General features: G+C 46.9%; 6 protein-coding genes across 9 annotated transcripts in view; 2 read left to right on the top strand and 4 right to left on the bottom strand.

Annotated features, from left to right (window-relative positions):
- Positions 1-11,541, bottom strand: part of PPP2CB (protein phosphatase 2 catalytic subunit beta) — a 13,777-nt gene extending 2,236 nt beyond the window's left edge. Inside the window, exons 1-5 of the mRNA XM_050895571.1 lie at positions 11,367-11,541; positions 2,745-2,954; positions 2,318-2,491; positions 1,653-1,742; positions 1-143 (exon numbers count right to left, since the gene is read on the bottom strand). The exon at positions 1-143 is cut by the window's left edge and continues 19 nt beyond it. Coding sequence (XP_050751528.1) covers positions 1-143; positions 1,653-1,742; positions 2,318-2,491; positions 2,745-2,954; positions 11,367-11,468 — 719 coding nt within the window. The 5' untranslated portion in view covers positions 11,469-11,541. The remainder of the gene's footprint in view (positions 144-1,652; positions 1,743-2,317; positions 2,492-2,744; positions 2,955-11,366) is intronic.
- Positions 11,542-43,630: 32,089 nt separating this feature from the next.
- On the bottom strand, positions 43,631-44,928 carry PURG (purine rich element binding protein G). Its single transcript, XM_050896215.1, has one exon. The coding sequence runs from the start codon at positions 44,926-44,928 to the stop codon at positions 43,915-43,917; it is 1,014 nt and encodes a 337-aa protein (XP_050752172.1). The 3' UTR covers positions 43,631-43,914.
- A 2,173-nt stretch (positions 44,929-47,101) lies between these two features.
- WRN (WRN RecQ like helicase) lies at positions 47,102-95,619 on the top strand. Of its 3 annotated transcripts, none has more exons than XM_050895604.1 (36): positions 47,102-47,163; positions 47,739-47,998; positions 48,688-48,802; positions 50,793-50,908; positions 51,856-52,001; positions 54,843-54,991; positions 57,266-57,415; positions 59,368-59,437; positions 60,390-60,501; positions 61,076-61,487; positions 63,878-63,958; positions 65,198-65,342; positions 66,586-66,661; positions 67,705-67,772; positions 68,141-68,249; positions 69,954-70,022; positions 70,565-70,647; positions 71,806-71,912; positions 72,655-72,842; positions 73,718-73,895; positions 74,507-74,688; positions 76,029-76,130; positions 76,501-76,593; positions 77,945-78,086; positions 81,778-81,948; positions 82,028-82,122; positions 83,397-83,469; positions 83,636-83,709; positions 85,292-85,373; positions 85,661-85,773; positions 86,699-86,813; positions 88,058-88,183; positions 89,978-90,140; positions 91,221-91,435; positions 92,896-92,961; positions 95,311-95,619. In XM_050895604.1, exons 3-36 carry the CDS (start codon positions 48,707-48,709, stop codon positions 95,431-95,433), a joined length of 4,290 nt encoding a protein of 1,429 aa, XP_050751561.1. In that variant the 5' UTR covers positions 47,102-47,163; positions 47,739-47,998; positions 48,688-48,706; the 3' UTR covers positions 95,434-95,619. The 3 variants fall into 3 exon arrangements, with proteins under 3 accessions (XP_050751561.1, XP_050751562.1, XP_050751560.1); XM_050895605.1 differs by having other exon boundaries at positions 83,394-83,469; positions 90,038-90,140; XM_050895603.1 differs by having other exon boundaries at positions 83,394-83,469.
- A 172-nt stretch (positions 95,620-95,791) lies between these two features.
- On the top strand, positions 95,792-121,677 carry GTF2E2 (general transcription factor IIE subunit 2). Of its 2 annotated transcripts, none has more exons than XM_050895903.1 (8): positions 95,792-95,828; positions 96,512-96,678; positions 108,152-108,243; positions 108,785-108,892; positions 110,662-110,844; positions 111,343-111,436; positions 119,698-119,813; positions 120,820-121,677. In XM_050895903.1, the coding sequence occupies exons 2-8, from the start codon at positions 96,516-96,518 to the stop codon at positions 120,937-120,939; spliced, it is 876 nt and encodes a 291-aa protein (XP_050751860.1). In that variant the 5' UTR covers positions 95,792-95,828; positions 96,512-96,515; the 3' UTR covers positions 120,940-121,677. The 2 variants fall into 2 exon arrangements, with proteins under 2 accessions (XP_050751860.1, XP_050751861.1); XM_050895904.1 differs by having other exon boundaries at positions 111,350-111,436; positions 120,820-120,883.
- SMIM18 (small integral membrane protein 18) lies at positions 101,484-101,777 on the bottom strand. Its single transcript, XM_050895906.1, has one exon. The coding sequence runs from the start codon at positions 101,775-101,777 to the stop codon at positions 101,484-101,486; it is 294 nt and encodes a 97-aa protein (XP_050751863.1).
- Positions 121,678-132,041: 10,364 nt separating the features above from the next.
- Positions 132,042-140,367, bottom strand: part of LOC127016091 (RNA-binding protein with multiple splicing) — a 12,924-nt gene continuing 4,598 nt past the window's right edge. Inside the window, exons 2-8 of the mRNA XM_050896417.1 lie at positions 137,855-137,932; positions 137,262-137,300; positions 137,052-137,114; positions 136,155-136,305; positions 135,083-135,213; positions 133,145-133,214; positions 132,042-132,103 (exon numbers count right to left, since the gene is read on the bottom strand). Of these exons, the coding sequence (XP_050752374.1) occupies positions 133,152-133,214; positions 135,083-135,213; positions 136,155-136,305; positions 137,052-137,114; positions 137,262-137,300; positions 137,855-137,932 (525 nt within the window). The 3' untranslated portion in view covers positions 132,042-132,103; positions 133,145-133,151. The remainder of the gene's footprint in view (positions 132,104-133,144; positions 133,215-135,082; positions 135,214-136,154; positions 136,306-137,051; positions 137,115-137,261; positions 137,301-137,854; positions 137,933-140,367) is intronic.

The raw sequence follows: 140,367 nt of genomic DNA, 5'->3' as shown, positions 1-140,367 counted from the left end.
GCACGGGAGACCAGTGTGAGACCATTGGCATGGTTAAATGTTTCGGAAATATCTTGCCCAAATGTATAGCCAGCACCACGTGGAGATATACCCCAGCCGCCACGATCATCCGGATCAGACCATAACAGATCACACATAGGACCCTTGAAAAAGATTAAGTATTCTTCATTAGATCACTAGCAAGAGCGTTATAAAAAGCCACTTTTAAAATATATTTTATTTACAGTAAAAAGACTGCCAGCATGTCCTTCTCTGCACAAGGCACATGAGTTTATTTAACACACATAATATCGGCTAGTTACTTACCGTACCAGTCAGCATCCTTCCCAAAGAAATGAATACCTACACAGCTGACTGAGAAAGGAGTCCATGTAACCAGAAAACCGTTCCCACCTCCTCTTCCATGCACGCCGTTTACCATTTCACTTCAACCAGTCAGAGATACAAAGGCACGGAGAGCAGATCCACATTCTTACTCCTGACTCTCACAGTATAGTAAAACAGGCCACGTGAGAAGGTATGCACGTCCAAGGATACACAATGGGTTCACTGGTGCCAGCCAAGTTGCGATAAATTAAAAGAAAGGGAAATGACCCGTAGGAGGCTATGAACTAACTGTTCCAGAGACTGATGTTAAGCCTTCAGCAGCCCTCTGGCAGGGTATTAATCATTTAATTTCCTCTCCTAAACAGTCTATTGTTGGACTTGACATATTCAAAAATATCCTGGTGTACATCTTCTAACAGTCACAAACGAAGCTCAGCGGCTTTTCCTGCTGAGCTACTGAGGGGCAGTGAAGACGCTCTAGTATTTATCCAAGCCTGCTGCTGTTTCCTACCCACCAATCTGAACTCTGCGGTAGGGATCACACCGACTACATGTGGAGGTGCTCAGGACAGCCAGATTTCAGCACACAGATATGCAGCACAGGACCGGGAAAACCCCAGAGCAACAATATAATCATTACACCTAACTACAGGTAGACATCCCACCAGGTAGCCCCCTGATTTTGGGAGTAATTTACACAGCTTATTTCAGGTTTTTGGAAGGCTTGGGCAGACCTTGCTGCGTTGTTCTTGCTGTTACACCAAAGATGTTGCAGGACAAGCAGTTCATTTTAATCAGGGAACATTCAAGTCCATTTGTAAGCCCCAACCGCTCCAACACAGAGGAGCCATTTGCCACCCTGGGAGCTCAGAAGGTGGTTTCTTCAGTCCTGATCTCAGGCCCCCAGAAAGCGATGAACAGAAGAAAGGATTGGCTGGGGAGGAAGGATGGTGACACAACATGGCTTCACGTGGCTGTTGTCTGTTCAAAAGCAAGTCTGTGATGAGGCTGAAGGTACTAAACACCTTCCCCCCTGCCAAATACTATTCTTTGAGTCAGCGTGACAGTCAAAAAAATCCCGTGATTCTATGAAAAACAGCAGTGAAAACCCCATAGCTCTCCTTTTGTAGATTGCTGTAATCAAAGCATATTGACTTGTGTGCGTTTTGCCCCAATGTATGTTCACCCACTCTAGCTCTCAGAAAGGCAATAATCCGCTGAGTAACTGTGTGTCTCGCTGCTTAAATGGATTTCAAATGTGAGGCTACGTTTGCATTTGCCACCAACTGATATCTAAGTTTATGATGCATTTCCTTTCCCGTTACCTCATGTGGAACTTCCTGCAGGCGGTCCAGAGCCCTGATATGATCCAGTGTATCTATGGATGGAGAGAGGCCACCATGGAGACAGAATATCTGTTCCGGGGGGGGGGAAAAAAAAAAAAAAAAAAAAAAAAAGAGCAATCCGTTCAGTGCATATTGTTACGGGAAGACCGATCTCAGAAATAGCTGGTTTTAACTTTGTTATCATTCTTTTACAATTACAGCCGTCTCGCCCTCGCAGCAGAGAAACCAAATATAATTCCCACAGAAGGAAACAAAACTAAAAGGCCGCACCTTGCATACAGAGATCAGAGCAACAGCAAAGATACCATGCCTTCTGTTTCAAGAATATCTTGCCTCACGGCTGCAACTCAACTGGCATCTAACGTATCACGAGGGGATCCCCACTTGTTAGGCAGTCATTTAAAATGCACCATACACGCAACACCCTGCCATTCCTTCGGCAGCAGAATCAAAAGCCTTCCCAGACCATCAACTTGTATTAACACCTGACTAAATTCTTCCCCAAACCCACAATAAGTACAGGGGCTTTAAAAAAATTCGGATCACAAGTTAAGGGAGCTTGTTTGAGACTGTTCACGTAGCGGTCAGAGAATACAGTCTGCATAACTCTATGAAATGGTGCGTTTGCCTTATTCAAGGCTTACCTGGCCATCTACTAGAGCTGTAAGCGGAAGATAATCAAACAGATCTGTGAAATACTTCCAGACATTGGCATTGCCATACTTTCGCAGGCATTCGTCATAAAAGCCATACACTTGTGTAATTTGTCTGCTTTCGTGATTGCCCCTCAGTATTGTAATGCGTTCTGGGTAACGCACCTATGGACAAAGAAAATTATTCTTTAACACAGGAACTATACCATCAATGTGGAAAGAAATAGTAACAGAATATTTCAAACAGCAGGCAAGCATTCAGCTCTGCTACAGAACAGCACGTGTCCATTAACGCATTTCAATTTACCTCCATCTAGCTCAAGCCAACGGCACCTTCAATGAGAGGACCAATTCTTTCAAAACTCCCCGAAAGCGCGGCTTTGCCCAAGGCTGCTGTAGAAAAGCTGTCAAACCATACCTTCAACGCTACTAGAAGAGTCACCGTTTCCACCGAGTAATAGCCTCTGTCCACGTAGTCTCCCATGAACAGGTAATTTGTGTCTGGCGATTTTCCACCAATTCTAAAGAGTTCCATAAGGTCGTGGAATTGACCGTGGACATCCCCGCAGACGGTGACAGGGCAACGTACCTCTTGCACATTCGATTCTTTTGTAAGAATTTCTTTAGCCTAGCAAGAAAAAAAAAAAAACCCCAAAACATTTAGGAGAAAAAGGTAGGAAGCTCCTCCATAAGCAAGTGCGGATGTTATTCCACTGCATTCACACTGGAAACCCGGTTTCACTCCAGTAGCTCAAGCTGACCACCGGAAAAACAGTTTGTTGGGTAAGCAAAGACAAAGGGCATTTTACAAATCCCTGTGCACAAAGAGAACAAGGTCTGCTCCTGTGAGGCCAGGTCATTAAAATCTTATTGTACCACAAGCACTGACAAACAAATTCGAAGAAGTAACTAAACAAGTTAATTCCCAGCCTCCCCTAAAATGAGGCAGTGTGAACTTCAAGACTTGCACTGGATACACGACTTCCATCAGCGCTGGGGTTCACCCATGAATCCTGTGCTTCTCCCAAACATTTCTCAAGTGCAGACAAGATGAAGCACTATTCCCACAAGCTTCATTAGCATCATGGGCAGATGTTATCTTCTTAAGCACAACTGATTTCTTTTAACATACAGATTTTGACAGACTTCTCCATCTACATGTTCAACACATCTCGGGTCTGTTCATCTCAGCTATGTGAACTACGGCAGCACTCAGCACTCTAATCTGACTGCCAAAGTCAAGTGCTATTCAGTTTTCACGATACCTAGAAGGTTTTACCTTCTAGGTAAGAACCACAGCTGTCCCCTCAGTCTTGCAGGCCATCTCACGCCCTGTCAGCAAGAGTTCAGTGCGAAACTCGTATGAACGGAGACTAGTCAAATACTCTTGCTGTCTGCTGTAAGGGTAGAAACACCACAGGAGATAGTGCACACCACCCAAGCAACTATTACGGGTTTCTGAACAACTTGATTTGCAAAAGCACGCATAAAGCTAGATATTATTTGATACTTACACTAGTAGGAAAACTATGACCTCCTAGACTTCTGATAGAAGTCATCTGACTTGCAACAATGCTCTTACAGACAGACTCCTTCCTGCTACATTTTAGCCTGACTACCATCTCAGTTGCTCAATGGATTGCTCTGAATCCCATGCAGCCATGTGGAGCCATTCGCATTGCCACCTTCGCTGGCAAGGCAGCAGCAGGCTGGAACAACTCTTCTGCCAGCACTGACAGCTACTCCTCACTTGCCTTCCTCCTCTGGGATCCCTCAGGCTTCCCCCCCTGTCACCGCACGCCCATAAACCTCAAGTGCTCTCCCCAGACCAGGATTTCGCAGCAGCAGCTCCGTGCCATGGAAACGGCACTATGAACAGCGTGTTCGTTCCATAACGACAAAGCCAGCTCATCGTGTGATCGCTGAGAAGAGCTGACGTTAAGAAAGGCTGCACATGACAAAGCGGCTCATCAGGCAGAAATGCTGGGCAACCACTACGGCACCAGACGAGCTGAGCTGTGTTACTCTGCCAAACAATAACCAACGCGAGCACCAGCGCCGGGGCTTGACGGGGCTGCCCCAGCTCTCTGGATGTACCGCGCTTTCAGATTGCATTGCGGTGAGTACGAGATGACTGGAGCCCTATGTCAGGAAAGGGAACCTTCTTTGCACATTCCCAGAACACGTAGGAACTAACAAATCCATCTCCCTCGCAGACGGGCAGATTTCTTCTTCTTGCTTAAGCTACCGAGGAAAACAACTATTCCTAAGCTTCACTTCACCAACCTGGCACAGAACATCACTGCACATGCAAGAGGCACTTCTGTCGCCCAGGGCACTTTTTGCCTGCCAGATTTCCAATCCTCTTCCAAGCACAACAGTTTAACAACTTCTAAAGGCAGGTCACATACAACTGGAAAAGCAAAGTCAGAGGCAATTTAAACATACGGAGCCACAAACAGCTTCCCTGGACATACCCAGCTGGCAACGAAATGACCACAGATGGAGGAATGGCATCCCTGGATTTAGTCATCTCTTCCTCTACACCAAGCAGTTCCTCTGCTAATTACAGCCATGTAATGCAGCCTATCTGCATTACCTTATTATCGTTATCAAATATTACGTTTGTTTTGCTGCCTCCAGCTCACCAACCGATGCAGATCAGCGCTCCAGGCACATCTGAGGCACACAGAACACCCACAGAAAGGCTCCGTCCAATTTGGATAAAAGGGATGAAAGATGACCAGCGCTGAACAGTCAGCAGCAGGCGATGATCTGGCTACTCATCGCCAAGTCCCTTAGCTCAGGATGATGTAATTCTCACCTGCTGCTACCAGGAAGAAGCTGCTGACCAAGGACACCCTCAGTGGGCTCCCCGAGGACGCCTGTGTTCACATTCAAACGTTAGTTGCCTTGCCCCTTTTAGAGAAAGCTCATATTCGGAAAGAATAACTAAAAGCCAAGCAGTCAAGGGCTTGGACAGCATCCAGCGTGCCCCTTGCACGGTACGTAACCCGAGGGATGTGACCCTGATCCTCAAAGACACATCCTGCACACGGACTCAACGACGTGGGGTCTACCTTGCAGTTCTAAACTGACTGGACACTGCTGAACGTGTTGCGTCTTTCAGTGCAACAGCAGCACTCAAATTCTGTTCAAGTATCTTTAAAAGCACCTATAGCGCTTTTTGAGAGCTTCTACCCTCTGTGAGAGATAAATACAAAACACAGCCACAAAACAGCTGCTCAGTGGGTTCCGACTGTTGCACAAAGCAACAGACGGGGTTTCGCTGTAAGCTGGAGCTAACTTAACCACAAAAGGCGTGAGGTATTTTCTGCCTTTTCGTATCACGCATACCGCTCCCTTCCCAGATGCGTAAAAAGAAATACACTTACTTTGAGCCTCTGGGGAAAAGATGCAGGACACTGTACAGACACCATACGTACTTACCGGTGTCTCAATCACATCATTGCTCTCCACCTCTCTGATCTGCCCAGAAAACCCATGCACCCACCCTGAGAACGTGTACAGGTAAAGCAGCACAGGCAACAGAGAAGAGCTCCTTTGCGCAGCAATAGGGCAAACATACTCATGTTAAATGCATCCTAGGAAGGTGGGCCAGCCCGAGTCCTGAAATTTTGGTACTAGAAGAATCTAGAAGTTTCCCCTCAGGAGAGAGGAGGAGCTAGCAGCTGAAGAGCAGCAGCTTAAGCTGCCTACCAGCTGTTACTGTGCAGCCTATTTTAGCTTGCTACGTAGACAAACACACATGCACGTGAATAGATTAAGTCTGTCGTTTTAGTGCTGCAGAGCTGGTTCAAATCAGGCTTGGGAGCTGAGCTCGGCTGGCTACAGAAGTCTGCCCTCACGTGACTTTCTAATGCAGAACAAGACCTTTAAAATCTTAAGCATCATCAAAAACACCCCAGAAAAGCAGCAACTAACCAGTGCACTCTGCTTGCATATTTCACCGTGCAGAGCTAATGCTGAAGTCAAATGACTTAAAATAACAAAAGCACCATTACAAAACAAGGATAAAAAACTCTGATGCAAGTAAGCTGCTCTGCATTATCATCATTTACTTACTTAAGAAGGCTGTCAAATAACTATAAGTTAAACTCATATTCTAGCTACCTTTGTTTTAGAGAACGGTGACTAATGTTATCAGCCTCCTAAGCATGTGTCCCAATTGTTTTGGATGAAAACTGTATCCAGGTTAGAATAAAAAGCAGCAGCTTTGAGGTATTTTTATTAAATAAACCTCCATTAAGCACAAGAGTTACCATATCTGTGCTCAGAATTACTTTGAAGAGTAGACTATTTGTCGGCTGTGAGCCTGCCCATCATCTCAACTCTCCTCTCCTTCCCAGTCTTAGATTCTGTAGATCACCTTTGTGGACTGGAACGCAAGCTTGTCTGCTGTCCAGTCCTCAATCCGCGTGGAGGGAGGTTGGAGAATGCACATCCCAATAATTTACTGTGTTGTCCTTGCAGGAGGAAACTGAGTAGCCTCAGGGCTTGAACACAACCCATTAATGCGCTGCTCCGAAACCTGAGATGCTACACTGGCTTTGAGAGGACCGTGTCGGGATCACCAGGAGACTAATCCCTCTGTGAGAGACTTAACAATCAAATCCACATCAACTATTACGCTGTTCAGATTCATCTACGATAATTGCGTAGGCCGATTCTGTGGGTGAGGGGATTACGATCCAACCAGGAGGCAGATTTTAAGCATTGTGCTTTCTCTACAGAAAACCAAACACCCCAAGCACCTGCTTTGCGTACAGGATCCTTTGAGAGCACAGAAACTCAGCTCCTTCTGGAAGATTCATTTACTGCACCACGGGCTCAGTTTGACCCATAGAGGCTCTTACTGCGGGAATCAGAGAAGCCAGCCACGGAGTTTCTGATCAAAATTCAACTGAACCATCATTCCATCAGCTGTGACAGACCAAACTACTGTGTCAACAAGTGTGCTGAGGATATTAAAATCTCAAGGAGCTTGGCCTGAACAAGAACCAGCTAGATTCTCCCCAAATGAGATGGAAGCCGGAGGGATGGAGCTGTCCTGCCCTTCGGCAACAAGGCAGCAGGGGACACCCTGGAGCCTCCAGAGTGACAGGGACTGTCAAGGTGCACACGTGCTCCTAGAAGTACCTGGGCCAGCATACCTCAGGATGAGTGTCACCGCTGGAGAGATGAAATATTCCTGGCCATGACTCAACACTTGGAATTTCATGGTTTGAACAGCGTCCAGGATGCTACTTGGCTCCATCACTCAGACTAATTTCACCAATTAGTGCAGAAGAGCTTGCTAACTCATTCTCCTGAAATTATTCTTAGGTGAAAAGATCTCGGAGGGCAGAAGCATCATAGGTACGTGCCAGTAAGAGCTATACTCCCTACAGCACCAACTAGCTCCTGCTGCTTGGTTTGAAGAATCAGTTTACAATTACCATTCAATAACCGTACAAGAAACGCAAGCCTTCATTAGCGATTAGAATCCTTCTCCTCCCACCACTTCACAACACAAAGCCCTCAAGCTGCTCACAGCAACGAGACTGTAACCCTTCTTACACATCCAAAGAAAAAGGACAGAAAAAAGAAACTACAAAGAGAGAGACGGTTATGGATGGTTGCTTGCCTGTGTTTAATTTAAGAGACAGCCTTTTACTTGCCTTCTTTCAGATCCCATTTTATTACCTTGGTGAAAAACCCTTTTCCCTGGGATAAGTCGGATGGCTCTCAACTCCCTCACCTGCACCAGAATTCTTTTGCTGACCTGACTTGAACTTTGAAACAGAAGTATTCAGAGATTTCCGTGTCCAAACTGGGGAGCGCTTCCTATTAAATGAATCCAACTTCTCAGCCTTTTAGCCTGACTTTAGCTGTCCAAAACACAGGTTACAACCTGTGCAAGTTCAAAGGCAGTTAGATACAGCCAGCACTACCCTGCTGTCAGTACCCAAGTTAACAATTTCAAAGCTAGCACCAGCACAGAAAGCTGCCACGGCACCTCCGATGAAGTGCAGACAGAATCCAAGGCAGAACTCTATAGATTTTCACTGCCTATTTAATGAGAGTGGAAAAAGGTTTTAACAACCTTCTGCCACAAAGAGAGTCTAAGACCATGATGTTAAGAGAAGTAGTGTGAGATGCAAGACATCCGACACTCATTTCCCCAACATGCTGGAACATTTCTCGTGTCTACAAGCTCCAGCAGTGTTCATAATTGTTTGTCCTTCTATTATCATTTAAATGTCAGCATGATTTTAGCTAGATTTCATTTTAAAGACCAGCAGAACGGGAAACAAGTGTTTTCATGTTGTCTTGAGATGACATCTTGATTAACTGCATGAAGAATACAAGATTGATTAGCTGCCAAAATTATGTCATAACTGGGCAGGTGAAGACAGAATGTGATTTTTACAGGTGCACATTTCAAGAACTTTCAGAGCGCAGAATAATTTGGCGTACCCTCATCAACCCTAGCTATGTCCAATCTTTCCCTCATTACTGTCCATTACGCCAGCAATTAAAACCAAGAATGACCCACACAGGCAAGTCTGGAATTTGTTTCTTTGGGGTCCGTCCGTCCCCCCCCCGCCATTTTGATTTAAACCTTTTTTTTTTTTTTAACTACCGAACTCTTCCACAAATTTAAACCTGAGCCAAGACGTACTATTGTGCTTGGCCTCTTAGAAATCAGTCACACAAAAGGGAGTGCTAAGAAGCGAGACAAGGTTGGTGAGGGTTTCTCCAAGTATTATCTCAAGGAAACAAACTAAACCAGCTTTCTGGCAGGGCTGCTTCACACCAAAAGCAAGCCTGCACACCCACAAGTTTTTGGAAGCTCCTTTCCCCTACCAGCTGGGTGCTACAACCACTCCCCAAAAACTTAAGAATAAGCCAAGTAAGAGCATCGCAGAGTATTTACTTCATACTCAAAAGTCGTTTCGATCAGTTACCAGCACCCTTGAAGAACGAGGTGCTGTGATAGATGACATTCGTGTCACGCCGTGCACCACAGGTTCAGGGTTCCTACCTGTCACCCGGATGACAAACACCCTCTCCACCTCCAGCTGCAACGCGGGGCGCTGAGCTGCCACTCTCCCTATTTACCGTGCCAGCCCCGACGTACAGCCACAATCTGCTGGCATCGTCCTCCAGCTTCTCAAAACACAGCAGCCACAGCTCCTTAATTAACAACGCAGCCGGAAAAGAAGGGAAATGGTTTTCTGTAACAGCTTGCTGGTTAGAACAGCAGTTCCCAACCAGCAACGCTTGGAGCAGGGCACAGATCACACTAATAAATTCTTTCAGGCTTATTAGCTGGGCCTCACGCAGGAGACAGCACAGCCACAAGAAGCTCTTACTCACTCTTCAAGATATATCTACTCTTCAAGCCACTGCTGTCGCTCCCTGCTGCAGCACCAGCCCTTCTCACCACGCTCCCTCGGAAGTGATGGAGCTCTGGAGAGAGAGTCATAAAACAAATGGACAGACCCAGCATGGGACAAAGAAAGGGAAAGGGGAAAAGAAAACAGAGGCTCAGTGGGGGCTAGCTAGATGTCAGGACCACTGGTGAAAGCATTTCCCAGGAAGCCAGAGCCTGGAGTCCTGCATAGCGTCTGCCTGCGGCATTCACATAAACAGCTCCTACCTTTCCGATGAGCACCCCTGGCACGTTACGAGGTTGCAGCGCAGACCCTCTCTGCTGTTCAGATCTTATCTCTGCGGTAGTCTACCGAGGATCCGATAGAAGGGAATAGCTGCGTCTTCTGAAGTTGGCACTGAGATGTTTAGTCACTGGCCAAAATGTGTTGCCGTGAACAGGCATCAGAAAACACCTTCCACTTCCGAGAGAACTGAGCAAGACACGCAGCTAATAACGCGACAACGCCAAGTTCACCATCAGCAATACGACGCTGAAGGGAACGCCGAACTAACTACTCTGCACTCTGCGCCTGATCTTTATCAGTCTGACCAGAAAAGGAAGCTGAGAGCTTCTCTGGACCACCTGACACGCAGCAATGGTCTCTGCTGGTCGCCGAGACAAGAAGCAAATATAAAGAATAATCTTTGTTACTACATTTGTTACCACCTGCCTTCTTTAACTGTCACATCTTGCCAAGTCCAAAGAAAACGCTAACTTAGCCACAGATTGCAGTATTGAGGGAATGTTCACACAGAGGTATTCAACTTCTCAGATAAAATCCAACACAAGTCTGAAGATTGGTCTCCTCATGGAAGGGGGGGGAAAAAAAAAAAGGCTCTTGACACTCTATGCCAAACAAGTCCAAATAGGACTTTGCCAAAGGACTGTCCAAACCACAGTCCGAAATAGCAGACTGTTTATCCAACCATTTCTTGTTCTATTTTAGTCTCCCTCAGCAGCTTGTAAGCCTCTGTTTAGCTCAGCTCTACAGCTCATCTCTTATGCCCCTCTGCTTTCCTAGATTACACACTGGATGTCAGGAGGTTTCTTCGTTGATTTAGGGTTGACTTTTTAGAATGTGGCTACTACACACCATGAGACGCAAGGGAGGCGCGCAGCGTGAGGCCCCTGACAGGCAGAACACCTCTCTCCCTGCACACGCCACCCCCGAGCCTCCCCCGCAACCCAGGTGAACCCAAAGCCAAAAGGTAAAAACCACGCTACTGAGGGCAGCCATGTGTGGGGAAAAAAAAAGCCTATAACCGTTTTGTTTTAGACGCCAGAAACACACTGCCACCATACACAAGAGGACTCCCCATCTCGGAGACAGGGCAGGCAGCGCCACGGCCTCGCAGCGAGCAAAGCGAGGAGAGGCAAACCCGTTTCCCCGCCACAGTACCCCACGCACTCCCACTGCCATTTTTCGGTAGGCTTCGCCCGACGCTCCCCAGCAGCGGGGCTGAGGGACCGCCAGCCCCGACCCCGAGTCAAACCAACCCACCCCGGCTTTCCAGCGCTGCCGGGCGGGGAGTCACCTGCTACCAGCACCGGGCTCTAGAGACGAGGTGAAGCCGGGCCCAGCCCGGGCTCCGCGCTCACCTTCTCGCAGAGGCTGCGGACCTGGCTCTCGCTCAGCTGCCGGCACTCGTTCAGCTGCTCGATCCACTGGTCCAGCTCCTTGGCGAAACCTTTCTCCTCCATGATGGCGGCGGCGCTGCCCGCCGCTTAAGGGCCGGGCAGGGCCCCGCCGCTCTCGGGGCCCGCGAGGCCCGGGCCGGTTTAACGGCGGCGGCGCAACAACCGGGAACGCGAGGCCTGCTCCGCTCCGCGTAATGGCGGCGCCGCCCCCCACCCTCCCCCCCCAAACCCCGTCCTCCCCGGCTCCCGGTCCTGCGCACTTCCGGCCACACCCACCCCGCGTGGCCCGCGCGCAACTTCCGCGCCGCCGCGGCGCACGCGCGAGCCACGCCTCCCTCCCCCCCAGCGCCCCGCCCCTCGCCGTAACGGTCACGCCCTCTTGTGAGGTGACCGCCGCCGTCGCGGCAGCCGAGTCGCGGTGGTGCTCCCGGTGCCGGTCCTTCCTTCATTCCCCCCCCGGAACCTCCCCCAGCGGTGGCGGATTTCCGACCCCCGCGGTGGGTTGGGGTGAAGCGGGGTACGAGGGAGGCGAAGCGGAGGCCGGGCCCCGTCCCCGTCGGGTGGCGGCAGGGGTCTAACGGGGAGCGGGCCGGACCGCGGGCCGCCCCCCACCCTGTCGCCGCGCTCGGGGTTTTAACGTGATGAGGCCGGGCGTGCAGCCAGCCCCGGTAGGCCTGCCTTGTGGCCAGAGCCCGGCTCCCGACGGCGTGGGGGCCCGATGTCGTTACGGGTCTGCCGGGGACAGGCTCCGGGAGAGGCCGGAGGCACCCGGCAGAGACAGGCCCGGAGATGTGCCAGGGGAAAAGGTGAAGTCGTTGTCACACTGACCCGGTCTCACTGTGTATCCTTTCTACGCTCCCTGTGACTCGGGAGGCTGTTGGATTTACGTGCACGCGTATTTATGGTAACAGGGCGTCTCGGTGCTGCTGTTTGACCGGAGACGGTCGCTCTGTTCCACCCAAAGTGACCGAAACGCTTTACGGTACAAACGGAAATAAATCACGGAAAGCGGGTGCAACTTCCACCCTGTAAGAGGCCAACGCAAAGCATGTGCGTGATTGTCAAGTCCCATGGAAATCCTCAAACAGGGCACTTCCACGCTGCCAGCGTGGTTGTGGTCTCCTGCACAGGCGCCTCCTGCTCCGAGAAGGAAAACTTAAGGAGGTGGAGGGAGGCACCCATTGGGTTGAAGCAGGGTGGGACAGCTTCCACCCTTTGCTGCCCATATCAAATTCAGGTTTTTATCTGAGGCCGGGCCTTTCAACGATTGCCGATTTGCACGAGGGCGCTGATCTGACTTTAAAGTCGTGGCAGCGTTTCGGGGGAATTTTTCTTCGGGTTTTTTTCCTTCTGCTGGGAGTTTTTAAGCTGGCTGCTGCCACCGCCGTGGTGCCAGACGTGGCAGGGATCGGCAGAAGGCTGTGCCTCCTCCAAGGTTGCAGCCGGCCCTGATGACCGCTGCTGCACGACTGGGTTAAGGGAGAGCTTGCTGCGAGGTAGGCTACCCAGCTGGACATGCTCCGTCCATTTTATACAAGGGCGATCGGAAATGGAGCGCGCGTACCGTGACGTACCAAATGTAGCATGGTATTAATTAACATAAATGTTAACAATCCAAATTAACATATTTGCTTAGAGTCTGGTACGCGATTCGTCTCACGGTCAGCCCTAAATTGCGACTGACCTGCGAACGTTTCTATCTACTGCAGCATACGCAGCTCTTCGTTTGCTCTTCTGCAAGTTTTCACTTGCTTTACTGTCTCCTCTATACCGGAGTGTAATAGTAATGTATAGTGATAATGATGAGGTAACTCTGGTTATTACATTGCTAAGGTCTGGAGCGCTGGGTACGCTTGAGTTCCAAGTGCCTGGCCCAGGCAGCGAGGACTGGGATTTTAGGAGATTGCTGGTGGGAAACTTCCCTGGGATTTTTAGCAGAATAAGTGAAGTCCCTGCGGTGGTTGTTTGTTTTTTTTTTTTTTTTTGTGTCAGATGGAAAAGCTGAGAATCACTCAGGACCTACTCGGGCTGTGCGGGTGTTCTTCTACCGGGAACGCCAAAGCCGGTCACAGGTTCCTTAATCCCCGCTGGGTAAAGCGGCCGGGCTTGTGGACTTCACCCTGAGGTGAAGGAGAAAATTAAAGGGTTTAAAACATCACATCTGTGAAGCGAACTTTCCAACTAAAAATACATTTAGCAAAGTAAAAGGGAGCAATATATATATATATAAAAAAAATACAATTTTGTAGCTACTCTTAAAGATTGCCCATCGTTTGCCACTTCAGTACCCAGAAAAGACGCCTGCCAGGAACCGTTTGCATACGCCTGGATGTTTTATTTGCTCATTTGTGTCCAGCGGATTATTTTTAACCGAATTGCCCGCGTTCGTGGCACTGCAGCGGAGAACTGAACGGCCCTGGGAGAAGGCGAAACCTCCAGCGCGGCAGCGGACAATAAATCTTTCCACCCGAGAGCTTCCCGAGGACAGCGCGCGCCGTGCGCCTTCCGGAGCATAAGGGAGACCGACGCCCGCCGTAAAAATCATCCCGGGGCTTGTCCAAAATGATGGAAAAAAGCGCGTCCTGGGTCTCAGGAGGTTATGAGGTTATCAGCGTTAAAACAAATGCTGAGCGGCTTTTATTTACGTCTTTCAAATTTTGAAGGTTTCCTCATTATTTAGTACGAGGAAACAAAATCGGAAAGAAGGCCGTGTGTTAACAGGGAAGTCTTACATCACTCCTGCTGGGAGAAATACCACGTACCCCGAGGCTTGCAGCAAAATCAGAGAACGGCATTAACTAGCTGTTAGCAAGCTAGTTAAGCTAGTTAGTTACGTACTTGCTAACTAATAAGTTGATTATTATCCTAAGTTTTAGATTGGAAACAACTATCTGGTAACTACTTGCCAACCCTTTTCTATCCCTGTATACGGAGACGTACATTTATATATCCATGTATGCGGACGCTTTGGTGATAAGTTTCTATTTACTGATTCCTTACCACCATTAAAACGTTTAATAGGAAAAGCCTAAATGGAAAACTTGAATAGATATATTTGTCTTGGCCCCTTATCAGGAACTAAAGAGGTTTCTTAGGTATCGATCCGAGATGGCGGGTCCTCTCCCCGGCGTCAGCGAAGGACCAGCAAAACCTCACACCTACGGCTGTTGCAGCCTGAACCAGGACCGTCCTCGGATCAACCCGACGTGGTTTATTGGAAGAGCGAGCTCTCGGGAAGAAGCGCGGATTTCCCTGCAAAGGAGCGGCGGGGACAGAGCTTGCCGAATCGCCGGGCAGCAATGGGGGATGTTCAGCAGACTCCCTGGCTGGGAAATTTGAAAAGCCTCGCCGAGAGAAAATTAATGAAGGCAGGAGCCTGCGGTGCTACGCTGCGATCTGGATGTTGGCTGCGAGCCTGGCGGAGAGAAAACCCTCCCGGGCGCCCCACGGCACATCATCCTCCGCCGTGCAAAAAAACGAGGGGGCGTTGTAAATTTGAAGCGTACCTGCGGGGTCCCCTCCCGGATCACGCTGTCATCGCTGCTGGCCATGTCCTCCGAGGTCCCGGGGCGGACAGAGAGGAAGGACGTCATTAAGAAACAGGAGTCAGGATGCAGAGCTCGGCCTGGACGTGGCTTTGCTGCGATGGCTGAAGCGTGTAAAGCTTTATTTGTGCGGAAGATGTGCACAGATACGTGCACGTGCGTGCGTTTCTGCTCCCCGGCGGGCGAGAGAGGAGTTTGAGGTTGCATGCTGAGGTCCGAGACTCACCGATCCCTCCTCGGCCACCCGGCAGGTCAGCTGCCACAGTCCCCCTTATTTTGCAGCGGCGAATTTTCCTCCAGTTCCTCAGCGTTTGGTGGACGGGCGACGAGAGGACCGAGCGCCCTTCCCTGGCACAGACAAACTTTGTGTGCTCAATGGTCTTCCTCATTCTCATGATATGAGCCGTTTTCCCCAAATCCTTCCCGGCAGCTGACTTCAAACGTCCAAGCAGTCCCATAAACCGGTTGGGATTGTGGTCTAGCTGCCTACCGGCGATGGCCAACGCAACTGTTCTTCCCAAGGTCAATCTCAAATGATCTTCCAGTAATGAGAAGGAAGCCATTTGCTCTCGGCAGCCAAGTAACTCAGGGAGAAGTGATAAATCAAACCACAATAAGCTCCGAAATCTTGCTGCCCTTACTTTTTTTGCTATGGAATTCTTTAGGACGCGAACCATTTCACACATCACGACTACCTCGACGTGGGTCTCCCGGGCTTTACGATGGCGGTACGAAGGCTGCCTTTCTTCACCGTGCCCACCGCGTTCTCATCGGCGATCAAAACGGTGCTTACACCTTCCTCCTGCAAAATCTCAAAACGCTTTTTCAGGGTCTCGAAATGCTCCCTACGTCTCACCATTAGCATCTGCTGCTTCCCGAGATCCATAGGGTGGGCTGCTTCCAGCAAATACCGGGATGTGCAATCGGGATTTTCTTGGGCGTGGCTTTCATAACGACTCGATGCCGGGCCTTGGCGTTCCTTATCCATCCTCTTACGGGGTTTTCCGGTTTTAAGCTGACAGACCTCACTGGGTTTGGACAGGGCCTCCTGGTTGAATTCAAAGAGAAGCTGGCTCTTTTCCTCCTCAGCAGCCTTTTTGAAAGACATCCTTCTGTCTTTCCCAACAAGGGATTTTAGCCGTCTCAAAAAATACATGCTCAGGGCCGAAGGACGATGCCCTCGGGGCTGCGGATGCACAAGTCTTGGTGAAGGCTGCCTTTGCAGAGAGCACCTCTGTTAGGAGCCGGGGCGGCCGGCACCTCTGGCCTCTGATTTTTGGGGGGCACCAGGCTTTCCCACCTCCCCGTCCAGAAACAAGGGATTATGCTCGGGGTGCCGGGTTCGTTTTCTCTCTTTTTTTGGGCTTGTTTGTCCGGAGATCCCCGTCCGGGCGACAGCCCCCCGGCCCCTGGCGCTTTCCAGCATTTAGCGAGCGGATTTTCCACCACCTTCTCTAAAATCTAATAATTTCTGCGCTAAAACCTTCTGAAAAGGCAGTGCTGGTGAAAGTGGCGTAAAAGGCCGGGAACAAATAAATAAATGCTGGCTCTGTAACGTTAAACTGCTCATTGGGTACCCTTGCTTGCTTATTTTTGTGATTTTTCCACTGAAACTTGGTCTTTTAGGGCGTGATACAAAACGCCAGGGAACCCAGATCGGAAATAAATACTTGGTGCCACCACTGCCTACGGAAGGCATTGCCTGGGCTTATCCACTGCTTCCCAAAGAGCGGTGTATTCCTAAGAGTACACCTGCGTTTTAGAGGCGAAAAAAAAAACCCCACGCAGTGAAAAAATAAATAAATTGGTAAAGTCCTTTCTTCTGTCAGCAGCTGAGGGCACGCAAACCAGGACGCGTCCTCGGACTAAGAGTCACCGCGCGGCTTCTAGTAGCCGTCCTCGCTTGGGGGGAATAAAACCCACGAAGGACAAAGGAGCTACTTGAATTTCCCTTTTTTTTTTTTTTTTTTTTGGCCCATTCGGGCCCATCCGAAATTTCCCCTTGCTGCAGCTTTTCTTGCAGGGAGTTATTCCACCCTGGTCAATAACAGCTCCTGGTGGCACCCTCCCCGTCTCCACGAGTGGAGGGGTCGCCCGATGGGTCTCGGATGGCACCTGAACCCCCGGGAGGGTGCAGGGGAGCGCCGGGGTGCCCAGGGGCACGAGGATGCGGACCTGCCTGCGCCGGCGTGCACCCACACGTGGCCCCCCCCACTGTCCCTTTCCCCCCCCGAAGGCCCCCCCGACACCCACCCCACGTGCACCCTCACCCCAAGCCTCCCCCACGCACCCCAGGGCCTTACAACGTGCAACTCGGGGCTCCTCGCACCCCACAGCGGGGCACCCTGGCCCGTGTCCCCCCAACCAGCCCCCCTGCCCCACATCACACACGCACACTAGGGTCCCTTACCCCCCACGGGAGCGCACCCCATAGCCGGCACCCTCACCCCACGCTGCGTGGGCGCCCTGGGGCCCCTCACATGCCACTATGGGGCACCTCATTCTCCCCTGTGCCCCCTCACCCCGTGTCCACATGCACCCCAGGCCCCCTGCACCCCACAACGGGGCACCCCGTATGCCCCCCCGACACGTACCCTCACCCCGTGCCCCACACGGATCTGCGTCACCCCACGGGCACCCACACACGCACCGTCACGGCATTATCTCGGGCCCCATCACCCGCACCCCGCTGTCACCCTGCACCTCTTCCGCAGCACCCGCCGCTGAGCCCCGGCGTTTTCGTGACAGCGGTGGCACGGCCGTGGGAGAGGCGGCGCCAGCAGAGCTGCCCCGGGGAAGGGTGCAGCCACCGAAAATCAGCTGGGAAAGCAAATCCACGTAATTTGGGGTGACGCACCTGTCCTGGTTTCGGCTAGGACAGAGTTAATTTTCTTCCTAGTAGCTGGTATAGTGCTGTGTTTTGGATTTAGTAGGAAAAGAATGTTGATAACACACTGATGGTTTTAGTTGTTGCTAAGTAGTGTTTATACTAAGTCAAGGATTTTTCAGCTTCTCGTGCCCAGCCAGCAAGGAGGCTGGAGGGGCACAAGAAGCTGGGAGGGGACACCATCAGGACAGCTGACCCAAACTGGCCAAAGAGCTATTCCATACCATATGACATCATGCCCAGTATATAAACTGGGGGGAGTTAACTGGGAGGGGGGATCGCGGCTCGGGAACTAACTGGGCATCGGTCAACGAGTGGTGAGCAATTGCATTGTGCACCACTTGCTTTGTATAGTTTAATTCTTTTAGTATTGCTATTGTCATATTATTATTATTATCATTATCATTGTTTTTCATTCCTTTCTGTCCTATTAAACTGTCTTTATCTCAACTCACGAGTTTTTTTTCCTGATTCTCTCCCCCATCCCAGGGGTGGGGGGCAGTGAGCGAGCGGCTGCGTGGTGCTTAGCTGCCGGCTGGGGTTAAACCACGACAGCACCGATGCTCAGCGCTCCCGGGGACTGAGCAGAGCCCACCGCCCCCCGATTTGAGGCTAAAAGGCGACAAAGGAGCGTTTCGGGCTGCAGGCACCGCATTTTTGCTGAGGATGGAAGGCAGACGTACCTGGCGGCACCCTCCACAAAGCCAGGCTTCTTGTTCCCCAGCTTCTCCCCGCGGGATTCATCTCTGCTCCCTCCTTCCTGTGCCGGCGTCCATCAACATAGGCAGCGCCGCTCGTACTACCAGGAGCAGCGGGAAACATCTACAAAACCTTGATAAACCGGGAAAAAAAGCCGGAGAGAGGTCAGAGGGGAGGAAAGAGGCAAAGAGAGGGGAGACGGTGCCTGGAGAGGGGGATAAATCACTGGAAATGGACTCCGTGGCCATAACATATGCACAGGGACAGGGAGGAAGGGTGATAGCCCAAGCCCTCGCACGGACTCCCCTGAAATGTTCCTCTTAGATACAGATAACGTCTTTAAGGGAATGTAAAATGCCCTCCTGTGGCAGCCTGCAACATTTTTAACCCAAAAATAGCTTTTTGGGGGGGAAAAACCTCAAAACCTGAGAGTCTTGCAACGGGTTTTGTTTGCAAACGCACGCAAATCTGGAATATTTGCTTATTCCTTTTATTGAACCCGCTGGCTGATTCAATTACGTCCCTGGAAACGCATGTGCAAATCGATTTCCCAGCCTTTTGAGGGCACTGCCTTCCGCCGCGACGTCTCCAGCGACCGATGCCAGCTTCCCGCTAACGCAACGTGCCGTAAGACCGGTGTTAGATGCCGATGCCGATAGCTTTCGGCCGCTTGCTGCTTTCAGCGAGCTCATAGCCATAAATCCCTTCGTTCTCAAATGCAGACTACTGCTGTCGGAAATGACTTACCCTCAAGAAACGCGTTAGCAACAATTTAATCTCTTAAATTAAGCGGGCTGAAGCACGGCCGTTCCTCTGTCGCACGCTTACCGGATAGAAGGGTCTGATGATGAAAGACTGGGGAAAAAAAAGGGCGTCAAACTGAAAAGCCCCGAGGAGATGAATGTGAGATAACCAACAGAGAAACATTTATAGTCTGAGTCTCGGCTAAAATGATTTCCCCTCCCGGGCAGACAGATTCCCTTCTCGCTTTCATGGGAAGCGCCCAAAGGAGAGCCGCCGTGCAGGCACCTTGGAGCGGCGATAAATCCGATCATAAGAATCCGAGCAGACAGTTAAGACTACACAAGTAAGCAAATTTATTTTAAGACAGAACAAGTATCGTGGCAAACAACAATATGCAAATTCAGTTGAGAACAGGGGTAAATATCAGACTTTGTTTTCAAATCGATATAAAATATAGTCAGATTTTATTTTGTCCAAAAAGCAGCTCGCATCGAGGGCGGGGGTTGGGAGGGGATGGGTCTGTTCATGCCGTCCGAGGTGTGTGTCACCTGCAAAACCTCAGGCTCGCGAGGCAGCTCCTCTGCCAGCGGAGATGAGCGATGCCGGGAGGAGATGGAGGTGCCTTTGGGAGCTCCGGCTTCCCCTGACTCCAATTTTCTGCCTCCATTCTCATAAAAAGCCAATTCTTGCCACAAAGCAAGGGTCAGGTTCATCCCCTCCGAGACCCTCGGTGCCCACTGACCACCTACCTATGGATGGGGCGGTCACGGGGATAAAAAGCCGGCTGCTTTTTAGGGTCAGGCATCTTTGAAGGCACCTGCACCTCCTCTTCCTCGCTGGCTCCTGACGGATCGACCTCCTGCGGCCGAGCCTGAAAAGCCAGCGAGGGAGCAGCTCACCTCGGATGCCGGAGGAGCTGCCGCGGGCGTGAACGGAGACGAAATCCCCTCCCGGTGCGAAGGTGCTGGCGCGCTGCTTTCTAGAAAAGCCATCCCAAATAAAAGCAGACATAGAAAACATTAGATTGTCAATGATGCTTTGAAACAAATTCAAGTTTATCATTTTTTTTTGTGGTTTTTTTTTTTTTTTTCCGTGAGCGTGCGCGTGTGTGTCGACGTCGTACAAACAGACAAGAAAGACGCTGTGAACTTCGAAGCTCTGGATCGGCATGTCGTCAGTTAGCATCCGCAGAAGCACCATCGGATACGGAAGAGTTAGCACCAGAGAGTTTGGAGGACCTAACTGATAACACGCGTCATGTGGGCAACCTGGGGACAGGTTGGGAACGGGCGGTGGCGGGGAGCATGGGACAGTCCGTTAGAAACAATACAAGGCAATTCATGAGTTTTCATACAGTACAATACAGCCACTGATCAATTAACCCTTTCAGTACAGTACATGACAAGTAACACTTTGCACCCTGTTAACACTAGGAAAGGAAGGCTTTGGGCCGGAGGGAGGTGGCTGGTAGTTTAACCCTTCTGCCTTTTAATTTCAGGCTCTGCGGCTGCTTTTCAGACGCGTGTCCGTCCCACCCCAGCTCAGACAGCCCGTCCCCAGCTTGGCGACCGGGGGGGATGCACTGGTGGACCGGGATGCCGCCAGTCCATCCGCCCGCAGCGAGGTCTTCACCCAAATTGTCCTGGTTTGGCCGGGGAAACGGAGAGCCACCGCCCCTCTGTCCCGCGCCAGCCGCCGAACCGATGAGAAAACCTCAAATTTGAGGTTCCCCCTGGCCAATTCTGGTGCTGAAACACGCAGAAAGGGTTCAGAGGTTGAGTTCAGACGGCCCCAAGCCGAACCCGCTTCTTCCCTCAGGCGTAGTGAGAACAGGGTCCATTGGAAAAGTGCTAAATTACAGTACATCGGCATTTCCATATGTCAACTATTGAACAGCAAAACAGATTGTTTGAAAACAGAATCAGTATCGTACAGTAAGTTCACACTTAATTCTTCACCGTTTCTACACTTGTAACACATGCATTTTATTTCCATTAGTTTAATGCCAGTAGGACCAACATCCTCCAGAACAATGATCTAACATTAAACAAAACTTCCTAAGAAAAATATTAAGCATCACATAAAGTTTCAGAAAAACCTGTTATTCAGCATCACAAGGTACTCAGATTTACATTTAGGAGTTTTCATGCCATGACTTTAAAACACCTTTTGGTTAATATCCTGGGGGGTGGGGGGAAACAAACCCAAAAAAACCAACCGACCCCCCAAAAAAGGAGCAGTTGGGGAAATAATATATCTATCTGTATGTATACACACACATACACACATGCACGTACAGGCGGATAGGTGCATGGGTGTGTGCGCATTTTGAGACTGCTTCCTGCAATGCACAATTTGTTTTGATATAAACTTGACTCATTTCAAGGGCATTTGCATGGGTCCGAAAAGACTTTCAAGGAAAGGAACTCTAAGCAAATTAAAAAAATCTCTCTTGGAGAAAAAGAAAAGGTCGGTAAAACATCGCCTCTGTGTCGTTACAATGCGCTTCCCATGAGCTATCTTAAAACCCAAAGAACTAAAAATCCCTACAAGAGCTTTTTTCCGCCTAAAAGGTCCTTCCAAAGCGAGAGGTGCTGCGCTAGGCTTTGCATTCGGGCCTCGCGTGTGCCGTGCAGGAGAAAACGCTTACTTTTACCTTCCCGAAGGACGAGATGCCAACTCCAAGGGGCAAAAAACTACACCTGTGGGGGGAAAATAAAAAAAAGACCTGTTCCACGTCCCCCTTTCTCACGAGCTTAATTTCCAAGGACTCAAGGAGACCGGTGAGCTCACTGGGGGGGTGAATTTTCCGAAGGGTTCGCCTATATCCTCGTGACAGCGAGCGGGATGTAGGCTCTGAGTCACCAAGGTACTTTCTGAAGAGGCTGTCCCCTCAGCCCCTATCGTTTTGGGGGGCTCAGATATAGCAGCAACATCGCCAGGCGCTATTTCTTTAAAGCTAGATTTGCGGGGTTAATTCGGCTGGGGGGGAGAAAGAAAAAAAAAAAAAAGAAAAACCTGGATTCTATTTACATTTCCATTTTTAAATCCAACGATAAGAGGATAGAAGAGCATAATACTTCGGGCTGCTCAAGGTTTATGTTTTTTAACCACCTTCAATTCCCACTGCATACCCAAACCCATGAAGGTCTATTGAAGAAGGAAGCTTGAATTGAACCCAAGCGAAACCAGCCACCAAAACTAGAGCTGGTCAGGAAAAATACTTCATCTGCTGCAACAAGCAAACCCAATACACCTATTTTTTTGGTTGCTGAAGGTTATTTCCATCACGTCCACTTGCTAGCAGTGAAGGAGAAGACCTAATTCACTTCTCTCCATTCAAACTGATCATGCTGTAACGGCAGGGTTTATCCAGCAAGTACCACCGGGGAGAAACTGCCATCAAGGAGTATTGCCAGAGAAGGACTTGGATCGACTATCGGCTCGTCAACGAGGATGAGCAGGAGTCCCAAGTGCGGGTACCCCCGCGTGAAGGAAACGCAGCACTCTCGCGACCACCGTGATTTATTTGCTGCTATGGAAAAACCACGAGGGCTTTTAAAGAAGCACAACAGCATCAGGAGGTTGAGAGAGGACGGTTTGGGACATCAAAACCCGCATTATTCTGCATCCCAGGGATCATCATCCCATTTCAAATCCTAGAGATTTATGACTATGTTTACTACAAACTCTACCCTGCTGATTTCTTGCTGGCAAGGGAGCTCTGGTCCCCGACCGTCTGTACTGAAATACCACAGGAGTTTAACAAGAATAGCGATGCACATCTGAATTGCCTCCTAACACGAGACCTGATCAACTCCTAACACCGCTTTTCAAATTCAACAGCAAACCCCATGGTTATTATGCTCCATCTTCTAAATCATCTGTAAGTCTTTTTACTTAAAAATACCTTTTGTAGTTTAAGCGCACAGTCAATCTCAACAGCACTTTCAGTACAGGCACAATGATGGCTTTTATTGCAATGGCTTGAGCGCAGTCTTTATTGATACCAGCATCTCAGACTGGTTTTAACTTCGCTGTCCCATGGACTCACCCTGCTAACGCAGACCCGGGTCTCATACCGAAAACAAGAGCGTCTTGCCCTACACTTCTCACTCCGGGTCTGCTTTGCGTCCTGCGGTCCGCTCAATTCCAAGTGTAAATTAGACGATCTTGCACCATCCCGATCCCTTTTGAGACTTCTCCTGTATCTTTGGTGTTTTTAAAAGCCATGCGCTTGGGTCTCTGGATGACACCTCAAAGTTTACAACAACCACGTCTGCCTGGACGTCAGTGACTTAGATGTTCGTTCTGTTGTGTAAAATAAGCTTGGATGGGTTTAGTTCCCTAATTTATAAAATCGCTAACGGATACGTAATGGAAGTCAGGCACCAGACAGTGGTCACATACACCTCGAAATTATCTTCTGATGGCCCCTAAGTAAAGTAATTAACACCGCGCCTAAGAGGCCAAACAGACTGGGGAAAATAAACAGTTCAAAACTCAGTGCTAATAGTACTTACAAAAGTGCAGTGCTCAATATAGTCAGAAGCAAAGTGACTACTAGTACTTAAAGTGCTAGTTTCAAAGTCGGTTTGGTTCAGTGTCCGAAACACGGGTAGAACGCGGGGGGATAGCTAGGGGTGAAATTAAAAACAGACAGCACTGCAACTGCACATGCCACACCAAAAGTGCTTCAAATCACACCATTGCGGAGAGATGCATAACGCTACGGCTCAGCTTGGGAACACATACGAGCAAACGACTGACACCTTTTAGGTTACGATAAAGAACAGCTCCATTAACTCCATCACTACAAACCCATTCAGAAAGCAAGTGGTCACAGCTTACGAGGAAAAAAAAAAAAAAAAAGAACCCACCCCAAAACCAAGAGTCTCTCGGAACATTTACGAGTCTTTGCAACTATGATACTCAAAGTCTAGCAAAAGCAACCCTGGAAAGCCTGCCCAGTGTCTGCAACAAGCTTCGCCGACGCTTATCATGCACTTTACAGAGGAGTCGCGCCACAGGCTGCCTCCTTTTACACGCTATCTTACAGTTAGCCTATTTACCTATTTATTTGTGGTTTGCTTTTTTTTTTTTTTTAGCTTTCTGACTATGCATTAAGCTGGCTTTTTTCTCTTAACCACCCTACCAGTCAAAGGACAATTAATGCAAAAACAAGACAATGAAGGCGGTCTAGTAAACACTGACATTTCCTAACGTCCCATCTTCATTTTCATGAAGGAAAACGCTCTGGAGAAGGACTCTGGATCAGCACGCTCCTGGAAAAAGGCTGGAAAAGGAGGATTCATCCCGACGGACGCCAGGCACTTCCCCTTTCTCTCTTTAAACACGCGCTTCCCACCGACTGCCCCATCGCCTATTCCAGCTGCTGACATCTGCTTTTTTGTTCCCTCGCGTCGAGCTGCAAGCCCAACTCTACCTTTATACCCGTGCTGGAAAAGCAACGACTCCGCTCGCTGGAAACAGGGTGCAGGAAATCTCCCCGCTAAGGTCTGCGTTGGTCCCAGTCCTCACCCTGGACTGGAAGCGGCTCTTTGCAAGCTGGGCCATGCTCCAGCAGTGCCCTTCCGTCTATTTACCTTGGGAGCTCACTGCTTGCGAAAACAGGGTGTTTTCTCCCAAAACGAAAGTGGCAAATGAAAAAGGGGAAACCAGACATTCAATTCACACTATGTTTCAGTAGGCACCCCAAAAAAAGGTCACTGAATAGCGTAAGTGGCTCCCCGGGCCCCGCATGCGTCGCCGTCAACTCTCCCGAGCGTTGTACGAGGCAACATCTGGCTGTCCAGCATCTGGTGCGTCTGAGCCGGGTACAAATCTTTTTTTATGGAGAAAGCTCTTTCTAAAACAAAAGTATTGGCTTGCTGGTGTTGGCAGGGTATGTTGGGTACGCTTCAGGTACGGCTGCAGACATTTCCTAATCAGAAAGCAAGCACTAGGGAGATGGTTTTCCAGAAGCAGATAACACTCCGACCCCAGGGGAAAAAAACCAGAGTTACAAACCCAGGTCACTTATTTCCACTACTGCCACGAAGACCTGTATTGAAACAAGCAAAAAGCGAGGTCGCGCATCCAGGGGCTGTGGATGTAGATCCACCTTTGCAGACATACAACTGGAAAGAAAGGAGGCTGGAAAAGACGTGGGAGCTGGAGAAGGGCGGCGGGAGATCGGCGGTGCCCCACAGCAAGGAGGGCTTGTGATTTCTGCAGGCGTACGGTGGGGAAACCATCTCAGTCCACAGTCCAGATAAGAAAACTGCTGAAATGATACGTCCAGCCTTGTTGCCAAAGCCAGCAAGGTCTGGGGAAAGCCCACAAGCGCGTCTACGTGGCCACGACCCGGCCACCCAGCGAGGAACAAGTCCATCAGCGAAGGAGAGCGAGCGCTACGGGGGAGAAGTGTGCCAGCTTGCACAGCACGGCGTTATCGTAAATGATGGTGGAGTCTTGCAGGATTAAAAGCAATCGTTGAGCGTTACGCTGGGCAAAGAAGCATCTTGCAGGACCGTATTCAAGCCTGATCTTGCAAGACTGGCATATATCACCATTTCCTATACGTAGGCGCTGAGGTAACATTCGGTTGAAGTACCGTTGACCTCAACGTTGAGCCCAAACCCAAACACGTACCAAAATTGCTCATTTTCCAGGTCCTTTTATAACAAGTTCTTTCCTGTTTTCCGACTGTAAGGATTTTTGGCAGATGATTTGGAAGTGGATAATAAATCTAATGCTAGGACACTGTGTCAAATTGCACAGTAATTTCCTGCACTGCTCTCACAAGGAAGTTTTCACATCGCCGTGTATTTTTGCTGCTTTAGTTTGTCCTAAGGACACACCGTTGGCCACGTCGGAGACTCCTTGCAATTTTGCCTCCACCTGGACTGGCAACCCTGTTAAATTTTTAAAAAAGAAAAGCTATTACAGGTTTTCCAGGAGAAAATGCTGCGTGCTAGCCCGTGACCTCACCTTCAGCCTGAGCTCTGGATTTTAAAGGCATTTGTAAAATCCTGCTTCAGCCGGCGCGCTCGATTTTCATCTAAATGTTCTTGGCAACTTTTCCAGTCTCCAAAAACCAACTCATTTGAAAGTTTATTAGATGCAACGTTTTATTTTTGGAGGCGGAGGCTTTTGCTGCGTCGAAGCCTGCAGATATCTGCGCGCCACAATTAAATGCTGATTTTCAGCGGTGAATAAAGCGATTCCCAGACACAGCCTATTGCTGAGCAAAATGCAATCCCAGATCACTCGGTATCAGAGGCGTAATGCGAACTGAAGATGCTGGGCCATTTTTAATTCTATGCTAATTATCGCAACAAAAACCAGATCCTGCAGCGGAAGACCAATTCCGGGAAGAAATAATCATCCATCTTTTGTAGTTCTAGCTGTGCTGCTCAAGAAGCAGCTTATTTACAAAATGGCAATCTCCAGAAAAAGGCTGTGTTATCGTTGCCTGAAAAAGCTATACATTCAGATACATACTGCTACTGTTCTGGGGGTGCTCTGCCTGGGAAATTCCGCTTTGAAACTAAACGCTATAAACTTCAAGTATGGGAAACTGCGTCCTGCTCAACAAATACTAGCTGTAGGGTACCCACCGTACCACAGAAAAGGTGCTTGGAGATCCCTGCTTTGAAATTCATGCTTTCAGTGTAGAGAAGGAAAATCATACGACCTTTAAATTATTTATACGTGAAAAGATGCTTTCAATAAAAGCGTCAATGATGTGTAAACCAAAATGAAATTCCAAATGCAGACTTTCTTAAACGTTACTTAAACGTGGATGAGAAGCATCTTTTCCCGCCCCTGCACAAAAATATCCATCGTGCAGGATGATATAAAAATGCCTTTTTTTGTATGCAGGAAAGAAAAAAACAATGTATAAACCCATGGATCTGCAGAGTAGTTGTGAAAGGGATGAAAAGAACCCCAAGTAGCAGGCATGCAATCTGTTTCTGTTCCCCCACGTACCGCCGTAGTCCCTGAAGAGGCTCTAACACAAGATTGCACTGCCAGACTATCTCACGGAGACGTGAACCCGCGCCGTTGGGTCACAGCCAAGCAAGACACCAAGCGCCTCGGCAACTCCTCCCGTTGCAGCAGTTTTTCCTTGACCATCAAGAGAGAGTCTTCATCAAAGAGCAAACGCGTCCAGGGGAGCAACGTGTACGTGACAGATTTATTCACGGGGACCTCGCGACCACAAGCTGCTGCTTCTACCTGGGGATGCCGCCACCACCAACTCGCTACGGCGGAAAGGGCTCTGCTCGGTGTTCTCCATCTCTCCTCGCTGGGTATCCACATGCGTTGCTAGATGTTGATGATGCCTGCGTCCAGCATTACGAGACACGTGCCTGGGGGGGCAGCAGAACAACTCCAATACATTGCCCTGCTGTAATGACGGTGCCTGAAGACGGGAACATTGGACCGCAGGGACCGCATGTTGAAAGCAAAACATTTTATTACCGTCGGTTAAGCTTCATAATGCACACTTATGAGTAAGATAGAGGTTATATGGAGATTGCTTTGCTCGCTACCAACTACAGCTTCTGGGATTAAATGCAGCAGCTGTTGAGCGGTGCGTAACAGGACCAGTGGAAAGAAAAAGAGAATAACGTACAGCTGAAACAGCGGGGAGGGGGGCGTAGCTTGGCAGAAAACAGTCCCCTAACTTGAAACTCAACCAGAAATAATTTTTTTTCTGCTGTACAAAAAGCCACAGCATCCTAGACAACAGCTGGTGACCAAGTACTGCCCTCGAAACGCGCCCCTCCAACTCAACACACGCCTCAGCATCTACCACCTTGTACGGGCGCCGCAGCACTGACACAACACGGGAAGATCGGAGGGGACCGCTTTCGCGTGGGGGGACACGACACCTCGACGGTCGATGGATCGAGCCTAGGTGCAAAGCGGGATGCTGCAAATACAGGAGCTCCTTGCGCATCGAATCGCAACCCCTTCTCGCGGTACAGAGGTGTTTATCGGAAATGCTGCGTCGCCATGAAGGCAGAAAGGTGGATTATAACTCGTACATAACCCGAATTCAGCGTGGTTGGCTAGCTCAGCGACAACGCTCTGCAAACGCTCGCCTGGTGTTGATTCAGATGTGTGATTTTTGGTTTGTTTTCTTTAAGTTTCCATGTAATGTTTTTGACAGTAAATGCCATCCTGAGATGGTTTCTAAAGAACACAAGTTTCTTCCAGCACGAATTGCACCTTCAATCTAAGATCAAAAAATACAGTTATCTTTCCTAGAGGTCAGAGGTCACAAAAAAGCTATTTCGGACCATCTACTAAAGAATCACTAACATAGTTTAACAGCACCAGCTTTTTAGCCCAAATCAGTTTACCTTCCAGCCAATCTTCTACAAGCAGCTCCAAATTGCATCAAACCCTATCCAGAGGAACGCTCTGTTCTGATCTCCCCTTTCCCGATATTACAACTCTTGTTTCACATTGTTTTTTGCATTCATACAAAATTCAAAGGAGAGGGAGAAAATGCCTTCACTAGTAAAAGAGGCCTCCAGCTATTGCTAGCACAAAGCTACCGATTTTTCTTCCTCTAGAAAACAAACTGCTTGGCTAGAAAGGTGGGAAGCTCTTGGAAGACTGAAAGCCTGGAGGAAGCTGGTGTTTAGGCTGAGGCAAGTGAAAAATACCCACGTCTTAGCCTCTTGCTTGTTCTCTTTTGCACAGCATCTTCAGCCTCGCCGAGAGGAAGAGGTCGGCATAGGTTTTGAACAACCGGAGAGAGCAGCTCTAGGGCTTACCGCAACAGTTGAAGGGCTGCGGTATGGAGGAGGAGGAGGAACTTCACTTTGCGGAGAGCGTGAGAAGGTGAGGAAGTTAAGAGGATCTTCCAGTTGGTGCTTTCTCTTTCTCCTCCTGCGGCACAGAGGGGCTGAGGAGGCTGCAGCTCTCTGCAGGAGGGCACTTCAGAGCCTGTCTCAGGAGGAGGTTATGAGACAAACAACAGGGGTGGTAGACCAGTCCACCCCAGAGAGCCGCCATGCTCTCCAAAACAGCCTGCAAAGTCCAAGCCGTGGCTCAGTCTTCACTCTTACCTCTTGGCTCATGCCTCAAGAGCTTGCTCCTCTAACTTTCTGTTCTTCTTTTGCGGGGATTGCAGAAATACTTTGGGGGTCACATCTTCTCCTTTATAGGTTGGCCAGCAAAAGCGACTGCATCTTTGCCAGGTTTGGAGTTGCAGTCCCTTCCCGTTCTCGGATCATCTTGGAAATGGCAAGAAGCTTTCAGAAACCGTGGGCTGCTGTTGAAACCTTGTGAGGCTGTGGGTCGTCCAAAAAGGGATAAGGATGTTTAGGGAGGTTATCCCTACTTTAGAGGGTGTCTCCTAAGAGCAGAAAAGAGGTGAGAAAAGCAACAGGTTAAACTGCAGTTTGCTGCTGCAGTGGGCACCACCTCTGCCTTACGCTCTGGATTGTGGGTTTTCTTGGGGATGCACACATATCAGCACAAAACATGCACTGCCAAATAAACTGACAGTTTTAAGCTGTTTTTAAATGAAAAGTCTCTGTAATATGCCTTCACCAAGATAACCCACAGTTAAAAGCTGGCAGCATCTGTGAAAATGTTCATCAGGTCACTCCAGCACCTCCCTCTTCTTCTTTTTTTTTCTTCTTTTTTTTTAATAAGATAGCTAGAAGGAACTTATCACTTGTTAACTCAAAGGGTCACCCCCGACAGCGCTGAGGGATGACTCTGCTGGTGTAAGCAGAAAATGCTGTTACCGAGCGCAGGGGCCGGGATGCAGCAAAGCTTACGTGCAGACTGCATGCTGGCACATGCCGATCCCAGGACAGAAATGTCCGTACGCTCTCCAGAGCGGCTTGCCTTACTTGAGCGCCAGGCAAGAGTTAGAAGTCCCATGAGGCAGCAAAGGAAGGCTAAAATAGCTGGGCTCCTGCGGTATCCAGGATAAAGCTGTTTACGCCTTCCCTTTGTAGTTATACTGTGATATACAATGCATGTGAGCGCCGGTCCCTTGCCTAGCTCAGGTCTCTGTTGCCACTTTGACCCAGGTCCCACGTGCAGGCTCTGATGGTCCCTGGTCCTGGGGGCTCCCTGCATCGTCACCCACTGCAGCAACCGGAGCCAGTGCAGGACTATAAAGGAGTAGATGGGAGACTTGGCAGAGGCACGGCTCTTATCTCAACATCTTTGTACCTACTTTGCTGTGGGTATGCTCATCCCACGTACCTGAATTTACTAACCCACATCAAACCCTTGGGTCGATTCCCAAACTGATGTGGAAGCGCTTTGCTGTTAACGCACGCAGAAAAAAGCAACTCTAATTATTCTGCAACCAATTTAAATGACCTGGGGAGGATGAAATCCTGGCAACGTTTAGCTCAAGACGCATACTTCCGGACTGCAGCCTACTTCTGCGTTCAAAGAAACAAAATAAAGGTTACACATAACAAAGGATCCAGGCGCAGCATCGAGTTGTGGCGAGAAGCAAGAGTCTAAGCTCAGAGCAATACTTGTAGCAGACGCAGTAAAGCTCATCCCTGGGGAAGATGTCATACGTTGTCTACAAGCGAGATGTTGCACGCTAGCTGTTCGGAGCAAGCAGCTAGTCTACGATAAACGCATGATCAAATCTGCCTCAGGTAACTGGTTCATGCAACCCTACTCGACATGAGAACAATCACAGAGGGAACGAATGGCTGTATGGTTAAATAATTACTCCTTTGCTGCAGCATCACCCCAAGCCCCACAAAAACCTGCCTCAACCTAGAGTGAACATCTCCCAAAGCCCCCACCGTCCATGCAACAGCTGCAGAAGCAGATGAGAGCTGCAGAACAGGATGCCTTCGGTCCCTGGAATGGTTAAGACCAAAGCATACCAAAATAGACACAGAGGAAAACGACTGCCTGGGAAAAATATAACCAGCTACGCGACTTTTTTTTCCTACATCGGCTGCAGCAGTTAGCAAACGCACGGGGATGGAGAGAACCGAGGCACGTTTGGGCTTTGCACAACATTTCCAGAGAGGTTCATAAGCAAGGGCTTAAAAAAAGGTGGTGAACTTCCGAGGAAAAACCCGATTTAGGGCTCTCGAGCCAGGTCGCCCACGAGACATGAACTGAACTGATAAATACTCTTAGTGGTCAAACTGGGAAAAGGAACAGCATAACCAGGACCGGGCCCTGCGAGCAAAGCGAAAGGAAAATGTCCCTGTTCATTGAGCCATATAAACATCTACAGGGGTTGCTACCCATGCTGCTTTAGTGACCTTGATGTTTTGCAACCAGACGAAGCAAGAAATAAAATGCCAGTTTAAAGGATACGCTCTGAGATAAGAGGCACGAGGTTTGGTTCACCTTGTGAAACACGGTGCCTATTCTCAGCTTTATAAGTAAGCGTTTGAGCCAAAAAACTCTTTCCCTAATTTTACCAGGATGGAGGGGGATTATTAAAAATGCTTAAATTAAAAATCTTCACCACTAACTACAGTGATGTGCACACAACCTTCGGGAAGGGTCCAACAAAACCTTTTATATCTCAGAGAGAAAGGAAAGTGATCACCTCAACAGGAGACACACTACAGCTTTAAAGGACTTGAAAGTAAAATAATTTTGGATGATTGGGGGTGGAACAGGAGATGGACATGTTAAGTTGACACCAGCTGACAAAATCCCCTTGCCAGAGAGCTTTTAGAAGCTAGAAACACATAAAAGGTTTAGTCAAACAAAGTTTTAGGGCTGGCCCTTGGGTTTAGTTCTTCCCCTGGTATTTACCGTTGTGAATTTGCAAAAGCGCCGGAGCTCAGAGAAACCCAGCAGTCTGCCCCAAAATCCCTCCCGGATTGGAGGACTAACTACTAGACACAGGCACGCTAGTGTAATCCTGCACCTGCCACGGAAGGCGAAGAGAGAAGAAAAGCGTTCGGCATGCATTAACTGAGTTGTAGGATCTAGGATAAATACTACCGCAAAGAACTGAATCAAAGCCTTGCCCTCTCTTCTTGGCTGTCAGCGGCCTCTGCTCATCCCTGCTGTGACGCCTAGCTGGGAAAAACTCTTTTAAAAGTGGCACCAGCACAATGCTACAGTTTTCAAACCCTTTTCACAGTTGATTGGCGTCTCGGCAAAGAGACTGTCCTCAGAGGCAGCTCAGTTCCCTTACAAATATCTGTTCTGACCAGCGCTATAAAGATCTCGGGAGTGTTCAAAAATCTGGAAGAAAAGAAAAAGCAGCTATCGTGAAGGCATCCCAATCAGAAATACATCCGTTGACTGCACACTGAGTTTCATTTAATCCGGAGTACTGCTCCGTCACCTCTCCTCTGCCTGAACCTACATGCTGTCTCCAGCCTTAAATCCCCCCCGCGAGCTTCCCGGAGGAGAGACGGGCTTTTTACATCAGGTAGTTCCCAACCACACAGCAGCACAGCAAACTCCTCCACGCTACGCTCAAAGCAAAAATGACAACTGGCAAAGCAGCAAGGGTCGAAGGGGAACTTCCAGCGGCAAAACAGCTCCCGCTCGACACCAGTTACCGAGGGAAGCGGTGGGAGCGATGCAAACGGCAGACTTTGCCCCCCGCGAGCCCTCCGCTTTGCTCCCGTGCTGCGAAGCCGTCGGGGTCTGCTGCTGCCAGCACACGATGTGCCTCAGCTCACCCTTTAGAGCGTTAACGCAGAACAGCAGGGATAATTAATTTATGTTAAAAATACCGGGACTGCATTGGCACATTCAGCCTTTCCCCTAGGAAGAGGAGGGAAGAAAGAGCAACTGCTGCTTGACAGATGTTAGTCATATGCTTAAATGCGCTTCTGGAAGGCGCTCGGATATACGTGTCGAGTGATTATAGAGCAGTGTGAGAACCTGCATGGAACAGGAGGAACTCCTCTATAGTTAGACCTACACAACACTGTCAGATCTCCTTGCAATAAAAATGTCACTAAGGAAAATCCAATTAACTTTCAGTGCGGCCGAAGCTTCTGGGAGTTGGAAAAAAACCCCAAAACCCAGGGTTCTTCAGGCAGTTATCCGGCATGGCTGGGTGGGCACTGCTTGCAGCGTGGCCGGGAAGGAGACGGTGACACAACCACGTTAAGACAAGGTAGATGAAAGGCTTTGTGGGCGGCATAACGTGTAGCTCCCCACCCAAGAAATCAACAGAGGGGCTTAAAACTTCTCTGGAGGAAGGAGGGACATCCCCGTGGAAGACAGAGCCACCTGGGACTGAATGCCAACGCTGAGCGTCTTGCTCACTTGGGGATTTTTTTTTTCCCCCAGGTCCCGATAATGACCTGATGCTCTGACTCTGTTCAAAGCAGAATGAGCTCTTCCTCTATGGAGCGTTTTACTGCTGGCAAGATCATGAAAAACTGAAATTCAAGTGCTGGCCAGTTTTGCTTTGAGATCCCAACTTGTAAGAGACGAGTAACAGCAATGCTGAACTAACGCTGCAGAAAATCAGAAAGCCCATAGATGTTAGAGGAGGGAAAGACGGAGCACGAGCACAAATGACGACGGCAGGAGAGGAAACGGGAGAGGCAGAATGAGCAGAGAGAAGGGCCAATGCAGACAAAAACTTAGTTAAAGCTTGCAAAGTTCACGTAAATATGTTGGTGACTATTCACATTATTGCACGATGAAAATACACTTTTCTGTAACAATGCTTGGGATCTGGGAACACAAGGGAAAGCCTGTATTTCCAAACAAATTGGCACAGGGCGCTAATATTGCCGCTAGATGCATTCTTTACATTTGTGTTTAAACAGGTATCTTGTTAGTGCTAGAGTTACTGCTTCTGTTGTGAAGGTGGGGAGAGTGTCGTAATATTTAGTATTTAGGAGGATATTTACTATTTAGGAGAATACCTGTTGATGGGCTATTTTTTCTACGTCCGGTTCAGAAATAAGCAGAGGCATGAATGATAGATGGTGTTCTGCCGTCCCACCACATACAGAAAAGATTTCTGTTGCAAAGCTTTGTGGAAAATGTGTGCTCTGTTATTTTAGTAGTAGTACAGACTTTCTAAAACCATTAAAGAAGGGCAAGAAGTATAGTACAGAGAGTGAGAAATGACTGCCTCGGTAGTGGTTCTACCAAAGAGGACCTGGGAGGACGCAGAGTTACAAACTGGTCTGGAGGCAGCAAGTACGCTGTTGCAAAAAGACCAGTGTACTGCGTGTACAAAACCTTGTATCGTTTGCAATCCTTCCACTTGAAGCTGGTAAGATTGCAGCGAAAATACCTCTCCCAGTTTTGGATTCTGTAATTCTGGATTCGAGAAGAAGACGGACTCATCAGAAAGCAACAAGAACATGACGAGGGCTAAAAATTACCCTTGGTGGAAGGCTTTGTATTTGCTTAGGAAAGGATGCAGAAGACAACAGTCTTTAATTGTGTAAAAGAGCTGCAGCAAGGAAGGGAACAAACTGTTTCCATGACTCCTCTCGAGAGCATGGCCTGTAAGGCAAAAAGCGATAGAATTAGATGGAAGCAAGGGACACACGGGCTGGACAGCAGGAAAAGTATCTGGGAGTAAGCAGGGTGAACCACTGAAGCAGCTTGGGGAGGGAGGCTGGGAATATCCATCACTGGAGATTTAAAAGAGCAGATTTTTTTCCAGGTTGTTCAACTTGGGAAAAATATAGCTGCTTTTTGCTGTGTGGACCCTGAAACGTACCATTAGAGGCACCCTCGTACTTGCAAATGTATGTTTAGAGTCAGGTAGGTTACTCCTTTGTAACTTTCTGCGGAGTACTGAGCACCAGCCCGGCTGAAAACCAGTATGAGGAATGGGTCGGGTTTAGCTAGTCCCACCTCTGAATGGGGGACCACATCTGATGTTCTCCAGAGGTCCCTGCCAGCCCTACTGTAATACATCTTATACAACGTCCTCTCGTCCTCCTCGCCATTAGACTTCTTTGATCTTTCCTCCTTCTTGGAAGGGAAGTTGGAGATGGAGGAGTTCTTGCAAGGCTTGTGAGACTCCATTCAGGATTGAAAACCCAAATCTATCGAACAACCCGGTGTTATTGAACAGTACGGCGGTACAGCTTCATATGAAACAGCGGAGAAAAAAAAAGTTGGAAAACCGAGCAATCAAAGGTCAGGAAGTGCCAGAAGTGAGGATTATCTGAGTAACCTTAATTCCGATTGCTTTGGACATATGCATAGAGAGCTTAATTACACAACCTCTTATAACTTTCCCTCCTCCTCTAGCATATAGGTTTCTTCTTCATTCATTGGTCTGTATGCAATCCAAGCCTTACCTATGCATACCTTCCAAACACTGCATACCTATCTACTCAGTACTTTTCACACTGAATTTCTTCCTGTTTTGCTTTCGGCGATCATCAGTATCGATCAGTATCACATCATCACAAAAACTCTAACGCCAAATGAACTCGTCTTTATCGCACCCCTTTGAGGTAGGGAGGTATCATTCACCCCGTTTTGTCGGTGGGGAACATAGGCACAGGCAGAATAAAGCCAAAGTGATCCAGTCTCCATTACCAGGAGGCCCAGCTTGAGATACTGACAGCTTTTCCAGCGTCCTTGCAATTATTACAGCACTTCACTCGTTCAAAGCACAGCTTTCAACAGCTGTTAACGCCGACTGCTTCTGTACGTCAGACCTCAGAGTACAAACGCCCAGGAAAACAAAGGCGATACAAGTGGCGATTCATCTGCAAAGAGCCTTGTTAAAAATGACACAAACCCCTTTGCAAAGACAGGCACGGAGTTTGTTTCTCGAAAGCCGCTTTCTTTCCCTCTGAACCCCTCCAGCCTTCACCAACACCTTTCTTCTGCAATGGAAAAGAGCAGCTGTCCCATGGATAACATAACCCTCCGTCACACAGCCCCGGCTAGTTCCCGGAGCAGGAGGCAGGCAGAGCAGGCTCCGGTGAAAAGCATCCATAAATTGGGATGGCATGAGCAAACCTTACAGGCCACCAACACTTGTACGCTCCCCTAAGCTTCTGCAGGTATTCCTGGGCAAGCCTCCCAGCACACTAAGAGCCGAGCCACTCGAGTCTTAAAAAGCAAGCTGCAAAAGCAATAACTCCATCCGTCGGACCTGCTTGGCCCCGACGGGTTTGTTGGCAAGACTCGACGCTTGCAGGGCATGTTACTGCCGGATAGATGTGCCCCAAAGAGGAAGGAGACCCAGCCAAAGAGACCCAGCCTGGTCCCGAGAGGAACGTCAGGATCCAGGCTCTCTGCCTCCTTCCCCGGCTCTGCGGGACTCCAGCGCTGACGGTGCCACCTATTCCTCCTACCACAGATAAAACCATCGTCATGCTCTGCGATTCCCTGGAGCACGAATCTCGTCTTCGCTTCCCTCCACCCCCTCCTGCCTTTTCGTTCCTCTGCCTCGGTGGGAAGCGCTTATCTCTGCTCTTACTCCCCCTCTCCCTCCGCATTGTGCCAACAACATGTGCTCAGAACAACGACCAGATGGGAATACTTGTAAGAGCCTGAGGTTAACCCGTGATTTTTATCCCACATACTCTCTGCTGTGTTGAAATGCAGATCCTATTGCACGCGATTTGTAGTGTAAAGATTTAACGTTCATAGTATAGTAGGTTGATATTGCTTGTGAAATCTATCTCCCTGCTCGTATTGCACGTTGAACATCTCTGATACGGAAAACAGAAAAGACGACAGCTAACATTTTAACTCAAAAGGGAAGGACCTATTGGAAACAGGAAAAAAATTACTATTTTTAATATGTACATGCATATATATGTTTAATATTCCTCTCTCCTTTCTCTCTCTGTTAATCTGTGCATCATACAAATTCACAGATGTTATATCAGCACTGTGCTTAGTGGGGCTGGGCAGAGAGCCTGAGCTTTAGCTGTCTTCCAGCAACTGACACGAAGGGCGATCTTCTCTTCCAATTAATCTCTGCGTGGCAAATGATCAAGATGAAGAACCAGCTAGACGCAAACTTCTTCTGCCTGCGGGATGGATTTCCCCCACCGCAGTTAAGAAACCCATCTGACCGGCTGCATCTCCAACCAACAACTCCAAGGCAGGAGCCGTTACCCTGCCCTGTTGAATACTAGTACGTAGGATGGGTCTGAAACACCTAAAAGACGGAATATGTCTTTTTTTTTATTTACGGTGGCTACTCTGTACAGAGCTAGCAATTTCCATGTGCCACTCCAAGCGTTTCAGAGGTAGCCTATCAATTAGGAAGATGAATTAGCAAGTTGTCAATGATGGTTTTATTGGGGTGGCGGCCAGGCACCTCGAGGCTAGGCCCGTACCTCTGGATACAGTACAAAACACTAAATACGTCCAACAAGCATGAAAAGGCCAGAAGGTACACCCAGCGTACACATTTCTAGAAGTTAATGTACATAAGAGAGCCTCGAGGCTGTGGGTTCACATTTCGCATGATGCCCCGGCATGCGGAAGGAACAATCTAATTATATCCGTCACAGAAACGCCAAAACGACGTCTGCCTTCTAAAACCTCAATTTACGCTTTGACATTTCTGGAAACACGATTTTTAAACCATGTCATCTATCAGGAGTTCCTGATATTTTATGTTACCTCGATGCTTTAAAATACCGTTGCCTTTATGGAGGTACAGGTGGGGAACTGAACATGGGCGTGACAAAACATTAGGAAGAAAAATCAGTGTCAGCCCATGAAAGCTTCTGCAGATTTTGGAGAAACAGAGCGGCAAAACATCTGGCTTTGGCTTTTTCCAAAACACCCGAGTCCAGAAGCACCTCGTCCCCTGGCCGGGGCTTTTTTCCTGTCGTCATGACAGAATTCAGCCATTTTTAGGCAAGACCGGATCACCCCAAAACATCCGCAGCCATGATTTCGCAGCACTGACGGGCTAAGCAAAAACGAACTGCAAGCGTGTAGGACACAGAGGGCAACCGAGACCCTTCACACAAACCACGGTTTCACTTCTACAGAGAAGAAAAAACCCCAATGGGTGAATCTTTTTTCTCCAGATGCTCCAATTCACTTGTTTTTGCATCTACGCAATGAAATTTTAATGACTCCAGATGAAAGTGAAAGGACGGGGGGGTCAACAGAAGACATCACCACGCTAGCATTAATAATGTAAAGATGATATACCCACTGCCCAACGGAGAGTATGCCCTACAGCCGGGAAACAACTTGCGTATACGGCATCGTCCGCAGGTACGAGGAGGATGGCTTAAACTTGCTGCCACCTCAAGCCACCGCCAACACGCCCATCCAAGGGGACAAGGTCTGTGGTGCCAGCCTGCCGGGCGTCTATGGGGACGTATCACGCTCTCCCAGGAAATCTCGGATACGCTGGACAAGCTTTACTCCCCAATGCCAGCGTTCACGCCGGCGGGATCAACGCTGGAAGGACGATTTGTTTCGGCAAAGGCTGTGAGGTGACAGCCTCGCTCAGGTTTATGCAAGTAGCTTATGATATATCAAGTGTAGCGTTCATTTCCACTCTTACTTGGATAAACTCTTTATTTCAAATACAACTTTTACTGGAAAGGAACGGAGGGGTAGGAGGGGGAAGGTGAATTTTAGACATCACAACACGTTAAGTAATTAAAAATAAAGGGCATTTTAATTTTGGAGGAAGCAGCATAGAAAATTAAACGGAAGGTATACTTTTCTTTAAGAATTATTTTATAAATTGTATTTATATAGTGTATGTACAGCAAAAGTAGGAATGCCGTGGAACTAAAACCGCTTATTAATCAATTTTTGACCTGGTGCAAAATCTGCCCAATAAAAATACACAATAATAACCCTTTTTCTGCTATAAAAATTACTACGCTTGAATAAAAGGGCTGCAAGTCAAGCGAGCAGTAGGCTTCCTAACCACTACCAACTCCCTTCCCTGTAAGTTTAGGTCACTTCAATAGGCCACAGGGAAAAAAAAAGATGCAATCATTAGACTACGACATCTTTAGCAGAAAAAAAGTGTGCTGACATTGATTTTGGTAATTGCTTGCTTTTTTTTTGTATAAAGAACGGGTTTTTAATACTTCTACCTGGGATTTTATGAACATGGTAGTACAGGTTTGCAGAGCCAGGGGACTGTAAGGTGGCATTGAAACACGATGTGGCCGGCAGTACCTGCAGCTGCCTCTTCCTTACAGCTCTCGCCTCACTTCAACGACGCCTCCAAGGAAGAGCTTTGCCTTCTTTTGTCTACGTTTTCCCTTGCAGCCTTGCCGAAAACCTAAGGGATGAGAGCGCTTACAGGCAGAAATCTTACAAGGGCCGCGACAAACAGCACGCAACCAGCTCTCGGTGAAATAACGCGTTTATCCAGTCCGGTAGTAAGAGAAAACTGCCCCCTTTTTAGACTGCGTACTTCAGATAAATAAGATTATTTCGCTACGAGCTACTACAGGCTACAATATACTCACATAAATATATTAACGCCTATATGTGAATATGAATTTGTATATATCGGATACAGATAAGAAACACTTACGACGACGAGTAGATTACCAATAACCGCTGCAGCTTCTCGCTGGATAAAGTCCGTCATCCAGACTTGACGCGACGAACCCGTGACGGTGGGTTTTGCCGTCCCCTCCGGAGCGCCCAGCGAGTCACCCTCGCTGCACCAGTGCAAAACGCTTCCCGACCCTTCGTTAGCTCGCCCCTGCCTCCGTACTTTACCGAGAAAGCCGGCTCGATGGGCTGGACTCAACACAAACCCCCCCGGCTGCAAGGCAGGGGCAGCCCCCGCCGCCCCCTCCACCCGGGATAAGGTTTTTAGGGACAGCCCCAGCTTCTGTGCCAACAGCGGGGAAAGCCAAGGACGAGGGAGCTGCTGGACTCGGCTTTGTCAAGACTGTACGTGAAAAGCTTGGGTTTAAGCCTCGGCAGCAACGTCGGGGGGCCCGATTTGCAGAAGGGGCGAGGAGCCGCAGCGACGGCGGAGCTGAGGATGCTCAGCAGCTCTGCAAATCGCAACTTAAAAAAAAAATAAAAAAAAAAATCACCCCACTCTCGGTGGTTTGAGAGGATCCTCAATATAGTGCCTGTCCTCCTTGAACATATAGGCGGAGCTGGACCAAGCAAGAACGATAAGGTCTCGAACAGACACGTGCATGCAGGAGACGGCTTCTTTCAGAAGACGGTAGACGGTAGACTACGTTACTGAAGCATCCCCTTACCAGAGCGGGAGCAGAAATGTGCTCCTAGTATTATTTACACAATATAAAGTGCATTACGATTTAATTATTGAACTGACAGACTTTCTGCCGGGACCATACAATTTTGAAACAGAGGTGAGGGCTTGAATAGGAAATTCTCTCATGAGAAAAAGAGGTTCAGACTGGTGCTCTTCACCCTGTCCTCCTAAGGATTGTTTTTGGCCGTTCTTTCTAGTGCAAATAAGCTTGTGTTTTCTCAAGTTTAAGGGACATGGCAGTTTCAGGGCATCAGGAACGAACATTTAAAACGCATTAGGGATTCGGTGTTCCCGAGCATCTCGATGGGCCCTTCTGCGCGCCAGCAGCCCGCCTTATCGCCGCTCTCGGAAGCTGAAGACGCGCTGCCAAAAATAACAAGGAACCCGTTTCCAAATCTCACCGTTAAAGTCTTGCATTGCTACATTTAGAGTGAGTCTGTATTACCCTCCAACGACAACATCTGCAAACATCGGTGCTTTCCATTGCGGTGGAAACCCGTGGCTAGTGGTTCACCCATGGGTGATCGGCTATGAACATGAAGATCCCGATCCAGTTTCGGATACTAAGGTGCATCCCGCGCCGGGGGAGTAAATGCATTAGTGGATCCTACGGGATACCTGCGTGCCAGAACCGAGCCCGACCCGGTAGCCAGCAGACGCTGAATTCCTGGGTGATATTTACAATAAATTAATGCCATCAGAAGGCCAATTCATTAACAAAAGGTAAAGGGTTTTTTAAAAAAACGGGGCAGCAATAAGGAAAGCCATTTCGCATCCTTTTTTCTTTTAAAACGGTGAAGAAAATATCCCTTTCCAATCGCTTTGCCCGTCGCAAGTATTTTCCTCACCAACGCTACAGGAACACAGGGAAGGCATGATCACTTACAACACACGCAGTCACTCGGGCTAATTCCAACGTAGGAGCTTTTACGATCCCTTGAGGCAAAGGTAGGCTGGGACGGGGAGATGTCAAGCTCGTAGGGGAGGAATGTCACGTAGAAACGGGAAGGAGAGCGTAAAAAGTTTGTACATTCATAGCTCCGGTTTGTTGAAATACAAGTTAATTTTTTACTCCAGGCACTGTGACGGGCAGCAGCAGTCAGCGATACGCTAACGTCCACATCAAGGACTCATTCACTAAATTCTGGTTTCACACCAATAATAGGACGTAGAGTTATTTTAATGTTGGTTTTGGGTTTTTTTTTAATTGACCTGTTAAAACCATTGGGACCAAAGCCCTAAGAGCGACGATGAACCAGTACCCCGTTTAACCTCCAGCTGATTCATCACGGTCCGCTAGCTGTTTGAGTGGTGGAGCGAGAACATCTCTCTGAGAGTTGAAAAAGTACCTGAAAGAGCGATCTACGCAGAAACGGATGGGAGTTTTTGACACTAAGCCAAAGGCTTGGTTGCTGTAACTGCTACGTATGGTTTTACCTAAAGGGGGAATCACCTAAAACAGTGAAATTAACTTTCTTACTTCTTGTCACAACCGTAACATTTTCCTAAAGGTTCTTTGGTGACTTTGGTGCAAGCTTTTCTTTTTTTTCTTCTTTTTTTTTTTTTTTTTTTTTAAAGTTAAAACAGATCGAGTAGTTTTAGTACCCAAACTAAAGTCCAGATTATCCTCTTGGTTCCCACCCCTGCCTCCCCAACTTTTGTCATTATGGTTTAATGACGTTAAAAGGTAATACCATTCGCATTGAGCGTGGCCATGCAGCGTGCAGGTGGGTCCAGACTAAGAGCGATGAACGGTCTGGTTGGAGATAAAATACGTTTCTCCACGGATTAAAAAAAAAACCACAACATGTAACGGTTGCATGGAAAAATAGCTGGTCCACGTGCACACTAGGCCACTCTGTAAAAAAAAAAAGATTCAAACGATTATAAATATCTGATTATACATAGTAATGCCTACTTCAAAAAAATCTTAAAGGTGGGCAGCACGTTATTGGAAGTACCCGGAGCTCAATCAAACTCCCGCTGATTTCAGAGGGGAAGGAGCTGGTCGCCCAAGGGCTGGAAAACCCCCTTACCTTGTAAGTATTCATGTTTTAAGAAACGACAAAGAATTTTCCAGATCTTTCGTCAACCCCCTAAACAGGTAATGGTACACATTTTCCCTCCAGGCAGAGAGTTTACACCACGAGATGTAAAATTTACGTTACAGAGACGTCAGCGGGACGACACTGAAACCTGGTGGTGGGCGATCAGGAATCGAATTGCTTGGTGACAGCCCCAGCTCTGAGCGGGTGGGAAGGGGGTGATGGCAGGGCACGGATATTATCTCCTAACAACACCACCTGTAAAATCGACACGACAGAAAACCCGACGCGGCCTTTAACCACGGCTTCCGAAACGCGCTACGGGTAAGTATGAGAGAGATGCCTTTTTATACGAATCTAATGGTGCACCAAACCCCCCAAAGGTCTTTCTCGCAGCAGGAGGAGAAAAACGCCCCGGGCGTTTTCCTCGCGCAGGTAACATCACGACCGCATTAATCTCACATTTTAGGAGAGAAGCTGGGAGCCTCGGTCGCGGCGGTCCCTCCACCTCCGAATACCCGCTCCACAGCCGCCTCCTGGAACCCATAACACCCCTAATACAAAAATACCTTTTGAAATTTTGGACAAATGCATTAAAAATAAAAAAATCACCAGCCTCGCACGGGGAGAACACATAGATGAGGAGTGGGTTATTATTCATTGCCATTAATTCAGAAGGCTTAGCACTCGAGTAGAGCTTCGCTATCCTGGGATACTCAGGTTATTCGGTCAGCACAAAACTACAAAATGAATAACGAATCTTCCGCTCTTCACCAGCCCGTTATAAAGGTCTGACCAGTTATCGAGGTTTTACCCACACAGAATATCGTTTCAAACTCAATAACCAGCAGATGCCAATTTTAAAACCTCTGCCTCTCCTCATACACATACCAGCAATTGACATGAAGTTGATTTTTGTCATAAATGCCCTACGGCTACGCTGCTCAGCCTTTTGACTGAGTACAGGCAGAATTCAGTCCCAGAAAACCTGTCATAAGCAGAAACCGATACATTTCAGCATAAGGTTTGGTTTGGTTTTTTTTTTTTTTTTTTGTATCACATTGAAGTGCAACACAAGCCTTATCTAGACTATTTAAAGGTCAGAGTGCCGGATTTTTTTTGTGCTGATACGCGTACTTCCATAGTCTTCAACACTCGAAGCAGCTGACTCATACGGACTCGGGAGGTTGGTACTTTCATAAGACATACGGAGATGTTTTGGGCGTAATTTAACATGATAACCAGACTCCTATAACATTACGGACTGGAGTTAGCAAGAACTACCGGAAAAGGACTTTACAAAAAACGTGGGGCAACTTGAAATTACTACAGGTCAGTCCCTCTCACCAATTTCTGCTTGTTTTGTTTTGTTTATTTTGCCAGACGGCCAGTCCAATGCACTCTATTCGAGACCCTCTTGCTCTTCACCACTGTCCCCTCTGGCATCCATTCTTTTTTCTTTATGGCTGTTGTAAATTCTCCTCATCTCTTCTTCGTACTTGATAAAATTTTCCCCAAACCGTGTCCACGCTTTGTACGGAACCGTGATGGTGTTACGGTAGGGCGGCCTCACCTCACTTACCTTAAGGAAAATGCCGTACCTGTTGGATCCCACGTCGAAGTAGAAGCGCTTGTTGTCCACTCGGAAGGAGGTGCCCTCGGGGAGCTCCGGGGGCTCATCGCCTCCCCCTCGGCGATCCTCTATGTCCCCCTCGCCGTATTCTTCGATCAGCTGGACCAAAGCATCCCTGAACTCAATCATCCCTTGCGCTGGAAGGACGATCGTCTGCTCCTGTCCCAAGCTGTGGCCAAAATAACCCATCATGCCAGGTCCCCGACTCATGGTTTGCCTAATCCGCAAGAAGCGCCCTCGCTGATTCTCCTTCAGGTCCAGGTAATACTTTCTGTTGTCCCTCTCGATGTACTCCGTTTTGAGGACGCTGTGAGGGTGCTCTTCGGAGCCGACAGACACGGGAGGCGAAGGCGGCGGGTGCTGCTGTCGCCTCCGGGGATGCTGCTCTTTGCCATTGCTGTGCTCGTGCCGGTGACCGTGGCCGCTTTTCAAGCCCAGGTGGGCGTAGTGCTCGATGAAGTCCCCCAGGCAGTCCTTCAGCTCGGCGGCCACGGACAAGGAGAGGGTCAGCTTGCTTTTCCTGATATTGTCCTGCCTGCCTCTTCCTATCCAGACCTCGGCAATCTTCAGGAAGCGGCCTCGGGAGCTCTGTTTCACATCCAGATAAAATCGCTTTTTCTGGATGTCCACCCTCTTGGAGGCCAGCTCCTGGATCTCCATGCAGCCCCCCTGGGAGGAGGCCGGGTAATGGTACTGTTGCTGGGACTGGGAATAAATGCTCCTGTGCAGGCCAGAGCCTCCCAGGTTCCTTCCTCCTCCTCCTCCTCCTCTCCCTCTTTCCATCTTTACCAATCAGCTGGAAATAATACATAACAGAGACACAGATGACAACATCAGCATCAGGGGCCTGCTCGGCGTCTCGGTGGTGTCTCTGCTCGTCGCTGCTCTCCCTACAAAGACGCCTGCCTCCCTCTCCGCTGCCACGGCACGCAGCATCGCAGCAAAAGGATCCCGAGTGCTCTTCCCCTCCCCTGCTCCGGCTCCCGCCGGCCGGCCGACGTCCTCCCAGACAAGGGAGCCCTCCTTCCAGCGGCACGCCGGCCCCGGTGCCCTCGCCGTCTGTACGCCCCCACCCCGGCAGCCCTCCCTGCCCTGCAGACCTCCCCATGCCCCCCTGGCCCAAGCATGGCAGCCTGCCCCACAGCCCCGTCCCTCTGGCGCTACGGACCCCCTCCAGCTGCCCCAGCGTCTGCTCCCCTGCAGCGGGGAGCGGGAGCCCCAGGGGGGTGGGTTGGGGTGACCCCGTTGTTGGGGGGGCACCCACCCCCTCAGGGCTCCCGCTCCCCGCTGCAGGGTGCTCCCCCGTGCCGTTGCGTTCCCCGTCCATCACCCGCCTCTGCCCTTCCTCCCCAGGGCACGAGGGGGGGGCACTGGGGTCCTTCCCAGCACTGCCCCCCAATGCCCCAGTACTGCCCCCCTGGTACCTCCAGAGCCCCAATACTGCCCTCCCAGTACCCCCCATCACTGCATCTCCTGCCCCAGTGCCCCCAGAGCTTCATCTCCTTCCCCCTCAGTACTGCCCCCCTGCCCCCCCACTGCCCCCCAGTACTGCCCTCCTGCCCCCTCACTGCCCCAGCACTGCTCCCCAGTGCCCCCATCACTGCACCTCCTGCCCCAGTGCCCCCAGAGCTTCACCTCCTGCCCCCAGAGCCCTGGCACTGCACCCCCAGTGCCCCCCCATCACTGCACCTCCTGCCCCAGTATCCCCAGAGCTTCACCTCCTGCCCCCCCAGTGCCACCAGCACTGTCCCCCTGCCCCCCAGTGCCCCCCCAGCACTGCCCCCCCAGTGTCCCAATACTGAACCCCTTCTCCCCAGTCCCCCAATACTGCCCCCAGTGCTCCCAGTACTGCCCCCCAGTGCCCCCCAGCACCGCATCTCCTGCACCATCACTGCCCCCCCCTTCACCCCTCCGGCCCCGCCGCTCACCCAAGCACTGCCCCCCTGCCCGGTCACTCACCCCACAGCGCCCATCGCCGCCGTTGCCCTTCACCCGCCGCCGCCGCCACCGCCCGCAGCCGGCGGCCCCGCCGCCCCCCCGCCGCGCAGAGCCACGGGCTGGCGCACCCCTGCCGCCCGCTCCGCCCCGCCCCGCCCCGCCGGCCCGGCCCGGCCCCGCCCGGCCGAGGACGGCGGCGGCGGCGGCGGCGGCGGCGGCAGCGCGGTGGGCGCCGTCGGCTCGCCGGAGGGTGCGCGGCCCGCCCGGCCCCGGGACTACACTTCCCACAATACCCCGCGGCGGCCGGGCCGCCGCCCCACTGCGCATGCGCGTCACCTCGGGTAACCTCCCGCCGCCGCTGCTCGGGGAGACGGCCGGCCCGCGGGGCGGGGGGGGGGGGGGGGGGGCGGAGCGGAGCCGGCTACCTCGGTGACGTATTTACCGCGCGACGCGCCGTGACGCTGAAATGCGTGAGCCGCCGGTGTTGCGGAGCTTGGCCCTCGGTGAGCGGCGGCGTTGGGCTCGCACTGAAGCGGGAGTCCGTGAGGCGGGGAGGGGCGGGCTGAGGTCTCTCCGGCGCCCACGTCTGTACCCGGCGAACGGTGGGGTCCCGGAGGAGGTGGAACGGGGGCCGCCTTCGAGCCTGCCGCCGGTCCTGGCCTGCTGCGGGCACCACCGTGGGCCCTTGGGGACGCCGACACCGGCGGCTGAGGACTGGGAAGGCTGTGCTTTGTGGCCTTCCTACCCTGCGGTACCGGGAGGCGGGGGTTGAAGGCCTCCCCGGGGTGAAGCTTCCCCCCCCGAGGGGGTTCCTGCTGCGCGGGTGGGCTTGGGGTGCTCGCTTCGTGCCCGCCCGGAGGTGAGGGTCGGTGAGGCTGCGGTTTTCCCGTGAAATAACGAGGGGTTTTGGCCCCTGTGCGAAGGCTTTGCTGCGGCTCTACGTCTGCTGCCGGTTGTCCCGAGGGCGTCCTGTCCCCCCCGCCGTGCTACCTTGGAGCAGGTCTCGTCGTCGTTGGTTGGCAGCCGCCCGTGGAACGCTTCCCACTCGCCAGTTCGGGTTCTTGGCTTAAGGCCGGAAAGGTGGGCGACGCCGGGGCGACCAGTGCCTGCTCGTGTGGTGTGGTTACCGAAGGCGCTCTTGAACGTCCAGCTGGTTTTCGGAAAACGCGTTGCTAGGGCTGTGGGGCGGCAGCTGGTGATGTGGGTGCTGCAGGGTGTCCTTGCTTTCTTCGTTTCTAGCCTCTTGCTTCCAGCGATTGCAGCTCCCAGGAACAGAGTGGCTCTAATTGAGGCATCTTGCCAGTGGCTATTTCGTGACTGTTTTAGTATTAAAGTACTTTTCGAAGTTGTCTTTGAGGTGGTAGTTGGTTATGCTACCGCAGAAGTGGACAGGTAACCGAGGGGAAAGTTCTGCTTAGGCTGGATAATCAATTGAAAAATCAAAAGGTGTTTTTGGGTCCTCAAGAACTGAAACAGCATGATTTGCCTAGGATTGGTACTTTCCTGTTGTTGAGGAAGTACAGCTGGAAAGTATGTTCTTACTAAGATGGTAGTGGCCTGATTTTGTTGTTAAAGTGTATTGAGCACCTGGGGACTAGTGGGAAGAAGCAGGATGAGAAATTCCGTCTTTATGAACTGTTTTGCTTCGTCTCCAGGAGGATTTCTAAATCACACTAGAAGCAGTCCAGGTAGAAGCTGGAACAGCTCTGATCCAGTCATCGTTTGCGCACAACTAGGAAATCCTGCTCCGCTTCCCTGAGAGAAAACCCCAGTCGTCAGGGCTGAAAATCTCCTGCTGTTTTGGACAGTGTGTTTTCTTAACTTAAATCTCTTGTAACTTCTCCGTGGAGTGCCTTCCCGTTCCAGGGGATGCGCCCTGCTTCCTGATGCCCTGGGAATAGGCTGCTTCTGCTCGGTGAGCTCGTTTTGTTTGAATTCGGGGCTGGCAAATTTGTGAGTAACTTCAGCCATCATCCAGTCTGCACCAGAGAGCTTAGCAGCACGTGCCTCGTTTGGCTGTACTTTGCCCTGGAAATTCTGCGTGGTTTCTCTTATCTCGGTTGTGGGTTCACAGCCCTGAGGTCCTGTGCAGGGAACGCAGGCCTTGGGGCAAAGTTTGTGTGAGTCTGGTAGTTCTTGTTTTGAATTTTACTTTTTCTGACTTCGCTTGTCAGCAAATGCAGCTGCCTGCTTTTAAGCTAGGTGGCTGGTTCCTATGCTGTTATCTAAAACACCAGATAAATTTGTCTAATTAACGAGGGCTGTGTTGACCAGAGATGGCAGTAGGTGTACTCTTCTGTTCTGAGTCACTGATCTCCATAAAACTAGACTGAACTTTCTTTCTCGAAGGGCTTTAAGAGGTTTTCCTGTTTTTTTGTCTTGTTTTTCTTACTGACATGTGAACAAGAATAGAATGCCTAAAGCTTTTGCGCTGTTTAATGCGGGCAGCTCTGTAAATGTGCATTCCTGTGCACAAGGCAATTTAAGTTCAAGGTAGTGATCTTCTGTAACCTTGTTCTGGCCTGATGGTAGTAACAGCTTGTCTCTATACAAACTATTGACTGCTCTATTTTTTTGTTCTCTTTTTTTTTTGTTATGTAAAAGTAACAGAAATGTGGAAAAAATGCATAAAATGGATTTGCTAACAACTAGTCTGCAGAATAAATATCCACAGTGGATGCTTACCCAAAACCAAGAGGGAGTTTTGGGTGACAAAAAGGTATGTCATCACACGGGGGAAACCTAGTTGGTTGCAAGCTGCATAATAAAACAACATTAGACCATGTGCTTTTAGTTAGACCTGTGCCTCTGATGTTTGTGAACGTTTTCAGCTGTTTTGTCCTATGAATTGTAATTAAATTTAGGTACTCTTGCGTTATTACTGGTTGAATTAGCTTGTTAAAGTATCTTTTTTTTTTTAATTGAAATATCATGTATTGACCAAAAGCAGTGGCTATTATCTCTGTAGAAATTTGTTCTTCGCAATCTTGAATTTCGGTGGCAAAACCACCCAAGTGTAAGGGACCTTTTGATGCATTGCTCACCCAGTATTGTGGGCTGTACACCAGCAAGGACTGGCGATTTTTCATCTATGTAATTTGAGAGCTCAAAACGCAATGACCTCGAGTCGTAGCCTGACAGGGGAGTTTGTTCTGGTAAGGCCCTCCGGCTTTCTGCATTTGCAGATGCTCGGTATTTCAGAAGGTTTTGCAGCTCAGAGGTATCAGAAGAATTAATTGCTCATCAAGGTTATGTCAATTTCTGGTGTTCCAAGAATGTTAATGTGTCCTTGGATGTTTTTTTGTCTGCATATATGAGCAGTTTCAGTATAAAATTTCCCACTAGAAGGGACCTCCCCCTGTAACATCTGAAACAGCTTTAACAATTAGAAAACTAATTAATGAGAGAAAAGCAGAAGACTCAGTTCAGCAGTTTTCCTTCTATAAAGTGGGAGTAAAAAATGAGTAGCGTGGATATAAAAAAAAAAGGCAGTTAAAACCAGCATCACTTTCATTTGCCGTGGTACAGCCTGTGTACTGTGGCACCCTCAACAAGCTCTTTGAGGAAGGATTTTGATTAAACTTTCACCCTTCGTGAACTGGAGGAAATGTTTTGTTGTGCAAGCATGAAATCAGCAGTATCTTTGTTTCAGAATCTCCCCCTTCCATGCAACTTATTGTTCATGAAACTGTATTCAAACCTGCTTTGTGTATTGTGGCCTCTTGATTGACAGGATTGTTTTGTTTTTCAAGTGTTATTGTGTGATACTTAACCCTATTTGCTATTACTGGCATCATAGCTTGCTTGCATATTTTTAACCAGTCTGAAGGTTTTTCAGGCAGGTCAATGTTATCAGAAGTTTTGCAGTTCAAGTAAGTTTATCAGTCTGTAATTTTGTAAAAAAAACTGCTGAAAGGGGGGAAAAAATGCCGACTGGAGCGTTACATTTTACCTTACCTTGTGTGCTTAAAGCTTTAATTTGTAAACCAGTATTCGTCAGTTGATGGAGGATATCGGTCCTTTTAAATATTGCACATAGTTTTAAATCCACGGAGTTTACTTAGGCCTTTGTGAAGTTCCTCACACGTTATATTTGGCAGGGTTAAGTGAAGTGGGCTGGCTGAAATGTGGGACCAAAGAAATGGGGAAACTGAGCTACTGCATACAGCTGTACCAAAATAGGGATGCGTCAGAGGATTTTAACCTGACCAGGTTTGAATGACTTGAAAAATGATTTAACAAGTTATTGTCCCTTCTTTAATTTTTTTTTCCTCAAATTTGAGGGGTGCAAGTGCTACAGCATTTGAAGTAGCGTTGAGGTTTTTTTGACACTGTCAAAAGTGGGTGTTTTCCCTAACCTTGTTCTTGGAAAGCTACTGAATCTCTTTGGCAGGAAGGATCCAACTAAACTAAATTGAGGTGAAAACTCAGCCTGCACGATTTCAGTCCGAGTGCTCGGAGTTCAGCAAAGAAATTGGGGCATGAACCCCAATGTTTTTATAAAGAGGGGGTGCCACCCTATTGTGCGTTGACAGCATGACTGGCCCTGCGTGTGGAGCGCAGTTCTGCTGCAAAGTCAGTCACCACGGGTGCCAGCCTTGCTGGGGTACATCATTGAAGTCGCATGCAGCGGTTGCAGTGCTGACGCATCTCTGTGGCAAGGCTAAGTGTGGCTGGTAACCGAGCCTCTTCCAAATGTTGTTCGACAGAAGTCGCCTGTTCAGAGGAGTGTTTTGGAAGATGGGCTGCCGTTCCTAGAGTTCTGCGGCTCTGTCATTTACAGCTACGAAGCCAGCGACTGTTCCCTTATATCAGAAGATATCAGGTAATAGCTCTTACTCTGTTTCTTTTCTTTTTTTTTGGGGGGTGCTTTTTCCTTTCTGAAAAGGACTTGGCTCTCCTTCTCTTGGCTGATTGTGTGTTCGATGTGTCCGGAGGTCAACAGTTCAGCCAGAGAAAACATCTGGTTGTGTTGGCTGTTACGCATGGCAAATGTGTCTTACTGGTTGCAAGCACAAACTGAACCTATTTCTCGTGATGGTGAATTATCCCTGTGAGAGCGATCCCTGATTTGTCTACACCGTGTGGTGGTTTAAAAATACCTCTCCATTGTGCTACGCGGTTATAGTTTCCCATTTGGTCTTTTTATGGGAGATGCTGTCGCTGAACCTTGCAGTCCCTTTAAGCAGAAGCAGTAAAGGCTCTAACGCAGGTTCTTTGCCTTTCGCAGTACGGATAATTCCATGAACTTCAGTGACTTCCCGGGGAAGTATGAGCTGTAAGAAATCAAGCGTATGTGTTAAGTCATAACTGGGGGCTGTATGTTTGAAGAAAAGGTAGTAAATTCATGGTGCAAATAGGTGATTGTTTTTCCCCCCTTTTTGCATAGCACAGCTCGTAATTTATGGGGAAAAAAATTCTATACAAAACTTTAGGTGCAGTGGGATAGATAAAGAACAAGCTTTTAAGAGAATATAAACTATTCCATCACCTTTTGTATCTGGCTATTTCCTGAGGGCTTGCTATACTACTGTTTGCGTGCAGTAAGATCTGCGAAGGTTTGGAGGGTTTCTTGTACCTTTTGGGACCAGCAGGAACTTCACCTCCGTACAAGTCTTGATTTTAAAATGGTTTCTGTGTCCTGTACATGTGAAAGGAAAGATGCACTGGCTGTGATTCTCTTAATCGTCTTTATGGAAGATGACTTAAGCCTGATATTTTAAATACTGGTAGAAGAACAGTTAAATGTGAAGAATATCCATTTCTTTTTAGGCAGAGTTTATCAGATGGGGCTGCTGTTGGATTTGATATTGAATGGCCACCATCATATACTAAAGGAAAAATGGCGAAAATAGCTGTAATCCAGATATGTGTAACTGAGGAGAAGTGTTATTTGTTTCACATCTCTTCGATGTCAGGTACTGTACTTCGTCTCTTCTTATTAGTTAGGGCATGAGTTGCCCTCTGTTTCTTGTGATTAAGCTTGAACTTAAGCCTTGAGCAATAGCCCATATTTCACACCATGTTGGATAGTAAAAATCCGTCCTTCTCCCCTTTCCCACCTATAATAAAGGGATTTATTCCTTGAGTATTGCCTATGTATATCAGGGGGATCTTAGCCCAAATCTTGCCCTGTGTGCTCGCATACAGCGTTCTAGGTTCTGAACAGGGCAAAAGAATCTTACTTGAGGATTACTTTTCTCTCTGGGAAAGAATATTTTAATTCCGTCTTTAAGATTTAATTCCCTGCTCATACAATGAGCTTTCTGTTTAGTGCCAAAATAAACAACGAACCTAAATTTAGCAGGCTGTGTTTCTTTCTAATTTGGCTTCAATAACAAAAACCCTCAAAAATGATGGCCGTCGTGCTGTTTGTTCCTAATACCTGCATTTCGTGACATCGGTTTTCAGAAAGAATACTGGATACCTGGTGTGATGCAGCTGTGGGGAGAGAAGGGGGTGTGCTCAGCAGAGTCTGAATTCATTATGGATGTGAATAAAAGCTTCCAAATAGGGAAAATAGGAATGAGGGAAGGAGGCTGCAATTTTATAACCTTTGGTTTGAATGTTAGATTGAAACTATGCCTGTGAGATGTCTCTGATTTCCCTGGGGTGTGCATGCTGAGGCATAATAGCGATAATTTTAATGTTGGTGTTCAATCCTTTGTCATTTATAGCAAATGGGGTGGAAAATTTAATTGCTGGAGGCTATTCAATCTGGGAGGCAGAAAGGTACAAGTGCACAAAAGAAAAAGATTTGAGGAAGGGAAGCTAAAGGAAGAACAATCATAAAGAGCTGAAATGCTTTTGACTCTAAAAGTGAAGATGTTTGTGTGTTGACGCTGAGTACGGCTGCGTGTGGGCTACTATGTGTTACAGCAGAAGATGGTGTTTCCCCCTGAATAATTTTCTAAAATTTCTGTTCTTCCCAATGGGAGATGCAGTTTGAACCGAGTGAGATGTCAACCTTTTTGCAGGAACCACAGCCAATTTCTGCTTATCATGCAGAATACGTTTGATCTACGGAAATGTAGATCTTGGCAGAATTAGCCAGTTGGATAAGACTTCGCATTTTTTGTTGCGAAAAAAATAATGCTTCCTTCTGCAGGAGGAAGAGAGTGGAGAGTTCTTGGACTGTGTATAAAGGACAAAAATTTCATTTATTTATCAGGAAGATTCTTGATAATTTTCCATTTCTTACTTTTTTCCTTAGAGACTTCTAAGAAAATGTGGCCTGTTTCTCAGATTGTAGCCTCTGCATAGTCTTGAACTTAGACCTTTTTAGTTCACACAGTCACTTTTCTAGAAGTGAGGTGGTAGAAATGGAGCACAAGTCCTCTACTGGGAAGTTCTGGTCCTTGAAGGTTTTCATGATGATATTCTTAGGTGAAAATCCCTTGTTCAGTAAGTTAGCTGTATATGTTGCAGGCTTTTATTCAGCTTAACTGTATTTCTCTCCTCTACAGAGGATTTGCCATATCGTGCTATGGCTGAGGTGCTTTGGCAATGTTGTGCTTTGTCTGCATCTTACAGCACCAGGCTGCTACAGTTTTGTAGGTGTTTTTAACAGTAATTTTCTAATGCTTTGAATGGGACCTGCAGCTTCACAGTCCACAACGCAGCTGACTGTGGCAATAGTTGCAAAAGTGTCTGTATCGTGTGTCAGGGGTAGCCATGAAAGTGTGGAGGTAGCTGTGTAAAAATGAAACCAGTGATGCAAAGTGATTGGTGAAGTATATAAATACATATTGCAATAGTGAAAAGGTGAAACTTGAAAACAGAACCGAGCCAGATACCAAGTACTATGTGTTTGTGCAATACTGCATGTTTGTAGGTACTAGAATTACACTTGAGGCTAATTCAGGCTATCCAGCTGTGGGTTCCTGAAGGTTTGTGTTTAAGTAAGATGCTCTGAATTTTAACTGGAAGCAAGCACAGAGGGGAGAAAAAGGCTGCTTTTGTTCAGGTAGGAAGTGTCTGTGGCTGTTCCCTCCTGTAGAAAACCAGATGTGAAAGCTGCAGGCTTTTATTCAGTCCTGTAAACTTGAAAATAACCTTTGATCCAGGATTGCTGTGCCATCAGTTTGGGATAAATCAAAATATAATACTTAGCATCTGTGTTCATCCTTGAATATTTTTTTTTCTTATTTACAAGACTGACTTGTCTGGGCTTGGTGGAGGATCTGGTTGGCGAATTCTGTTTTCCAAATGCTATTGTTGGACCAGCCCAGTGTTAGCACTGAGCATGCCTCCGCAGAGTCTGTTTTCCTGGTGATTCCCCATGCTTATGGTTTATTAAACTGTTTCCCGGGAATGTGAAATAGCAAAAACTGGGAAGGAATAATGTGGAAAATAGTAAAAACAATATTGCATTGGGTTTCATGAGCATCCAATTCTGAGAATTAAAATATCTTTTCCGGTTAGAAGTCGTCTTTTTGTTATGTGATTTAATGATCAGTAAGACAAGTGAAATAAGATTGTTTAATTCTTTTACTTGATTTGTTTTCAGATGCAGAAAGAATTTGTGTATTGCAAATATTTCATTCCTGCTTGTCTGCAGATGATACATTACAACCAATTGGTGTTTTCAGTCTTTCCACGGTACAAACAGTCACATAAACAGAGCAACTTTGGGGGCTTTTCCTCTAAAAGCACAGGTTTTTGCAGATGGCCTTTGCGCTAGGATTTTGTCATTTCCATTAGACTTTCTGGCATCTTCCAGTATTTAGTTTCTCATGTTTGGGCTTAATCTATTTTAGGTTTTCCCAAGGGACTCAAAAGACTGCTCGAAGATGAAACAATTAAAAAGGTTGGCGTAGGAATTGAGGGAGATCAATGGAAGCTGATGAGTGACTTTGAAATCAAACTGAAGAGCTTTGTGGAGCTGGCTGACGTTGCTAATGAGAAAGTAAAACTTAAAACCTTTTTGTTGTGGGAGGGAATCTTGTTATTGTGCTATACAAAAGGAGGCTTCCTTGTCTTCATAGCAGTTCGATTCTGATAGCAAATGTATTGTGTAGGATAAAGCAGAGATGTGTTGTAACTCGTTTAAAAAGAACTCTCAAGAAAGTCTGCAGAACTAAGTACTGTCTTTCAGTGAGCCAGTTCTTAATGAACATTTGTCCCCTTGCAGGTCTGTTCGCCTTTTGCATTTATAAGGTATGGCTTTTTAATTCAGCTGCAGATGCATTTTCTTTACTTCTTAGTGATGGAGATTGCCAGAATGCGTCAAGTCAGGGTTTTACTGGCAATGGTGTACTTGTCCCAGCAACGGCTGAACCTTTAAAATAAGATGCAAGAAACGCTGCGGAGGCAGTGAAGGACTGATGCCTGTTTGAAGGGAGGCAGTCCTCCTGCCATGGCTTGCTTGGTGCTGGAAGGAAGCATCAAGGTTTTCCCTGAAGTCCTCCATGGGGAGGTGTTTGCCACATGACCTGGAGCCGTAGAAATATCTTTGTTTCCATGACTCTGAAGTTGGTGTCGCCTCTGCTCTCATGTGGGTGCAGTTTCCAGCGCCTGATGACCCATTGTTTAGAAGCAGTGTTGCATTTGGCGCACCCTGAATTTCAGTTTAGTTGGGTTTTGATGAGATACCATTTGATGTAGGGGCGTCTGTGCCGTCTTATTAGGGAAGAGAGCAAAAGGTTCACTACCTTCCAAATCATCCTGCCATTCTCATTTCCAGCGTGTCCCTTAAAGCTTTTCTGCCTCTCTGTATATGCAAGGCTTTTCCTTACCTGTACTCAGTTTCTCCATGCACTTCTCTTTCTCCTTCTGTGTTTTTTTTTTTTTTTGTTTGGTAGGATAATAGCAACAATTGTGGTTTCCTGGTGGAGGATAGAGATTTATGCCCAGAAATAGTACTACTAATACCTTTCTCTGTTCTGTGCTTTATGTACCATGTGTAATTAAATCACAGTGGGGGAGTGGGGAACGTGATTTATCATCAGCATTTGGGGCAGTGCTCTCCCTGTGAGCCACCTTGAAGTTTCAGTTCCTACCGGGTTGGAAGTTGTACAAATTAAATCGTTTTGCTCAAGCAATAGAAGGAGCTGTTGCTTTTCAGACTTGGAGCTTCCTCAGTTCAGCCCTGCCTTTTTTTTATCCCAGCATCCGACTCCAGGATAATTTGTTATGAAGAAGAGCAGTGTGATCTCTGATAGCAGCTTTAAAGTCTTCTGCTAAAGAGAAAACAAACCAAAAATACACTTGAAAGTGAAGCTTGAGAGAACAAAGAATAGGGTTATATATAATGGCACAATGGGAGAGGGAGGGCTGGGGGAAGGTAAAAGGAACAGTGGGTAGGGGTTTTTTAATACCAGATTTAAGGGGATGAGCTGATAATGCTGCACTGCCACTGTTGGGCTCGACAGTTTTGCGTGTTTTGCAAGTGCTGGCAAGTTGGAATAGCAGAGGGCTGTCCCCGTGAGTCCTGGATCCTTGGGGTCTGAAGGAAAGTTTCCCAAACTGGCTGTTAAGACAATAGCATGTAGCAACTGTGATTGACAAGTACGATTACAAAAGCAATTGAAAACAGCAGTGTGGTGGGGTGACTTCTAGAGAATTCTAATGAACTGCTTCCCAGCACACTGAGTAGTGGTTAGCGTGGTCTGTAACTGTGCTCTTTTGCTTGCGCTCGGTTTCAGACTTGCAAAAGATGACAAAACACAGGCAGACTTTAATATTCCTGTGTATATATTAAATAAATTCCTGGTGTTTGATATTAAGTTTCTCTAACTAGAAAGGCAAATAATGGAAAAATCCTGCAGGAGAGAGGGGCTGCTGTTTAAGTCTATGGCTTTTACTTTATCAACCTGGAGACTACATTGTACAGATATTTTCTATTTTTGGTAGTGTGACAATACCACCTCACACTGCGTGGACTCATCTGGCCCTAATGCCATCTTTCCAGCTTGACAATGTAGGTATGTCCTTTAACAATACACTTCTAGGGCGGGGAAGTACAGGTTTCAAATGGCCAAACTGCCTTTTAATATGATGAAAGCAGAATTAGGCCTGGAGAACCGTTACTGCTTTGAGAAACTAGTTAGTTCTAACTAACCCAGAGCTCTTTGTTTCTAATGAAGGATTAAGTACAGTTTGCCACTTCTAGGAATACATACTGCCAGGTCCAATTGCTTTCCCCTTTAAACAAGTCCTCTGTTTTTTTTTCTTTCCCCAGCTGAAGTGTAAGGAGATATGGAGTCTAAATGGTCTGGTAAAACACCTTTTTGGCAAGCAGCTTTTGAAGGATAAGTCTGTCCGCTGTAGTAACTGGGAAGAGTTTCCACTCAATGAAGAGCAAAAATTGTATGCAGCCACAGATGCCTATGTACGTACAAGAAGAGATCACCATTCCACAAGTATCAATAAATTCCTTCTCTAATGTGCTGTTAGCTGCTGTTTTTAATGCCTTTCTGCTACAGGACGTAATGAACGTAGGAAGACTCGGAGGTCCACTGTGGATATGGGATGCTTAAAGGTGGAAATGCCACCAAGTAGGTTGCTGTCCAATTCCTTGTCTGTCTTAAGTTTTTAAATCTCAGAGTTCATCCAGAGCTTCATAATATCTTCTCTGTTGAAGATGGTACTGCTTGTACCTGACTCGGTAACCTGTCTCGTTGCTGAGATCACTTGGAGTGGATATTGTGGTGAACGTTTCGCGTAGAAAACTGAATGTAGACGGAAGAAAGAAACCCCGTTCCGCAGCAGCCTTGAGCCTCCCATGAGGTCCTTACCTCTTAACACTTCATGGTGTTGCAAGATTTGCCTTTTTAGTGAAGTCTGTTCACGAAGCAGAGCTCCTGGAAGTTCTGCTGTGCTCTGAACGTGCCAAGTAACACAGGCAACAACGAGTATGCCTGAGGAGTGTCTGTCCATTTGGGCTCACTTCAAGTTGTAACCTCAGGGAAGTGAGTTTTGATGGAGCAATCAGGTGAACTTTCTGTCTGGATGGAGTAAGCCTAAATTCTTGCAGCGTGATTATCCCGCATAGGTGTAACATGGCTGATATGTATTTAAGTACAGTAATCGCTTACAGAAGTGAAGAGTGGGTAATTAGTTTTTGGTTCCCTTGTCTGCAGCTATTCACTGTAGCGTGTTAGTACTTTTGGATGTGTTTTCTACTGGGGTTTTTGGTCATCTTTCTTGAGCTGCTTATGAACCAAAATCCTGCTAAATGTAAAATATGAGATTAAAATTAATAAGCAACTTTGAAGAAATACAACCTTCTCCAGTGACTAGTACAGCAGAACCACAGTATGGATTACCAGGCAGAGTAATTTAGTTGCATATGAATTTTTGTAGCTCTGTAGAAGTCTCTGCTTTTTCACTGTTTTGAAAAGAGCGTAGTTTTCCCGCAGTTCTGTGAAGGGATTTACCAATATGCTGCTGGGTGCTGCCTGCTTCCTGGGAGAAAATTGTTCTTTGTGGCAGCAAAATAAAACCCCCTCAGGCTTTTATTTCTCTGATGAGGTTAGACAGAGGAAGGGAAGTGCGACAATGGTCTCTCTTTTCTTTTCTGATTCAGGAAACTTTGCATATTTTCTAGTTTAGTTAAATGTTAAACTGTGGAGGGTTTAGCACCTGTTAAAACCCAAACCAGTAAGGAAAGGAGCTCTATTTTTGGTGCCTGGTGCAGCTGCTGTAGCCAGCTTTCTCCAGGCAATGCCTCTTTCTCGCTATGCTCTGTTCACCTGGCCTGCCTTTTGGAGCCTTACAGGAAAACACGAGGGAGTAACTTGTTTCTTTCTCTCTCCTCTTTAAGATGTGTTGGTTAACATGTGTAGCCTAATTAGCACATTCCTGGCTTTAGGCTGCATTTTCCTGTTAGAACTTATTATTCATATCAAGGGAAATATTAAGCACACAGAATCTATCTTAGTAAGTTCATAGCTATTCTCTTGGAGCAGTACATGAAATCTGAATGAGGTGGAGCAGATGGCGAGACCGGGAGCAGAGTACTTGGAGATCTCTGTTTGCAGCTAACTTGATAAGATAACCGTGCTGGGATCTATATAAGAGTATACACTACAGTGCGGACCCCAAGTCAGGACTTTGCCTTTTGTGAAGCATTTTGTAAAACGTAACCTGGTTGTGATGAACAATGCACTAAGGCAGACCATTGACCGTTGTATGGCATGAGCCAACAACTCAGAAATTGATGTTCACAATGTATTCATGCTATGGTTTGCTGAATTAATTCTTGGGTTTTTTTGTTTAGTCTCTAAGATGTTTTTTCTCTGCAGGATACCGAGTACTAATTTTTTCTCCTTTCTTTTGCAGGCTGGCTTCATCATTTATCAAAAGCTGAAAAATATGAATAACAGTGACCGGAAATTATTTTGTGTAAGAGGTAAGTTATACATTCAAGCATAAGGCATTTACTCAATGTACAATTGAATATTTCCCAACAGGTTTTTTCATGGTATCTTTGTGTCAGGATTGTCTGGCTTCTTGGCGATTAGAGATCGCTTCCAGAGAGAACAGACTGTAAAGGCTCTTAGATGACCCGCGTTACCATACTGTGTAACTATTTTCCATGATGACGTAGGAATGCAGTCTTGGTATGTTGTTTGTTTCAGCTGTATACAGAGATGGTAAGAATTCCTGCTGTCATTCCAGTTTGTTTATGGAAGCACTTCAGTGAGTTAATTTCAATTCTGCTGACGCAGGGACAAAAATCTAGTTTAAGAAATAAGACCACCAAAAAAATAGATGTTAGGAAGTAATGCTTTTCTTGAGGCGTACAAATAGGACCCAAATTTTTTTGAGCGGCTTAGCATTATTTACTTGATTAGACAAGTGATTCTAAAATCTTAGGTTTTGTTCAGTTCTGTGCTTCATAAGGAAAGTTAAGTATTGCATGTAGCTTATGGTTGAAAAAGAGGCGGGAGGGAAGTTTGTTTCCTTTTTGTACTGGCTGAATTTTACTTTTCTATCAAAGACAGAAGTGGCAGTACTATCACCTTAATATGAGGTGCAAATTTTTGGCTTTGGTTTAGTCAGCATATCTGTGTTAGCACCTCTTTTCTGGAAGCTGGAGGGTATACTGGGGAAGGATCACTTTGTAATGGTCCTGTATCTTTTTTTTTCCCTGAGCATGTGTAATGGGCCACTGGAAGAGACGCAATGCTGAATTACATCGAAGCGTGGCCTGATTCTGTGTACTTGATTTTTAAGCACCGGAAAAGGCTGTCTTACCAGCTGTAGATCTTGTAGAAATGCAGTTACTTGAATGGAACTTATTTGCTTATAGATGTTAGACCTCAGTTATTGTGAAATAACTCTGATGGCACTTCTTATAGATGATGTGTTGTCAGAGGGTGTGAAGGAGCGCTTGACTTCACTAGCTGAAGAGATAACGGACATGGCTTCTCGCATCCCTGACTCTTCTGGACAACATGAAAATTTGCAGAGGTCAGATTTTTGCCAGCCTGTCTCTACTTTACCTGCAAGATGAGTGTTTTGTTCTTGATCCCTGAGGTCCCACGCAACAAAATACATGTGTGTTAACAGCAGTCTCTATCTGTGCATCCTTTTCCAAGAAAAAAAGCATACTACAGTCGGTGGGAAAATATTGTCTTCATACGTAGGAACATGGGTTTTCACTGCTCTAGTTGCAATGGGTTTGACACTGAACTTGGCTGAATCTGTTTCTTCTTGCTGAAATGCACAGCAAGACCTTCTTTCATAAATACTCGGGACCCTTGCCTGACTAACTACTAGAGATCTGGAGACTTGATACAAGCGTGGGGGCAATACCACAAACAGTGTTTTCGGAGAGTCTTTTATTCAGTGTAAAGAAATTTAATTTTCTTCTCACGGAAGTGGAATGCCAATTGCATATGAGTGAGCCTTTATATGTGAAGTTTTGGACAAACTCTGTCTGGAGAAACAGACTGCTTTAGAATCCTCAGTTCTGCTTGTGGCTAAGATATATGTGGTAACTGCCTTTATCATTTTGGTTTACCTTCCTTGTTCTACCTTCCAGGGCTGCAGAAATACTAGCTGACATATCAGAGAACGTAAATGCCTTAAGAAGGATGCTGTTTGGTTCAGGTTCCCCTTCTGCGCTGGAGAGGAGCTGTGGCGCAACTCCAACATATCTTGAAGCAGAGTCAGCAAATGTTGAAGCACAAAAAGTTGAAATGCCTGAATTTGCTAAACAACTTGAAGGTGACTTCAACATCTGCTCTGATGCTACGCTAGCTGGCCTCTGGGAGGGAGATGGTAATGAAGAAGAGGCAGAGAGAGGTAACACTGTGGAAGATGGGGCTGCAGCAACCAGCTCTAAGGACAAAGCAGACAGAGATGACTTCATGTCACTAGACATTACTGAGCAAGAACTTCAGATCTTGGAACATCAGGCTGCAAAAGAATTGGTCGACGAAGCTGTGCCTGAGGTAATGAGAAAAGCCCTCATTAATCATGGACACTCAATAGAGGAAGTGATCTCATCCTTAATTTCCCCCAAGATTTTAAAAAGTTCTATTCCTGAGAGAACATTAAGGTGGGCTGGAAGAAGGGCTCAGAGTCTGGAAAATACTTGTGGAGGTAGTCAAGCACTGAGCTGCTCTTCAGTCATGTGTTTGGAAAGATTAGTGCTGAATACAGAAGCTCTAGATAGTCTGATTAGTTTTCCTCTTTAAGTTCCTAATATGTTATCAAAGAATTTCTTGCAGTATGGGGACAAATTCTGCACTTGAGCATCACCAACTTGGTCATGAATAAAAAGCAGATCTTTTTCTATGGCATCTGTACATAGCGGTCCTTCTAGTGACTGCTGAATGTGGATTGATGCCTTTTAAATCAGGTTATAATTTCTTTGTTCCAGGTGTTTCACACATCTGGTCATACTGCTGTTTTTCTCTTACTACAGGGCCTTGTTATGTTCTAATATTTCTTTCAGATTTTTTTTTAAGGGGCAGGCTTCAGAGCTGAATGTTGAGCTTACTTTGTATCAAAAATAACTAAGAGCATACAGAGAAATTATTTACAGTACGTTGTTGTGGTTTAACATTGTAATGAACTCCTCCCCTTGCTCCTAGCCTGGCGAGCAACAAGGGGTTTCTGCTATAGTAATTCCCATAACATGCAAGTCAAGTCCCAGGTTACAACAATTTAAAGTATTTCCATTACAATCTCCACCCTGGTCCCTTGGGTTTAACATTGCAATGTACTCCTCCCCTTGCCCCTGCTCCGGCTTGGACTTACCCACAAACTGCAGTCCCTTAGGGTTGTACCTGCTCCAAGTGGAGCCTTATCTACGAGCCACAGCCTCTTCAGGGGTGTACCTGCTGTGGCATAGACTTATCCACAGCCACAGTCGCTTTGAGGTGCACCTGGTCCAGTGTGGCCTTCTCCATGGGCCACAATGCCTTCAGAGATATATCTGCTCCAGCGTGGCCTTACCCACAGCCACAGTCCCTTCAGGAGTAAACCTGCTCCAACATGGCCTTACCCATGCCTGCGGTCCCTCCAGGGGTGTACCTGCTCTGTCGTGAGCTTATCCATGGCCATGCACTTTGAGGTGCTCCAGCATGACCTCATGCACAGCCACCGATGCTTCAAGGTGCACTTGCTGCAGCATGGACTTATACACAGCCATAGATGCTTTGAGGTGTACCTTCTCCAGCGTGGAATTCCCCTAGGGCCGCAATCCCTTCAGAGGAATACCTGCTGCGGCACAAACATAACCACGGCTGCAGACGCTTTGAGATGTACCTGCTGTGGCGTGGACTTATCTACGGCCACAGACGCTTCAGGGCGTCCTGCTCCTGTGTGGACTCATCCACAGGTCACAGTCCCTTCGACTCCAGTTCATGCTGGAGTTCCAGCCTGTCCAGTACAGCAGCGATGCCCTGGCCACCTGCCAGCCCAGGTGCATGGCCACTGCTGTTACCAGAAAGTTCCCAGGCACAGCAGAGTAAGATGATAAGCAGTACGGCAAGCAGCGAAAGCAAAAAGCAGCCACTAACGAGCACTAGACTCTAATATACAGTAAGGCAAGCAAGCCCAGAAGCCTGCCAAATAATAGCTAAACAGCACTAACAGCTATAAAATCCATCTAGCACATTCCGGTCAAATCTGTTATCTCGAACCCTTCGAGCCCCACATTGGGTGCCAAAAAGGACTGTTGTGGTTTAACCCCAGCTGGCAGCTAAGCACCACACAGCTGCTCACTCACTCCCCTCACCCAGTGGGATGGGGGAGAGAATCAAAAAAAAAGTAGTAATACTCATTGGTTGAGATAAAGACAGTTTAATAGGACAGAAAGGACGAAAATAATGATAATGGTAATAATAATATGATAATAATAAAAGAATTTAGAATATACAAAACAAGTGATGCACAATGCAGTTGATAACCACTTGCCAACCGATGCCCAGTTTAGTTCTGGAGCAGTGATCTGCTCCTCCTGGCCAATTCCCCTCGGTTTATATACTGGGCATGATGTCATATGGATGGAATATCCCTTTGGCCAGTTGGGGTCAGCTGTCCTGGCTGTGTCCCCTCCCAGCTTCTTGTGCCCCTCCAGCCTTCTTGCTGGCTGGGCATGAGAAGCTGAAAAATCTTTGACTTAGTATAAACACTATTTAGCAACAACTAAAACCATCAGTGTGTTATCAACATTATTCTCATACCAAATCCAAAACATAACACTGTAGCAGCTACTAGGAAGAAAATTAACTCTATCCCAGCCAAAACCAGGACGTATGTACAGAGAGTTGAAAGGTTGTGGGTAAAATAGAAATAACTTTGCTGATAAGAAAAAATAATTATTTTTTCTTAGGAGGCATGCTCCACAGACAACGAACAAAATATTTCCTGTGTCATTGAAAGTGATGAAGAACTGGAAATGGAGATGCTTAAAGTGAGTGCCTCAGGGTTTTGGTTTTTTAATTTATTTTGTAACGATGATGCGCTTGGGTCACAGTGGAGCGTAGTGTAGTTGAGGGGAGGGAATATGAGGCAAAACGGTGTTGCTTACAGAAGGTGGACAGAAGACAGCTGAATGTGTGGATACCTAAAGAATTCCATGTGCTAGTGTTAGACTTCAATATCGCTGGCGTCCTACTGCATCTTTACTATACCAGCTTGGACTTGATCCACCCACTTACTGCGTTTGTGTAGATTATCATTCATAAACTGATCTGCTCCGAGTGTCATGCGTTCAAACCCTTGTCCAAGGGGTTGAGCTGACAGGGCGGTTTGTGCGCTGCAGGTGCTGCTAACCTGGGCTGGAGGTCAAATTGCTTGGTAGCCATGTTTTGCTGGGCCTCTTTTAAAGTGTTTTTACTGGTATGACTTTTATTTCCTGAAATAGAAGATTTAGATGTTGAGTCTTATTTTTCTTTACCCTGGCTTTTTTTCCTGATCCCCCAGAGAGTGCTATATATATTTCAAGTCAAGGGACTGAACGTTTCCGCCAGAGCGGTTACAAGTGTTTCTGCGCTTGTACACATGTGAAGGTTAAGTGTGTTGCTTACAGCTAGGTCGGAAGCAAGACTCAAAGGTCTGGGGAGAAAAGTTGAATTTTCTTCTAGGGAAGGACCAGGTCTCTTCTGGATGGTTCTCAGTGCTGCACGTGATTCTTCTGTAAGTGCAGTTTACTCAAAAGCTAACTTGAGTAGAAGGGGTTTAGTTAGTGTTCCTCCGAGTACCATGTTTTGGAAACAAGGAGTGTAACGTGACATTGGGATCCCGTGCTTTCTGTTTCTGGTTTTTGTGACTAGCTGCCTAAGTCACTTCTCAGTGAAACTTGTGCCTTCATCTAGTTGAAAGTTAAAAAAAAAAACAAACCCCAAACAAAAACAAAAACCAACTGTTGGTTTAATAAAATAACAGATTTTAATGTCTTCAAAATTTCAAAGAGCTTTTTGCAAAGAAGAAACAAAAGCCGTTGTAATGGTACCCCGGAAATGGCTCTTGGAATTTGAATGCTACTGATAAAGTAGTTTGACCATTGTGCTTTTCTTTGTGCTGTGTGCCAATAGATCTAAGTTTTATGCCATAAGTAGATTAAAACTCATGTGTCCCTGTATTTTATTACCTCAGACATGTGTTGTATCTTTTTCATGCTCCAAAATAACTTTTTCTCCTGATTTCTCAGTCTTTAGAAGATGTAGATGATTGCAATGGAGTTTTAACTGAAAGAGAGTCCAATAAAGCCAGGAAAACTCCTGACACAGAATTAAACCTTGCACCAGACGGTGATGAAGATGAAGGCATTGAGGAAGAAGAGGAGGAACGTTTGGGTATGTTTTAAATTATAGTGCATGGTTAAACTAAAAAAATTCCACTGTTTGTAGAAGCAGATGTGGAAGCACAATGACATTTTGTGCTTGATTTCTTAAAGCAGAAAGTTAAAGCTCATCTAGGTTTTGAAAGGAGTACTTTGTCTCTGTGTCAAGATGAAATTTTAAAGGTGTCCTTGGCAAAACCTAGTTGACTCCTGCCATGATCAGTAGTCGTTATGTATGCTTAATAGGAGTAAAACTGACCTGGGGATGTGGAGGTCATGCAGAATCGAGGGGACCTATTCAGAACACAGCAGAGGGGAAGACGGTACCTCCACTGCATGCTTTTGTTCTGTTGTCCCACTACTGCTGCTTCGTGGTACAGTTCTTAGGAAGTTCTGGCTTGGGGGTGATCTTGACCTAATGCTTTGGAGCTAGCCCTGTGGAGACAAATCAAATGGGGGAAAAGAGGCTGAAATGTGAGGTGAGATACACCTTGGCTTGTTTGGACCGTCACTGTGTGGAAGCTTCCTTCCCTGGTTGGGTAAGTTAGACTGTGGACCTTGTCACTGAAAGTAACAGCATCAGCCAGGAGAAGAGCCGCTTGCTTCTTCCAAGCAGAACGTGGGCTGCTACATGGGAACGGATCGGTTAATTGTTTCTTTGTTCAGTTCATCTCTCTAAACAATAGCCAGACAGGCTGTTACAGGGAATGTGTGCTTGCCCAACAGACAAAAACTAGGTGGAAATGTCATGCTTTCTATTGCTGAATGTTAATTAAAAATTTCAACAGAGAACTTGAATGTGTTTCTTTGGTGTTCGCAGCAAGATCGGGATCCCCTTGTATGTCATTTTTGGACCGTGACTTTGTTAGCAACTTGCAGTCTCGGGTATTGATTAGTGTAACTTCAGTAGGGCCTTTAAGGCGTGCCTAGTAAAACATCTCTAGTACCTCGTCTGAACATGTTCCAAATAACGCAGCTATGCATTACAATACCTATCACTTTATTATCTCATTAATCAAGCCATATGTTCTCTTCCTCATGCAGGGTCTCTGAGGAGCCTGTTTGTGTTTTTTTAATCCTTTAAAGATATTTACGAGCTAGAATAGAGTTTGATGTCTCTCTTTCAACTGGAGTTGCCCAAATCCTAGGCCCTGGGCATAGCTAACCATGAGCAGACTGTTGTTTGTCAAGGCAGTGCTTCATCTCTTTAAAATTCAATTGCAGATGAGCTTTTTTCCTCTTCTCTCCCACTAAAGATCCATTGCTGCCAGTACCTAGTGAAAGCCACATCACATGTCTGAAGACATATTTTGGGCATTCTTCTTTTAAACCGTAAGTATATTTTCTGTTAAAATGTACATTCTAGGGTTCGTTTTCTTTCCCTTTTTTCAACTCGTTATTTTTTTATTACTACTTACTTTAAAAACCACTAACAAACTAGGACCGCTGCAAAATCCCTAGGAAAAGAAAAGCAGCCCTTGCCACAACAAGATGTCAAAATAAATCTTACGGAGTGTTAGCTACAATACTGTACTCTCACAGTAGCGGATGAGTTTCTTGACTCTTCTGATAGCAAACCTCCCATGATTGAAGATTTATTGTATCGGGTCTAGTTCAGGTGTTTTGAACAGCAAGCAACAAACTGCACAGATGTTATTCTCTGTATGATAAACGTCCTTAGTCTGGTTATCCTTTGTTATGTGGCTCTAATTAAGGAGGAACAGGCTTCTGTCTATCTAGTGTGGTGTAATTGCAGTGCAGTATGTGCTTGTGTACTCGAGCATTGCTGTTACAGTTCTTAAGTTCAGTGGGAATGGGATGAGGTCTTCCTGGATGACTGGTGGTGAAATGCTTTCTGTGGAAGACATGGCCTAAGAGCAGAACTTGGGGGGGAATTGTTTTACTCCATTAAAGTATTTGGTTAACTTCTGGAAGCAGGAGTGGGGGGATATTTTTTTTAATTGACCACAGTTATGTACACTTGCAAGACCACAAAAGGATGACAGTTGTTTGGCAAAACCAAGGTCCTGTTTACAATCTCTTGTGTTGAAGAGAACTGTAGTTTTCACAGTGTTTGTGGATCAGTTATTAACGTATGGGAGACATGGTTGGTTTTGTGATATTCTGTGAATGACTGCATCAAATGTTGCTTGCCTTAGTCCTGTTAGAGATCCCCACTGTAACACTGGTGGGATCTACTCCAACTACTGCAGTAGTTGGAGTGTTTGAGTGGTTGCTGCGTGCAAAGACAACGCTCTGTAAGGCAGCCGGAAGGCTTTCTTTAACCTGAAATTCAACTGAATATGCAGTTTCACAAAACTTACATGTTATGTGTGGTGGCAAAAATAAATTATTCCCCTTTGTTTAATTTAAAGGGTCCAGTGGAAAGTGATCAATTCTGTTTTAGAAGACAAAAGAGATAATCTTGTTGTCATGGCAACTGGTAAGTTACCTTTACATCCTAAGAAGCAGTGAAAAATTTTTTCCTTTTCGGGGAGAGTAGGACTCAAACTTGGAGGCTGTCCATGTGGCTCATGTGAGCAGGGTGCCCTGATTGAGACTGTGTAAGTCTGAGCCAGCTATGCTGGCTACTTGTTTTTCTGTCTTAGCCTTTGTCACTGGCCTTGGCGTAGAGAGAGAGGTCTCGAATGGATGCTGACCATATTTATCTTGCATCTTTGTTCCTCTATAGCAGAAGAAACATCACTTTTTTTTTTTAGGGCTCAGCAAGGTGTTAGATTTGTCTTCTATAGCTGTATGTTATAGCTGCATAGAAAGCGTGATGTTTCACTTCTGCCTCTTTTCTTTAAGGCTATGGAAAAAGCTTGTGCTACCAGTTTCCTCCTGTTTACACTGGATATACAGGAGTTGTCATCTCTCCTCTTATCTCCTTGATGGAGGACCAGGTGCTGCAGCTGACGTAAGTAACATGGTAGTAACAAGCTGCTGCTGTATTGCCTGTGGAAACCCACGGATTCTGCGTGTGGCATTTCTTGGTGTTTAAGGTTGTAGCTTCGTACAGCAAGCTGTTTGCGTGTCAGCTGTAAAGCATATGTTTCTCAAGGAACACATGCAAACTGTGTAAATAGTCTAAGATCACTGGATTTGCCAATTACGTGAACTGTAGGCCGAATTTGCGAAGGATCTATGCTGGTGGGTGGTTCCCGAAGGTGGATCCTTCTCAAGTATTTCTGGATTCACAGGCCCTTTTTGCGCAGACCGAACTGATGGAGGAGCTTCACAGGCTGTTTCAGCCTGTGAGACTTATGTCAAAATTTGGTAGGGCTTCCTTTGGCTCTGAGAAGTAACATCTGAACTACATACAGCTGGAAGCTGTAGGCCATTGAGATCAAAGTTATGGCACAGACTTTTAAGACAGACAGTGTAGTAGGTCTCCTAACACCTGGTCTCTTCGCTTCTTCAAAGGTCTGATGGGGGAACTAGTGGGTGACACTGAATCGCTCTTACCTGAGCCTTTATAGGTGTTGTCAAGATAAATCTCTTTGATTTTAATACCTGATAATGCTTTCTCTACGTGTACTTGCTTTCTGTTATAACGGCTATTTGCTTCTGATGTTTTTTCACTTAAGCTGTGGGAATCGTGCTGAGTTGTCTAGTTCATTCCTGCCTTGTCCGACTTAGAAAGAACAGGTCTTTTGTGAAAGAGGGGATATGAAGATTTTTTGAAGTAAGGAACATCAATGATGTGTAGTGTTTTCTGCTGCGCATCACGACTGTGTGCAGATGAATGGCTGAACAGCCTAAGCTGGCTCTATAGCCAGCTCCTAGACTGAGTATTAATCAGCAGGGTGTCTATATGTATTCAGCTGCTTCTTTGGCTTTTATACCGTTTTCCTCAGTGGAAAGAGTTTATTCACCGCCTTCTCAGTGGGTCATTCATTTTGAAGGCTGAGGAGACTGAATTTCTGCAGCCTAGTGCAGTTCAGTAATCTGTCTGTCAGTCTGGGTGCAGTTCTGCCAAGGACTGAAACACGGAGGAATGAGGGGGGAGAAGCTATCGAAACACAGCACTGTAATAAAATGCAGTAAATCACCAAGTTAAGAGGACAGGCGTTGCGGGGTCCTGAAAGAGGTCAGATATGAAGTGGCTGAGCTGGTGAGCGTAATTATTGAATCTATCATAAAAAAGCAGCCACCTGATTGAAAATTAACAGATGCAGCACCAGTAGCTCACAAAAGATTGAAAGGTGAGGCAAAAAATTGCAAGCTAGTAAGGCTTACATCCAAATGTGATGAACTGCGTAAGATAATAGCATAAGAATATATACTTAATGTGTTTTCTTCTTTTGGATGTGTTATTAGTAAACTTAGCCCTTGCGCGAGGAAAATGGTCTCTATTTTTCTCTGATTCCTTATTGCACTAATCAAGTGTGTGTGGTGTGGGGGACAGCTGGAGGGGAAGTGGAAGAGCATTTGGGTGGCAGGAATAGCCACTGACCACTCTTGCTTTTTCAAAAGATTTCTCCCACAAAGATCCTTGGAAGAAAGTAGTCTCTGACCGCGCGGCTTGAACTTCCTTTACAAAGTGCTGGCATAGGCTGAAAGCTAAGGCAGAAAGCATTGAGAGTAAATCTGTTCATGACTGTGCTTTTTATTTCTGCAGAATGTCAGAGATTCCAGCTTGCTTGCTTGGTTCGGCTCAGTCGAAAAACATCAAAGAATGCATCAAAGCGTAAGTCTTAGCTAAGCTTTCTGGGACTGCAGGTTCTGACGTAGTTGTATTTGAGCGGTAGGATGTCTCTCTGATCTGTCATCACTGAAACTCTAGGTTCTGGCCCAGACCTGGAACCTGGCAGTCGGTGATATTGCTTGCATTCACGCAGGCTGAGCATGTGGGAGGCTAGAGCCACCCTCTTGTGCCCCCTGGCTGGGGAGATGGGGCTTGTTGACTCAGCTTTATGCTGTGATTTATACAGGATTTTACACAGGTCTTAGACCTATATTTGTCACCAAGTCATTACAACAGTCTCTTCGTGTTCTAAAGGCTAGTAAATGTGTCTGCTGTTTTTCTTTTTCCTGTAACGCTGTGTACTGCCTTGCTTTCCTACTGTTCTGGAATGCTTTGTATGGTCTTCACTTCCTTCCTCTTATTCCCTTTCCAGAAGTCTGTACTTGTTCTCATTCACATCTTCTAGACAATCATGGTTTTGTTTCATTTGGTTGAGTTGTCTGGGGTTTTTCCTTCTGTGACGGTGTATTTTCCTGATGTTTCAGGGGTCAGTACAGAGTCATATATATGACTCCAGAGTTTTGTTTGGGGAACTTGGAGTTACTTCAGGATCTTGACCAAGCTGTTGGTAAGTTGGGGATAAGGTTGTGGATGAGCTGGCAGGCAGCTTAAATTCATAATTACGTTTTAACGTTTTTAATGCTTGAACATTTTTCACCAGTTTCTTACAACTAGTGAGCTCAGAGGCTAGCGTAGTGACTCCCAGTAAATGGTAGTCCTGTCAGACGGATCCTGTCATTGATGCAGAAAAGATCATATGTGAGTAGTGTCTTTAGCGTGGTCTTGGCATGGGAACGTTAGACAAGTTACTGGGAACAGAGGTGCTAACACAGATCTTTAAATCACAGGATGCGACATGTATCACTAAATATCTTAGCCTGTTAAGTATTTTAATCTCTCTGATCTTTCTCAGAATGTAACAATGAAATTGTGTTTTGAAACACTAGTGCATCTTAAAAATTCTCTTTTCATCAAGCATGATGCAGCTGATGCACCTCTCGTAGTAGGGTAAACTCAAGGCACGTAAATGCCAAGAATTTTTTTTTTTTTTACTAAGGAACTGAGTTTCTAGTGCTGTAGGCAGGGAGGACTAACTAGGGAGAAGATGAGCCATCTGAATTTCTGGAGTCCTGAGAAGCTGTATGTGTGGCCTCTCTGATGGTAGGGTGCTTTGAACAGGCAGATTAGAATGGGCTATCTATACTCGAGGGGTTTTTCTGATTCAGAAAATGTAACGTTATTTTCCAGGGGTATCTTTAACCCCTCTCCCCTCACATTTTTCTGGACTTTCACTTATCTCTTCAGTGCAGACCTGAGACATTCAGGCTTTGTTTTACAATCCAGCAGTTAAAACTAATGACATCTGTAATCAGCATTTGTGACTATTATTAAGAAAGTCTGGGAAGCAGGGGGTGGGAAAAGGTCCTGTCAGACGTAGCTCAAGATTTTGACAGATGTTGAAGATTTGGAGGTTGGAGAAAGAAGCAGAGATGGGGCAGGGGGAGTCTGTAAAAGCTCTTAGGCCTTTCTACAAAAGAGGCCATTACAAAAATGGGCTTGGGGAGTTGGTACAGCAGAAGGCATTCTAGAAACAGAAATTTAAGGAGACTGCTGGTGCCTTCTCAGGAAAGCTTGAAATTGAGCAGAATGGGGTGTTTGTATTTTGTCACTTCCCGTGTTGGTTTGTTTTGTTAATGTGTCCATGCTGTGGTTTTGTGCCCACCAGGTATTACCCTCATAGCGGTTGATGAAGCTCATTGCATTTCCGAGTGGGGCCATGACTTCAGAAATTCCTTTAGAAGTTTAGGCTCATTAAAGAAGGCTTTGCCATCGGTGAGATTTTGATATGTTTGATTTCCAATGTAAGGATACTATCTCATTTTATATGATAGTTTGAAATATCAGTCTTTTGATGTTGCTCTTTGGGTGTCCTTACCATGCTGGTTTGGAGTTTATGCAGTCCCTGTCGGTGACTGAGCTTTGTGAGTTTGTTCCAAATGCTTAAATGAAGGATGTTCTGAACCTGGACCACCAGAAACTTCTGAAAATTAAATTACTTTGTTGGATCCTTATGCTGTAGAAGGTGATGTCCCTAAGCTTCTGGTTTAATATTGAGGGATTTTTTTTGTAAACTGGCTGGCTGAGTGGCTTGCAAGAGCAAGTAACTGTGATTTCTAGACACTCCTCAAGCATTTATCGCATAAGCTCAAAAACTTATACCTGAACTTTACATACTGCTCTTGGAAGTTTTGTCCTATGTTCCCTAAATTTAGCCAACCACATCAGAAACTTACTGTAGACTTGTTGAAGATGTGACTAAAGAAAGCACGCATTCAGAATAAAACCCTGTATTTCAACAGTGTTCTGTCCCTGTCTACTGTCCTGAACAGTGTAGACCAAAGCTCTAGGAAGCTAAATATTAACTATATTTTTCAAATAGCTGAGCTGATCCAGTGATCATAAACAGATTAAAGTGCCTGTTTACATGCTATTCCAGTTTTGACTCATGATTTTTTTTGGTTAAAAAAAATATTAGAGACACCTCTCGGACTTTTTCTTCTACTTTGCATTGCAGGTTCCCATTGTCGCTTTAACTGCAACTGCAAGTCCGTCGATTAGAGAAGACATAGTGAGTTGTCTGAACCTGAAGAATCCCCAGGTCACGTGTACTAGTTTTGACAGACCTAACCTGTACTTAGAAGTTGGACAACAAAGTGGAAATATCCTTAGGGATTTGAAGCAGTTCCTTACTAGGAAAGGAAGGTAAGGATTTAAGCCTGTTTTCGTTGATCCCTCAGATATACTTTGGTATTTTGGGAGTTTTGGTAGCGTGTGCTAAGAATTGGTAGCGGTCTTAAACTGATGTGGTGAGGAGGAGCCTGGGCTTTCTCCGTAGCTTGGCTCTGACATCATGCTAGTCGCTTGTTCTGTCGTGTGCCCTGTTGTTGTGCCCACCCCACCTCTCCCAATTTTAAAAAAAGGCTTTTGAGGCAAGGAGCGATGGACTTTCGCTGTTTGCATGTTGCTAACTTAAGGATCTTCAGGATCATTCGATCCTCGGCGATTGGCTGGTGGGTAACGTTCCAAACAGTATTGTACAAAATGTGTGTGAGTGTTATAAATCTGTGGTGAGATGATTTTTTTAATAAAGCTAATCTGAGCAGAAGAATTGCAGTCCTTTTCTATTAGCAGACCCAGTGGTGTACCCATTCTGGCCCTGTTCTTCTTGCTGCAAGCTACAGTATGTGCCTCTACAGCAATATAAACTAATTTCTCATCGCTCATTTGTACCTTGTTACGTAAATGTAGACCTTGCAAAAGTGACAGCTGTAAAAGCATATTCCCTGATGCCTTTAAGGAAACTGGGAGGCCCTACCCTGCTGCTTCTACAGAGACCAAAATCTTCTGTGTTTTGCAAAATAAACTTAAGAGCACCAAATAACTTCCAAGTCAATTTTTCCCAAGGACAGACAATTTGTGTACAAGTGGACCAGTTAAAATCTGTTTCAATTTCTAAATCCCCCAGAAGGTGAACAGCTGGAAAAGCTACGTTGCCTTTTCAACTAGGTTCAGTCGGACTTTTTGCAGAAGGGTGGCTTCTTCTGTTCTGTGTCTTTACCTGTTGCTATTATTTATAGCACTTCTGCATATGAGTTTGAAGGCCCCACTATCATCTACTGCCCTTCAAGAAAGGCCACCGAACAGGTTGTGTCTGAATTGATTAAACTCAACGTGGCCTGTGGTGCATACCATGCTGGTATGGGAATCAAACAAAGGAGAGAGACCCATCACCAGTTCATGAGGGATGAAATTCAGGTATGTAGGAAACATAAAAAAAGTCCGCTTGGTCCTACTTATAATTGCAGAGTTTCTGTTAGAGGAGAGAATTTGGGAATATCAGCATGTGTTTCCCATTTACTCTGTCTCCAATTCTGGGCAAAGAAACTGCTGGTCTGTGCTGACAGTAGTAGGATTCCTGGCTTATGTTTCCAACTCCTTTAGTAAGGCTCTTAAAAATGCATAGCATCTGAGGGGGGAAAAAAGTATCCAGGTAGCTGGAACAATATCATCACAAGTTCTGTGAGCTGCTTTCTTTGTCCTGCAGCTAAGCAGGGAAAGAATTATCCTGGGACTTTTTGTGTTCCTCTTCACGATAGGTTTTGTGCCTTTTGAGAATAACGGCTTGAAAACACTCTAGTATTTGCCACAACATGTCATAACGGTCATGTTTATAATCCTATGCTCATGCTCTGACCAAAATCAGACTTAACAACAGTGTGGAAGTCGAGTGTGAGTTTGAAGCCATTGTAATTTAGGCTGAATTTTGAGTCAGTAGCAAAAAGTTGTCACCGAGCGTGCGAGCATTAATCCAGGCATAGTCTTGATGCTCATTGCAAAACATTCAGCACGTGACTCCTGTTTTGTAGTGTGTTGTGGCTACGGTGGCATTCGGAATGGGCATCAATAAAGCAGATATCCGGATGGTTATTCATTACGGTGCCCCTAAGGAAATGGAATCTTATTATCAAGAAATTGGGAGAGCTGGTCGCGATGGACTTCCTGCCTCTTGTCACGTCTTGTGGACTGCGGCAGACTTGGTTTTTAACAGGTAAATGGCTGAAGACAACTGCATTGACACGGATAGCCAAAACGTACCAAAAGAAAGAGGAGCGGGGTGGGTTTGGTTGAAAATGTGGCATATTTTTTGGAATGGTTCCAAGTCCTTTCCTGCATACACACAGTACTAAATATGCTATACTTTTTCTAGAAGGTAATCCACAATTGCATTGATGTTAATGAGTTTGTCCTTGTCCTTGTTCTGCTTTCTGAAGATGCTTTGTGAGGCAGGCAGTGATAACACCTGGTCACTTGTCTTGTAAATCACCTGACCTGTTTTTAGACCCATCTGACCTGGTTTTAGACCCATCGTCACCCCTTAAGAGTGCTGATGCTGCAGAGTTATTTTTTTCTCTCCACTATCTAGGTGTCTAAATGGAGATATCCATTTTTTTTTTTTTCTTCTGGGTGGGGGAGTCCTGGTTCTAGAGTTCTCCTGTTAACTTTGCCCATAGCTGGTATAGGACTGCAGAAATGTCTGAACTCAGTCATTTGAACTTCTGCCAGCAGACTGCCAGAATCTGTCAAACCATATACTTCCTTGCTCTTTTTTTTTTTCCAGGCAGGCAGAAACTTGCTTTGCTCACCTTTGAGCTGGAATGGTGTAGCTGCGTTCACGTGGTGCCCAACACCTGCAGTATTGGCTTGTTTTCAATGCCGTGTGGCACAGCGTGCTGCAGATGGTAGCTCAGGTTTGGCTCGTGCAGGAGCTCAGATCGTGGGCAGAGCGACTGTTCCATACAGCCACCAAGTACTCCCGTGCTTCCTTTGTAGTATGCTGGATTGTATCACTGGATGCTTCGAGTGATTACTGTAAAGGATATTAAGTTAGGCAATGGGTAGATGTGTCCTAACATGCCACCTCTGAGTTTCTTGAAAGAAGAGTGATGATGTCCTAGCATATTTTGTAATCTGGCAGTGGCATTGATGAGAACTTGCCAGAGTTTGGAAAACGAGAGAGTGAGAGAAATGGCCCTCTCTCAATGCCCTCTGCCCTTTCCTCCCTCCTCTGTGCCTTTTGGCTTGGATTTCTGAAGCGTAGTAGCCTGTGGGGTTGGAAGAAGCTCTCTGTCTCTCCTGCCCTGTTTAGAATAATCGTCGTATTTAGAGGAATATCAATAAGGTGCTCTTCAGAGTATGCGCCATGCTGTATGGATCAAGGTTGTGGAGAAAAAGGCAGGCAGTTTGGGTCTGGTTTTAGTAGGATATTTTTTTCTAGCTGTTTCTGGTGAATTGGACTGAGCCAGTTGTCTGGCCTATTTCATTTTTGGTGTGGGACAGGGGAATAGTGGTCAGTATTTAAGGCTCTTCATTTTTCCTTTTGACTGACAGACATCTTCTCAGTGAGATACGCAATGAAAAGTTTTTGTTGTACAAACTGAAGATGTTGGCAAAAATAGAGACGTACCTTGTGTCAAATAGCTGCAGGAGGAAGTGAGTACTGGAATCTATTTAATGCTTTATGTCATTTCAGTCAGCTTTGATAAGAGCCATTGCAACTTGGTCACAACTGGAGGCTTTAACCAGAAGGCATCTTATACTCACAATGTGTTCTGCCAACATGTTTTATATTAAAAAGCAATATCAAAAAATATGGCCTTCAGCATATTTATAGATATACATCGAGTGTTTTCTTATTTACTTTCCGAAAAAAACCCCACCTTTTTCTTTAGAGGAATCAAGACCAAATAATTGGTTCCCCAGTGAATTAATTAATGGTGCTGATTTCAACTCTGTTTTCTGCAATAAATTTAATGTGTAAATTCTTGGTCTTTCGTTTAATTCCCTACATTCCCTTGGGCAGAATCATCCTGTCTCATTTTGAAGACAAACAACTCCGAAAGGTTTCCTCTGGCATCATGGGCACAGAACAATGCTGTGATAATTGCAGGTCCAGGTAAGCTTTCTTCCCTGAAGACTGATACAAGAGGTTACGTTCTCTCGGGCTGACTTACAAGGCAAATTATCTAAAAGAATTGACTTTTTATGCATCTGATCTTGCAGATGTTCAGCCTGAAGTTTATCTTTGAACAACTGTCTCTAACCTTCTCCTAAATAGTTGAGCAAGCCGTGAGGTAGCTTATAAGCTCTAAGTGAGGCTGTGGGAAAGCCTGCAAACAAAGTACAGTCACAGTTCCTAAAAGGGTTTAGAGCAACACTCCTAGACTGAGAAATACGCTTTTGTTCATCAGTTTAAATCCTGCTGGGTAATTAATCCCAAAAGAAAACGTTTGCAGGTGGAGTGCGATACCATGTGTCTAAGGTTAAATTGCCCGAGTGTTAAGGGAGCTGTTCTCCTGTTACGGTGTGTGCTGACATATGTTCCTTCTAGCATTGCTAATAATCTCATAGATGTGCTGAAGGGAAGCCGGGGGTCGGTAGTCACACAGGTACGAGCAGAAACACCTTCCTCAGTTTCTCCTGTGTCCACGTACACGCTTTCCCTGAAGTTATAATAAAGGATTCCTTGTTCTTGCTGGTAGCCTGATGCTTCCTGATCAGAGACAAGGTGTTATGCTGTGTTGCTTTCTGGAAAAACGTTATCAATTCAGCTAGGTTCCCTGTATGCTCAAGGATTAAGAAATCTTTGCCTGGCCTCTACTAAAACTAACCAAGAAGAGAATTTCAGAGATCATAATTTCAATCTTTGCAGTCACGTTGCTGTGCCAGTGAAGAGCCACGTAGTGAATTTGTGTTGCAGAACTGAAATCACTTGAAATAGATAATTGTCCTTTTTCTCCTCTTCAGAAGTGATTTATGCCAATAACTTTTCGATTGGGTTCTTCCAGTCAATAATAAATGCGTTAACAAACCCTAGAAAATCTTTAATGGGGTTGCTCTTTCCTTCTGTTTTCCCCTTTGTGTGATTTAAAAAAAAAAAAAGACAAAAAACTCTTTGCTATTAGGTGCAATTAAATAAATGTCTTGTATGCCTAAAACAGTCCAAATATTCAAATACTAAATTCGGAAGATTGCTGAGACAATGTTGTTCTGTCAGAGCAAGTACCATGAAGAACTGCTTGTTGTTGGGTTGGGCAGCTGTCTTAACCACAAGTGATTTTGACTTTTGCTTGGTCTCATGTTTTCAGTCCTAGTTCTTTATGCTTAAACATGTTTAATTGTTCATATTAATGTAACTTGAAGTGTGTATTTTATTTAGTTACCACTTGATCGACAATATTTGAAAGAAAGGGATGAGACTTGATTTGTATGTGTGTTTAAACTTGGCTTGCTTTTGTGCATTTCAGAGCCTCTTGCTTTGCAGTCCCCAGTGACTCAGAAGGTGGTTTACAGGACTTTGGGAAGCAAGCGTATCAGCTGCTGTCTGCAGTGAGTGCCCTGGAAGAGAAGTTTGGAACTAGAGTTCCCATTCTGTTTCTCCGAGGGTCTGTAAGTGACAGTAAAAATCCTTGTATGTGTTCTGAGAGTGGAGGGACTGTTACAGTGTCCCTCTCTATTGATATACCAAACAATACACTGATATACATACATCTAAATGTGTGTACACACACATACATATTTAGTATCTTTTTCTCAGAGAGCTGGATATCTGTAGAGAGAGGTAGCCTAGACTTTCTGAAGCTGCTCAGCAGCACTTCCCATGCAGCAAACCGGATTGTTGTCTTTAAGAGCAAGAGCCATAAAAATAGTGGACCTCCTAAGCACGTTGTACTTAATTTCATGCACGTACAGCAAAGGAAGGGTTTCTGCCTCCAAGCTTTTGCCATCTTAGTTCTGTTTTTCTTAACAGTGCAACGTTCAGCCCTTTACGGCTCAAGAGTTCAGCTTAGAAATAGTACCTGTTGTTTGCCTTGTGTGGAGCTGTCCTGTATTTTGTGGGTTGTTTTGAGTTGGTTATTGACAATTGTCTGTTAAACACATGAACGCCAGCCCAAGTATTGGCAGAGGTTCTAAAGCTCTTCCTGTAAGGCTTGAAGATTTGTTTTCTTTACGGCAAGTTTGATGTTTTTGTAGAGGCAGTTAAGTGTTTTTTATGAAGATGCATGATTTCCATTATACTGAAAGGAATAGCCTTTTCAGAATGAAGAATAAACACATCTTGGCTTGGTAATCAGTTGGTTTATGTTTGAATAAAGTAAATGATGGCTTGCATTGTAGCTTTGTCCTCCTGGCTGACTTGGAGTAGTGAGATGGGAAGTAGGATACTGGAATGAATATAAATGATTTATACGTACCCTTACTTAAAATGTTTTTTTTAAATACTAGGCAAGAAACTCACCAGAAATAAAATATGAGAGTAAGAACAGAATCACTCTTTATGCTTACAACCTGGGGGGGGGGTGTGGAAATCACCTGTAGTACTTGATAAAACTGGGTGAATGATGTCCCTCTTTTTTTCCTTTTAATAAGAAAGCTAGGTTGCTAATTGTCACACAAGTGTGTCTAGGGGAAAAATATTCTGTTACAGATGTTAATGTAGTCTTGATTGTTAATTTATTAGATGTTACTGGAAAAAGTGAAGATGACGCAAAGTTTGCACTGCAAATACAGAATAACCTTTTACTGCCTACAAGAATACCCTTTTCTGGGCTAACATAACTTAAAAAAAAAAAAAAAAGAATTTTCTTTGATGCAATGAAGTAATGTATGCTCTAGAATGAATGGATGAAATAATCAATATCACCCTAAGTTTACATGCTATATCTGTCTGAGGCTGACTGGTAAGTTGCTTTAAAAGCTTGTGTATAGCTTATGGAGAATTTCTGCTCTTAAGGTAGTGGTATCTCTTTGCAAAGTCCAGGTGGCCTCCAACAGGCTTTGGGGTGGACCACAAGGGAGACCATGTTTCACTTAATATTTGAAAGCTGAGTCAGACCATGAAAGCGAACAAGGTCCTCTGGGAAACTGAATTAGAGCTGCATTGATGGAAATACTTTACTAACGCTGCTAAACAAAGAAGAATATGCAACTCTTAAGGTCTCCTTTTATCAGCAAACAGGGAATTTGTAGCTATTTCAGCAGTTATTTTGTTGTTGTTAGTAGTCTCAGTGACTGGTTGTGAGTGGCTTTTAGTAGTACCTCTAGCATTTAATAATTTGTACAAAGTTGAAATTGCTGTTTTGGCTTCTGTTGGTCAGTCCTGTGCCAAGCTTAGTTGACAATGCTTAGCCCAAACATGGACTTTAGTCCAACAGTTTACGATTTTGTGTCTTACTCCTTTTATATTTATTTCCATCGTTGAATTTGTTCTTTAAGTCAAAACCATGCTCTGAAAATGTGCAGCCGTTGGAGTAATTACTGTAACTGGCATAACGGAAAGCTTAGGCATGTAGTCATGCTTTAAAGTAATGTGTGTTAAAAGTTGCATGACGGCTCTCTGGAAGAGAGGACATGGGACTTGGCGCTTTCTCTTTGCCTGCTGAATAGGTGACTCACTTGTGTTCACCATCAGGACTCTGTGCCCTGGTGCCATCCGGCAGCAAGCTGAGTCCCTCTTGCCTGCGGCTGCCTGCTCCAGCTTTCATCCCCTGCTGCTGAAGGTCTGAAACAAGCCCCTCTTCCTGCTGCTCCTCTCGCTGTGCGTGCAGGATAGCAGCTCCTTGACCGTTGGAAATTGTCCAAATTGCTCCTTACTGTGATCCCTGGAGATGGTACGGAGCTCAGCAAGCCACTGTGTGCTGACCGCTGCTTGTCCTGCGTTTCTTTCACTTGGCTTCCTCTCTTCTTCTACATCAGCCTGTCCTATTTTTCCTTTATAAGGAAAACTGCATTGTTGGGGATAGATGCTCTGTGTTTGCATAGTACCTAGCATGAAGGGATTCTGGTAGAAGTACTACCAGGAATCTGGAAAACCTGTGTTAACAACCGGCCCTATAAATGGCAAGAGGCGAGCCTCCACCCCACTGTCTCTTGTTGTCTGAGATTTAATTGTTAGTCACACCCCCTGCTTTTTTCCCACCACCCTCTCCCATAGGATGTCCTTATCTAACCGGCATCACAGGTACGTGTATATACACACGTAGGCTCTCTGGAGGATATATGATTGGTGTATATAACAAAAAATACTTGTTTGACCATGTAGCTTCCCCAATGGAGGGGACATTCAGCAAGTCTACGAATAACAGGGTCTGAAGCCTGCCTTCCTGTTGATTTCATATGCTAGCAATAAATTGAAACTTCGTTCTGGCTGAGACACTTTCACCTACTAATGCTTGCTCCCCTGTTACTTCCCTGTTTCAGAAAAGTTCTCAACTTTTCAGGCTCATGCTGAGAGTTTTGCTTCTTGTGAAAGGGGCTTTAGCCCCTTGCCATCCTTTTGGGCCCTGAGTTCGGGGGGGGGGGGTTGAGAACCCATCAGACAGGAGCTATTCAGCTTTTTTAGAGTCTGAACCATTGGTAAGAGATGAGTAAGTCAGCAACTTTTTAGAACAAAACAAACAAAAACCAACCACTTTGCAATGAAGGCCGGAGGAGGAGGAGTAGAGCAGACATCTGTAGTGAGCTTGTTTCTGGCTTTGTGTCCCTGTCCTGGGATTTAAACAGGAATTGTCAATTTATTTTTACTTCTGTAGGCTCTTTTTAATTAAAAACAGAACGGGTAACTGCTTCTGTTTGAACTCATGCAATGTAAGATTGACCTGAACCAGTTGAATACAAACCGCACTAGATGACTTTCTTCATTGCTGTGGATGGCTGGGTAGTTCCTGTAACCTCCCCCATATACAAAGGGAGATATTTTAACAGTTCTGTGATCTAAGCGTAGGTTTATCTGGGGTCTTATTACAAAAGAAAGTCATGATCTTGTCACAGCCTTGGCAGAAAGTGCAGGAGCGGATTAGGTTGGTAGAGGTGAAACTGCTCTGCAGGTGACATGAATGAGGCAATAGGCATGGTTTGTGCTTTTATCATTGAGGTGCTGTAGGTGTGGTTATGGTAGTGGGTATTACGTAAAATTGAATAAAATATCTTGGTTTGTGACTCTTCTGTAAACTACTACTGTGTGGAGAAATGTTCTTGAGGACATGCTCCTCACATCTCAGGTTTTTGGTTTACTGGTTATACTGGAAACTTTCTTCCACAAGGACTGGAGAAGTATGACTGATGCTTTCAATAATTTCAGAGTTCTCAACGCTTGCCAGACAGATACCGAAGGCACCCTCTTTTTGGTAGTGGAAAAGACTGGCCGGAGAACTGGTGGAAATCACTCTGCCTACAGTTGATAATGGAAGGATTCCTCAAAGAAGTCTCCGGGCATAGCAAGTTTGCAACTACATGCGTGCTTACCCAGAAGGTACTTTTTGGTGTGAAACTACCCATCAAAGGCTTCTCTGAGTCATCTATAGCTAAGCCATATGGTTTATTTCTTACAGGGTAGAAATTGGCTGTTAAAAGCTGGATCTGCCTCAAATCCAAGTCTTCTACTGCAGTCCAGTGAAGACCTTAATCTGCAGAGACCTCTTAGAAGGTAATTATAGTACATGTGTTCTCTTGAGTACTTTTTTACGAATTTAACATCAGATTGTCAATTTCTGAAGCCTGCTTCTGGAGATGGCTAGGTTGGACAGGAGACTTCTGCACCTGATTTTTCTAGCCAAAGCTTTCCCTTAGGCAATATTGTAATACAAAAAAAGTCAGTGGGAGTGCCTAGATAGACACCTCTATTGGCTGCTGGTATGAAAGGTGATGTGTTGTCTAGTCCTCCTGAGAGCGCATGGCTTGTGGCTCAAATGTGACGACTTGTTTTCCCAATTATGCACTTGACCTACTTTTTCATAAAGTTTAAGCTGAGAATGAAACAGAAAAGCCTTTATCGTAACAAGAATTGATTCAATGCAAATGTGTAATGACTTTGTGTATTTCTCTGTGTGAAATTTTAACTATTTAAAGTCTTGGTGAGTACGTCTGCAAAAGTGGGGTGTTTTTTCAGTGGTGGTCAGGTATTTGCCATCAGAGTATGCAGCTCCAAGAAAATAGCATGTGAAGTTTTGCTTGTCATCTTTTGCTTCTGGTTATATTTAATAAACAGCGTTGTGTTTGGTCTTCGTAAACACTAATTCTGACCAACCCTTTTGAAGTAAAAGATAATGAGCTGGAGGTTGCAGAGGCTTTGCTGTGACAAGAAATAATATTAGAACAAAGCTCTTCAGTGCTGGCCTTAGGAGCCCGTTCTGATGTCTTGATTGTCTTACTGTTGCTAAAAAAAATAAGTAAATTGGGTGATGACAAAGTACCAATTTTCTTTTGCCTTCTAATATTCTACTGTTGTGGCTCTTGCAGCTACTGTCTACAAGTCTTCTAGAAGACAAAAAACCCTGCTTATTATTAAACAGTAAGCAACAGCAAAAGCTGTATGCTTACTGCAAACCAGAAAGTTGGTACTCATTTGTTTTCTCCAGTAATGGGATCTTTAAAATTGAATCTTTTTCAAGTGTTGTCACTAAAATTCCATTTTTGTCACCAAAATCTTTGTGTCTTCCGTAAGACAAGATTCTTGTTCCTTGTTAAAGTTGTAGTATTCGTAGGCTTTGAGGTCCTCAGTGTTTTTTCACAAAGAATGGTGATTCTAATAATTAAAAAAAAATAAATCAAGAAGAACTTTTGATTTTTACCAAAGATATCCCTGTACCAAGTTCAAATCAGTTTGCTTAACAAAATGTTAATTTTTTTTTAAATGGCAGTGTTACTATACTAATGACTTGGTCTGATTTGATTAAGATACAATTCATTTTATTACAGCAGTAGACCTTTACCTGCGCTCTCAACGCAGCGCTCCCCAGACACGAAGGGAACAATGCAGTCGCCAGTCAAGCAGGTCTGTATGACTGCAACCTCTCTCGCACTCTGTGGTCCATCCTTGCTCGTATTAAAAATACCTTGCAAGTGTATCGTGGTGTCACAAACGAATATGTTAACAGCAACTTCAGTGGAAAGACTGGTAAATCAGGATTTTTTTGTCTTGTTCTATTTTTTTTTTGTAGATGTCTCTTTATGATATGTTTTCATATGAGAGAAAAGGTAAAACTCCTCCAAGAAGCAATAACATGCTTAACAGGTACAGTATTCTAAATTAAAACAGAATTACCTAATTTTGACTGTGTTAATAGGGATACTGTTTCTAGGATGGTCCTTAAAACTAGCATTCTCCTATGCGAAGTGATGGTAAAAATGTTTAATATATTAAAAGAAAAAGACAAGTGCTTAAAACTTGCTGTACGCTGCATTATACTTCAAAACATTGAACTGTTACAACATTCAACAGGCTTTGCTGAGTTTGACAAGTTGTGTATACTTGCAGTGTCACAGGCAAAGGAACCTTTATTAATTGCTGAAGTGCAGACTTTCTCACTGGTATTACTTCAAATCCAAGCAAGAAAAATAGCAAATGTTGATAGAAGTGGAGCAATAGCAGATTTATATTGGATGCTTTTACTGGGCCCATGTATTTTTAGTCTGTCTCCTATGTGATGGTTGAAGCTGTAATGGGTTTTAACTTGTGATGATTTAAAATAAGAAATGGAGAATACGTTTTTTTCGAACAGTTTGCAAATATAATTCAGGCCAAAAAAGTGCCAAAGTTGTGACTCGCTCTTAAAGCTGGCGGAACTGAATATATGCCTTGTGCAGGGGCTGTAAGTGAGTGTGTAAGCCTTTCTACACTAGTCTGGAGAAGACTGAGATCAAGTTGAGGCTCCCTCAGGTCACGAGAAATAAAACAAGCTTTTGCAAAAAGCAGACCGAGTAATTTGTTTCCCTGGCTTGTGTGGTGCTTCAGATTAAACCCACCTTGCATTTCTGAGCAGTTTGATTCCTCCTTCAGGCAAGCAGCCTGATGCTGGCAGGAAAATAGGATATGTCACTTCAGCTGAATAATTGCCACTGTAGCCATGTGCAGAAAAATCATTTTAGGGACAGCTACAATCCAAAACAAGTGTTATTTCACACTTTGCTTAGGAAAGGACGCTCTTACTCCAGCTTGTCTGCTAACAGATATTGCAGTATAATCATAGCAGTCTAATTAGGGGTAAATGTCCCTAAGTACATGAGCCCATGGAGTGGTAGCTGTGGTGCTGCTCTCTAGGCAGACATGCCTAGCAGTAACATCAGCTAATTCCGCTTGCAGCACAGCAGCTGTGTCCTTGTCACTGATGCTTTCGAAGCTATTAGCTCTTTTTGGCCAGGATTAATGTTATCAGCCGTGGGGGGAAAATGTAAGGTGTTTCTCGTGGGATGCTGTTGGAATAATGTCATGAATGGACAAGTGCTCGTAAGAACGTGCTTTTGTTAACAATACGGGAACCCAGCTGTTGATAGGGATATTCGTGGGTTGGTTGGTTTGTTTTCCACAAAACTGCAATTTCATCTGCTTGAGCTTTGTACATTAAGAGGCTATTTTTAAGTTACAGGACCAGACGCAGAGGAATTCTGTTACATTAGGGATGCTGCTGATTCTGCCCCAACCAGCTCAAGTCCTGTGTGAGTGCAGCACTAGCACGAGGTGCCAGACCACAGTCTGATAGTGCTGTCAGAGAGCAGGCAAAATAAGTTGGGCTGCTGCTCTCCCACAGCCTTGTGCGAAGTTCCTGAGTAAATTGATCTAATGCAGGACTTGTTTCACACTTTTTTTTTTTTGTTAGTGTTGCAGAGCGCTCACCGGTGAAATCTTCTCCTTTGAAGCCCCCAGAACCTGTTGTTTCATCCCGAGAAAAAGAACTAGAGGTAAGTTTTTTTTGGAAGAGGGAGGATATCTGTGAATTGCAGTCACCCTGCAGACCACCGTCCTCCTGTATTGGAGCAGCTGGCTTGGGCAGCTCTTAAAATTACAAAGATGTTTTGAATAGAAGTCCTAGAAGAGGATTTAAACATGTTAAGATGGATTAATGGATTGCAGGTTTTTTTGTATCTTAGTGCAAAGATGAGGGTATTTATAACTTTTCCTCTCATTAATTATACCTGTGTGAGTGATCTAGAGCCACTTTATGAGAATTTGGCGCTTTTCTTCACAGACTGCTCTATATGGCAAGTTGCTGACTGCTAGACAGAAGGTAGCTAATGAGAAGCTAATTCCTCCAGCTGTCTTGGCAACCAATAAGATCCTGGTGGAGATGGCCCGAATAAGGTAAAGCCAGCATGCATACATGTTGTACAAACTGAGAAGGTTGCAAGCCAAGTCACAAATCCCCTTTCTGCTTTTGTTGGGAGAGTATGCCTCATGGGTAGAGGAGCAGCTCTTTTCCTGAGGATCTTCCTTTGCTCTCATACCCTTGTAGGCCACTGTCTGGTGTAAGTTAAACAGTTATTGATGTCAGACTTGCTTCTTCATTCTAGTTATTATTTAAAAAAAAAAAGTGACAACTTTGCCTGTCTTTGTATCCAAACCTCCTGTTACGTTGACTAGTCAGAGGAAGGTGTATGTTTTCTACTAATCCTTACCTTTCCATCTGCTTCTCTCCGATGTTTTTTTTTAATCATTTTAGTATGCTTTTATCCTGCTAAGGGTCAGCTACAGGTCAGGGGCTGTCCCTTACCTTGCATGGGTAGCTCTGTAGTGTAAAAAAAAAAAAAAAGCAGCACAATTTAGTGTTGCTCTCAACTAGTGAGAGGAGGGGAAAAAATTCTTGTGTTTTTTTTTTTTTCCTCATTGTGTGAGAGGGTATTGTGGGGCAGCTCAGCTGGTAATGCGTCTGAAGTGCCTTCCCCAGCTACTAAAAGGTGTTGGACAATACTACTTGTGGGATGTGTATGTTGTTATTCCATGGAAGAGCTCTGGGCTTATGTGCTCTTGAGAGGTAAAAACAAGTAAAGATGTATGTGGTAAACTGATCCTCCAAAGTATTAAGCAGCAAACTTGACGTTTTTGTTGTGGTCAAGCTTCATGATTCCGAAGCGCAATTAGTTGCAGAGATGATGAGGGTACAGTAATAACATTTTCAAGTTTTGACTAACAGATCTGTAGTCCAAGCGTGTGTCATTCACAGACACTTGATGTTTCAAAGCATTGGCATAGGACACTTCCATGGCTTTTATTATTCATCCTAAACCAGGCCTACGAATGTTGAGAACGTGAAGAGAATTGATGGTGTATCTGAAGCGAAATCCACCATGTTGGTCCCTCTCCTGGCTGAAATTAAGGACTTCTGCCAAGTGAATGGTTTGCAGGTACAACTTACTAAAGTGTCTGGTCCTTTGCAAGGGCCTTAAAGACATAATTTCGTTTGCAGCTGCTGGATTTCTCCTTCAGAGTTTGTCCTTGTCACAGCTCTTCTGTCCAAGCATGGCAGCGAAACTTGCTAGCCTTGCATACAAATAGGCCTCCCAAATCTGAATGTGCTGCTGGGCAATGACATTGGGACCTGGCTGATGGTCCAGATTGGTGTGGTCATCTTGAAAGTCCAGGACATCCTTATAAAGGTCACCCACCCATAAAGGAGTGTCCAATAGATGCCGTATTACTGAGAGCTTGCAGCTAGTTATTGTGATTTGGGGCTGGAGGCTAAAGGTATGGTAAAGGTTCCTTCACCGTGGTTTATTGACTCAGTAGACTGGGAGGGCAGGGCTTTGCTTCCTCTAAGTTTCTCCTTAGGAGACTGGCAGAAGAGCTTAGATTTCCAGCTGTTGGAAATACTCCTGTTGGTTCTCTTTTCACAGTTGATTTTCTTCTGTCCGAGACTTTCTGTAGAGTGGCTCCTCATCAGTCGCTGTGGCGAGGGACACCGCTAGGGAGGGGCCGTGGAGCAGAGGATTAGAGGAACTATGAAGCAGTTTTGCTTTGGGGATCTTAATTTCTATGTAAATCTACAGTTAAGGGGATTTATCTAGTCTAGGAAGCAGGTAGAGCAGCAATACTACTTCTCCGTAATGCTTGAGAAGACTCTGTGGAGTCATCTTTCTGCTTCACGGAAAGCTACTACGATCTAGGAATGGGGACCAAAAGCATTCCTGTTTGGTTGTGTGTGTGTGTCTTCCCCCCACCCCCCCCAAGAAATCTGTGTTGAGCAAAAGATGAAAACAAATGGAGGAGTTTCCTGTACTAAGCAGCAGACTGAATACCACAGTTTGTTCTGATGGAATAGTTTTACGTGTAATGAGTAACACCTAAGAGGTGGTGATGACCTGGACACTGTTTTTCTGGTTGGTTTGGGTTTTTTGTGTTTTTTTTTCTTTCTTTTACAAGTCCCTTGGACAATCCCATGCTTATTTTATTAATAAGGTGTCCATCTGGATTCCCTCTTTGCTTCGGGTTTTTTTTTTTTGTGGAACATGGACTTGGGGTCAAAACCAACCTCCATAGAGATGAATGAGTCCATTTACGTTACTCTTTCAGATAACTTCAGATAATGGGAGGGTGATCCGCTGGTTGTCACTGGGATATCATTCTTCTAAATCCTCTCTATCTCACTTAGACTGACACATTCCCCACATCTGGATCTAAAGATCAGAAAGAAGCATCTCCTTGGAAGCGTACGGGAGCCCTCTCTGCCTCAGAGCATGTCACGTATGTCCTGTTCCAAGAGAAAAATCTCTCTGTGGTAAGTTCTTCCCTTCCTTTCTGAAAACTAGTGGCGGGGATGCTTTGTCTAGAGGAGGGAGGTTTGCAGGTTCTCTTAAATCCTCTGCGCAGTGCTGGGGTGGAGTTGCTTTAAAACGCTGAGGCAGTATCTTTCCTGGCAAATGGTAGTTCATCTAACTTATCTCTGTGGACCGGTAAAAGTATGGAAAAACTGGTCTTGCAGTGAGGTGGGATACAGCGAGATAAGATACAGCTCCCTACTCGTTACAGTGCCTGCACAGATTGGCAGGGCATCAGGCAGAACTGTTGCTGTTACTTCATTGGCCTGTTTCAGTGCAGTTACGCAGCATGCTTTTCTATTGCAGGTGTTAGTTCTGCCTGCTTCTGTATTTTTTTTTCACTTTTCACAGTAGTAAGGGCATATAGGAGAAACTTCCTGATCCACTAGCCTGCCAGAAAGGACACCGAGCATGGGGCTGTATATAGGCATATCTTTAAGGTTAATAACCATTGGGATAAATGTCACTAACTCTGTTCTTGGTTTAGGTAGCAAATCCCCATTCCTTTGCCTATGCCATATCTTTGTGTAAGACTCGCATGTCAAGAAAAAAAGCTCCTGGGACAATTCAATGCAAAACTAAAGTCTAACCGTGAAGTACTGCCGTGGCTTTCTGGTTCAGATTTTGGAAAGCTGTGGTTCCTGTTACGAACAAAAGTTGAGGACAAGTTACCTGTCACATCTAAGTTGTCAAAGTGCTACAGGGCATGTGGCTAAACTGGCGTCGCACCACGTGCCCTGGGAAGATGAGCCTCATCAGCCGCTTTGATATGGTTTTATCTATTGCTTTTTAATTCTACAGTAGGAAACTGAAGTTGCTTTGAGTTTTGCTTTGCCCCTCCCAAGAGTACGGGTAAACCTTGTCAGATAGTCCCTAACTGAAAAGTGTACCTAAGGACTAATTAATAAGAAACAGTGGTATAATTATTAACGGGTAACTTGATGCTCTGTATCCACTAATCCTGATGATTATATGCACAGTATGTGTATTGTCTGGGGAGAAATCGGTAGAAGCTTGAAACCTGTTTTTTCAGGGAAGACAAGTAACCAGTTTGAAATCTCTCCTTGAAAAGTACAAGTTCGGGTAGATAAAGTTTGAGATATTTGCCTTGAAGAAAAACATTTTGAGAGAAGAATTCATCTAACAGATGTGAAAATAAGGGGGAATTTGTTTTGGTGCTGTTATCCATGTTCTGCGTAGATGTTATGAATCAAATGGGCCACTGGAAGGGCAGGTCCATCACAGCTACTTAGCAGGAAACATCTGAAGCTTTGACACAGAAATCTTATGAAGTAGGAGCTGGGTTGATACTCTGACTTAACTGTGAGGTGAGAGCATCCATTTCCTTTGTGGTAGAAATTGCTGGGATTCAGCCGCCACAGGGCGGAAAGGGGGTGATAGCGAGTGTTGTGGCACAAGGGACGTGAGCTCTAAGCAGGCTGTGGTGAGCCTTTGAGGTGGCTGCGCAGCACCTTTCCTGTGTAGAACCTCTCTTCATCTGAAGTAAGTTCAAGCTGAGATGTTGCGCTCGAGCTGAGAAGTAGTAGCCTCAAGAGGAGAATGCTCTTTACAAGCTGGAAAAGAAATGAGATAAATATTAGGAGTCACGAAGTGCTTTGAGGAGCTTTGTCGCACTGCTATGTGCTAGTATCCCCCGATTGCTTTTTGGGAATGGGAGGTTGCCAGGTTTTGAGCTTTCAGTTGTATTTCAGACACTTCTGCCATCTCAATTCCTTCTGCCTTTGTTTCCCTAGAGGGCTATAAGTGACAGCAGATCTCTACCTCTTTCTGAGGTTGGTGCTCACCTGTTCCAGGCAATGAAAGCTGGCTACCCTGTCAACCTGGAGCGAGCAGGTTTGACTCCTGAAGTTCAACAGATCATTTCGGATGTCATCCGTAATACTCCCATTGACTCGGGTGAGCATCGCAGCCCTTATCTGAAGCTTCTCATGACAGATGAAGGGAATGAAAAACTGACAGTTCAGCGGCTGCTTTAGGTAGAACCCATCCTTTCTGGAAGGCCCGTGGCTGTGGCAAGGCAGAGCATGGCAATGTCAGGGTCATTGCTTTCCTTTCAAGGTTATGTTGTAAACTAAGGCAATCGTGATTTATTAAAGAGCAAAAGAGGGTAGCCCTTTACAAATCCTTTCACTCAATTGTATGGCTGCTGAAAAGATGCAGGCATCGTTCTTAAATCTGTATTTACTCAAGTGTTTTTGGAAAAAACATCAGCCTGACGAAGTCTTCCTGTGAGTACTGGCATCTACAGAAAATACGCTGAATAAGGGCTGTGGAATTTCCCCAGTGCAACTTCTCTGCAAGATATTTGTTTATGATGAGGAGGCCGAGAAATGCAGGAAAAGCAGCTCTTCCTGTTAACACTGTCATCTGGTGCCACGGGCTAGTTCAGAGGCTGAAGACAGCCACGTACTGACTTGTGGTTCTGAGACTGAGTGACATAAAGTTCGGTCTTGCCCTAGTAGTTTAATTCCTTAAGTTGGCAGAGTTTGACTTGCTAGCTTCGTTTACTCTTGTCCTGTTGCGGATTAATGCGTCTTTTCAGCAGCAGTTACAGGTTCAACCAGACTCTCAGATTGCTTTCTTTAAATTTAGTGGCACGCTGGAATCGAGAACTGGTATGGCACTATATTTAAGAAAGCAGAGAGGCTTTTCAGCCTGAGCTAGTACAGCCTTCCTCTCAAGAGAAAATGGTTGATAGGACATGCAAGTTAGAGGCAGGCGATTCTGACGCTTTAGACTAAATTTGGAGACAATAAGTTTGTGTGAGCACGAATGAGGTGGGGATTTATCCCATGAGCTCATGATCTGTTTTCTTATGAGTTAAACCCATACGTTGTTTTATTTTTTGTCTCTTCCATGCCTTAATCTATCCTATGCTTTAATGAGGGACAACGGATGTGTTTTACAACATAAGAAAACTGAATAAGGGGCAAGAGGATTAAAAACCAATTAATATTGTATTTATATTTTTCCAAGACACCACCAAAATTCAAGAAATTAGGAAACTTGTTCCTGCAAACATTGAACTGTATCTCATCAGGATGACTATTGCATTATTGGAGAAAGAGGATAGAAATAAGTCTCAGAATGGCTCAGGTGTTAAAAGGATGTTGGTTTGGTCAGAAGGCCAGCAGGAAAAGACAGGAGCAGCTCAAGCAAGCACGGAAGATGCCTTGTGCAGTAAAACAAAGGTTAGTAAAAGAAGGTATAAAACTGGTTTTCTGAAAAGAATGTTTCCTATTTGTAGGAGCAGACTAAAAGCCCGTTTATGTTGTTGCTGTTTCCAGTAGTGCTTAGTGTCTCATCTTCACAATCCATCTTTCACTCAGCTTTGAGTAGTACTGCCTCCCTCTCTGCTGAGAGCAATGCTCAGAGCAGAACCAGAGGGTTCCCCTTGCAAAATATTGACCTAGGAAGAGGGCTGCCCCTCTGCAGCCTAGTTGTTACCTGTTAAACACCTCACCTGAGTTGATCTGTTCCCATGTGGGACTGTCAGCTCATCTCTGCCCTAGTAAGTCCTGGACATGTAACCCAGGAAGATCAGGCACATGATGGTCCACCACTGGAGACTATCAACTGCAGCTTAATAGTGGCCTCGGAGAGGAGGGGTAAATGCTTTCTGCTGTTGTCCAGCCCTTCGGGATGTGGATGCAAAAGGTCCCCTGTAAAGTCCCAGATTTACAGTAGCTGGGACAGCGGAGGAAAAAGCTGAAATTCCAAGTTGTCCCCAGTACGAAAACCTTTGGTAAGCTGGATCCTTCATAGCCACAAAGTCCATGTTCTGCCCTTGCCTCGCTGCCGTGCGTTGGTACCTGATCACCAACCTGATGTGGGAAAAGTGATTCTCTTACTGTGCAGAAAGCTTTAAGGTAGCAGAAAAGTTGAGAGTGTGAAAAAGCCAGAGGCAATGCCTGCCAGAAATGTCTCACAGTCTTTCATGGGTTCCTCTGTTGCTTGAAACTGCTGGGCGTAGCTAACAACAAGAAAAGTGTCATGCCATAAGTCTGACTCATTGGGGAGAAATCTCAGGAAATAAGGAGCTCTTTGTTGCTGTTTGAGAAAGGCTAGGCTTCTGAGCCGTCAGCTGCCCTCTCCGTCTCTCCCGAGTCCCAGTTCGGCACCTTGTACAAAAGGCCACCCTGCACTGAGTGGCTCCTGGTGGGAATGGTAAAAAGAAATTCCAAAGTCTAAATCCTGTTGCTGCCTGCACTAGGATTTCATGTCTGTTCCTTACAGGGTTTGGGGTTGATTTCTTGAACTCTGGCTCAAACAATTTTTCAAGCCTTGCCATTTTGCCAGATTTGATTGTTTCTTGCATCCCTGAGTGCTGTTTTGTTTCTACAATATCTGTGTCTGAGCCTTCCTTTTCCTGAAGTTGACCTCCTGGCAGTCCAATTGCGTGAGCTCTAATTACACTTTTTTCTGCTACTGTTAGCTGCTGGAGCTAATAACAGGAATGACATGCTATTAGAAATCAAATTAACATTATACAAATGAGTAGTCTGCAAATCCAAAAGCTAATCCAAATAGTCTTCATTTACTCCTTCAGAAGATAACGTGGTTCTAATAATTCCCTGTAGCAAACAGCTTTTAAATCTGCTAATGAATGTTCTTGAATTCTAACAACCTTATGTTACTGCTGCTTTTACAGGGTAATTTGATCAATCCGACACTGAAGGAAGGAGCAGAGAAAACCCATCTGCAAGTGGTGGCTTCGGTAAACAGATGTTCTTACTGTAATAAAGCATGCGGGAGACTTGCCATTAGCGATGCTCTCAGTAACACCAAGATGCGTAGTTGATCCAGAAATCTCAGCTTGGCTGTTCCAACCTATGACCAGCAGGCCTTATATAGAAATCAGAAGTTAATACCTCTGTGCCCACTATGCCATTTTTAACTGTCACCTTTGCTGTAAAAACACATTTGACAACACAGCGCTTGTGAGTCAGAAGGAAGTATTTCAAGTTCTCAGAGCCACGGGGATGGAAGAAGTATTCGTCTCCAGTACAAAAAAAAAAAAGCCCAAGTACAAGTTCCAGTTCCCTTGTGTTTGAAATGGATGCACTTCACTTGCTCAAATTTTATTGTGGTGAAATGGATAAGAAATAGCTAGTGATGTCATTAAGCAGAGGTGTTGGAAGTCTGTTTATAATTACAGACTCATTTACTTCCAAAAAAAAAAACCCAACCTCCAAAATGCAGCCTTTGCATTGAATCTGGTTTGTGGAGACTTAAGCTTTAATGCTGTGATGCATATAACAGCCGGCTTCCTTACTGTCATCTGGAAAGGCTGTGCAGAGCGTGGAGGACAGCCAGCCGGGTAGCAGAGGGGCAGCAGGCCGCCTGAAGCCCATCACGCTGGCCGCCTGGAATCTGCCTGCCCTCAATCCCCATGAGGAGGAACTCGTCCCCGAAGGTGGGACTGCCTGTAGCTCTGTGCCGGGAGCAGAGCCCAAACCTGATGATTTGGGTGTTGATCTTTTAACGAACCAAAATCCCAGCTTTTGTCTGCGTTCTTTACTGTGCCCAAAACCTTGGCCTGGATTGCCAGCCAACTTCTCTTGTTGGTATCCTTGATACAGTGACAGCATCCTGCTTTTATTGCCCTTGCTATGCCCGAATATACCTCTCACAGCATCAGCCTGCTACAGAAACTTTTTTCCCCCGGTGCATCTTGTCAGCCATCTAGTGGCAGATGCTTCATTTCCTCTTTCAGGTGTAGGGTTGTGTGGGATTGTGTGCTGATCACACTAAGGATTTTGGCACTGTTCTTTATATAAACACAAGTTGTGTGAGCATACAGGTAGTGTTTTTCGTAAAGGGAGCTCATGTGGCTCTGACCGGCACTACATGCTGTACAACTTGCTTCAGCTTGAAGCTGGATATTGATGTGAGTGCAAAACATGATGCAGACAAATCATTATTCACAGTCTGGTCAGTGTTTGGTAGGTATAACTCCTAAATAGCACAGCAGCTATCTTATTTGAAACACTAAATGCATTATAACATTATCTTTTTGATTGCTGGTGATAGCTTCAGAGAACTTCCAGAACATCAGTAAAGCCCCTTCGTTGTGACACAGGAACAAAGCACAATCAGTGTAACGGTCTCTGCACCGTTCCTGCTTCGCCCAAGCTTGGGCTGAGAGTCCTGGTGTTGTTGTGCGTGCACTTCTTCATGCAAGCACTGGAGCAACCTCTCTCCTGGCTGTAGATCGGTCCTCCTGATGTGTTTCCCAAGGGCAGCTCGCCAGCAGTCTTGTTCATCTTGAGATGAACGTCTCAACAGAGATTCGTCTTCCATTATTTAAAAACGGGTGGCTGAAGGATGAACAGAAACCCATTTACCTCCTAGCTGTAAGGTCTTGCAGGAATTCATGGCGTTGTGTTGCTGTAGCATCTCTTCCCACCACAGTGCAAGAGATGCACCCAGCGGTGACGGAGAGCGCTGTATGTTCCGACTCTCCTTGGGGGGTGTAAGCCCTGATTGAGTCCTGCAGAGCTCGTGCCCCTTGTGAGGAGAGGGAGGGAAGAAAGGGTGCGTCGCACAGTTGGTGACAGGCACCCACAGCTGCCTGTTTGGGTTTCAGTCCCTTTTTCTCAAGTAAGTAAATAGGGGAGGTAGCAGGTACTGCTGATGTATCACCAGTTTGGGGCATCCACTTTCCTCCCCTGCCCGGGGGTGTGTTTCACAGGTCACACTGAGGCGCTGCACTTCTTTTATTTGTTGTCCTGACAGTTGGGGTTTTTGGGGTTTTTTTGTTTGTTTGTTTTTCAAAGCTGATTACTGAATGTCAGAGTAACACTTAGAGGTGTGCCAGCTTGCTTTGTTGTTTCAGGCCAGATGTTTCCCAGCTATGATTGTTCTCACTGCTTGACTTTTTTTTTAATTTTTTTTAGTCCCTCAATTACTTGAACAAGGTGTTGCGTTTAAGGGAGACATAAGCCTTCCACTAGTACTGCAGACAGTTCATGTCTCCTGATGAGCGTGATTTCTGGGGAGTAGAGTTGTGTAAATTAGCCTCTAAATGCTTGCCTTTTTCCATGTGTCTGTTTTCTATTTCCAGAACTCGCATCCCCCTTGTAAGAGGAAGGTGCCGGAATGGTTTGGAACCTCAGTGGAGTCAGTTCTACCTGCAACCCAGGTGAAGAAATCCAAAGCAGAGACCAGAAAAGGGATTTTTAGTTGAACATAGAAATGAAGATTTTTTTTTTTTTTACCTTCCCTTCCACTGCAAAGAGCATTTTATGTACAGAGTGCTACTTCACCGCTGTGGTGTAACTGCCCGTGCTTTACTCTTCATTCCTCCAGATGACTCCCCTCTCATCTTATGCTTTTCACTGTACGAAATCTGTTATTATTAAAAAAAATAATAATAAACCAGTCGCCCCGTCTCACTGTTGCAGAGGCGTTCAGGAACCGCCGCCTGCGCCCGGCGCGTTGCCGCGGCAACGGCGAGCCCACTTCCGGGGCGGGGCGTGACGACGGCCGCGGCCGCGCGGAGCATGCCGGGAAGGCGGCATGGCCCAATAGGAGGGGAGCGGCGGTGGTCGGCCTGCGCCTCGCGCTCCGGCGGGCGGGCGGGTGAGCGAGCGAGCGCGCGGGGCGGCGGCGCCGTGAGGCGCGGGGGGGAGCGGCGGCCAGGCCCCAGCCCGCCCGCCCGGTGTGAGACGGGCGCTGGGGAGGGAGAGAGGGGAGGAGGTCTCCGGTCTTGGGCGGGGAGGTGGGGGGGGGGGGTGTCGGAGGGACGGCTTCCCCAGGCCCTTGCCCGCCGTCGGCGCTTCGCCCTGTCCCGCTTTGCCACGGACGTCGGTAAACGGGGCAGCGAAGGGCGGGTACCCCCGGGCTCGTTCCCGGTGGGTGGTTTCCGGGCGGGCGGTCGCCTTGCTGCCAAAGTTTCCCCTGGTGTCGGTGAGTTGAAAGTTCCTTGTTAACGTCGGGTGCCTGTGAGACAGGCGTGTGGTCTCGGCGGGCGCTGGAGCTCGGTGTTCGGGGCAGCAGGCTTCCCCGGCGCTCTTCCGAATTGGTGTGAGTTGGAGGGCTGGTTCAGAAATCGCATCCTCTACCGTCAGGTTCTTCTTTGGGGTTAAGGCGGCGTTCTGACGCTTTAAATCCCCGGGCACGTCAGTTTCTTTAAAGCCCGTGCGTAGGAAGAGAAGGATACGAACAAGAAATAAACAACTTCATAAACAGATATCTCTGTTCTTAAATATCTTGCTGACTCTGATGTCTGTTTCTTGCCTTTTTCCCCCTGCTTCTCGTAACAGAATTATGGATCCAAGCTTATTGAGAGAGCGAGAGCTATTCAAAAAGCGTGCCCTCTCCACACCAGCAGTAGAAAAACGTCCAGCGCCATCTTCTGACTCCTCTTCTTCAAAAAAGAAGAAAGCAAAGGTAGAACAAGGTGGCTCGTCAAGCTCAAAGCAAAACACAGGTTGGTGAAAGTCTCCTGTTCGACAGCTGTTTGGTATATTCCGCTGTCTGCCTCAAAGCTATGGTTTATTAGTACGAATCAGTCTATCTGTGGATTTTGCTGGTGGCTGTGGTCATTCTTTCTCTTAAGTTGTCGCTTTTTGTTAAGAAATTCACTTGCACAATGGGAAAAAACACTTTTGCTACCGCGTATACGTGTCAGGCCTCATCCTGTGACCTGTTTGCTGTTACTCAGTTGGAGGAATCGCTACTGCCAAAATATTATTTCGTATGACGCTGAGCTTTGATTTATGGATTTCGGTGCTTGCTGGACCCACAGGACAAGCAGTAACAGTGGTCTCATTCTTTGTCTCTGCTCTGTCTTTCTGGCAAGAGAGCACCTAAAACTTAATTTTGTTAAGCGTGAGTCGTAGGCTATCCATCCATGAGATGGACTTTGCAACTTATATCTTGTCTGGCTAGCATATTGTGATTAGCACTCGTTCTTGTTTTACCTGGGAGCCAATCTTTGTCCATGAACACCAGGGCTTCCATAGGCTTCTGTCTGCTCTGGTCAGGAGTTTCGTCGTCGCCCTAGGATGGTGGCGCTGATAATGCATCTCTCGATATCAAATAAGCGGTTAATAAAGCAGCACCAAAATAGCGGGAGCAAATGAAAAGTGCAGCACCTGGAGCAGCAGGGAGAGGATTTGTGTGCACACGGCGGCGTGCTCTGTCTTCGCTTTCACTGTGCGAGATGCGTAACCTGGGCGCCTTTTCAGTGCTCTGAAAGCACTGACAGTTCTCGGATGCACTCTAAAGGTCAAATCAAACGTCAGGAGTTACTAAAACACAAAATGCCCTTTTGTGCAAACTCATTGCCTGCTCGTATCTTGAATACCATGTGTGGCTCTCTTCTCCACTCCAAAAGAAACAATGGAGCTAAAAACAACAGAGAAGAACGTCAAGGACGATGGGAGGAGCGGAGCGTCTGCTGTCTGAGGGGAAGAGCAGGGACTTTGCATATGTATCTCTAGCTTCTCAGGGCACCCAATAAAGTTATCACCCAGACATTTTAAAGTAAATCAAGGGAGGCCAGGTTTTCATCGGTCCCTTTGCCACACTCTCCTCTCCAAATAAAATAAAATTCTACGTGGAATATCCTAAACTGCATATCCTGAGTGAGAGCTGTTTGCTGGGAAAGAGGGATGGGGAGGTAGGAACAGAGCGGATGGTTCAAATGCGAGTCTGATCTGGAGGTTTTGAGCAGATATGTGGCCAAACGGCAGAGCAGATAAAGAAGGTGTAATTTCTTTTCTGTGGTTTTGTGGGCTGGGTATTTCTTTAAGTGCTTTTGCAGCTGTCAAATGATTAGCTTACACAAATAGGAATGTGTGGCTGTGAGGAAATACGCTTTTATCTTTTATGCTGCTGGCTTCATTCCAGACAGTATCAGAAAGGTTTCAGGGTTTGTATAACATTTTTATGCAGAACGAGTTCAGCATCCTTTCATTTTCCCCTGGAGAGTATTTACTAACTACTGCAGAAGCAGCAAGGATGGAAGAACAATAATGGAGAGCGAGCGGCCCAACTTCTTCCCTCTTGTTCTTAGGAATTGGCCCAGATCAAGTGTTCAGGCTGGCAAGCGACTGAACGGGTTAAGCAGCCGCAAGCAGCACAAGTTGCCCTGTGATGCTGCAGAGTCAAAGTCCTTTGCCTCAAAACCCGCTTTTTATTTGAATCGCCCGATTGTTAGGTGCCTGTCAGGATATGTGTGTGTCAGAGATTGGTCTTGGGGAGGTGGAGTAAAAACCTGATGTTGAAGAATCCCTGTTGCACACACCCCCCCACCCCCCCCCGCCCCTTGAAGAAATGAAAATTAAGATGATCGGTCCTAGTTTTGTTGTGTCGTGACTACAAAGACGATAAATAACGTCACAGTGATTATGTGGCGGCACTGATAGTCCCTGGGTGTGTAGCGCCTGCAGGTTCTCCCTCGTTCTGTGATTCTACGACTCAGTGACCTGCCCTGTCACTTTTTTGGGGAAGAGAGGCATTGAGATCATGCTAATCTTCAAATGACTGCATAGCTAAATCTGGCCTGTGTGTGAAGATTTGTTGTAAGCTTTCCAGTGAGAATAGTTATTAATATAGTTATTTGAAATCGTTATTCAAACAAGTTATTTGAAAAAATTCAAAACTGCCTTGTTTACTCAGTTCAGAATAGTAACTGAAAAATAAATGAAATAGATCATATCTGTTTGTTTCTTTTTATTAATGAATAGTAAGTTGTGGCTAAGGTCTTAGTCTATCTTAAGACCTTTGTCATGATGGTCTTAGCTGACAGTAATCAAGAGCTGAAATCTCCAGGAGCTGTTTCATGACTTAGTCTACATGTGGGAAAGAATCGTCCTGAGGCTCTAGGGCTGTGCAAGGGGAGATCTTTGTCTTCCGTTCCTTGTGCAGACACCCAGCCCCCTTTATAGGTCTGTGAAATAAGTAGCTGGAATGAGTCCCAAGATTTTTCATTGCGTGTGCTTCTCAGGAAGGCATAAGAACACGAAGCCAGCGTACCAGAGGCTAGCCGTGTTACCTCCTGCACGCTGCCTTCTTGTGTGCAGTGAGGGTGAGCATTTTGTAGGAACACTGCAAGTGGCCAGCAGTCCTATGGCCGTTCAGCGTGTTTGCTTTCAGGAAAGAGGCATGTTCGTTAATTTAGTGCTTCCCGATGGCTACTCTTGCCTCTCTTGAGCAGGACACCGGTCTTTCAGGGCTGATGCTGTCAAATACAACAGAAGGTAATGAGGCATCTACCCAGCGTCCCTGACAGCGGAAGGCATCGTCATCACTAACGTTGTCTTCATCGTATGTCTTGGTGTGAATCCTAAGGTGTCTTGTACCTGGGGCGTCAGCTTCCGTTAATTGTGCTTATAATTTGCTTTTTAGCTAAAAGCGTTCTCTGCACGTGGGACTGGTACTGGCAAAACTTCACTGTAGCAAGTGTATCTGAGATCAATGGTTGCAGCGGTAGTTGTGTCGTTCTGTGATTGCAGAAGGGAGATTACTTCTGCAGGTGAATCACTGGACTAGCTGTGCTGGTTACTAGTGGCCTGGGTATCTTGTGACTCCATCTCACCAAGCAGGAAGAGTACGAGTCAAATTAGTAAGTCTCTCGTTGTGTCCAGATCTTCTGGAGCTTAGGCATACTGAACCTAATAGAGGGAGTTTATATATTTAAAAAAAAAAAAAAAAAAAGAGATAACTATAGGTACTGGCCATAGCACAAAGGTATTTCTGACACGGATAGACTGCGAGATCAGTGTTGTAGCTTACACGTCCATTTTACCGTTAGGTGGGTTTTGTTTCCCTAATGACAGGAATATTATTTGGGTTTTATACAGTTAAATATCTTGTCCCACACGTAGCCTTGGTCTGGGACGTTTCTCGCTGGCCTGCTTCTCTGTGGGTTCAGGAGTGTGAAAGACTTACCGGGCATTACCGATGGCCACGCTGTTGGACGCCGTTATTACAGTTGTAATTTGTAACTGCAAAACTTTTATGGTTTTAAAAACTGTAGACGCAATGCAGCTACAGAAGAAAATAATCTGGTGAGCTAGAGGTCTGAGTGTTACGTGGTCAGTTTGTGAGAAAGGCGTGAGTGTGGACTCTCTGGGATGCATCGGCAGGCTGATGAAGCAAGCTGAGATTCTCTTGTGCAAAATGAAGTCACTTCGCGCTGTGCATCCATCCTGCCGTCTCTAACGCAAAGCTTATCCTGGTGTGGCCTCCTTTGTGAAGCATGTCAACACCTGAAAGCTGCGTGCAGGCTCGGCGAAATTACTGTCATCGGCGTGGGAGGTCTGCGACCCGTCTGCTTGTGTTCCTTGGCAAGAATTCGGTCAGTTCCAGTTCAGCTTTGAAAAGTTAAGATAGGGGTGATATATCCAGCATGTCTCACTCCCTGTAGTGGTGTGGTTACCCTAGAGGCAGCAGCCTAGGGAGAGAAAAATGTCCTTGTTTCTTCTAGACCGTAGTACCACTACAGTATTCTTTTGTGGAAATAGTCAGATATTCTTAAGGTAGTGCATTAGTCGCATCTCGACACCCAGAAGTTGTTAAATAGGTTGAATATGAAGTAAGGGGAGAGCAGTTCTCTGGAACTGGAGAAGGGGAGGGAGAAAGGGTCAAATTGTACTGCAGGAGGTTAGAAAAGACCATTTTAGGGATACGTTTCATGTTGGCTTACTTTTCCTCCCACCACCCTCTCTTCTAAAAGTGAGAAACCCATAATAAGAAGAGCTGCTGAAGGCAAGAATTCACACAAGCCTCTCCTGTCTCATGGGATCTCTCGCCATTCAACCCTTCTGTCTCGTTTCTTTTTTCTCACCCCTTGTATGTCTTTCCTGTCTCTGTGTGGTTGACCTCAGTGGGAGGACAGTGCTGTGTCTTTGCACTATGTATGATCGGATGATTGAGCATTTTTATAAACGTTTTCTCCAGTTAAGCAACATAGTTTTATGCACGTTAGGCAACATTTGTTTGTTCAAGTAGACAAAGATCTATGCTAGTAACTCAATATAAACAACAGAAGTTCATTTAAAAACAAAAATCTTTTCTTCCCCCATAACATTGCAACAGATCATCCTTCTGCTAAGCACTCGGAAAGCCTTTGACAATTATTCAAGTTCACATCCAGAGATCAAATGGTAACTGTGGCTGTTATATTTAAGTCCAAAAGAAAAAAAGCATGTGACTTGCTCATTCGTAAGGTACAAGAGGCTTCATTCAAGGTGGTAAACGTTCTTCAACACTGATGCTCTGTCCTTCCTACACCACCTCTGTTTCATGCTTTCTGAAGCGGTTCATCATTGCTCTAACAGGATTGGGTTCATTCTCCAAGTCTTTCACAGTTTTATTTTTCACACAGCAGCAACAGTCTAGCAGTTCATAGAGGAAAGCCAACACCACCAAAGAAACTACAGTAAAGATGAATATGATCAGAATAATAAAGCAGGCAGTGTTCCAATTATCATGGAAAGGGTAAATTTTTTGCACTTGAAAGCCCAGGTACTGGGAAATGGATGTAGTTTCATTCCAGTGAGTGGTGTTGAGGGTTGCCATTCTTGACGAGTTGTCTTAGTGTGCTCACTGTCACGGATTTGGGGGCTGAAACAGAAAAAGAAAGCTGTTGAGGACCCTGTTGATCAAGGACATGCTGTGATTTTTATCCCAAACTGTAAGAAATTAAGCTCAGACTAATTGCTAGCACCTCCTATAAACACGGATTGTTGCATACTCATATTTGCTCACAAAAGTATCAGACGCCAAATGTACAACTTCGTGATTTGTCTGGAACGTTTGTTTCAGTGATGAATGGTCCATGCATGCATGACGTAGTGTAAGTTATTCTGGAGTGAGAGAGCTTTGCTTCTTTATTTCAAGTATATGCAAAAACAAAAAGGTTACAAAGATAATTTTCAAGGTATACAGTGGTTTCAATGACCTGTCCATCATTAATCATGAGGTTGATACTTGCATGGTGTGAAAGCCCCCAGCGCTCTTTTGACATTCTTAGAAAAACAGGAGATCTGTGTACCACCCTCCCATACCTGAATGATTAGAAGAACTTACTACATGTTAATGTCTTTGGAGTTTGTTTGCTTCTTTGTTTGGTTTTTTGCTCCTATTTGGGAGAAAGAAGGAAATCACTCTTTAAAAAAACCATATAAATCATAACTATTTTGGAGGATGTTTCCAAAGAATGGAACTGAACTTTTGGTTGTTCTAGCACAAAATAACAATCCTGGTTCCTTAAAACTCATTATTTTAGAATTGCCTATTAGCACAGACTTGGTAACCCTGCAAAACTCTTTTGACTTCAGAAGGCCAGACTTCCTGACGTGTTCATTCCCCTGCTGTTCCACTGTTGAGGAGAAGTTTGTGCTTGAGAAATCCAACTGCTTCATTCAGCTGCCCGAACAGCGCTGAGCGCATTTGGAAATCTCGGCCCGTTTGTGGTGCCGTGGTCATTAGGATAGACGACAAGGAAAACCCAACCCTTTCTGAGGCGTTCTGATTTCTTATTTTCAACTGCATTCTCTGCTTAACTGCTAGGAAAGGAATGTCATCTTTGGTCCAATGCTGTGTGTTTGTACCCAGCAGAAGAAAAGACTGCTTTGTGGTGTGGGGGAGAGATGAGACAAGAAATTGGCTTCAGCAAATCTGCCTGTGGCGCCAATGGTATTGCTGTTGAGATGGCGCTGTTTCGGCAAGGCCGTTGCTCAAAAAGCGTGAAAGTAGGCTGTGCCTCAGTAATTTCTGTAGTATATCTAGAACAAAAAAGCAGTTCTGTCTGTCTCCGAACCTCTCTATGAATTACAGATAAGTAGGCAGATGAGGTGTTCGGCAATAACATTTTTACAGTTAGGCGTCTCTTTTTTTTTCCCGTGCCGGCTAAGGGGCAGCTCGCAAAATGTGCTTTTGTCTGCTGGGGTGCCCCAGAAAACGTGGGATTATGGAAGGGGAAGAGAGAGACAAGATGGTAACTTTGTCGAAACCCGGAGTCTTATTTCCGTGCCTCAATGAAAGATTTTTTGCTTTGAACATAAAGCAAAAAGTGAAAACCTGGCCATGTTCATTACAAAATGGTCCCAGCTACCCACATTTAGTTTAATTTCATTCAGTAATCAAAACTACAGAACGAAGGAGTAACGCTGATGTTTTGTTCCTTAAACTGTGCTCACAGGTAATGCTTTAATGAACCTTGCGCATCCTAGAAATAATTCTGCAGTCAACCTGTTTAGACAGTGAAAACTACAAAATTCCTGAATAAATGGGAAGTGACAAAGGCAAGGTGTGATGGTGTCTACTGAAACAGATGACTTAAAGCAGTCTAAGCACCTGTCTTTGGTTTTGTGTCATTATTAAAAAAAAGGATATTGTGAAAACCACGATGATGCAGCCAGACCAGCTTGCGATTTATGTCTTATTTTTATTGTTCAAATATTATACATTTTGCTCTTTATCCTTCTGTCTTTAATGGATTGAAATTGAAACGGAACAGCTTTGTTGTTGGGAAGATACCTGGCATTAGCATTTGATACAGACATTTATTGGAGCAGTTGTAGTAACTTACTGTTTCCTCTGTTAAATCTATAACTGAATACACAAGTTTGTAATTGAATACACAAAGTATGACTGAGATGGATAGGATTAATTAAACTGTTTTGGTTTTGGGTGGTTTTTTTTCTTAACCAAAGTTTACAGAGCAAATCCAAGCTAAAAATACTCCTAAGTTGAGTCGGGTCCTGGCTTTGAGAGCGTGGCTCGGTTTGGTCATAGTCTGGGAAGGAAACTCAGCTGGCCTGTTTTATGGGGCTAAAAGTCAGGAGGGTTTTTGAAGGGGTGGTCTGAAGACTGACTTGAAAATCTGTGACAGATAGAGGGGGCTGAATAAAAGGATTTGGAGTCCCCTTTAAGGGGTAATTAAAACAAGCAGGATTTAAATGTGTATTTTAAATGGCAAGAGAATGTCCTCAGGAAAGAAAGGAGAGGAGTTTTGTTTTGAACTTTTTAAACAGATTTCTAAGACTGAGGATTTTGTTGGAATCTGTTACGTGTAAGTTTGCTCACTCTGTAAACACCAGGCACAAAAATTAACTGCTTCTGCTGATGCAAAATTTAGTATTTCAGTCATTGCTAAAAGCGATCAAGATTTGGGGCTGCTGGAGAGACTGGGCATGTTTACGTTGCGTAGCTGGGACCCTTTGCCAGCACAGCTCTCCGCCAAGGCGGTAGCTCTGTTCCCGAGAGGAGAGGAGCATCTTCGGCGTGGCGTGGCTCCCCAGGCAGGAGTCCCTGCCGCTCGGCTGCCGGCGCAGTGCAGCAGCCGGCCCCTTCCCACTCCACAGCCACCATTAGGGCAGCGGTTTGCACAGCGTAGAGAAGCTCGTCTTTACGCAGGGAGGTAGAATTTAATGCCCGTGCCGGAGGTGGTTCGTGCTTCTCGAGGGTGATGGTGATCTCCTTAGATTTGAATGAGGCAAGGCAGATAAATGTCAGCTACTCGTTGCTGTAATTATTGAAATACGAGACTGAAGTAGCCGTTGCCGAGCCGTCAGAATTAACACAGCACTAATAAGGTTAGCGTCTTTGAAAGCTGTCAAAAATGGTCTGGTTTCATGCAGTTTTGCTCATTTTGTAATGGCACAATTTAAATTCATATTGTAAGCCAGTCTGATTTGAATGCAATTCAGCTATTGTATGTACCCAAAATGCAGTGAGTTAAATATTTAATGAACTGGCTTCTGTAATATCCGTATTAGGTTTTAATTTCAAAGTATCATCATCTTTAGACACTGCAGAGGAGCAGCTTTATTTGAAATCATATTCATGGAGCAGAGGGAAATGACTGGCAAAAAATCATTTCAATGCAGTACTGAGGAAGTCCTGTTTAAGAAACCACTGAATAGACATCTTGGGGTAATAGCATTTACAAATCTCAGATGGATTCTAACCTGTCTGTTTGTATTGTATTGATCGCCGCTCCAGTATGTACAAGGTTAATAATATGCAACGGGCTTTTCTTCCTGCCCTAACGTACCAAATTTCTAGAACAGGTTTCTAGCATATCCATGAACATAGATCTCTTTTAGGCAGTTTAATTGATACGGTTTACAGAATACCCACTTGGGAGATACATTTCTTAAATTTCAGGTTTAGCTGTCTTTGTTTTAAGGAAATTCCTTTCACTGTCATTTCTGTAAAAACATATAGAATCAATTACAAGGAATGCGAGGCTGCAGGAAACAAGCTACCTCCCCAGTAAGCACGAAATCCATTTTGTTTACTGAATCTTGGCTTGGTGTATTAGCTTTTCTGTAAGATGGAGTGGTCATCAATTTTCCATTAGTGCACAGATGGTGAAAGTGCTTGTCTGATAGTGCAAGACAAGCTCCTCTGCGTTCAGCGGAATAAAATCCTGCTAAACCTAGAGAAAAATCATTCTGATTCCAAGAAGCTTTTTACAACCTTGTAGGTTACAGGCATATTTTCTTTCAGTAATCAAGATAAACCTAAGACAATGTTATAAAATGATACACACCTACCTCTTGTCTGAAAGGATGCTGAAAGAGCGCTGTTCTGGTCCCTTTTTTTAATGCAGCCTATGGCACAGCTAAGATGGAGCTTTCCTACCATTGGCCAGAGCATGATGCTGCTGACAACTTCCTTTATGCTCATTTGCATCAAGCCCTCAACCCCAGGAGTAAATCATTCATAAATTTGACTCTTACTGTCTCGAATAAGAAACAAACCCCTTCCCGCTCTCATTTTTGGGATGCTCTTTTGTGCACGACGAGCTTGTTAGCGGAGAAGCGCGCTGGGAGTGCGACGGTGGCCGTGACCCCGCTTTGCTTTGCGCTGGAAAGCAGCCGATCAAACCATGACGTTTGAAGTGTTAATATCTGCAGATTTCCAGCTTCGCCATGTGGTTAGATTTACTTGTCATGAACTGTAGCAGGCTGTAGCCAGGCAGATTGAACAAGATAATCTTCTTGATTCAATTGACAGAACAAATACATGATAAGTCGTCTTAACTATTTGTTGTACCTCTGAATTTATTTTAGTCACTTTAGACCTCTCGTTACACGTATGATTTTTTTTATTTATAAAATGTCCTGCATAGACATTAATTTTTAATGATAAAAGGGGAGCCTGTAGGGGAAAATCCCTATAGGCTGTATTTTCAGGGGGAGCTGGCTTTTGTTTTTCTCCCTTTTTCCATCTTAATTTAGTAACCAGAATAAAATGTTCTTCTGTAGCTGGAGTTGTACTGGTTCTTCTAAGTTAATTTTAGAATTGTTGTGCTATGTAAAGCCTCTAATATGATGTCATGTAATAGCTTCACAATTACCAGTTGCTGAGTTTTAAATTTGACGTTTGTTCCTTCGGCATTATGGTTTTTACTATACTAGCACCAGTTTCCATGAAGTCTTCCCAATAATTATCGAAAGTGGATTTGTTTGAAATCTGACTACATCCAAAATTCCCACTTTGTAGTTGCCTTTTATAGCGACTTACAGATCAGCTTAGAAGTAGGTTGAGATGCAGTGGGACAGACATGAAATAAATTCACCTGAAGCATAGTGACATTGGAAACTTAATTTGGAGTTTCCTGTGGAGAACTTGGCAAGGGCATCTAAATTTCAACGCAGTGAATGTAGCAGACTTTCTCTAAGCCTGCCGCTTACTCGATGGAGGCGATGGGTCTTTGTTGAACATCTTAGGTGCATTTGTCTAGAATATGATGCTCTTTTTTTTCTATTTTCTTTCTTTTTTCACCACCGCAAACCCCTGAGCCCTTCCACTCCTCCTTATCACCGCTCTCATCCATATCCTCCAGCTGCCCAGCAGAGCAAAGACTTTGCTTAGCAGCTCTGCTCAGCACCCGCTGCAACCTCTCCCTCGGTTAATGCACTAACTTTAATTGTTCTTTTCTCTCCCTCGACTGATTTTTCCTCAGAAATAATAGGAGCTCAGTATCTCTGAGATACCTACTGTCCTGTCAAATGTGATTAGAAGTCACCAGTGGATTAAAAAATTCCTGTGGTGACGAAGAGGAAATGTTCTTTTTCTGGAGTAGCTGAAATTCTGAAAAGCTGTTACCGTTAAGTTTGAGCAACGTTATGCTGGTAATGGGCCTGTGGCTTTTGAATAGTGGTTTGTGGATATTTCTGTTTAATATGCTGTGCTAATAGCCAGAGTTAATAAAACAGTCATTAACAACCTTGCAAGAATTTTTGAAACAAGCTTTACGCAGCAACAAACCTCACGATACATTAAGACAGAACCAGGCTTGACAACAGAGGGAATTCTGAATTGTTGTTCCACTGGCGCAACACACCCAAGTTGAATTGTTTTGAATTTATGGAGTTTTTTTTTAATAAATTCTCCACTAGAGCTACTTAAAAAAAAATAAAAGCCCAGCACAACAAGCACAGCCTTCATTTACCGAGTGTGTAATTGTTGAATACCTTTTGGGAATAAGCGAAACTTTCTGTTGCTATCTCCGCAGCACGAAGCTATCAGTAGAGCTAATCGTTGGGCAAAAATGCAGTGCATTATTTCAGCGTGAATTAATGTAGCGTAAATGATTATGATATGTTAAGCCACAGAATTAAATATGTACTCTTATGGTAGTAATGCTGCAGTTGCTTGTTGTTTTCTTAAAGGTCAAGTCCCAATAACTTTATATTTATGGAGCTCTACTCAGAAGTGTTCCAGGGCCGTGTCTGCCGACAGGTAGCTCTGTGGGTCTGGATCAACACGTGTGCTAGCGCAGAGTCCTCTGCGGGTGACCGCTCCTGCAACACGCGTTTCTGTTCTTAGTTGTAATTCTGAAAGCTTATGGAAATAGAGTGAGAAAGAGACGGAGTGCAGAGCCAACAGGGTGTTGTTGAAAACATCATTTAATTGTTTGTTTTCTTCTTTTGTAGATCACAGCAATGGATCCTTTAACTTGAAAGCCCTTTCAGGAGGCTCTGGCTACAAGTTTGGAGTCCTTGCTAAAATAGTGAATTATATGAAGGTACGGTGTTTTGATGTAAAATTATAATGTTTTAAAATACTGTAGTTATTTTTTCTCCTGTGGCAGCTGAAAGATGCTGAATATTTCAAACTCGAAAATTCTTTCACTGCAAGAATTTCAAAAAACTGCTTGTTAAATTCAAAATGTTGTCAGTAAACAAAGCAATCAGCATATTGTTCCATTACTGAAATCCTAATTATTCCAGGTCACTTTAAAACCAGGATAATGGTTCTTATTTGCAGTAGAAATAGGAATTGCAAGATGCTGTCAACTTTCAGGATTCATGGGCTGTTTATCAAAATAACGTGTAATTTGGTGCTGGACAGATGACTTTGTCATCAGTCTCAGCTGGTACTAATTTTTTTTCCTCGTATTCTCAAAACCCCTAAATTGAAACTCATATGCTATGTGTACCATGTCTCTCCTGGTTTTGCAAAAGTTGTTTTGTCATAATGTTATACCAATTTTAGTTACTTTATGATAATTGAGTCGCTGAATAACGTAAGTACAGAACTCTAATAGATCCTGCTTACTTTTCCAGACTCGGCACCAGCGTGGTGATACACATCCGTTAACCCTAGAAGAGATTTTGGATGAAACACAGCATTTAGATATTGGACTCAAACAGAAACAATGGTTAATGAGCGAGGTAAAGAAAACATATGTTTATATTTTAATTAGAGAGAAAGGATTGTGATAAACCTGAATTATACACGTTTGTTTAATTACAAGCTCTATAAATATATAATTCCCCCTTTAAGAAACTACATTGATTCACATGTCTGTCTGTCTTGTACCTCCTGCTGTTGAGGTAACTGTGAAATGAAAGCTATTCTGACATTTTTAAGGACCTGTTAGAATTGTTACACAGAGAGTATATTTTATGTCAAGTGAATTTATTCATTACTGATTTTATATAAACAAGCTGGTTTTCTTAAGGAATTTCTTTTAAAAAAATTTTCAAGGGGAGAGCTCTTCCAATGTCGAGGATGTTAAATTAACTAAACCAAAGGAGTATGGCACAAAATTCATAGGCTTACAGTTCTTTGTTACTTACTGAAATGAAGAATTCTGATTTATGTCTGAAATTGTGGGGTAATAGATCTGCAAATTCCACTGCTGGAGTTCATTAGTCTCACTCTAGATGCTAGGTTTCGTTCTTACAGATTCGCTGTAACTTGCCACCATATTCATCTTCATGCTTAATTGACCTGCATGTCTTCATGGAATTTCAAGATTAATAAATGAGCAAAATACCATATTCGGTACTTACACTTGATTGGCGTATCTGGTTTTGCTCAGATCATATTTAAAATCCTCGCAACAGAGCAGTAAAGGCTGTTGAGACATGGGAAAAAAATCTCTGCGTAGTAAAGCTAGGATGGTTTTAATTAATACAGCCTGTAGCTTTCCTTTGCTACCAGTACTAATATTCTGGGGTACAGAAACCTCCAATCTGGCAGGGTTGGTTGTGATGGAAGCTTGACTTTGCTGAAGTCTTTCAAAAGGTAGCTCCAGGTTGTTTCCATAATGAGTAGGAATACCAAGATGGAATGAAAAAGCTCCTCCCAAGAAGTGTGTATAAAATTATCACTGAATTGTTACTGGATGAGAAAAGGTGAACAAATACCCTGCAGCGCCAAAGTTAGTTACCTTCTCTGTTACAGGTGTTTTCTCCCTCCTTTCTTCTTTCTGTGTCTCTTCTCTTTCTCCTTTCAGGGTCAGGCTGGCATCTGCAGAAGAAACTAAGTAGAGTTGCCCTCTGTTACAGGTGAACTTCCATTGTGGTACTGGCTGCACAGCAAAACTGATTTGGAGCGTATCTAAAATCATTTCAATTGTCCATGAACTTCTGGTCAGCTTCACTCTGAAGCTGGCATCATAAGTAAAATCCTACTGTGCAGGAGGTCTGCTCTTCTCAATTTCTTCTACAGCTGCTGGTGCCAATTGACAGCAGTTGGGGAAGACTGACTCCTGTTTTGTTCATCCCAGGTTAATGCCTTTCACATTCGTAACATCCGTATGGCCCGAGCTTGATATGCCGAGTTGTGCGTTTGCACTTTATATTCAGCCAAAGCACGCTTTTTTGCGTTCCCTCTTCTTTTTATTTTCATTCCTTTCTCAAAAAGGAATGTGTGTGGCTTTCTGCCGTCAGAGGCTTTCATGGACCTTCGAGCCCAAAGGCATTAATTGAATGACGTTAAGCCTCCTTTGGTGCTTTGTGCTTTATGTTGTGGCGAATTGTGCCTAGGCTGGTGGATCTAGGATCCAAGGATTTAAAATCCGTTTCAAACTCCAACCTCCAAACTGGCAGCTGTAACGTGTGGCTGACGTGCTCTAGCCGCTCAAAAGCACACTAGAAGAAAAGTACTAGCATGTGCTCTTTTTCAAGGTTTAAAATTTACGTCCTTATTACAGGCTCTAGTCAACAATCCGAAAATAGAAGTTGTAGATGGGAAGTATGCTTTCAAACCCAAGTACAACTTGAAAGATAAAAAGGCTCTGCTCAGGCTCTTGGACAAGCATGACCAGCGAGGGCTGGGAGGAATCCTTTTAGAAGACATTGAGGAAGGGCTACCCAATGCACAGAAAGCTATAAAGGTGAGTAGCACGTGTCTGCGATTCAGCGAACCCATTCCGGTTAGCTTCTCAAAGAGGAGGTAGAGGCTGAGAGAGAATTTTCTCATGAGTTGTTTCTGTTCTTTTGGTAACTCAAAAGCTATTTTGGAAGATCTAATATTGTAGCTTTTTCTGTATTTCGTCCTTTACTTTCAGATTTGGCCTGATGTTTGGCGGCTGTTTGACAGCACAGCTGTCAAAGCTCTTTCTCACAAAAGACTCTTGATCTCCCACATTCCAACTGTAGGCATTTAGTTCTGCTTTTGTACCTTGATCTCAGTCCTCCGTATCTCACCTTTGATTTATTAGCGTACTTATCGTCAGTGTCCGCTTTGGATGCTTTTCATTGCCAGCTACTTTGCTGCTTCTCTAGTTTGTTGTGCTTTTTGTAGCGCAAGATCTGGGTCTGTTGTTCAAGTTGGAATCCGTATTCTTGGAAACGAAGTGATTTTGAGTTTTTCTTTTGCATTTGTTTTCGAGGCTTTAGGGGACCAGATCATCTTTGTTAATCGCCCTGATAAGAAGAAAATTCTTTTCTACAATGACAAGAGCTGTCAGTTTACTGTGGATGAAGGTAGGTGCTTGTTTACATATGTTTCCATGATAGTTGATTTGAGTTCATCTTAAGCACCTATATGTATAAGCAGTCTTCAGGTATAGCAGTCTTTTAAGGTGGGAATGAAATATTAGGTATATCCAGATGTCAGGAGAATGGTTTATATTAACACGAGGCTAACCAGACTAGCGAGTGAGTTCAGGGGTAATATCCTCTGTTTTATAATGGATACATTGGAACGTGGCACCAGGAATCCAACAATTCTCTTCAAGTGTAGCGGTACAGAAGAGACTAAAAATCACCTGACTGTGACTAAAATGGCATCTAACATTTTGCTCTGTGAAGGGCAGCCAAAAAAACCCAAAAGAATGGCTTCTGGGTGCAAGTTTATTGTTTTTTTCCCAGGTTATTAATCATGTGCCTTTTATTGGTGAATGCAACAAGAAGCCACAAATGGAACAGAAGGAGGAAGCAAACAGGGAGGAGATGTGAGCAGAAGTCCTGAGAAGGGGTAGTTTACAACTGGGAGGAGAGCGCAGATGCGGGGTGGTGCTGCTGCCTAGAGCTGGGGCGGATTTGGGACTTCAGAAGTTCAGCGTGTGTTTTCTGTCTAACAAATGGGGGGTAAAGTCCTGTGGTGCAATGTGCCTGTTTATGCACAGAAATTAATTACACAGATCGGGGTGTGTTCCAATAATGACATTTATGCCAACATCAGACGCCCGTAAGTACAGAAAGGAGAAGACAATCCGTGTCAAAAGATCTTATTTTAAATGACTCAACGACACTGAACACTTTCTGTTGTTAACATATTGTTCTTGTAACATGCCGCATAAAACCATCTTATCATACTGTGACATTATGGTAAAAAATAAAAAAAGGGAAGAGTTTTGGTAGAAACTTGAACTGCTCTACTTACAGGACCATAGGAGAAAGCATAAAGCTCTTTTTTTCTTTGACTAGCTCAGAGATACTCTTTATTTTCAATAGAATTAAGCAACTGGAAATGTATATCATTAACTTATTTGTCATGTACCACACTTGTACTCTCAGTAATAATAGCTTTCTTCCACAAAGATAATTAAGTAGATGTGCCATCTACAGCATTTAAAAATATAAAAATTGTTTCAAAATATTGAAGTTAATCTCTTTTTAAACCATAATTTCTGTCACTTCTTGATAGTGGCAGGCAGAACTATATGTGAAATGCAGAATTATAAGCCTTTAGTCTGCATTCACTGGGGAATTTCTGACCTCCCAAACGCCTATGAGAGTTTACCATTAACACTGTCATCCTGTTCAGATAGTGTCTCTTCGGTCCATCAGCCCACAGCTTTTAGGGATCCGAACATGGCCAAAACATTTAGAAATCAGTGCTGTTGCAGTAACTGTTAAAGCTTTTAAGTTTTTAGCAGCTACTGGTTGTGTTACAGTCACGATTGCTGATCATTTCTTGTTGTGCAATTCTTTTCCAGATTACTGGCACCCAACCATCCTAAAAGAGTTATCAGAGGGAGATCTCTACCCTCTTGCTCTTAGTTTGTAATAACTCCAGGATTAACTGTGAAAGTTAATAAAAGAGTCCATTTTATTAAGACATAGCAAGAGACATCTGCCATCTCTTCATCAGGTAGCCAGTATAATCCAAGGCTGTTCATGTACAATACATTATATTTTAGGACACCCAGCACTGATCTTTCTTTAGGAACAAGCAATGCAGGCTACTGCTATGAAAGGGGGGGAAAGGTTAAAAAAAATCCCTCTAAAACCCCTTGAAACAAAACGTTTGAGCCATTCGGCTCAAATCTCCCGATGAAGGAAGGCATTTAAGCCTGCAGTGTCTGTAATGAAGGGATCGCTAGTGTGCAGTGCGTTTGTAGTTCAAGGTGGCTTTGCTTTCTTTCATCCGCAGGTGGCAGCATGTTCCCATCTGATCAGAAAGTGGGTTTGGGTTTTTTCTTTTTTGTTCTGTTCCTGCTGGTTTTGGTTTTTCTTTTCATGCGGCTGACGATGCTTTGTTCTGAGAGGGGGCAAAAATACTTTCTCTTTTGTGAGTTTTGTGATCTGCCTGTGTATGCCACAACTCTTAAAACATCCCTGAGTGGGTTCACTCACTTACTGCAGCTGGAACGGGTCCTTTTTCCAACCGTGTTATCCTGTGATGAAGAAAACCCATCCTTCCCGAGCAGTTTTGCTTTAAGATTCTTTCCAGAGCACCAGAAGCATGTTTCTCAGGGAGTCCTTGGCAGAATTGTCTGCGTGCAGGATGAGTTATGACACGTTTCTGCATTAGCGGTGCTATTTCAGCTCATTATCTCCAGCAACGTGAAAACGAAGTTTTTAGAAGACTGCAAAATAAGCCTTGAAGTGTTGTCAGACTCTTTGATCTAGCAGCTGATGACAGTTCAAAATATGTTTCTAGTTTAATGTTTATCGTTAGAAATAAGGGCTCTGCGCTCCTCAGTGCATGATTCTGCCGTATGACGCTCTCCAGTTTCGAACATATGTTGGCTAGGATTAATATCCTCTAAAAGTTAGGCGTCCTCTCCCATCGCTGTCTGAGCTCCATCAGGAGTCAGTAGAGAAAGAGGAGCTGCCGGGGCAATTTGGAGCTTGCTGTCTAAAGTAGCGGGAGGAACTGCTTTCTGGCAGTGCCTACCTCTGCCCTCGCTACAGTTGTTTTGATGGCTGAACAAGCTTTTGTTTCTCCCCTTTTGAAAATAAATCCCAATGTACTGCAGCAGTGGTGCAGTACCGATATATCGTGATCTCAAGGGTACTGGAGAAGGTTTTTGCAGTGAGGAACGGCTTTTGTTCTTCCTTTTATGTGATTAGCCAAGGAAGGTTCAGATTGCATGTGTTCCTTCTTGACTTCCTGACTAATTAATCTTCTGTCAGTAGTGTGTAGCTGAAAGCGTTTATAAAAGCCGGGCTAGATTTCAGGTGCTTCAGCCAAGTAAAGCACTGCCTTTTTTGTGCTGGGGCTCAGCACTTTGCATGTGAACCAAGCTTTCACCCCGTGCCGGCTGAATGCTGAAAGGCCAGTCTGATTGCTTAACTGTTAGAGATGGTATCTTTCACATCTGAATGCAATATAGGAAGTATTTTAATGCCTGAAAATTCGGATACTTAATTATACCTGGTTTTAATATTCTTTCTAAGCATCTTTGAAGAGATTTAAAAGAATGGCCAAAGTCTCTTAAATTTAACGGTATAAAAATTGCTTGGGATCAGTGATGACTTATGGCTCTGACTTTGAATTCCAAGGTGGTCCAGGGGCAGCACAGCCTTAATATCAAGCACCTTTTCCTACTGGTATAAATCTAGTACTGTGTTCCCTGGGACTGTTAGGAAGCAGGACTCCATCTTCCCCACTACTCAGCTGTTTCTTCCCTTCTGCCCTGTTATTGTCTGTTCTTGTCCTGTGCTCAGATTTTGGCTCGGCTCAGCGAAGATTTTTAAGCTGTTTTTAATCTCTGGCAGATTTTATTACCAGCGTGATATAGCAGTTTATCTCCAGAAGCCATCTCAACCTTTTTGCAAGAGCAGGTGAGGCAGGCAGAAGTGCAGGATAAGCTGCACTGAAGTCACCGTGCAGCCATTTACCCATGACTTTGTTCCCCAAATGTAAGCATTTATAGAAAGGGAGCGTGTTAGAGTATAATCAGTCGGGGAATGTCAGCGCAAATTGTTTTTCTATATGAGGCACCTCGTGATGCAGTAAGGTTGGGGTAACTGTGCATCCTTACCCCTTGGGTATTTCAGACAGAGAAGGTGTTTGCAAAATATTTGTTAAGCTGCCTGCTGCTTTGCTGCGTGTTGGTTACTGCTGGTCAAAGCTCATTGTTTTAAGTCTGTGTATGCAGACATCTTGATGCTGGAGATGTTAGCAAACATCTAAACTGGCCTTTCAATCAGCTCGTGGTCTCGTTCCCTCCTCTCATTACTTGAAAGACCAGAAGTTAGCTATCTGGAGGAGCAAGGGAGCAGCCTGAGTAGTGTTGATTCTGTCAAGCTTCTAAGTTAAAATATTTTAGTGATCAAATTGCAAGATATTACATATAGGATTTGTTCATAGTCCAAGCAAGACGCTGAACACCTGCCTCAGGTACCAGGATCACAACTTTCTGCCTCTTCTGGGAAAGATCTGCATTGGCATCAGGACTTAAAAGCTCTGCCGAAAATGTGCGTGTTGCCTTGAGGGTTCACAGCACCTGCGTTGCTTTGGCCAGAAACTCTTTGGAAATTTCTCCCCAGGGGATTTTTTTCTGGGTTCCATCTTGTCATAGCAGCCTAAGCGGTAGGAGAAATTGTCAGCTTGTCTGAAGGCAGCCTGCTGCAGTCAGGTGAAGCCTTACTGTCTTGACTACGGGACAGTTTTTTTCCTTCCATACGCTATTATTATACACTTCCTATTATACGCTTGTTCTGGCTGATCTATCAAATAGTTTAGAGGCTCTGATAGAAGAGTCTCTCACCTTCACCGTGCTCTGATGGTGTAAAGATCACCTAGCAGTTGACAGGACATGGAGAAGGAAAACTGAATGTGCTCTGTAATCGTAATGGTTACATGCGCTGCAGGAATGCCAGCATCTGAACCAGTTCTCCATGCCTGGCTGAAGCAGACCAGCATGTGTTGAGCTTTCTGCTCTAACAATCCCCTTCCCGCTCCTCACACCAGTACCGAACTCCCTGTGCCCTGTCCACAGGGAAGAGAAAGACAGTGTGAAAAATGGATCCGCTATATTGAAACCATCTCTAGGAACTGCCTTCTGTCACTGTTGTCTGCTCTTCAGACACATCAGCTCATCACAGCATTTTTCTTTCTGTCTTCTCGCCTCCCCAGAGACAGGCCAGCCCGCCGCATCCTCCTGCCTGGCCAACCATAAGCGTGGACACTGCTCCGGAGGTGATGGAGCACAATAATCGGGTCGTTGCGTGCCATTTCCTCCTCCCTGGCCCCTCTCATGAACTACTGCTTTTAACAAGTGGTGACCCCCTTTGCTTGGAGCCACACAGCAAAGGCCAGGGTGACGGTATTTCAGATCCTTCTCAAAGAAGTTGGAGAAAGCTCTTTCTGTCTTGGGTCAAGGGTATGAATTCTGAGGTGCAGAAATACCACAGCTACAAATGCAGAGGGTTGTTTCTTGAGAGCTGTAGTTATTGCCAGCTTTTCCCATAGGTTCTCATATTTCAGAGAGGATGTCACAATAATTCAGATAGCGTATTCCCAAGGTCTAAACTTTCACTAGCTGATAGGGGCACAGTCCTTGGAGACTTCTGAATAAATCTGACAGGTAATGTGGAAACGGTTCAGTGCCAGCCAGACAGCTGCTCTCTTTCTTCAGTTCTTCCATTTAGCTCAGCGTCTGGTGTTACGCCGAATCGGTTTTGTGATGAGATGATAGATGTATCTCCTTTTCCCTTTAGATGGCACCCTAAATGCAAACAGCTAATATGCGCAGCCGTCTGAAGGGTGGCAGCTCTGTATGCTTCTCCACCTTTATCCTGTGCTTTTAGTTCGGAACTAATGCTTTAACACAGAGTATTTCCTGGGGGGGACGATGACCGTGTTGTTGTGACTCCCCCCTTTCCTAGGCAATAAGGTATTTTAATGCCCTACATGGAGCTTTGGCATGGGAAGAAGGTTCTTTTGCAGTTACCGCAATCAAAGCGATAGCGCTGAAAGCAGCCTGATTTATGAAGGAATTTTTAAATGGAGTTGCAGAATACTGTATAGTGACTCTGGTGGGGCCAATTGGTGGATTAAATTATCTGTGTGTAAAGTCCATTTTAGCTTTGCGGTTTTGATTCTTGGTGACTGTTACATTCGTATTTCTTGGCTAAGTTTAAAAGGTGAATGTGAAGCTGTGGTGATGGTATAACCGCTGCATTACAAGAAATGCAAAACGCTGTGGTTAGGTATTAACTGCGATCTGCACTTCTGTGCATGTTGATCCTTGAACAGCTGACCATTTATTTTCTAGTGTTTAATTTTTCACTTCTGTTCCCCAGAAGAATGTAGACCAGTTTAACCTTAAGCACCTATCCTCAGCCTTTTTTTTTTGTTTGGTTTTTTTTTTTGCGCCGGGGCATATTTGTCCATATATCATGAACTCTAATAAGGAGACACATCATCTGTGTTTGTAGCAGAACGTTATAAATAAAAGGACACTGTCATGTAAAAGTCCAGAGTTACCAAGTCTCTCATCTGCTATCGCCTGTCGTGCATCTTGGAGGACTGACCAGCATCTCTTCAGCTCCCACAGGATTCGCCTGTGCGGAGCCAAAGGCAGTATAGCACAACACAACCTCAAAGTGTCTCTAACCGGGATCTGTTTAATAGTCACGCATTTATGTGCAGCCTTGTCACTTCACGTGTGAACTGCGGAAACACGTGATTTGAAGTACGGTTACTCGCGAAGTGCGATACTGCATTTGCACACCCATCGTCCGATTCGTCTTTCCAAGCACCACTGGGTCTCCGTGTCCAGCTGAGTCCAGCTTGGCCGTTCAGGACAGGGAGAGGGCATGAACAGAAAGGAAATAGCTTGAACGAGCATGTTCTGCTCAGTCCGGAGGATGCAATAAGACCCTTCCGCAGGCTTCTGCTGTTAAGATTTAATCTGAGCACTCATCGCTGAGAAATCTCTCTCTTGCATGTTCAGCTTTGATCATAACACAACCTTCTCCACCTGCCGCAACAGGATAAGGTGAGAGATGATCTGCGATAGCGGGCACTGCGAGCTATGCTGAAAGCCCGGAATCACACTCAAAATGGATGAGCAGACGGAGAATGTCTTGACTACAGTGTCAGTCCTTGCATTAAGTTATCTGAAAACTGCAGTCTCGGTGATCCCGCTGTGCTGTATAGCCTGTACGAGAAACAAGCTGAGCGCTATTTCCACGTAACCAAAAGTGGTGTTGTGACAGGATTTAATTCTCTTCAAAAACGCTGCATTACCAAAAATGAACATTGTTGTTCTTCGCTGGCAAAATTCCTTTCTTTTGTTTCCTGGAAAGCTTGAACAGCCCCTTACTGTTGGCAATGGGAAGAAAAGAAAGACCTGAGACTTAAAGCATGTGCTTTCGTAGGAAAACAGGATGCCTTAGGAAGAGAATTGGTCCAAGCGCAGGAACGAAGTCTGTTACGTACGCCTTTTGTATGGTGCCCTATTGTTGCAGCGTGTCTAGAGCCGGTGTATCTGTGGCAGACAGTCACTGGAGCGTTTCATCGCCTGCTGCATAGGACAGCTTCTTAAGCATGCAGAAGTTGTGGTTGTTTTGACAACTGTATACTAAATTTATCTGGAAATAAAGGGAAAAATTTAGTCGTGCGTTGCTATGTGTGCCTCGTGTTTTATTTATAGTTTGTTAGCCAAACCTGCTGACAGGATATATCTAACTTAGAGCCTGGGGAATGAAGGGAGGTAGGATTGTACCAGCCGCTGCCTGGAGAAGGCATTCCAGAGGCTCTGTGAAACTTTACATGAGGCAGAAAGTGTGCTGGCAGATGGCAGCTGCTCTAATTAAGACTTACTGTCTCTGTCTTTTTTCCTGCTGCTGTGGCTTTTAAGGTATCTCTCTTCTTTTTAACACCAGAGGAATTTTAGTAATTTATTATCTGTACCGCATGGTATGTATTATATTACAGTGATAAACGAGCTTAAACCCACTGAAGTAAATGTCTTGAATCTTCAGTAAATTGGACTATGAGATGACAAGTCTCCCAAGGCAATGGCAGCTGAAGATGTGTAAATGAAGTTGCCATTTATGGTTAGTTATTACCCTTCACCAAGATCTTTTGAACTGAGGCTTATAAAACACATTGACAGTCTACACAGCTATAGAGATGCTAGGCAAAAAGAGAGACTCCGTACCAAATTAACATTAAAAGCACGTGTTGCCTGTGGGCGCTCCTGATGCTGGGATGCTGGAGTGCAGTTAGCACAGATGAGAATCAGCTCATCTATTTCCATTAAGTGTTGAGGGTGTTTTGTTGTTGTTGTTTTGTTGACTGGGGTTTGGTTTTCTGTTGGGTTTTGGGTTTTGTTTTGTTTTTTTTTTTTTTTTGGAAGTGCATCTGGCATTTGGAGTGGGTAAAGGCTGTGCTAATTGGGTGCCTGCTGGCGGTGACCGCTGCATCTGTACAGTCACAGACTGACATGCCAGAATACTTCAGCGTTTGAAATCAAGTCTGTTTTTTTCCCTTCGTGCGGGGGCTTTGCCCAGGATTTGTTCATTGGGATATAAAACGAGTGTTTGTTTTGGTGTTTCAGAATTTCAGAAGCTGTGGAGGAGCATTCCCGTGGATTCTATGGATGAGGAGAAAATCGAAGAGTATCTGAAAAGACAGGGTATTTCTTCCATGCAAGAAACTGGACCAAAGAAAATAGTAAGAGATACAAATTACAGATCTTTCTAGGAGACTCCCCCTTCCTGACCCCGCAGTGTTAATTCCAAAACATGTTGGTGAGCCTATGCACAGCTGCTTTGTGTAGCTTAGGGAAGCGTGACCAATTTTAAGAAGTTGCAAAAAACAATGCTGTAGCCAGCAGTCAGTGTTTTTATAACTTGTTTGAGCCGGTGTAATCCAAGCAGCATCAAGAAGGCGGCAAATGCCAGAAAGCCTTGTGAGCTCCAAAGTGGAAGCTTCTGCTTGAAGCTGTACAATGCTTTTTTGGGAGAAGGGTGGGGTTTTTTTAACTTTCTCTTTTCTGCTAAAACAGCTTTGAAATCCTGATAGGAACCGTGTAACGTGCCTCCCACCACATGCACCCTGTTCTCCAAACTGGGTGCAATATGCTTGTGTTTTACTGGGAGGCCAAAATGGCTGCAGGCTCTCTAAAGATGCTTTCTTCCTGACTTCAAACAATTTTTTTTTTACATGTATTTGTATGTGATATACAATGTCTTTTCTCTTGTGCACTTGACTTCAAACTGTCCTTTCATGAGAGCCCTTCCACACAGGACTTGTTCCTGGTTTCTGCTAGTCACGGCACTAGATGCTTTAATGCCTGTCATCATGTAGGCGCTCCTCATGGATTCCTTATATCCTAAAAGTGTCTTTGAGCACGTAATCGTGGATAGAATTATGGGGCATGTACCTGCTTCTCTAGCTGCATGGGAGTGTTTGGAAACTTCACTTAGAAATGCCAGCTTTACTACTGTGCATGGGATACGGAGACTCTGCTCTGTCCCCAGGGTCATCTCCCTGCCTGGATTTGAATTGAATGCTGTTGCTTCTTGCAAAAACAAGCAAGCACCTTCCCCGCCTGCCCACCTCTGGTTCAGGCAGGGCTCTTCTTTGCAGAAGCGATGACTAGCACAGCGTCACACGTCAGGTCAGATGTCGCAGCTGGAGAGCAGATCTTTTGACTACTGTTTATTTCTTCTTGTAGGCTCCTATTCAGAGGAGGAAGAAACCCGCTTCTCAGAAGAAACGTCGATTTAAGACTCACAACGACCACTTGGCTGGAGTGTTAAAAGATTACTCTGATGTCGTTCCTGGCAAACAGTGACGGGCTGAATTCTGGAGTAAACATGCATTTTTATACAGGCTTTTTGCCACTCGGGCTCAGTGTCTGCTCGCAGAAAGACTGACTGTATATAGTAATGTGATGTGTTTCCCCCATCCCAGCAACTGCCGAGATGAAACAGGTCAGTTTAAGAGCAAGTATGAACTACTAAATTTAGAGTTTAATTTAATTAGCTAATGGGAAATGTGTCTTTAAGTAAGAGGTTCTCACTAGTTGCCTCTTGGCATAGAGTGATAAATGGTGCTCAGCATGTAATGCAGGAGTTCCTGTACAGTGCTTAACTCTGCTTTTACATTGCTTAATGGGTATTTACCTGGAATTACTTACAAGGGGCTTTCTGGTAGAATTGAATACAGCATTTGTTTTACCTGTTTCAGGAAAACCTTTTCCTAAAATCACTGCAGGCAAGTTTCTTTCACAGTCAAATACACCCACGGTTTGTATCCTTCTTCCTTGCTATGGGACTGAGCTTTACTGAACGTCGGTGATATCTGAGGCTCAAACTCAGAAAAAAACCTCCCCCGAACTCCCAGCAAGCTGCAGGATGGCAATGCAGCTGTAGCTTCCTAATGCTAATCAGAAATTGCCCTCGGCGATTTCTTGTCACTGTAGTGGATGCACATGTGTTGCACAGTTCTACTCTATGGACAGGAGGGAAATAAAATGACAGTGTAATACTGAAGCAAATTTTTTTTTTAAAGTAATAAACTTACAATGCTGGTTTCCAGTGTTGCTTCCTTAAAGAATGAGAGAATCAACATCTTTCGTGCTTGTTGCGTTTTCCTTTTCAGGGAGGTAAAGGAATCTTTTTGCTATGTTTTTATGTTAGTGACTTACTGTTCTGGGCTAACACTATCATCTTTTTATCATTCCTGATTGGGGAGGGGGGGAGGAACCACCTTAAATGAAAGCTCCCTGTAGATGCCTGATGTTTTGTGCAGTACAGACTAACGTGGAATGTGGCCAAACTATGTCATCTTGATAACTTATTTTTACGTACTGAACCAGAGTCAATCAATGCTGATATTGTTTTCATGGCACTGCGGGAGAGGAGCTGTTTCTCTGCTCTTCTAGGGTTAGGATCAAAGATAAAATAGGTGACTGCGATATCCCACTGACAGTAGATTGCTGCTGCGTGCACATGAGCTGCTGTCTTGCTTGATGTATCGGGGCTTGAAGCAGAGGCCGTCGGATCTGGACATAGGAACAGATGAAGAGTAAGGCTTTGTTGCTGTCGCACTGAACAAGTTATGTCTGCTTGGGGAAGTGCAGGAGGAGAAATATACTTCTGTAAGTGTAGCGTTTATCCTCCTGATGTTAAAGACTGCTCTTTTGAGAAACAGATAATACTTCCAGCATTGCACGTCAGCTGTGTTTAAAGAGTTGCTCAATGCCGGTAGGAGGTTTCTTCTAATTTTTTTTTTTTTTATATATATATATATATATATATAAAAAATTTATTTTTCCCCATGCTTTTTAAATATATATATATTAAAAAAAGCATGCTGCTCCAGCTGGTTTTGAAACTGTTTTTCTTTCCTATATCTTCCAGGTCAGCATAAGCAATTCCTCTTGGAGCTTTTTAGTTTTCCGTTGCTGCTCTGCTTTAAAGCACTGCAGCACACTTGCAAAACTGTTCACCTCTCTTCTGTCATCCTCACTCGGGGGGGAAAAAAAAAACTGTTCCCTTCCATCTGCTGCATTTTTGAGCAGTGATTTTTTTGGTGGTGGTGCTCGGACAAAAGGAGAGCTCTTAGTGAGCTCTGAGTTGCCTTTCGTACCTTTGGGGGTTTTTATGGGGTAACTTCCCAGTCATCTTACATAGTGTTGCCCCTTCTCTATGAACCAAAGCTTGCAAAGCAGACTGTAAAGTAGGCTACCTGTTCTGTTTCTCTGCTCAAGTGGTTAAGATAATAGAGGAGTCTAAAGAAAACACCTCCAGCTACTTTCAAAGATTAAAAATATGTTAGGTCAAAAAATAGGAGAGCAGGAAAGGAAGATTGACCACCAGCTCTGTGTGCTGTGCTGGCATTGTCAGGCTCCAGTGTTCAAAGGAACAAAATGGTCCGGTTGATGTCCAGTTGGAAAGACTGGATTAGATGCTTTGTCTCACTGGAGGAAGTCTTCTCCTCTGCTGTACTAGCAGAGAGGGCATAATAAGTTTTACAACTTGTTAGGGTACAGTCTCAAAAATAGCTGAAGGGGAGCTCACATTGGCCTGTTAAAGGTGGCATGGAATATAGACAAGCAGTCATGAAGAAAACGAGTTCAGAAAATAAGTGTGAGCTCCTCTCTTTTGTGTGGGTTTCAGGAGTTGGGTTTTGTTTCTCTATCAAAGATGCTCCCAGTGGTCCTTATGTTTTTTTTCCAAGACCTCTTAAAAATCAAATGGTGCAACTTGAAAACGTCTCAGACTGTATCAGTGGGAGTCTGTTTGCTGAAAGCATTTTAGTACCACTTCAGTCTCTTCACAGCGTAATGTCCAAATCAGGCTTTTCGCTGAAGTTCAGCATAAGAGTTCACGGCTGTTAGAAACTTAAACCTACTTCATCTTCCTCCAGGGTGTTCTCATGTGTTCTGTGTCTGGCAAGATGATTCTCCCAGTGGCCAAAACCATCATGCCCTCAGCTCGCTTTCTTTGGCAAAATCTTTCTTCCCTCAGTCTGGCAGTGCGAAGGGCTGCTGAGAGGCGTCATGCTCTCTCCTAGGGGCCATGCGCCTATTACTCCATTTTTCTCTTCCTTCCCTGGAAGCGTCTGCTGCTAACCAGGAAGATAAGGGGACTCGGGTTGCCCTTGACAAAGATAGAACATAGAATAGAATATTTCAGTTGGAAGGGACCTACGATGATCATCTAGTCCATGGCAGGCACCTTTGTCTCATGCATTTCAGGAAGGCTCTTTGGCAAACCCATCTCAGTGTGGTCTTTACCTGTCCCTGCCAGGTGAGGACTTGCCTCTTCCACTCTCCTGAAGCTCCTCAGGTGACGCATGTCCTGTCCAGCAAGGACATTGTTCCCTCAGCTCCAGGATTCCGTGTGTTGATCGATCCTGGCAGGGCTGTCATTTGAGCCTTTCTAACCCTCTAGGGCAATGGAGGAATGCAGGCACTGATGAGCAGTTCTTTTGATGCAGCATCCTTCTCTTCTTCCCGGGCCATATCAGCCAGGAGCAGAGAGGCATTCAGCTCCCACCCCTTGTGATGCTGATGGACGTACGGACAGGGCCCTGGGGAAAAGGAGGATGCTCTTTCTCAGTGATGGGAGCTCTCCGAGATAGATCTTGGCTGTCTACATCCTCCTTTCGCTTGCACAATTGCGTCTTGAGCCGGTGGCTGCGAGGACAGTATCTGCAGCAGTCGCTAGAGCTATTCCCAAGAGAACACAGCTCTTTTGAGGTCTGCAGGCAGCCAGAGACGTGCACTCAGTCCTCTGTTTCGCCCCCGATATTACACTGGTTCATCTAGTTGGGAGGGAGGTGTGCCGATTCCGCCACGATGAAACTGGAGGAGGAGGGAGCCGGTGGGGTAAGCCGGGTTGCATTGCTGATAGCTCTTCTTCTCTAGCCAGGCGTTGCTGGTCTAGGATTTGCTTCTGAAAAGGTATCCTCGTAGGGCATCTGGTAGCAATGTCAGCATACTTGCCTGTGGGGATCAGGGGCTGCTCTGGCCCTTCAGGAGGAGCTCGTTACGACTTTGTGTCTATATACGTGAACCAGACCTTTTATTTCGTCTGCTCCTCCTCACCCCCAAAATAAAAGCACTGTTGTTTTTTTAAGGTACAAGTTGAATAGCCCAGGGGTATCACACCTCTAAACATGGAGCTCTACTGGCTTCTCTCCTAAAAGTTGCTCTAACTGAAGAGTTATTCCACCTCCTCCTCTGTCACGATGATTATTCTGGAAGGGGATGGAAAACAGCAGGATTTTGTATGGTTGAATGAGAAAACTGACATAAGGCGGTGTGTACCAGAGCTAATCTATAATTCATCATGATCATTCAAGGCTTTTAGAGAGCAGAGGAGAGAGAGGCAAGGGAGCCCTGACAAATGGTATAAAGACCCCGCACGTGGATGTAGCCAGCGAGGGCTGTCACTTCCGATGAGCACGGGCAGGCGGTGCAGGGCCACCAGGGAGAGCTGGGCTCCCGGTACCTGCTGATGAGGAGGGGCTGCATTTGCAGATGACTAGAAGCAACTATGGTACTGACATCTCATTATTTCCAGCTTTGTTGCTTGCTTTCCGGTCGCTGCTAATGTACCAGGCCCAAATTCCTTTGTGTGTTACTGCCTTGGGGGCCTCTGGCAGCTACTGCATCTCGGGGAGGATGTCCAGTAGGGTTGAGTGCTTACTGTTGACTGGTTAAGACTGGCGAGGCTATCTGCTAACAACCATCAGGGAGAGGAGAGCTCGGACCCCAGTTGGCTGGTACTGCCTTTCTGCTGCTGGCAAAGTCAGGGATACGGCTGGATCGTCAAGGCCCGCCGCTGAGTTGTCAGCAAGAGAGGGACCAGCCTGAAAACAGCATTCCTGGCTGCCTCACGTAGCTGGCATTGCTACAGCACTGCCCAACCTGGCTCTAAGGGTGCTTGCAAAAGGCAGTGCCGCACCAGCCGGGAGCCCTGGGCCGGCATTTTGTTGTAATACAGAAGGCTAGGTGGTTTGGGGCTCCATCTCCTCCCAGGGGAGAGAGGGTCTGCTTCTGCACGGCTTCTCGAGTCTGTTGTTCTGGCTCCGTAGGTGCGTTCCTAACCGTATCTGTCTTGTCAGTCCTGCGCAGGCTCTCTGGACGCGTTCCCCGTAAAGCAGATCAGGAAGAATGGCAGTTCCCCAGAAAAGAGGGCTTGTCTGGACACAGCAGGGCTCTCGGCAGGAAGGCAGCTTCTCCGTCGTGCTGGGTATTGCCTAACTGTAGCTGCTCTCTTCCCGAACGAGGCGAATGCAGCCTGCGCCACTCCGGCAAGGGCCAGCGGAGGAAGGGAAAGCTGTTGGCTCTCTGCTCAGCACTGGGGAGGTCACGCCTGAAAACTGTGTCCAGTTTGGGCCTCCCCCCTCCCTTCAAGAGGGATGCAAGGATGCTGGGAAGGGTCTGGTTGGGGCTCCTGGGCTGGTCAGGGCTGGGGACAGGAGGCCTGGGAGGAGAGTGGGGAGCTGGCACAGCTCGGTGTGGTGAAGAGGCGGCCGGAGGCATATCTAATCACAGGTACAGCAATATGAAGGGCAATTAGGAAGATGATGCGGTCAAACTCTTTTTGGCAGCCGTGGCAGATGGCATAATAGGGGAACGTGGGAAGTTTGGCTTGGATATTAGGAAAAAAAAAAGCTGGTGGGGAGGTGTCTCCATCCATGGAGGTTTCAAGCATCGCCCAGAGAAGAGCAGGCTGCCCAGATCTCTTATTGACAACAGTCCTGTTGCAAGAGAGAGGTTGGATCAGAGACCTCCTGCGGCCTCTTTTACCCACGTGCTCCTGTGGGTCCGAGCCCCGGTTCCTTCAGTGCCGCCTCGCTTGCTGTAAGAGCGGTTCTCCTTGTTTCTCGTTGGCTTGCTTTCTGCTGCTTTGGTTTGCAGGCATGTGCAGCAGCCTCTGTGTTAGCCAGCAGCCCAGAAAAAAAACCAGCCGTGACTCTGAAAACCCATCAGCGCTTCTGTGGTTGGGACCCACGTGTTGGACTCCACCAGCCTCGTGGGTTGGATGTCGTGCAGAGTGCAAGCACAGCAGGGGAAAAGGATGGTTAAGGTAGAAGGTTGTCCCTCCATTAAGTTAATTTTTTGACTATACCTGCGCTTCTGGGCTTACATCCAAGGCCTGAAGTACTTGCGTGATTTCCTCCTGCTTCCATCAGTTACGTTGTCTTCTCTATTCCCTCCTGAGCTGGTTATTAATTATGGAGACTGCAGAGATGAAGTCCAGACTCTGCTAATGGTTGACTTGCCCGTGTTTTACAAGAAGCATTTCAGGGATCTGCTAATGGTATTTCTTAGCTTTGCTTTTTAAGCTCCGCCGTCATCTTGGTTTCTAGCTTGAGCGTGACAGCGAGGCAGATAATGGTGTTCAAGTGTTGGCTGAAGCCTGGCTCTCCGGGCAGCCTGGGGTTGCAGGGCACACATCTGTGGCACCCTGCTCATCTCCCTGGGTTGAAATGTCTCCCTGGTGCAGGCGCTGCCTGACCTGCAGATGGTTGCCCTGGCTGTGGGCTGCAGGCACGGCCTCAGGGCAAACTTCAGGCTTTTAGGTGCGCTGTGCAATCCCCTGTGTGCAGTTATCCCCGTCCTTCCCGGGGCGGTGGGATGGCCGATGCTCTAGCTGCGTGCTTTCCCGGGCGCGTGGAGCTTTTTTGTGCTGGCAGGGAGCACAGAGCAGCCTTGCCTGGCAGCGTTCAGGCAGTGCGGTGACCCTTGCTGGCTGACGCCTCTCAATCTCCCCAAGCTTTGAGAATCGGGGACCAAACCCATGGTGAGCGCTGTGCCCTCACCCCCAGCCGTCCTCAGAAAAGTCACCTCTTTGGTCTTAGCCACCGTCTTCCCTCCCAGCCTGCGTCTCAGCCTCTAAAGCTGCCTGGCCAAACCCCAATGCTATCTCATCTTTCCTCTCCCGGCCTTGTTATTCCTTCCCCGCCACCTCTCCCAAGGAGGCCCGCAGGAATGGGTGCTGGGCTCGCTCCTCCTCCCTGCCCCGTCCGGGCTGCGGGTGCTGCCAGCTGGCCTCCGCACCGGCTCTGTCTGCCCTTTGCTCTCCCTGCCCCGGCTAGCCCATCTCCATTCCCGCGCCACGATCCCCTAGTCCCTGCCGCTGCTGCCTGCCTGCCTTCACTGCTGCCTGCACAGGCTACCTGCCCCCGCCCCGTACAATCCTCTGGGAGATACAGCTCTCCTTCTCCCGTCTTGTTCCCGTTCCTCTGCCGCTCGGTTGTGTCCGTCCGACGTGGGGAGTTCGCGCTGTGTTTTTCTCCGCAGACCCTGCCGGCCTGTTCCCTGCCTTCGCCGTCGCTTCCAGCCTGCTGTCTGTCGGCGGGCAGCCTCAGGGCAGCAGGGATGCAGGGATGAGTAGGAAGGAGCCGCTTGCATCCCTGCCTCCCCGAGCTTAGCCGTGGCGTTAGGGGGATGGGGAGAGAAAGACTTGAGAAAGTGGAAACAATGAGAGTGCGAAATTTTCTCATTTTTGTTTTTCCAGCTCTGCCTGTTCGTATCCCCTCTGAGACTTATCCCTGGTATCGGATGCCAGCACTGGCCCGGGAGTCCCTGGTCCCGTTTTGCAATCTCCCAGTGTCAGCCAGCAGCTCGGGCCTTCCTGTAAGCGCCCTGACGGTCACGGGGAAGGAATGTTCCCCCGGCCACATGGGGAAAGGTCACCACGGGCAAAGGGGACGCTGGGGCCGGGCGAGTGTCTTGCCGCTCCCGCCCCTCGCCCATGAGGGCAACACCGATCGGCACGGAGCCGAAAACGTTTTGGTTTACAGGGGAAATTTAAAAAAAAAAAAAAAAAAAGATGGTTCAAGAGGTTAAATATTTTCAGCAAGGCCCCACTTCCTTTCGCGGGGCAGATGTCGGAGCAGATGCTGTGCCCAGGCGAAGTCCAGGAGGATGCGTGCGTGTTTCATCGCTTTCTTAGCTGGAGGATGTTTGCTGTTGAATCCGCTCCCGAAAGCATCTGCGTGTCTCGCTAAAGCGGTGCCTGGGACAGCAGTGTCAGCCAGTTACCGCCGCTCGGAATAGCAGTTGGGCTGAGCGATATGTTCGCGTCGCGCTCGCAGATTTTCGCTCTCTTCCCTTCCTACCCCGGGCCTGCCAACAAACCTCTCCCCTGAATGCAACTCGGAAAGAAAGCTGTGACTTGCGGTGGCCGCGGGGGGATTAACATCCAACATTAAGGGCTTAGCTCCCCGGCTCATCCCTGCCAGCCAGGGGTTTCAAGTAACAGCACCATGCCTTTTTTTTTCTTCCGCCCTCGACAGTTTGTGGCCTGCTTTAACAACATCCCTTACACACCATTCTCCGGGCTGCGTTTGCTAAGCTGGAGCTTGCTCCTGGTACTTTGTTTTCGGAGTCTGGCCTGTTGGCTGAGGCTCCTGGGGACCCTGGTTACATTTATCGGGGCCGGGGGCAGAGCGGAGGAAGGAGGAGGAATTTCTAGGTTGGGCTTATGAACCGAGTTTTTCAAAATTCTCAGCGTGTTAAAAAAAAAAAAATAAAATAATCATCTGGCCCTTCGTCTCTAGGTTACGTTTGCCTCTGCTGTGGCTGAGCTAATGGAAAATCGCAGCTTAGCTCCTGTGCTCAGTGCCAAGATTAGTAGGTTTAAACACTAACTGATAACATCTTTGTAAACTTGGAGTCATTTCTTTAAAGCCTCCTGATCCTTCCAGCCTGGATTTTGAAGCTTTCCTAGAGATCCAAGCGGGACGGCGGTATCTGCCCTGAAAAATCGCCGCGTCCCTCAGGAGCCTTGCCTTCAAATACCCGAGGGAGGAAGGAGGCTGCTGTTCCCTGAGGCCCCCGAAGGGTGTGCGTTGGGATCCTTCTCCCCGTTCCTAACCAGATACACAGCACGCCGTGACGCTCTGCGTGTAACTTATAATAATCACTGGTTTTATTTTTAAAAAATTACAATAGAAAAGTACCTTTAAACATATTTCCAAAAGCGGAGTAGACAATGTGGAAGCTTCTCTCCTCTCCACAAGACAAAGTACAGGAAATAGTTTGCTAAAAGAGTTAGTCCGTCGCTTGGAAACGCTGGTATCGTTCCTTTTAGAGCCGCTCAGAGGTTTGTCTTGGTATTGATTTCTTCTCACGTCTCCTTTATCAATGCCACTTTTTACAGAAGACCCCAACAGGACAGTTTCCCATCGCACCGTCTCACCCCCCGCCCCACCCCGGCTCCGGCAGCCGAAATCTCAGCCATCTTATTTTGGCCCACCCACAGAATAAAAGGAAAGAGGAAGAAAAAGGTTATGATTCTTAACAAGGCCACGGGCACCCTGTGTCTTCAGCGCAGCTGGGAAACCGGCTACGGCGAAGCCCGGGCAGCAGCTGAGCTCGGTGCACTCTGCAGCAGGGATGGGGTGGGGGGGGAAAGGCAATGGAAGGAGAAGTTTTGCGCCTCCTTTTGCAAGAAACTGAAATCTGTTTGAGGTTTGGGTTTGCTTTGCTTTGCTCTTCCTTTTTTCCAAATTCCTCCTGGAGCAAGGAGAAGGAGAGACTAGCGTGTCAAGCGGTCTCTTTGCTGGTACGCTATCTCTGTAAAGGTTACAGATACTGCCCCAAGGGTGTTAGCAGCCTCCCTTCTTGTCTTTGTACGTGGAAACATGGAAATGCTACGCAGCGAGCCGCCGGACCGGCATAACCTTGACGCTAAAACCCCAGTTCAGCCCAGCGCTTTGGTGTAACGGTAGGTACGTGTCTAAGCCCCTCGGCTCGCTCGGGACTCGCGCCCAACCTCGAGTAAGCTGGCGAACCGAGGGTTTGTTGGTTTTTTTTGTTTTTTTTTTTTCTCATACAGCAGTTTACGTTGCCCCGTAACAACTTCAAGCAGTCATGGCAGGAGGAGGAGGCAAATTGTCACCTTGCTACATGTGCGGGCTGTCTCTGCCCATCCCTGATCCGAGCCGTTGTACCGTGCCGAAGCTTTGCACAGCAAGCTATTAACATAGCCCTAAGGTAAAAAAAAATCACCATAAGAAAGTTTCTGATTGTCCTGCCTGGTTGTCGTTTGGTACAACTGGGAAGAAAACGGTAATACTGTAAGTGTCCGCAGACGTCTTGCCGACACAGCCGGAGCACAATTCCTGTGCCAGAGGGAGCACAATTCCTACAGACCCGAATCGTGCGTCTCGACATCTGCACGCACGTGAACATCATGCCTTCGACATGCAGCTGACGGGGTGGGGGGGGATAGAGACTCTTAATTACAGGCATTCGAAAGTCAAGCACAAAACCTGTGGTCCGACCCAGTGTAAGATTGTCCTATTTAGGAGGTTTGGTACAAAAATACTTGCTCTCGTTTTGCTTTTTTTGTAGTCTGCTTTCCTATGGTTCTGTTTGAAAAGACTTTTCAAACACTACAGCAATGCCTGTCAAACCATGCTTTCAGAAGTAACACACTCTTTCTTACAAATATACAGTGTAAAAGAGGAAAATATTATTACTAGGTATGCTTTTCGTTTTTCTTCTAGGAGAGCAGATGTGTGATAGAGGCTGTGGGAAAGTCTTGGAGGAATCCAAACTTGTGTGAGGTGTTTTTTTGGGTTTTTTTTTTTTTTTTCAAGCCTGTAACAACAGAGAGAGGTGTTAAAAAAAAAAACCAAACAACAAAAAACCAGCCACTATGTTGGGCTGAGGCAAAGCAGAAAAGGGGCTGTGGTTCATCTCTCTTCCTTCGTGGGGAAGCTCCCGTGCCGCAGCCTGGGGGAGAGGGAGGCTTGTTTTGGAAACAGGGCAAGGAAGGGAGAGCAGCCCGTGCCAGGACCGTGCTCCAAGGAGAGTTGTTTAACTGGGAAAGGGCAAGGTGGGAAACGCCTGCGGGGAGAGCCGGGGCTGTCGGCATCCCGGGGTCGGTCGGCCGGGCAGAGGGGAAGGACCCCGCTGGTCCCAGTTTGCTCTTCCCGATGGCTGTAGCCCCTGGGGTTTTAACTTGAGGAGGCACCAGCTGGGAAGCTGAGAGTTAAGTCTGAGTTGAATTTTGCACTTAAGAGGAATTCAGTCTCTGTTGATCCAAGGCAGGAAGAGAGGACGGCAGTGAGATGAGATTACCGGGGGTAATTCAAAGCCGAGAGGCATTCCTCGGCTGTCGAAACTCTCACCCCAGATAACAACGATAAACGCGGGAATGGCAGAGCCGTGGGTCGGTGCTGGAGGCGCCGTGCCGTGCCGTAGCGGGAGCAGCGATGCCACCCTCCGGGGATCAATTCCAGGGACGTGCCCGCCTCGCTGCCCATTTCCTCGGGGACATCACCTTGGCTTCCTCGCCCCTCTACCCCCTCCCCAAAGCAGCAAAGCCCAAGGGGCTGCGTACCCCTGGCGCGGCCGGGCGCCGTGCTGCAGCCTTACCAGCACACTGTGGTTTTGCGGAGAGCACGCCAACCCAGTAGCCGCCTTGGAAGACTCCATTAATACCCACAAGACTGACTGTAGGCCACCATCACACACCTGAGACCTGCGAGAGGACACAGCGGAGGGTTAGGGACGCTGGCAGGGGCGGATGGCAGCCAGGGGCTGAGGTCGGTGTGCTGCGGGGAGAAGTTATTTTGTGGTGGCCGGGGTCGGCGCTTCCTGAGGGTATAGTTTGCAGCTTAACCCTGCCCTGATGGGCTCCAGGTAGCAAATACGGGGAGGATGCAAACGGGAGAGCCAGGGAGGCAGCAAAACTCTACGCTGGGCTGTGCCGTAGCCCTTCCCGGCTGGAGGAGCCTGGCAGGGAACCGGGAGGTCCCTGACCCTCCATCCTCACCACCCATTGCGGCTACCAGGGTTGCTGCGGGCAGGCGGACCCGTTCCAAGGGATTCACTCATCTCCCCTTCCCAAATACGGCTCTGCTTACGTTTTAGCTGGAAACATTGGCACGTTCCATATTTTGGAAGAACCACTGGTTCCCAAAGCCTCGCCGCTCCCTATTTTTATCTGCTGGGCCTAAAATAGCTCGTAAATGCTTTGCGGATCCAAGTTTCAGGTCGGCTGCAGCCACGGCCGCTCCTCCTGCCCTCCCCGAGCGAGCGAGCCTCGTGGCCACGGCGCAGGGCTGCGGGTGCCGGGTGGACGGGCAGCCGATGCCGGAGCCTCGCCGCCTCCTTGGATCCGCTGGGATTTCTCCGCAAGTGGGTGCGGATGTGGCGCAGGAGGCTTCCCGGCAGGCATCCGCAGCGTTGCGGGGGGGATGGCAGCTGGGATGGTCGGGGCAGGCTGGGATCTGGGCCAGCGAGCCACGGACCTGCCTTTCCATCCTGCCCCGGGATATTTGGGAAAGCGTTGGGGCGGATGGTGGCAGAGATGTCCCCTTCCTACGGGCGAGAAGGGCACCCGGACCTTCGGTGCCCGCCGGAAAGCGGCGTCGCCAACGCGGGCGTAGGGTCTGGCCACCCACCCTGAGCCGCCGAAGACCCCGAGGGTTGCGGCGAGGGGAGCTGAGGGTAAGGGTGGAGGTAGCCCCCAGCCCACCACGCCGGCGCAGGAGGACGGGAGCGGGGAGGCGGCACTCACCCGGCATTCAGCAGAACTGACGGGACTTCCAGCCCTGAGAACCAGCCTCGGAGGGAGGGAGCCAGCGCATCTGCAAAGACAAGAGGGGCACGGGGTGAGAGGGGTGGTGGCCGCCCACCCCGGCGAGAGCCGGCTGCCTCTGGGCTCCCCTTTCCCGGCCTTCCCCAGGCACAGGGCGGAGAGAGATCGAAACGCAAACAGTACAGCCATCCCAGCTCCGGTTCGGACAGTAACACCGGCTGGGGCCGAGCGCGGCAGCCGGCATCGCTACTTGCCGCAGGACTGAGCTGGGGACGGCAGCACCGCGGTCCCACCGAGCAGGAGGTGGGCTTGTCCCCTCTTAACACCTGCAAAGCCCGCGTGAGACGGGGAAGCGGGGTGGAAAACGTCAGACGCCAAAACCCGGTGGCTCTCGCCGCCTGCCCGTGGGCGCTCGGTGCTCTGCCGGATAACGGCACGGTGGCCCCGCCGTCCTGAGGTTCCCCGTCCTGCCGTTCTCTGCAGGACCCAGCCGGGGAGGGGGGGCTGGAGGGGCTCGCGTGGTGGCACCCCTTTCCAACGCTCCCCACCAAACCCGCACTGCTGGCAGCCGTGCAGGGGGACGGGGACGGGGCCAGGCTGCGGCCCCCAGCGGGAGAGCGGCGCCCGCTTCACCCCAGCACCCAGGGGCGACGGGGAAGGTGCCACCGCCATCCTCCCCGCCACGCTGGCTCTACAACCGCGGCGGATAGTACTTCTTCTAACGGCGTCTAACATCACGTCTCAGCCTGGGTTTTCCCGGGGGGGCCCTCGGAGCCTCCTTACGCCTCCGTTTCCTTCGCCGGCCATTTCCCCGGCCTCCCGAGCAGCGCAGGTGCTGCCTGTTAGCGGTTATTTGACAAGGCAAGTACGTAGCTGCAATAATATTTACCGCCGCTCTTCCTATAAACAGCAGGGCCCGAAAAGCCAGAGTTTCATCCAAAGGCTGTGGCTGGTCTGGACGCCGAGCTTTTTTCCTCACCCTCCCGCTCAAACCAGCCGCCGGCTGCCTCCGGCTCCCAGTGATGGCAGCTCCGGATAACCCAGCTCAATCCCGGCAGGCCGGGGCCAAAAGCCTTTCGGATGCGGCTTATCCAGCAAATCTGTTTCCGTGCACTCGTTTCCTCCTCCTCACTGCCAAGCCGGAGCCGGCGGCAAGGAGTGAAAGCCGGGATGATGTCCGGCGCGGCTGCTGGGGAGGCAGCTGCCCATTCCCCCCACCACCAACAGCGGTGGTCTTCTCCCGGCATCCCCTCGATGCCGCTCCGGGAAACGTCCCGAAGGCTGGCACTGCAAAGAAATCCTCCACCCCTTCCATTTCCCTTTCTTCTTTTCTTTTCCCCGCTCCTCTCCCGGGGCGGGCGGTTAATTTTTTAACGGCACAAGAAAAGCGCTTGTGACAAGAGCGCGCCTCGTCAATAAAAGATGGGTCCTCCATTTGCGCTTCGCTTGCCCTCTCCTCCCCGTCAGAGTCGCTTTGCTTCACACCTCGCATCCAGCAAGCCGCAGCCCAGCGATGCTCGGCGGGGGGGGTGGCCAGGGGCTCGGGAGCCCCCGTCTTGTGCCGTGCCGGTAGCCGGACGGGTCGTTCGGTGCTGGGAGCGATGGGGACGGTCCAGCCCCGGCGAGCATCCCCCATCCCTCCCTCCCCGCCTGCCCCTGGCGCGGGCGAGAGCGAAGGTAGGAAGGCAGAGCGAGGTGTTTGGGGAGAGGCAGGCGGTGCTGCCCGCACGCCCCGCTGCCGGCGCTCGGCTCGGTTTGGGTGCCGTCCCTAAATCTCGGGGAGGAGGGGAGTGAGCGCCTGTTAGCCGGGCAAGAGGTTAGTGGTGCGGCGAGCACCGAAGGGAATGGAGGGGAGGGGGGGGGGGTCCGGGGTGGGTGGGAGGGTGAGCGCAGTGGTGGCGGATGGGTCGGAATTACCTGGGCGTGCAGCGAAGCGGGATAGGTGAAAGCAGGAGGAGGTAGAGCAGGTGCTAACTCCGCTGGGTACAGAGGGTACGGCCCCCACACTTCAGGGCTACTGGGGTAAAGTGCAGGCACTGTGAGCTCATCTGCAAGAAAAGAAGAAGGAGAGTTAACGGCGACGGCCGGGCCGTGGGCCCTGCCACGCCACGCGCCGGTCAGCAGCACCGCCGGTCCTTCCTTCTCATCTCCCCCCCACCCCCGGCTAAAGCAGGCGGGAGCAGGAGCTGGAGCTTCCCCCGGAGAAGTGCGGCGCGCCGGTGCCGCCGGCGAGAGACGACCCGCAAAGCCAACGCCGAACTCGCCCGCTGGGAAAACGCGGGGCTCGGCCGGCGGCGAGCAATGCCATGGGGTTGGGTGCGTCGCTGAGGGAGGCTGGGCTGGGCTCGTCGTCTCCAAGAGGTTTAATTACCCCGGGGACCCGGTGTCGGCGGGCGTGAAGGAGAGCGTGCGGCTCGTGCCCGTGCGCAGCGGCGAGGCGAGGAACCAGCGTCCGCGCGAGAAACGCTCTTCCAGTAGCGGGAACGGGTACGGCGCGCTCACGGCAAGACATCGCCGAGGTCCCCCCAGCCGCGACTCGGAAACTCCCCTGTGCGGTGAAGCAGCACCGCAGGCTCGTCCCGCTCCCGCACGCCGTGCCGAGCCGGCTGTCACCTACCCCCGGGTCCTCTCCGGCGCTGGCAACCGCCTTTGGGGGACCCCTGGCCACCGGCCGGCACGTGCCACCGTGCTTGCAGCAAGCGGGCGCTGCTGCTTCCAATTGGACCTGGCGTTCCCCATCACCACCCCCCCGCAGCACCCTGGCTCCCTCCAGCATCCCGCGCCAGGGGGCCCGGCATCGCTGCATCCGCCCGTGATATCCGTACGCCATCGAATTGCCTGAATAAGGCGTTTTTGCCCGAGGCAAACGAGGATGGGGGCAAGCCCTGGCGCCTGCCGCCCCAAAACCTGCTGGCACTGCCGTGGTGGCAGGTCGGGGGGGGGGCGGACCGCGCGGGGCTCCCTCGGGAGAGCCAGGGCCGGTACTTACAGGGCTCCCGGGCGATGAACTGAGGTACGGCGGTGGGGAGAGGCGTGCTGGGGTTGGGGGTGCCCACCAGCTTGCTCTTGGCCATCTTGGTGTTCGCCTTGGCGAACTCCAGCCGCAGCGTCTGGGGGATCTCGGGGTCGAAGCGGATGCCCTGCGGGAGGGAAGGAGGCATGGCGGGTGGGCGAGCACCGCCGCCTGCCAGCCCTGCAGCAAAAATAACTCCCAATTTTATTTATTTATTTATTTTTTTAAATCTTCCAGCCTCGAAATGAGCTAATTTGCCGGGCCCCGAGGCAGCTCGCATTCCTCCGGCATCTTTAGCATCGGCACCATATTTGGCAGTCGGCATCCCGCGCGGCCCAGCTCTTATCCAGAGGGATTAGCGGAGCCAAAAAAAAAAAGTTTTACATTGAAAATGAAGACAAGGGGAAAAAAACCAAACCAAAACCCGGGGCGGAATTGGGAGAACCGGCTCCACGCGGTTCTCCCCGTGACTGTTTTCAAGGAGGTTAACTCCGCAGAGGTAGGAGGGAGCTGCTAAAGGAAAGCGAAATTTGCTTTTTCTTTCGCAGCCTTAGCTGGGATTTTTCCCGCTGAAGAAGCAGGAGAGGCTGGGAAAGGCGTCTCTCGCTGACTCGTAGCTAAGGCTCTAATCCTTAGGGTTCAAGCCCTCCCGGATGGCCCTGGGAAAGGCAAGAGGGATGCAGCCCCCCTCCCCGGGAGGGAGGTTGCAGATGAGAAGCAGCCGATGGGGATCGGCTGGAGGGATGGGGATGCGGTGGGGCCGGGGCGGCACATCCCCGGGATGGAGGAATTCGGAGAGTATCCGGGGATGGGGAAATGAGGGGGGGGGGGGGGAAAAAAATCCGAAGAAATGGAGCGGCTGGGTGCACTCACATTCAGCGCGTTCTTCGCCGCCTCCGCCTCGGAGCGGCTGTCGAAGCTGACGAAGCCCACGGGCTGCAGAGGAAGGAGAGGAGGCACCATCAATCCGGCTGGCGGGGAGCAGAGGGGGGACCTCCCCCCCCAACCCTGGGGACCAGCGGTGCCGGTGGGAGGGTGGGAGCATGGCGTGGGATGCTCGCCCCGGTTTTGAGCGGCTCCTACCTGCTTGGAGGTGAGTTTGATGAGAGACCCTTCGTACCCCTGCAAGAAAAGAATAAAAGAGGGTGTTTGGTGGAGATGCCCGCGATTTAGCTGCCCCTTGGAGAGGGAAAATTTCCACATCCATCACCCGGCAGCCCTACAGCTGGGCGGCATCGGGCGGGCATGGCAGGGGGAGCTTGCCAAGGCTCGGCACCGGCGCGGGGACTCGCTGCCGCTGGATTTTTGTAGGGATGCTGCATGCCTGATAATATTTTCCTTTGTGTTTGAAAAGAGCCGGTGTCTGAGCTGCAGGTCTGGCAGGGTGAAGAGGCTGGAGAGGTTTGCAGCCAGCGCTCTTCTGCTGCTAAATGGGGTGCAAGTCAACGTGCAATTAAAACCCCGGTGCAATCAAAGCGCCTGATGCCATTTTCCTATAGTTTATTGGGGGCAAAAAGGCACAGGAACTTGTTTCTGTGAATAAAATGACCAAATTAGACTTTTTGGGGGGAAACCAGCGGGCTCCCAGATCCCACCAAGGTTGGTGGGGCCATGGGGATGGCGCAGGGGGCCAGCCCCGCGTTCCCAGCCCCCTTCTCCCCTCCCCAGTCTCGTACCTTAAAGGGCCTGAAGAGCAGGTAAAGTTCCCGGGGCTTGATGTCCAGAGGCAACCCGCTGACGAAGAGTGTCCTCACCTAGAAAAGAAGAAAGGAGTTTTCCTGGGGACCCTCCCTCATCCCTAACTTGGGGATACCCCACGCCTCCCGCAGCCTTAGGTGGTGGCACGCCAGAGGGACGATGCCAGCCCGAGGGGAACCTCGAGGGCAGCCGAAAGCCTTAAGCCACGCTTGGGGGATGGCGGCATTTTTGGGGAGGGGCGTCCCCATCCTTCAGGTGACGGCGGAGCGAGCTGCTAAGACACCACGGCAAGGTAACCGAGACCCATCCTCACCGCACCGAGTCCTCTCCGGGTCAAAAAGGCTGCCAGCATCCCAGCGCCTTCCTACCCCGGGTCTGGCAAACAGGGTCTCTCCCGGCATCCCCAGCAGAGCCCTTACTCTGCAGACAATGCCTATTGTCTCTGTTTAATTGCAGCAGCTCATTAAGGACCGGGAGAAGCAAACCCCAACTCTTCCTCGTGGAGGAACAGCCCTGTTTTGGAGGGGGCTGGTTTTAAGCAGCCTGACCCCGATTTATAAAAGTCACCTTTTAAGGGGTTTTAACTCTTTTTGGGTGGATCTAATGTTTGCCGTGGTGCAGCATCCTCAAAGCCGGGGCGGCTCACAGAAACCCTGCTTCACCGACCCCGAGGGGGAATGTGGGGCTCCTCGGGGACGGGCAAACCCCACCTGGGCAAGACCTGTGCCGGGATGGTTTTGCTTTACAACCAGCTCGTAACTGGGGGAGCGGTGTGGGGCAAGAGACCGACAGCTGGATCTGCTACCGGTCCCCCTCTCCTCATCCCCAAAATCTCACCCAAACACTTCGGTGACCGATGGCCGGGGGCCCGTGGGAGCCTGGGGCTGACAATGGCCCCAACCGGCCCCACCTGGAACCCCCCCCACCCATGCACCCTGCCCACGGCCCCGGAGCTGTATTTAGGCTCAGACCTTGCTGAGGGGGAGTTGGGTGGGAGCTACTGGCTTGGTCTCAGCTCTGCTGTGTCCCCATGGGTGGGTCTGACCCTGGCTGCCATCACCCACCAGCTCTGCTCTTGCTGGGCACCCGGGGATGGTGCCCGTGTCAGTGGGGTCCCTGCCTTGCCGTCCTTCTTGGCTCCGGGCTTGCTTGTGAGCCAGCCCCGCTCCTGCTGCTCCCGTAGCATCTTACTGGGAGGTAATCTGGAAAATTTGATGGCTGTAGCTTATTCTTTCAGGCACCCAAATGCCTTGTGAGAGCTGGTTCGGAGGGGCTAGACCAAGGTCACCCACCCCGGGTGCCAAGCTGCCAGATTTGGGCTGGAGGAGGGGAAAACTTTGATTTTTTTTTTTTTTTTTAATTTTATTTTTTTTATTTTATTTTTTGGCCAGGCACCCTGCCTGCCCCATTCCCTGGGACAGAGACACTCGAAACAGCCAGAAACAGCCAGCCCAGGCCTATTCTTCTGCTGACATTTCTTCTTTCTCTTGCAGATAAGCTATCTACCCCATCTCGCAGCCTGGGAGCAGCAAACATTCCTGCTTTGTGTAACAAAACCTCTGGCTGACCTATATCTATTAAATAACAAAAGGGCCGTTTGCATATAGCCCTTGTGTCAACAGCCCGGGTGATACCCATGGGTGCTGGTACCCATGGGTGCTGGTACCCATCGCTGGGTGCATGGGGCTGCCAGAAAACAAGCCAGCCATGAAAGTACAGCCATCCCACGCTTGACTCCTCTTGGAAAGCAAGCCTTGCTCGGGCCAGGAAAGGATGCTCAGGGCCTTGCCCAGAGGGATGCTGAGAGCTCCAGGCTGGATGGGATCAGCGCAGGCACGTCCTCACCCCTTCCTGAGCCAGGGCTGCAGTTAGGCACAGCCCAGTAGCCTGTCCCCTCTACTGGGACCATCCACAGTGGGCTGGAAGCCCCCCCCAAGGTGCCTTGGGGGACCCCCGGCCAGCTTTCTGCCTGTCTTCTGAGCTCAGAGGGTGATGGAGCATCCCAAGGCGTTCAATGCTGCACCGTCTCCTGATGGAGACGCTACCTAAATTTCTCCTGGCAGGGGCTGGGGAGGGATTCATCTGGAGCGGCTCCCCTTTAGTCCATGAAATTCAATGTAAAGAAGGCAAATTTATCCTTTCCTAGGGAAAAAAAAAAAAAATCCCCTTCAGGCAGGTCCGCCTGAGCACAGCTGCTATCCGGGGAATCGGCTCGCCGGACACATCCACCCTCCAGCTGGGTTTGCCTCCCGAGGAGGCTGAGCATCCCTGCGTGGTCCCCCTCATCTCCATCATCCCTCGAGCCTCTGGTCCTCCCCGGCACGCTGGCTTCCCGCCTCTCCTCTCCCTGGGGAGCTGCGTGAAAACACCAGAGGCATCGGAGACGACTCCGGGGGAGAACCTGCCGCCAATTTGCCACGTCCCTGAAATCCAAACCCCTACGAGCCCCGCTTGCCAGATCATTTAGCCCCGTAGCCGCGCGGCAGAGAGA

This window comes from Gymnogyps californianus, chromosome 4, assembly GCF_018139145.2.
Source record: "Gymnogyps californianus isolate 813 chromosome 4, ASM1813914v2, whole genome shotgun sequence".
NCBI lineage: Eukaryota > Metazoa > Chordata > Aves > Accipitriformes > Cathartidae > Gymnogyps > Gymnogyps californianus.
The sequence above is the reverse complement of the archived record's forward strand: the minus strand, read 5'-3'. Positions and strand labels throughout refer to the sequence as shown.

Excerpts from the sequence above, each read along its gene's own strand:
- PURG (XM_050896215.1), bottom strand. The coding sequence starts at position 44,928 with ATGGAAAGAGGGAGAGGAGGAGGAGGAGGAGGAAGGAACCTGGGAGGC.
- WRN (XM_050895603.1), top strand. The coding sequence starts at position 48,707 with ATGCATAAAATGGATTTGCTAACAACTAGTCTGCAGAATAAATATCCA. Across the intron at positions 61,488-63,877 it reads TCGACGAAGCTGTGCCTGAG|GAGGCATGCTCCACAGACAA; the intron begins GTAATGAGAAAA and ends ATTTTTTCTTAG. Across the intron at positions 71,913-72,654 it reads TAAAGAAGGCTTTGCCATCG|GTTCCCATTGTCGCTTTAAC; the intron begins GTGAGATTTTGA and ends TTTGCATTGCAG.
- GTF2E2 (XM_050895903.1), top strand. The coding sequence starts at position 96,516 with ATGGATCCAAGCTTATTGAGAGAGCGAGAGCTATTCAAAAAGCGTGCC. Across the intron at positions 110,845-111,342 it reads ATGCACAGAAAGCTATAAAG|GCTTTAGGGGACCAGATCAT; the intron begins GTGAGTAGCACG and ends TTTGTTTTCGAG. Across the intron at positions 119,814-120,819 it reads AAACTGGACCAAAGAAAATA|GCTCCTATTCAGAGGAGGAA; the intron begins GTAAGAGATACA and ends TTCTTCTTGTAG.
- SMIM18 (XM_050895906.1), bottom strand. The coding sequence starts at position 101,777 with ATGGCAACCCTCAACACCACTCACTGGAATGAAACTACATCCATTTCC.